The 143,848-nt window shown below is 37.7% G+C and overlaps 9 protein-coding genes and 1 pseudogene across 20 annotated transcripts in view; 4 read left to right on the top strand and 6 right to left on the bottom strand.

The window, feature by feature from the left end:
* The window catches only part of LOC109075773 (dystrobrevin beta-like), a 38,978-nt gene extending 25,564 nt beyond the window's left edge, over window positions 1-13,414 (bottom strand). For 2 of the 5 annotated variants that reach the window (XM_042774281.1, XM_042774283.1), the window contains exons 1-9: window positions 13,003-13,407; window positions 10,253-10,305; window positions 9,936-10,003; window positions 4,805-4,885; window positions 4,404-4,617; window positions 2,783-2,868; window positions 990-1,144; window positions 764-869; window positions 475-641 (exon numbers count right to left, since the gene is read on the bottom strand). In XM_042774281.1, coding sequence (XP_042630215.1) covers window positions 475-641; window positions 764-869; window positions 990-1,144; window positions 2,783-2,868; window positions 4,404-4,617; window positions 4,805-4,885; window positions 9,936-10,002 — 876 coding nt within the window. In that variant the 5' untranslated portion in view covers window position 10,003; window positions 10,253-10,305; window positions 13,003-13,407. Of the gene's footprint in view, window positions 1-474; window positions 642-763; window positions 870-989; window positions 1,145-2,782; window positions 2,869-4,403; window positions 4,618-4,804; window positions 4,886-9,935; window positions 10,004-10,252; window positions 10,306-13,002 lie in introns of all 5 variants that reach the window. The other 3 variants (XM_042774284.1, XM_042774282.1, XM_042774280.1) reach the window with 3 other exon arrangements.
* A 2,836-nt stretch (window positions 13,415-16,250) lies between these two features.
* On the bottom strand, window positions 16,251-34,238 carry LOC109061330 (putative Polycomb group protein ASXL2). 5 transcript variants are annotated; one of them, XM_042774285.1, is made up of 13 exons: window positions 34,030-34,238; window positions 31,859-31,941; window positions 30,988-30,990; window positions 29,604-29,712; window positions 27,598-27,742; window positions 25,184-25,302; window positions 24,529-24,646; window positions 24,266-24,406; window positions 24,026-24,186; window positions 23,820-23,916; window positions 23,548-23,653; window positions 20,350-20,986; window positions 16,251-19,394 (listed from the first exon to the last, which is right to left on the bottom strand). In XM_042774285.1, the coding sequence occupies exons 1-13, from the start codon at window positions 34,084-34,086 to the stop codon at window positions 17,502-17,504; spliced, it is 3,669 nt and encodes a 1,222-aa protein (XP_042630219.1). In that variant the 5' UTR covers window positions 34,087-34,238; the 3' UTR covers window positions 16,251-17,501. The 5 variants fall into 5 exon arrangements, with proteins under 5 accessions (XP_042630219.1, XP_042630220.1, XP_042630221.1 ...); XM_042774286.1 differs by lacking the exon at window positions 30,988-30,990 and having other exon boundaries at window positions 34,030-34,237; XM_042774290.1 differs by lacking the exon at window positions 16,251-19,394 and having other exon boundaries at window positions 20,818-20,986; window positions 23,555-23,653.
* A 2,072-nt stretch (window positions 34,239-36,310) lies between these two features.
* On the bottom strand, window positions 36,311-42,053 carry LOC109061369 (kinesin-like protein KIF3B). Its single transcript, XM_042774292.1, has 8 exons — window positions 39,989-42,053; window positions 39,794-39,895; window positions 38,964-39,086; window positions 38,184-38,302; window positions 37,952-38,068; window positions 37,752-37,860; window positions 37,419-37,576; window positions 36,311-37,325 (listed from the first exon to the last, which is right to left on the bottom strand). Exons 1-8 carry the CDS (start codon window positions 41,426-41,428, stop codon window positions 37,217-37,219), a joined length of 2,277 nt encoding a protein of 758 aa, XP_042630226.1. The 5' UTR covers window positions 41,429-42,053; the 3' UTR covers window positions 36,311-37,216.
* A 734-nt stretch (window positions 42,054-42,787) lies between these two features.
* Window positions 42,788-46,157, top strand: LOC109061368 (zinc transporter 1). Its single transcript, XM_042774293.1, has 2 exons — window positions 42,788-43,785; window positions 45,091-46,157. Exons 1-2 carry the CDS (start codon window positions 43,218-43,220, stop codon window positions 45,942-45,944), a joined length of 1,422 nt encoding a protein of 473 aa, XP_042630227.1. The 5' UTR covers window positions 42,788-43,217; the 3' UTR covers window positions 45,945-46,157.
* A 6,269-nt stretch (window positions 46,158-52,426) lies between these two features.
* Window positions 52,427-62,053, top strand: LOC109061329 (trifunctional enzyme subunit alpha, mitochondrial-like). The gene is made up of 20 exons (XM_042774291.1): window positions 52,427-52,565; window positions 53,403-53,444; window positions 54,373-54,443; window positions 54,524-54,657; window positions 54,776-54,914; window positions 55,115-55,234; window positions 55,340-55,442; window positions 55,768-55,890; window positions 56,061-56,179; window positions 56,270-56,326; window positions 56,598-56,707; window positions 57,237-57,371; window positions 57,881-58,052; window positions 58,134-58,220; window positions 58,299-58,439; window positions 58,543-58,611; window positions 58,747-58,942; window positions 60,192-60,306; window positions 60,444-60,589; window positions 61,398-62,053. The coding sequence occupies exons 1-20, from the start codon at window positions 52,499-52,501 to the stop codon at window positions 61,541-61,543; spliced, it is 2,292 nt and encodes a 763-aa protein (XP_042630225.1). The 5' UTR covers window positions 52,427-52,498; the 3' UTR covers window positions 61,544-62,053.
* Window positions 62,054-63,015: 962 nt separating this feature from the next.
* LOC109061367 (transmembrane protein 62-like) lies at window positions 63,016-74,270 on the top strand. Its single transcript, XM_019078481.2, has 14 exons — window positions 63,016-63,663; window positions 65,661-65,772; window positions 65,866-66,003; window positions 67,838-67,883; window positions 68,050-68,191; window positions 68,278-68,402; window positions 68,694-68,816; window positions 68,964-69,119; window positions 69,306-69,465; window positions 69,772-69,885; window positions 70,129-70,213; window positions 70,334-70,429; window positions 71,516-71,634; window positions 71,708-74,270. Exons 1-14 carry the CDS (start codon window positions 63,487-63,489, stop codon window positions 72,026-72,028), a joined length of 1,914 nt encoding a protein of 637 aa, XP_018934026.2. The 5' UTR covers window positions 63,016-63,486; the 3' UTR covers window positions 72,029-74,270.
* Window positions 74,271-74,696: 426 nt separating this feature from the next.
* Window positions 74,697-78,891, bottom strand: LOC109047765 (prostaglandin reductase 2-like). Its single transcript, XM_042774298.1, has 8 exons — window positions 78,612-78,891; window positions 78,174-78,364; window positions 77,912-78,082; window positions 77,699-77,725; window positions 75,798-75,962; window positions 75,598-75,719; window positions 75,307-75,494; window positions 74,697-75,217 (listed from the first exon to the last, which is right to left on the bottom strand). Exons 3-8 carry the CDS (start codon window positions 78,068-78,070, stop codon window positions 75,129-75,131), a joined length of 750 nt encoding a protein of 249 aa, XP_042630232.1. The 5' UTR covers window positions 78,071-78,082; window positions 78,174-78,364; window positions 78,612-78,891; the 3' UTR covers window positions 74,697-75,128.
* Window positions 78,892-80,553: 1,662 nt separating this feature from the next.
* Window positions 80,554-105,321, top strand: LOC109108457 (mitotic deacetylase-associated SANT domain protein-like). 3 transcript variants are annotated; one of them, XM_042774295.1, is made up of 13 exons: window positions 80,554-80,977; window positions 87,253-89,085; window positions 91,795-92,103; window positions 92,425-92,779; window positions 93,185-93,251; window positions 95,145-95,287; window positions 95,453-95,559; window positions 97,560-97,635; window positions 98,076-98,164; window positions 99,110-99,256; window positions 99,347-99,469; window positions 99,869-100,071; window positions 102,178-105,321. In XM_042774295.1, the coding sequence occupies exons 2-13, from the start codon at window positions 87,616-87,618 to the stop codon at window positions 102,398-102,400; spliced, it is 3,312 nt and encodes a 1,103-aa protein (XP_042630229.1). In that variant the 5' UTR covers window positions 80,554-80,977; window positions 87,253-87,615; the 3' UTR covers window positions 102,401-105,321. The 3 variants fall into 3 exon arrangements, with proteins under 3 accessions (XP_042630229.1, XP_042630231.1, XP_042630228.1); XM_042774297.1 differs by lacking the exon at window positions 80,554-80,977 and adding an exon at window positions 82,924-84,107 and having other exon boundaries at window positions 95,456-95,559; XM_042774294.1 differs by lacking the exon at window positions 80,554-80,977 and adding an exon at window positions 82,927-84,107.
* Window positions 105,322-116,368: 11,047 nt separating this feature from the next.
* On the bottom strand, window positions 116,369-120,931 carry LOC109108197 (cysteine-rich protein 1-like). Of its 2 annotated transcripts, none has more exons than XM_019121368.2 (5): window positions 120,757-120,931; window positions 117,517-117,611; window positions 117,235-117,292; window positions 116,717-116,766; window positions 116,369-116,625 (listed from the first exon to the last, which is right to left on the bottom strand). In XM_019121368.2, exons 1-4 carry the CDS (start codon window positions 120,794-120,796, stop codon window positions 116,726-116,728), a joined length of 234 nt encoding a protein of 77 aa, XP_018976913.1. In that variant the 5' UTR covers window positions 120,797-120,931; the 3' UTR covers window positions 116,369-116,625; window positions 116,717-116,725. The 2 variants fall into 2 exon arrangements, with proteins under 2 accessions (XP_018976913.1, XP_018976912.1); XM_019121367.2 differs by having other exon boundaries at window positions 116,726-116,766; window positions 120,757-120,928.
* Window positions 120,932-142,573: 21,642 nt separating this feature from the next.
* Window positions 142,574-143,848, bottom strand: part of LOC109059048 — a 15,731-nt pseudogene continuing 14,456 nt past the window's right edge.

Genomic DNA, 143,848 nt, shown 5'->3' on the forward strand with positions numbered 1-143,848 from the left:
TACATTACATTGTTTCATATTTCATTAAATACAGTATTCTTCAGTAGACTTCATTACTGTATAAAAAAATGACAAATTCTTACCCCTAATATTTCTACCAGGTACAATTATAGCACAGTGTGTCCAGAAATTTTGGTTTTGGAAAAGAATTTCATTTTAATGCAGAACTATGTCGAACCTTAGCCTGCATAATTGAGATCTGTTGTGATTAATGATTTAAACTTGGACTGTTCCTCTAACAAAGCCATTGAACACACTGAATATAACATATTGATACACGTTATTTTTTTCCTTTGTCATTTTAGAGCATTTTAAATCACCATCCACTTTCATTATAAGCTAAAGTACAGCTTGGATATTCTGCATAACATCTCCTTTTGTGTTTCTTGGAAGAAAGAAAATAATACAGGTTTGAAATGAGAGTGAGTAAATGAAGGCTGAATTTCCATTTTTGGGTGAACTAACGTTACATACCCATGAGGAGTGCTCCTTCATCTGGTGCTGGTTGCTATGGGGGCCGCTGGCATGACCACGCCAGAAGCAGCTCTGACAAAGCTGGTAGCCATGGCACTGCTGGCAGCGGTAGCGGAAACCCATCATGCTCTCACTCCGGCAATACGAACATTCCACTGGATGGAAGACTGTGGGATACCAGCACAAAGGGTTTCAGGCAGCCGCAAACCTTGTTTTAACTGAGCCATATTTTGTGAGTGAGGTGTCCAGACGCAGCGGGCGTTGGGAACAATCCAGTTGCACCACGTACCATTCTCTACATTAGCGAGTCGGTGCATGAGAGGTAGCCATACGAGATACTGCGGGGGTGGATCTGCCATCAACACATCCAAAAACGTATTCAGCAAGATCTTCCTGGCAAAGCACAGATAAGACGCTCTTAGTGAAAGCCTCTAAGACTCTGAGACAGGTTGAATGAGATCCTGATCATTTTTAAGGGAGTCTCGCTGTTATCTGAAACAGATTAGTGTACTCACCTGCTGAGGGAAGCATGTTCTCACAGAGTGCTCGGTGTAGCCAAATGATGGCCCCTCGAACACTGCCGTGGGGAGCTTCAACACTTCCCTCAGGAACTGGTCAAACTTGGCAAAGACCATCACTCCATTCGAGTCTGATATCTGGGAAAATATATCTGAAAGAGATATAAGTGATTTTGAGTTACTGTATGTCGTGTCATGGATAAATATTTAAGAATAAAGACTTCAGAGTGAATCCTTAATTTACATTTTATTTATAATGCATGAGGATATCTAATAATTATCATTAATCATAATTAATCATCAGATAAAGAATGATAAAAGGATGCTTATTGTTGTGGATCAATGAAAGAAATTAAAAACTTGCACCAAAAAAATAAAAAAAATAAATGGAAAACCTTTTCTGGGTAAAATACATTATTTCCCAAAAAATCCAAGCTAATGTGATGAATTAACTTGATTTGTGTAATTTCGTCAAACAACACACAACATTCTAACCAGAACTGTCTATACGGCTAAATTACACTTGTGGGATGAAAATAAATCTTTATTATTATTATTATTATCAGTGCTGAGATGTCTTTTAATAACTTCAAGGAGTATTCAGACAAGATTTTAAATTGGAATGTAATTTTGAGTTCAGTACACATTATGTACAGAAGGGGGAGCCAAACTCTCAGTGAAATTTTTTGGCTTAAAAGCCTTTTTGTATATTAGTTTAAAATAAATAATATGTATAATATATAACATTGTATGAGCTTACAGTCTTTTAAAAATTTAATAATGGTGACAATTTAACAAAAAGAAGAGCAGGGCTGCAAACTTTTGGGCTCAACTTGGAGTAAAAAAAACCACAGTGGGTTTGGGGGGGGGGGGGGGGTTGGTGGATTATTTGGGTCTTTATTAAAAAAATAAAAATAAAATAATATATATATATAGTGTGTGTGTGTGTGTGTGTGTGTGTGTGTGTGTAAAACACCTGTCAGCAACGTTTTGTCTGACATCTGGACATGTCTAGAAGTTAATGTCATGATGGTACTGCCTTTCTATCATAAAATTATGTAAAATAACTGTTGTAGTGCTGCAAAACTCTTAACTTTACCACAACAAGAATAGCAATGTACAGTGAGAGAACTGCAGGATTTAGTAGTCATTACTTTTGTAAATTATTTTTATATGAAAATTCAATTTTTTTTTATTAATCTGTTAGTGTGCGTTTATATTGCTTAATGACCATCTATTTTTCTCCCATTCGATAATGAATCTTGCATTTATGTGAGGGATGAGGGATTTATGTTACTCCCAAAAGTTTGCTGCTTGTGCAGGGTATATATATGGCCCTTATTTTATTCAAATTCTGAACAGATTATAATTAGTCTAGAAAGTGTGCAATCACAGGTGTTCAAGAATCAACAGATCTGTCTGTGATTGGCTACATTGCTCAATGCTACAAAAACACGTAGTAAATAGAAACTTTTGACGTTCTCAAACACAAATACACACTGGAGCATTTACAAATCTGTTTTGCCAATATCCTATTATTACATTTTCAACTTAGGGTGCTTTTCACTGCTCGAGAAAATGGACGTGTGGCGTGAAAGTGTGTGAAAAGTGTCAATTGAGTGAGTCTTACGCTGAATGCGTGAGAGTTGGGAGCCCTGGAAGAGTTCAAAATGACTAATCATAACAGTTAAGCATTATAAAGCATATGAACCCCTCTTTATGACAGAAAATATCCATTGCATCTTTGTGAAATCACTGCTGAATAGCTGTATAACAGGCATGATACTCACAACGTAATTTGTCCAGTATTTTACCACCACACATCGTAGCTAGCATTGCCTTCATAGCAAACACTGTGAGTTTCCCATGGCCTTCACTGAAACACAAACAACACATTATCAGAAGACGTTTTATTACAGCAATCCTAAGCCTTAAGATTCTTTAAATTACATTTACTGTTTGGTCTACAGCAAATTTCGTACTATTATAGCCAATCTTTTGGAAATATGTGGGTAAACAGAACATGTTTGACTATTGATCGTGTTAGAAGGCCCAAAGCCAAACTCATTATTAGTATTTTTCTCTGTTTTTTGGGAGAGTTTTGGTAAGCTCAGTGTTGGAAAGTAGCCTAACAAAATTTGTTCAAAAACAACTCACCAATTAATTTTATTCATTCAGGTCAGGTCCTCTTTTTGCGTTTTTTTTTTTTTTTTTTTTATTTTTAAAGGTTTTTTTTTTTTTTTTTTTTTTTTTTTTTTTTAAATAGGATTGAGTGAGTGAGTGAGTGAGTGAGTGAGTGAGTGAGTGAAGTGACATACAGCCAAGTATGGTGACCCATACTCAGAATTCGTGCTCTGCATTTAACCCATTCAAAGTGAACACACACAGCAGTGAACACACATACACTGTGAACACACACCCGGAGCAGTGGGCAGTCATTTATGCTGCGGCGCCCGGGGAGCAGTTGGGCGTTCGGTGCCCGGGGTGCCAAAATACAATTGGGTAAACTGACAGCGGGCAGGTTTCACAAAAACCAAAACAGAGAATGACATTCCGGCCGGGAACGCACATTTTCAAAGGAGAATAACTGACTGTAGCATTGTTTTTCAGATAAACATGTTAACTTTTGGTGTGTTTACATCTGTTACAATGATTGCTTATCAGGATCACCTAAATGTTGGATTTTCAAAAGTATGTGAAGTTTGTTGCAGTAAACTTGCATGATGTTCTTTAATAAATGATTATTACCAAATATTTGTGGCCATGAATCAAGAATTTCTTCCTAAGACTGTGTAATGTGCTGCTCTGTAATTTGGAAAATCATGTAGAATTTTAATAATGTCCATTTATCAGTCATCTTATACTGCAAGTGACCAATCTGGAATGCTCCACGTAGGCAGCAACACTGATGCAAGAGGAAATTTGTGGAGAAAATAGTTAATTTTGATAATTTTATAGGCTATTTTTTGACAATTGACATTTATTTTTTTGTTCTTTTTATTTTTTCCGTTTCAGTGAGTTCGTCACAATGCACATTAGCAAAATTTTGGTGAAATCTTGCATGAAAACAGGTCCATTGTCTGTTTTAAATAGTGTAGCGATGTATGAGGCACAGCTCACACATTACTTCCAAACCAAGCAGCTTTCTGCTGGTCAGAGACAAAGTATCATGACAGTATCTAAGTAAGCAGCATAGTTAAGATGCCTATCTTTTGAAATTGGGAGTGTAATTACGATGACTTAAAGGCTGCCTCCTTTGGCAGCTCACAATGTTTTGGATCAAAGCCTATGTCTTCCAAACACTCACTCTTGGCACGATGCATATGACTCACAGTCCATCAGGTTTGCAGGGACATACTGCCACAAGGGACCCCCTGAGAGAAAAACAAATCTCCCTCACTAACAACACACCTGTCATAAGTGGCCACGATGAAGTTTAGCAGCAGGCCGATGGACTGCTCCACGTTTATCTGGTGGGTGGTGGGCAGCCGCTTGTTGAGCTGGTAGAAGATGGAGGACAAAATGGTCTCCAGGCGTGACACATTAATCTCTGCGTTGTGGTCTAACGTGCTTAGCCCATTGTCACGGAAAGCTTCGATCATGTTCCACACGTCCACTAGGTGAACTACGACAGGAAAAGTACACCAGTGAGATGATTAAAAATACAGAATGGATATGTTTTGTCATTTTTCCCATACTAGAACAAATTTACATGATATACAACCAAACTGACTTACTACAAATACCAAAATACTGTACACAAAATGCACCGAATGGTATTTTAAAATAAATAACATTGAAACAGGACTTACGGTTGCATCGTTTCTGAACAAATCGTAGCTTACATGCTGTCCTATACGTTGAGAGACGAATAACATCAAAGTTTTGTGCCCCTGGTGAAAATCACATGCATCAGTTTTGTTACTTTCACATTGGCAAGTTCCTTAAACCAATAGTTTACACCAAAATTCAAATTTTGTCATTATTTACTAGGGGTGGGAATCATTTGGCATCTAATTTCAATTCTGGGTATCACAATCTGATTCCAAAACAATTCTTGAATTTATTTGTGCAATTTTATTAAATTACTTATATTAACACTTTTCAAAATAACTAATTACAGATTAATAATAAATAAATGTGTCACATTTTTATTCCATTTCAAACAGCAAAAACTATGCCTCTGTAGAGCATTTGGAACAGAAAAACTGAAAAACTTGTGAGTGAAACCACACAATGTCAAGCAAAGCACATTTCTCACAGCGCATATCCTGAATCCAGAATCATTGAAGAGAAGATTATTTACCCATCTTCATGTTGTTCCAAACCTGTATTACTTTCTTTTTTAAATGGAACACAGAAATGTTGAAGAATATACTGGCTGCTCTTTTCCACATAATACACTCTTAAAAATAAAGGTTTTAAAAGGGGGGTTTCACAGCAATGCCATAAAAGAACTGTTCTTAAAAGAACCATTTTTTTCATAGTGTAAAGAACATTTTAAAAAGTTAGAGAACCTTTTCGTACTATAAAGAAGTTTCCATGTATGTTAAAGGTTCTTTGACAGAAGCATGTATGCCGATAAAGAACATTTATATTTAAGAATGTAGAGATCCAGGCTGTTGAGATCCAAAATGACAGCAATCCCCCACTAAAAAGGTACGGTCAAATTTAGTCACATTAGCAATTTTTTGGCAAAATTTTGTGGCCAAAAAATATCCATCATCAATTTCTTAGTTTAGCAACAGATAAAGCACAGCTAACACAGAAGTTTGTTTCTGTTTGTCAATTCATGTTACCAACTTGAACACAATCAAAATCAGCTTGGGGAACTTTTTCTCCGTCATGCAAAACTCCTGGTTCCCTTTCGAACGGTCTCTCGTTGCATTAACACGCAATGGGGAAAGTCCTGTTTACTCTGATACTTAAGCCTGATTTGAGCATGTTTTTGTAATGCATGAAAAAATGGTGCTTCAAATCGCCAAAAGGGATGAAGCCGACTGCTATGTCCGCCATTTCGTCAGAATTTTTCTCCTTCAGCAATGAAGGTCATCTCCCCGCTGGACTGTGAAGCAAGAAGCCGAACCAAGAAGCTCAACCTCCTGTTTGCTCCTGGCAGTGGAAGATCACTAGAAGCCACAGCCTTGTAGCCCAAGACTGGTTGCCCACTGAAGCTAAGCAGGCTTGAGCCTGGTCAGTACCAGGATGGGAGACCTGGGAAAACTAGGTTGCTGCTGGAAGAGGTGTTAGTGAGACCAGCAGGGGGTGCTCACCCTGTGGTCTGTGTCGGTCCTAATGCCCCAGTATAGTGACGGGGACACTATACTGTAAAAAGCACTGTCCTTCAGATGAGATGTTAAACCGAGGTCTTGACACTTCTCATAAAGAGTAGGGGTGTATCCCCCGTGTCCTGGGCAAATTCCCTCCACTGGCCCTTGTCAGTCATGGTCTCCTAATAATCCCCATCCACTAAATTGTCTCTCTCTCTTTCCTCTCCACCTATAGCTGGAGAGTGAACTGATTCGCATTCTCACCAGGCTGTGGAGAATCTTGGCTTAGAATGGTCGTCTCCTGAAGAACCTGCCCACGGCAGTTTAGACGAATGATGCCCACTGGGCTGTCGTCAACGAATCTCCCGCTAGAGTCCGGTGCCGTTTTTCTCGGAAGTTCACGATGAACTCACAGAGCCATGGCGTGCCCCTACTTGGTTCATGTCCACTTTTCTAATTCTGCCGCCCTCACCTCTGTTGAAGGTGCTGAAGTAAGAGGGAATGGCAAGCATCCCCCTAGAGAAGAGGCGGTCAGAAGTCGTTGCAGGTCATTCGCCACTTCCTGCCTAAGCACTCCAGTCCTGTAGAATGAGGTTACTCACTCCAGTTTGCTCGCAGGCCACCTCACTTCAGAGGCATTATTCAAATTTCAGTACAGGGCGGCAATGGTCACGTTCTCCAGTCTGAAGTGCAAACTCTGCTTGCAAAAGGAGCAGTGGAAATGGTTCCTCTAGCGAACAGCAAGTCAGGCTTTTACAGCTGCTACTTCCTCATGCGCTTATGTATCTCCCATTCATGATGCTGACTTGCAAGCAGATCCTCGTTCAAATATGCCCCGGGGACTGTTTTTTTTTTTTATCAGTGGATCTAAAAGACGCTCACTTTCACATCCAGATTGCCCCTCATAATGGACCGACTGTCTCTGGCTACACACTACGCACTTTACGAAGTGAACGGACGCGGCTCTTTCCCCTTTGAGACAGATGGGAATCCCCATTATGAATTACCTAGACCAGGGGTGTCAAACTCAATTCCTGGAGGGCCGGAGCCCTGCAGAGTTTTGTTCCAACCCATGCTCCAACACACATATCATGTAGCTTTCAAATAATCCTGAAGGACTTGATTATTTGGATCAGGTGTGTTAAATTATGGTTGAATCTAAACTATGCAGGGCTCCTGCCTGCCAGGAACTGAGTTTGACACCCCGACCTAGACGATTGGCAGACTTAGCCAGAACAGAACAAGAACTCATACCGTAGCTCACTGGTTGCTGCTGCTCAGCCACCTGGAGCCGCTTGGGCTAAAAATTAAATTAGCCAGGAGCTCTCTGTCTCCCAGCCAGTGAGTGGTCTTCCTGGGGACAGTTATCAATACGTGTATGAATTACGCTGGAATGCTTCCATAAAGTTAAGAAGTTCGCAGCGTCATTCAGACTCTGGACTTTATGTCCGAGAGATGTGAACCCTTGGAAAACCACTTGCCTATTTCAATCATCCTGTTGGGACTGACCTCCAGAAGGAAGTTGGTCATGACAGATGCCTCCAACTCGAGTTGGGGAGCTCTCTGCAAGGGAAGATGGCGTTCTGCTTCTGGTCAAACCTGGGGCAATGCTTACACATCAACTGCCTCGACATGATGACAGTTTTTCTAGCCCTAAAAAGGGGCACCATGTCCTGGTCCGTAGAGACAACATGACTTTGGTAGTCTTTATAAATCACCAAGGTAGTCTCAGGTCACACTCACTTCACAGGTGGGCTCAATTTCTATTTTTATGGGTACAGGCAAACTCCTCTCATTGAGAGCAGTTCAGTCCAGGGGCAATGTAGCTCCAGGAGAAAGGAGACTGCATCCCCTAATAGTACAAATGATCTGGTCTGTCTTCTGGAGGGCAAAGGTGGACCTCTTTGCCTCAGAAGACAACTTTCACTACCCAATTTACCTTTCGAAGCAGCAAGATGCTCTGGCCCACGAATGGCCCAGCGTTCACTTGTATACCTTCCACCTGGTTTCCCTGCTTCCTCAGGTCATCAGACGGGTCAGGGAAGTCAGATATTCAGTCCTCCTGGTGGCCCCACTCTGGAGGAATCAGACATGGCTCCCCGCGAGTGTGACTAATACCATTTTGGAGGCTAGAGTCCAGTCTACAAAACGCCTCTTCACCCTTAAATGGTCAGGCCTTTCTGAATGGTGTACAGCACGGAACGGGGACCCATCCTCTTGTGATGCATACCATGTGGTGATCTTTTTACAAGAGCTACTGGACAAAGGGTGCACCCTTTCCACATTTATAGTATATGTAACTGCCATCAAGGCAAATCATTCTCTCATGCCAAGCCTGTCATTCGGCAGAAACAACCTTGTTGTTAATTTTCTGAGGAGTGTTTGGAGATTGAATCTGCCTCATCCTCATACTGTGCCCTGACTTGGGACTTATCTATAGTCCACAGAGCCCTACGGGGCCCTCCCTTCAAGCCACTCCAGTCGGCACACTTGAAGCCCCTGTCACTTAAGACCACCCGCCTTTTGTTGGTTGTGGTCAAGCGAGTGAGTGACCTGCAGGCACTGTCAGTCTATGCTTCATGTCTGAGTTTGGGATTAATGATTGTAGAGTCGTCCTTCACTCTTCACTCCGTTCAGAGCACAAGTCATCATCCTTCTAGCTCTTCCAAATTCAGAGGATGAGCAGGATTGTTAGCTCAGACTTACAGGAGCCCTTAGTATGGGCTGGGTTTTAGAGCAGCTTTGTGCTGCACTTGCAGCACGGTGCGATTGGATGAATTCCCCAGAGCCTTTTAATGCAACGGTAGCGACCGCGACTGTTGGTGACGAAATGGCGTTCAGAGCCATCTTGTATAGCAATTGGCTACACCCCATTTGGCGCATTAAAGTGCCATTGGTCCATGCAGCTACACAAACGTGATCAAATCAGGCTTTAGTATCAGAGTAAACAGGAGTTTCCCCATAGCGTGTTAATGAAACATTCGTTTCATTATCTCAGAGAACCAAGGTTATGTAAGTAACTGGAGTGTTTCATAGATTCCTACTGAAATGACTGGATTTCAAAAAAAAAAGTAAAAAAAAAGGTGTACATCTGATGGGCAAAAAAAACCTCAGTGAGGGTACTCAACTATTTGTCTATATCTCAAAGTTTGTCTGATGAAGATCCATACGGCTCAAAATGTGGTGGTAACATGAAATAAAAAATTAAAATAATAAAATAAAATAAAATTAATTTTTTGCAATTTGCCAACCTTTCTTTTTTCTTAATGGTTGGATTTCGCCCACAAAAATTTCACAGAGAACCTGAAAAAATCACCTTCAAACTTTCATAAAAGCGGCCCATATAATTTTTCCACCATTTGTGTCCTACAAAATACAAATGTCATACAGGTTTGGAACGGCATGAGGATTATAAATTTTGGGTGAATTATCCCTTCAAAAATGTGTAATCTATGACAAACACAAAAATACTCTGAATATACAAAGCAACTGTGACATTTTATACTTCAGTTTTACTTGGACCATCAACCTGGTTCTACTGTTTTCTCAAAATCATTTTTGCCTTCCAACCATAGACAGTAGTTTGTGCCAGTCTGTTGCCCTGTGGCAGTGGAGGGTGAATAGAATTCGACAAGACCTCTGTGTATGTGTGTGGTCTCTGAAAGCAACTCACTCATCTCCATGAAGAGCTGTCTCTTCTCCACCATGGATTTGCTGCTTTTACTTCCTTCTTCAATCATTCTACACAACACAAAAAAGGTCCATTTAATACCACAGCTTAACCACAGCCTCATTACGAAGACACAACTTACAATAACAGCAAAAATAACTGAACTGAATTTGAATGTTTGCAAATATTTCAAAATAATTTGTAAAGAAATTTATATAGAAATTGCAACAGCAATACTAAACTTTTAGAACTCTCTTATACGATCGTTTGCAAGCTCATGGTGCATATCGTCAGTCCACAGGAAACTCCTTAAGACTCACCTGTCAGGTTGGCTGGGACTCAGATAAGGTGATGCAAAGAAACCAGGAAGCTCCTACATAAGAAAAACATTTTGATGTTGACATCTGGGGAAATACCCCTCCCCCCCAATCTGACCCACACACACATACAAAAATAAACCCTGGAATAAATCCCCCATTCACCAAAGGGCATTTGAGTTCTCTTGCTCTGTGCTAGTGCTGATTATGTATGACAATAGTGTCTGCACAGAGTGCATCCTGTAAACTAATGAAACAAGAGCCAGTAAGGAGCCACTTAATAGTGACAAGAGGAGAACAAGAGAGAGATGAGAAACGAGCCGCTAAGGAGTCACATGAAAGCAATGAAAGAAGAACAATGAATGTAATGAGTGTAAAAATATATACATAATACTGGATGCTATTGCAATGTGGATATTATAGTTATTACTGTTGTGTAATTGTAATTCTTAGATCATCACCATAAAACATAACAACAGCCGTCAGCTCATATTTACTTGCTGCTTCCATCAGTAGAAGGGATTTTAATAAATCCCAATAACTTGAATCTTTTTCATACCATCAGAATGCTAATAGCTGATAAAACCATCACAATAATCCAAAAGTAATCCATATGACTCCACTACATCAATTAATATATTGTGAAGTGAATATCTATGTGTAAGTAAGAAACAAATCTATCAAGGCATACTAATGTTAAACCATCACATAATCCATAATAATGCTTCTTCTAGTGACAAAGTCCATCCCCTGTTGTCCTCTCACATCAAAATCCACTGACCTATTTGTTTAGAACTGTTTGCACTTGAAAACAGTACTTGATCTGTGCATATTTCTCTCCTGATTCAGGTGAGACAACTTTGCGTCGATTACTTGTGGATTATTGTGATGTTTTCATCAGCTGTGTAAACTCTCACACATTTATTGCAGAGGATCCATTGGTGAGCATGTGATGTAATGCTAAATTTCTCCAATTCTGTTCCAATTAAGAAACAACTCATCTAGATTTTTGCATTGCCTGAGGGTGAGTATATTTTCAGCACATTTTCATTTTTGCGTGAGCTAGCTACTCCTTTAAATCATTCACTCAACAATTTGTTAATAAACAAGCTGTTTACAACCTAAACTTTTAAGACTTTTTATATACTTTTTTAGTGTATCTAATTTAGAAAAAGATTTGTAGAAAGAGTGAGACCTAAATGATAAAACGCAGATCTACTTTCCCAAAACTGCAGAGCATTACTGAAATCGAGGGACTGATTCAGTGACAGACTTTTTTCATACATTTTTTACCATAGGGATTTTAAAAAATAAAAAATAAAAAATTTAAGTGTTATAAGGATGAACCAAGCTAACTAGGTGAATCATAACATTACAAACTTTTACTGTACTTAGCGGCTTCAGTGAAGGAAAGAACTACAATTCCATAAAGCACTGCAAATGACAATCAAATTAAAAACAATGGTGAAATATAAAATGATTTGTTTAGAGTTGTTGATTATATCTATAGAAACAATATATTTTGAGCTTATTGCAAAGAATGCATATATTTTCAAATATTTAAGTATTTTAAAAGCACGGTGAAACTGTCTTGATTAAATAATTCCTAGTGTTTCATGGGAGAGGGCGTTCCCTGCAGGGACCCTTTGGTGCGATTTGATTCTCCAATTGGTGGAATTGGTGGGGTAATGTAGTTTTTCACCATGAACTCTGCTGTCAGACATTTATTTTAAAAATGAGCTGAAATAAACTGCACAGATGGCTTAATAAAATGCATATGCTATTGATTAACAATGCCGGAGTTCACTAAGATTTGCAAATTGTTGTTAAAAATCAATTTCCCAATGGAGAAAATGAGTAGTGAGTTTTACTAATAAAACCCACCTGTTGCACATCTAAATTAACTAGTTTTATTCAAGTCAAAAATGTTATTTCACATCACTGAATCAATACATTCATTTAGGCTATGTAAACAAAACTATATGTAATGGGTTGAATCAGGTAGATAGGTAAACAATTGCAGGTTTTTCAGTGTAATTCCTAATCTAGCGAACAGCTTGTTCAGATAAACTGGCGTATTTGTTTAGTAATGAACTGTTCTTCACAGGAAGCACTCAAATACTTTTGGACTGTAATGACAGGAAGGCAGCGGGACATTCAGTGAACCAAAAAATACGAGTCAGTGCCTGGAGATGAACAAGATTCGTTCACTTAAAAGATTCACTCAAAAGAACCGATTCGCTCACGAACGAAACGCCACTAGAAAGCATTATGTCATTCCTGACCGTTAAAGACACCGTTGACGTTATGACTTCTGGCTTCAAGTCGTTCCGTTCGTTTTGCTAATCTAATCGCATGTTGCAAGGACTACTATTAAGTGAATACATGGCCCACTAAGGCAGAAGTAACACACCGCACCTCTATAATGACTCGCGCTTTTGACGTGACTCAACGTGAGGATTTTTCACCAACCCACGGAAATACACACTGTACAAACACTCCCGTATATAAAATACTAATACTACACCCCCAATGCGTTAAAATGACATCGTCTAAGCTTAATGTATACGGCCATATTATCTTTATTTAACTCATATGTACCTGATGTGTTAAATAAATAAGATGCTATATGATCCACAAATACAGTTGCATCCGTAAGATGATATTCTGAGGACACGTTTAGCTGTGCGCCCTGTGCGTTTGTGTTTGTATGTGCATCTGAATGCGAAAGCATCATTAGCGGATGGTCTTACCAGCGGGATGAAATCACGCAGGTCGCGCGACCATCATCAGCATCTGATGAGAGCGATCAACGGTCTCGCGCTCGATTCCTGGCGTATCATCAGCATCTTCATCATAGCTCTCTTGCGTTTAATTTTCTTTTAATATAGACTGACAAATATTGACTCAATAATCCGCAGTTTGGTAGCGCTGCGCTCCCCCATCTTCGTATTTGTGCCGTGGTTAGCGTTCCGTTTGATTGGGTCTTGTAGGAACTGCAGTACAGGCTGCGAGAGCGCTTCTCTGAGCATCAGCCAACAGCAGAGGACAGCAGAGCACTCCTGCCTTTCCCATCACTGAGCAGCACTATTGCTCTCAGATGCACGATTATTACGAAGCCTTTAGCCGACTGTTAGTTTTATGTAATGCAGTGCAATATGCTTGCACAAATATGCTGAGTAGATCTTCATATACTGCGTATGCTTATTATGTCTATGTCAAAGACACAAATGTTTTTTTCTAAATTAATAGATCATCATAGGCTACCATAAAAACATAAGTCCATACAGCATGAGATATAGGCTACTTATTAATAAAAATCATTGCAAAAGCAAGAGACAGAATTAAAAAAAATAATAAAAAATACAGATACCAAATCTGACTAAACAAATCAAACAATTTCCTAATAAAATTAAATATCTCGGTCCAAACTGAACCAGATTACATTTAAAAAAAAAAAATACTCAACAGTTTCAATATTTCATTTTTACAAATTTGGCTAGTGTTTGAATCCACATTAAATGTTAATATTAGAAATTCCTTAGTTGGGTAAATACATTATTTTAAATTGCACTTCTCTACATTTTGGTGGAAAGGTAGCAGAACAGAATAAAATTCTTCTAATCCAGGTATAAAATAGCCTATCCACCAAACTATATTTTTTTGTACTTTTAAGATAGGCATACATTATAATTAAATATATATATATATATATATATATATATATATATATATATATATAATATATATATATATATATTTCTGTATATTCATATACTGAAAAACATATTTCAGCACATGCAGTCTTAAATGCACCAAGTTATATTCTTTGTGCTTGATGGCTAAAAAAAAGAGATTCTGATTAATACTCTAAAATCATATTTATATTATTAACACCACCTTCCAACTGTGTATGCTTTTGTTTTTTTAAGGGATTTTTTTCTTGATAACATGCAACTATCTTATACTATCTTATGTTGGATGTAAATGGATGCTTTAATTGGGTTGATAAAACATAGTCCCAGTCCTAGCTTCTGAATGGTCAATACAGTGTTCCATTGCTTGAAAATTCAACTATGACTCGAACACCTGTTCAACTTTTCACTAGTGTTGTTGCATAGCAACATTTCCATCAAATCACACTTTATGCAATATGTCATTGGTCTTGTACATTATCGTTTAAATAATTAGAATAAATCAACTGAATTACATAAAAAATAACCCATTAGTGCATTTGTTTTCCTGCATTTTATTCATACTGTTTCTTGATAAAATACACTTTGCTTACAATTGCTGATTACAATTACTATATTACATTCACCTTTATTTTACATAAAGTATTTGACTTTTAAAACATAATATAACACATTGTGGAAGCCACTCCAAGTTCACCTCCCGCACTAAGAGTCCTATAATTTCAGGGGTCCGCAGAGGAAAACATTGCCTCAATAATGAAAAATCCAAGTGTTTTGTTAAATGTCACAGGCATATAAGGTTGGCGATAGAGGAAGTGGTAAGTCATGCGTTGCAACTCAAGGAAATGAAAGCAGTAAATAACCAACAACAGTTAAACGCTGCTGTTTACACCTCTGACAAATTAAAACATTTTCAAGAAATGAGACTTAACTTTAATATCTTTTTTTTTTTTTAATTCAAATCAATTCTAAGGCCTGATATAAAGTATAACGGAGGTATCACAGTTATATTCAATGAGTCTCTTGTATGTTTAAATGCTGCATATGTATATACATAAGTAAATAAAAGCGACAGTTTACCCACTGACAAAAGTCAATGAAAGCCAGTTACCTTGAAACAACCTCACACCCAAAGACATTCAGCACAACCCAACCACCACGCTAGTTAATTTTATTCATACAACATAAACCGATGGACTTTTTTTTTTAATGTAAAAAGCTAGACTTTCAATAATCAATAAAGTGAGCTGCAAGTTTCACACACATATTATTAGTCAATTAAAAATCCACTGTTAGGACACAATTCATCGCAGGCAAAACTAGCCACACAAAAATATCAACAGATCAGACTTATCACAAGGACCCTGGTACAAAAAAAAAAAAAAAATTCCAACAAAAAAACATTTTGGTTAAAAGTTTATGTACACCTTAAACAAAGGTATAACAAAATGGGACAGCCAATATAAAGATATAGTACATACCCTGTTTCTTAAATGTTTTGTAAATAGACTTCTTTTTATTAAAATATATTACTTAAAATATATTACTTTGCTTAACTAGACAGACATTAAAACAAAATCTGATTATCTAGTCTCCATAAATCGACTTTGGTATATTACCAAGCAAATTTGATCTAAAATTCTTTAACATTTCTATTACCTTGAAAGGCAGATGATTAAAAAAGAGACTAATTCAAAGATGCATCAAGTTTTTTTTCTAACATTCATAAACTACGGGTATCAAAATGTATCTGTTTAGCAGAATTGTTTCAGGACAGAAATTAAACCACACCATTGAATGTTGAAACATGATTAAAATTATGATGTGTTGGACAATAATTCATAAATAAAAACCTTTAGCTATCAGACAATCGGATATGTTTAGGCAAGATACAAGAATGCTTTGTAGAATTTTTTGTACATCTAAAAGAAAGTCAGTATTTACAATACTAAACAAAACAAAAAAAATCTTCATAAAATCTCCCTTCTGAGTGTTTAACTTCATTGCTCATATAGTTTTTCTGCTGATACTCCATTATTTTCCTATCCCTAAAAACTAAGGTTACAGAGAGTATCTACTATTCCAATTAGAAGCAATGTCACTTGTGTGACGTAAACTGATTAGACACAGGCTATTGAAATGATTAAGACCTGGTTTTGCTCCTGAGAGGGTACAACAGATTGTTTAAGAAGTGCTTTAATTCATTCAACCTTACAAAATTTTTTTTTTAAAGATATAGATTGTTAGCAAAGTCATTTTCTGAACATAAAAAAGTGCAACGCTAATAAATCCTCTTTTTTTTTAAAAAAAAAATGAGATGTAATGGACTAATGTTCTCAATTTTATAAATATTGTAAATATACAAATTATTGCCATTATCAGTATAAATCTGTTCTTACAATCTTCTCTCAAGTAAACCCACTGATCTAAGAGAAGTGCTAGCCTGTTAACATATTTGACAAAACTCCCTTCTATCCCATAAATAACTCTGAAAAGTACCATTTAAACCTAGTAACAAGGCAGGTTAATATTTTAGGTTTACATATTCACAGTAATTCTGCAAAGTAATTGGTATTTCAGTTTTGTGGTTCTTTTGCTTGTATCACAAAGGCTTAAACCAACCACCAAATAGCTTTACAGGATATGCAAAGACTAAATATTGATGTTATCTGTTTCTAATCCAGCAAACTAGTGTGAATAATGTGTAAAAGATCTGAAATTTGAGCATTGGAGGGAATCATGATTTTTAACGTCTACAAAAATAGTAGTATATTCATTTCCATTTCTAAAATTCTAGTACAAAAATATAACAGAAATAGAACAACCCTTAAATATTGCCACTATTCAATATTGAGTCTTGAGTCTAAAACAAGGTGCTCGATGAATGAGAGGAAGTACTACTCAGCATTGCACGTTTTTCACACCTCATCTTCTAGCATGCTATTTATGTTTGTACTGTAAAGAAAAACAAAGGGACGAAATCACTAAAAAGTAGTGACACTTTTGCACTCTGCATTTCAGTGCAAAAACCTGTGGCGTCTTTACAAAGCACCCGCAATCCAGTTTAATCAGGTGCTTAAAGCGCTCAAACTGCAAATGAAAAGCATGGATACATATCCAGACATACAGTGTAGTCGAGCGCACTTTCAGGTTTCTGGATTGCATTACTGCAGCCATACTAAAGAGTCCCAGTAAATCATGCCAGATCACGTTAGTCTGCTGCATTCGCCGCAACTAAGTACTCAAAACTGACTTGCAAGAATAACACAGGCTTGCTGGTCATGTTACCTGATTTGCATAACTCCCGAATCAGCCGCTAAAACAAAGCAGAAGGTACGTGCAAATAAACAGCACTATTAGCAGGCACAATTCATTCTTAGTGAGTTCCCCCCATTCAGCACAACAGCTTGCCTCTCAAATGACAACGGATACATGAACAGGTTACCACAGCGAGAGAGTCACTGCTGTACTGTCGTAACATTTCTGTTACCCTCACTGCAGTGATTGCTTCTTTTTGATTGAACGAATGAACAAGTTGCAGTTCATCCTCATGACCATTATCGTACCACCAAACATGAGACACATAGTTTGGATGGACCAATGCAATCATCATGACAAAATGCGCCACATCCCTTGCACATAATCATGGCCTTCAACCGACAGTAGCACTTTGATTGGACGTCCTCCATCGCAGAGGTTTCTATGAAGGCTTGCTCAGGTGAGGTTTCACCCTGACTGTTCTGATCCAGTAGGTGACCGGCAGGAATGGCAGTGACGGTGACGGAAAAAGACATCATACCTCCAGCAGCTGTTTCACCATCACCACTGCAGGACACAGTGGGAGAAGTTGGAGTGTCAGCCATGCTGTGGTTCAGTGCATGAGGGACAGACATGCTGATAGTGCCACCATACTGAGGTCCATTATGTGCTTTCTGAGACAAGAACGTGCGTTGGTGACAGTCACCTAACTGATATGACTCTGTTTTACCCTGTATACTGCTGCAGATATCAAGCTGCGCTCTTGAGCATGTTTCTTTGGTTCTAAGAGAAGTGTTGCCTTCGTCTTTGCCGGACAAACAACTCAGCGATGGAGATTCAGACTTTATATCAGAGCAGAGTTGGGGTGTCAAACCATCATCTGGTTTATTTATGACACATCCTTGCTGCTCCACTTTTACCAGTGGAAGATTCAGGTGTCCTTGAGATGTGGTAGGAGACCCTGCAAATGATTCCGCCTTCCCTTTCATACTCTCCTCAGCTTCGATTTTCTCCTTCTTCAGGTTGGCGAGGGCAGTGCTTGTATTACTAGTTAGGTGGGGCCGTTTGCTGCTCTCGGATACTCTACCATATGTGGACACATTGAGGAGGTAGTGTCCTGTCATAGCTGGCTTGGATACCCTTTTCCGTCCAAAGATGCCTAGATGGACACTCTGGTCATGGCTACCCTCAAGGTGACCTAACTGACAGGACTGAAATTGGGAGGGTTGACAGCCGGAGATGGTGTTCTTCTGCTCGCATTTGTCCCTTAGCGGTTGGAGCATCTGGTCCTGAGTGCCAACTTTGACCAACTTGTCTACATTTCTGGCTTGCATTATTGATGGGCCAAAAGGAACTTGGTTCCCAAGTTTGTTTGCATCTTCTTGGTTTGTTTTCAACCCAGCAGTGGTGGTACCAAGATTCCCTTTATCTCTGGCAGACATGGCCACAGATTGAACCTCCACCTTGGCTAGTGGCTTTGGGAGGATCTTTTCCAAGGGAACCTCTTTACCTTGAAGAAGCTGAGTGACCAGAGGATTATTTGCTGGGATTAAAGAGCTAGGTTTGGTCACTGAAGCTCCTGAAAAGGATGTTTGCTGTGGTCTCTGGTTTTGTTCAATTGTATTTAAGACAGTCACGTTTCCTGCCTGACTTGAAGGTGCTAGCACTCCCCCGGGACTGAAGAGGTTATGCTGATCCTTGCCTGTTGGGTTCAACGTACACAGAGTGGTTTGCAACCCCATCAAAGAGCAATTATCTTTTAAAAATCCCTGGCTTGCACTGAAGGCTTGCGCAAGACCAGGGTCTGAGTGTCCAGTGGAACCTGAGGAAGGAGAGGTTTGTGAGAGAGTCACTGTGCCTTCCGGAGCTGGAGATCCAGTGCTTAACTTTATAGGCGACACAGATTGACTTCTGCTGCTTGCTGGTGAAAAATCTTCTGACAGGGACCGAGCTGGAGAGGGTGTCGAGGTACCTCCAACTGAGCCGGTTCCCATTGAGGAAGATGACCCGGCTGCTGCTGCTGCAGCACGCTGTGCACGTGCTAACTGGGCTTTTGCCTTGATATCAGCTAGAGTGCGAGCACCGGTGCGACCAGGTCGAACGCTAGGGGGTGTCAGTGGAATGGGAATGGGAGTCCTTGGAGATACCTGCTCAGTAGACGCAGGGGCAGATAAAATTCTTGACACTGAGATCTGCAAAGAGAGAGTTTGAGTGTTACTATGAGAGTGAAAATTCCACTGAAGTCAGCATTTAATGTAAAAAAAAATGACTATAGCGCAGCAAAAAAATTTTTTTTAGATCTTTTACATTTTTTTGTATGGAAAAATTCCCTACCACAGTATTAGGGTGCTTTGGGTGGTTGCCTGGGCAATTGCTATGTGGTTGCTAAATGGTCCTGAGTGTTTTTTGGCATTGTGTTATGATTGCTAGTGTGTTCGTGAGAATTGCTAGGGCATTCCTAGGTGGTTGCTAGAGTGTTCTAGGTGATTTATACAAGTATGATTGCTTAGAAAAGCGATAGCAAATCCTCTCCTCAACATGTCCCACAATACATCAGACACACCTATATAATTCATATAGTTTGTACTGTAGTACAAACAACATGTCTACACTGGGTGTGACCACTGTCAACAGATTAAAGCTGTCTACATTGGAAACATCAAAGCAAACATTCCAAATCCAATTATAGTTTGTGTCAGAAGTAGCACAAATGATTCTAATAAGTTCTATTGGTTCTGATGCATCACATTAAGGCCCCGATATACTTCAAGTTTTTGTTCTTCGTTTGGGGGCAAAAAGAAATTCGAAAAGGCTGAGCAACAGCCCGTTAAAGAAGGTGGCGTTCCAGAACACACCCACCGATTGCGTAACCGCCACGGACCAATGGAAGCTCAAAGGTTTTTAGGAGCCAAAACGAACTCCCCCAGAAAGTTCGCTTTGTTCAGCTGTTTCGAACTGCTGAAATGAACTCAAAACAAACTTCGTTTCAGCCTGATTTTGTTCAAAATTACGTCATATCAGTTCATTCTTCGATTTCGTTTGAAGTATATCAGGGCATTTACTCTCATCTGGTGCAGACAGGAAGTGCAACACTGCTTAATACTTAAGGCTAGGGGTTTGTTCAAAAGAAAGAAACCTAAAACTTACTTTGAGAGGAGGTACTCTCTGTTCTACTTTTTCTTTAGCCGTCACTGTGGATGATGCTTCTAATGAAGTGACACGGGGCTTCTTCTCTGCTCTGAGCTCTGTATCCTGTTCACTAGAGACTTTTCTTTTTAGAGGCTCAGATGTGACAATAGCTACTGGAGATCCAGCCTTATTCCTTTCCATTACAGTTTGTCCAGCCTCACCAACGGGACTTTCATCTTTAGGGGTCTGTGTCTCCTTTCCTTTCAAACAGGTGACCACTGTTTCTAAAGGAGATGCTGGGGTCTTACGTGTGATCTCATTCTCAAGTGCTTTTTCACTGCCAGGTTTGGGCTCCACTGCTCTTTGAACAGAGGACTCTGGAATCAGTTCTTCCTGTGCATCGTTCCTCGTGTCCGAGGATAAACGTGATTGCTCTGGAGCAGGAGGTTTGACCGGCTCTTCAGGTGACGCATGTGTTACTGTTGATTTCACATCTCTGGATCTCAACTCCATGTGGATGACCTCTGTCACCGGGTTTACCTTCTGAGACTCTTTGACAGTCTCTGGCTTTTCTGATAGGACTGTGCTTTTAGCTGGTTCAGGAACACTCCTATCCTCTGTCAGCTCTCTGGATTCCTCTATACTGAGTCCAGATCTGAAATTAAAACCAAGAAGAGATAGAACATTAGGAAAAAGGACCTCAAAAACAAAACATCACCTATGATACATTAAACTAGTCGCCCACTAATCAATCTTCCATCAATTTTCAGGCTTCAAAATGCCAAAATAAGGCATGGACACTCTTAGAGGGCCACATTATTCTAGAATTTAGCACCAGCCCTAATTAAAATGGTCCTATTATGCTTTTTCACTTTTTGAAATTTAGGCAGTGTGCAGTATGTATTTTTGGGCATAAAAAAGATCTTCAAACTTACAAATCTGAAAGTCCACTCCAAAGTGTGAAAGGGAGTTATTTATTTGTTTTAAAGTACTTTTTCGAGTGGTTCGTTGGGAATTCAGTGTTTGTTTTCCGGGTTTTGTGATATCACAAAGCGGCCATTTAGAATATGATTAAAATAATAAATTGCTGACTGTACAATAATGGACAATGATCTAATCTGCAGAATTCACACTTCAATTATGAGACTACAGTGTTTCCCATACATTGAGTGCGGGTGTTTTTACATTACTGTATTTCTGTCTTCAGAAAAATGGATGTCATTTTCATTTAAAGGCCGTGTTGCATGGTTAATTTTTCAACGAATTTGTGCAATTTGTGCTTGTTGGTAATGAACATTTAAACTGTTATCCATTGTATTTTATGTTGTTGGGTATCACAAAATGGAATAAAATACGAAAAAGTAGGTACTATCTTACAGCGGTTTGCAACGATTCTCCTTTCCCCCACAATGCATTGCATTACGTCACATTGGGGAGAGAATTTACCAAAGCCCGCCTTGAGAGCGACTAGAGAGACGAGTAGTAGACGAGAGTATTCAGATAGCGCAGATTATAGATAAATACATAGATATAGATAGATAGACAGACAGATAGATCGATGGATAGATATCGACCAACAGCGACCAAACGCACTCACTTCCCTACAGCACCAGCTTTCCAACGCAGTTTCCACACAAGCACCAGCCAAACATAGCGACAGACACGCGGCTACGTTTGTTCACTGAGAAGCTACGCTATATCGAGTTCATTATTGAAGATGAATCGCCTTTGATAATGAACTCAATATAGCGTAGCTTGTCAATAAACTACGGCTCTGTGTATTAAATGCAGCTCCATTTGAAAGCAGGTGATGGGGATTTACCGCTAATCATGGAACCGGCTTTACTGACGAGATGCACATGGTCATATCGTTCGATATATTGTCCAGCCCTAGGTTACTGGTACTTATCTGAACTAACGTCATGATCACTGCCACTAGATATAAAGAAAACGTTTATTTTTCACTCGGTGCTATCCAATGACAGTAAAAAAAAAAAAAATATATATATATATATATATATTATATATATATATATATATATATATATATATATGTGTGTGTCGTTATTGTGCACTGCTGCTCGTAGACTAGCTCCAGTGCTCATTGCTGCATTGCTAAGTGATAGCAACTCACCAGGACACTTCACCAACTCTCCACTCATTCTCCTCGGGACCATGCATTTAATTGGCTTTGACGGCCATCAGTTTATTGGCAATTCCTCATTTGCTCTCTCACATCTGGCTGGTTCAAAGTTATAGGGCTGCGGGCCATCATACATGTTGGCTCTTGCCACCTCTTTCTTCATCCCAGTTTTTATCGCAACGTTACAATGTCCAAAAATCGTTTTTTCAACGTGTACCACTTGCATAAACACTGCGTCCGTAGGCAGTATTATCCGTAGGGGCTGTCATTGTTGTTTCGCGTCCTGTGTGACTGACGAGTTCACGGGTGGGAAGTCACGGGTTTGACTGCCGTTCCAGTGCACTTTCACGGGTTTAAGGTTGGAAAAACACGGGTTACGGGTTGCCTGGAACGCGCATCATACTAGGCTGAGGCTACCTTTCGTCCACTTCTCCCCAATGTGACGTCATCACCGAATTGCGTAAAAAAAAAAAACGTTAATACCAAAAACGTAAAAAACTGGTCTTTAAGGCCATTTTTGAGACATTTTAAAAATGATATACATATCTTGAGTGATTTATGTACCCATTAATCGACAGTGGTGGTTAACCTGCAACTTGGGCTTTAATCTTGCATGTAATGTCTGATAAAGCAGTTTTTTTTGAGCAGAGCGCTGCTTTGTGTACAGCGGTTACCGGGGAAACCTTGATCCCTACCACTTCAACTTATCTGTACATAGTAAATGCAGTTATTTTTAAGCAGTTGTTGACATCCTATCTAAAACGTGATTTAGCCGATTCAATTAGGCCCGCTCAATTCATCTTGAAGGCGGGCCTTCCTCAAACCCAGAACTAATCCAGCCGTTTGTGCCAGGATGGGGAGAAAGGTATTGTAACAATGTAAATTATGTAAAAAATAATGCGTTTTTCGAACCACTAAGCATGCGAGCATGTTCGTATACACCCCCCCCCAAAAAAAATTCAAGACATTGTAAAAGAGCATAACCTAAACCAGCTAATCAATGTCTTCAGGATCACTAGAAACTTAAATGTGTTGGAGCTAACTCTGCAAAAATGTGGCCAGAATTGGCTTACTGTTCACCATAGTAGCTCTCAAAGAATTGCTCTTTCCAAAGCTCCACCTTCTTTTCCTTCTCAATTTCTTGCCGCATTCTCAGTCTCAGCTCTGGTGTGAACTCACCTGAGAACACAGGATTGCATAAGTTACACAAATATTGCAGATTAATTTGCTTATTAACAGCACACTGTTACACAACTTTTTCCACAGTAAAAAGGTTTGTTCCTAAAAAAAAAAAAAACACTAAGAAAAAGTTTACTATTAGGTAGATTAAAAACAACTGACTGACCCTCTGACAACCTCTCCTTCCAAGACTGTGCTGCTGATGTGAAGAATTCATTGTTCAAGGCAGAGCTGGTCACCTTCAGTGCACCATCCATACTAGCCTGCAAAGTGTTTGCATCACAATTCAATCATTTATAACAATCAGAGATTCACGATCCACAAAATCATACTGCATGTTCAACACCGCAGGGTTCTTCAGTGTTTCACTACCTGCTGGTCAACTTCTGGAAGCATCTTAAGAAGCTTCTGTTGACACTCTGTAGGCAACACTGAGAATGTGTGCTTGTTGATAAGCGCTCGAAGGTTGGTGTTGACAAGGATGGAATCTGGTGTCTCAACATCTATCTCACACTTGGTGCGCCTAAGCTGTCCTGAAAATCCAAGGTGGTGGGATCAGTTACAGCATCTTATGAGCTGACACGAATTACAGTGATCTGTGACGATACTCACTGGTACTGAGCCGACTGGAGTGCTGAGACACCTTTCGGGCACCGGTTGTGTGGCACACATCTGCTTTGACAGAGGAGGACGAGCTGGAGGTAGAGTTCTGTGGACTTGCAGGGCAGCGCTCTGTCTGTTTCAGCTCCCAGGCTAGAGCAAATAGAGACATACAGTTTTATATTTCTTTTGTATTTACAGACACACCTGAAGTGCATGCTTTAATTTTAATAAAATTCACATTGAAAAACTGTAACATCAAATACTGTATGTACAGGATTTGGAGGAGTCATGAGCCATGTCTTTGACAGTCTTGAGGAGCAGTCGTGGGCTGGAGGCACTGGGGATTCCACACTGCCGCCGCTGATTCCTCTGCTGCTGCTGTTTTAGTGCCTATAAATGAAGCACATCAAAAAAAAAAAAAAAACATACATAAACCCACAGGTTACATAACATATGTTAATGCTCTGTGTTGCAGAGAGCACAGAGGGTCTCAACAGCTCAAGGTTTTATACCAACCAACAGTGGCTAATATCACAGCAGGTCTGGGTGGTATGTACATTGTGCAACAACAGAAATTCAATGCAATTCAAAAAAATATTTTAATATACCATGGTATTATCCATGTGGTATCAGTAATGCTTTATTTATACATGAGAGCAACAAAAAAACATGAACCTCTGTTTTTAATTTGGTGTTTATGTAAGTTTGACCTTTAACTAATTATTTTAGAAAATTTATTAATTAGAAAATAATTTAATTAGATTAAATTCCTTTAATGTTTTTAATTAACTGATTATCCAAATAGACATTACCATATATATATATATATATATATATATATATATATATATATATATATATATATATATATATATATATATATATATATATACACATAGCAGGATTAATAAGTGTAACTGGCAGTACCTGTTTTAGGGCCTTCTTGCTGTGTTTCTGTGATGGGGACATGAGTTTGCTGCTGGAGACTGACGGAGATGAACAGCGAGACTGTGGTGAAGATGGCTGAGATTGCAGTTTTGCTGGCACTGAGAATGATAGGAAAGCAATACATTGGGTGCATGTTTGCACATCTGTACCACAAAGACATTTATATTCTCACACACACACAATGCACAAACTTAATTTCACTCCATGATGATTCAAGGTCATTTCAATACAAACACACAACCAGTTTGCACACACATTGAAGTACAATACAGGTACAGGATTAGTGCAGTCCAAACTTTAAATATAAAAATATATATATATATTTAAAAAAATATATTTAATAAATTTTTCTTAATGCGTTTTTATTACAAAATGTTTTTAATTTGCACTATCACTTGAAAATTACATTGCTATTATGTTGTTCCATGACAATTATAAATTCATAAATACACTCTGTGACATATTGAAATCTGCAGAAATCACAACAATATTATACAGTCCATAACAGAAAACCAAATGTTTGAGTCTGCAAGGCATAAAAACACATTTATATATTTGGGAAATGTAACATGTAGTGGCAACACAGCACTGGTCCAATAGTTAACTAAAAACAACCAGGTACTGAGATCAGAACAGAAGCCCTAAAAATGAAAACACAACGTGTTTCACTGTAATATAACTACATAGTCATCCAAGCACATTTATTAAAGGATGGGTGTTTTTAAAAAGACAAAAACTTGATGAAACTACCCCCCATAAATAATATGCTGTCACGGCAATAATTATTTCCTGGTCTTTGCGGAGTTAGTTTTTTTTTTCTCTCTCTATCACAACAATCTTAATTTTCTCAATCCACAGCTTTAAATTTTCACCAATATATTAAGATGAAAGTCTTACTTACAGTACTTGGTTCTGCATGAGGTCACTCTGTTAGATTGCATTATTCTCAAATATTTAGCTTCTGCAAGATGAATTGAGGTAAAACTTGTGTTTGTTTAGTTAGCTTCGTGCTACTCTCATTTATATGAGGAAGTGGTATAAATTTTGCAAAAAAAAAAAAAAAAAAAAAAGAATTTCCTGTTTAGAGGGTGTTTTGCATTCAAAGAATATTTTGACTTGAACGAGGCACATCTACCCTTAGATGTGAGGTCATTTATACACATATCAGAGTCAGCATATGACTTACACATTCATGGTTCAGCATGCAATCTACATACTTCATGCCACAACACATGGCATAATTTATACAATGATTTGATTAACTACAATTTTAGATTTAGTTTTTATTAGTAGTTATATATTTGCCACCTGCTGTGACCTGCTTAAACTTAACAAAATATGCTTCATCCTCTAAAAAAACTTTTGGACGAAACCTTAAAAAAAACAATTCTCCCAAACAACTATGAGATATTTCAAGAGACGTAGTCATAACAACAGCCATAAATTATACTTTGATTAAAATGTCATTTATGGCTGTTTAATTATAAAAGGCAATGGCCTTTTCCCTCAGTCTTTGTTTCTAACCTGCTTATCCAGTACAGTATGTTGACACTTGTCATAATCAGAGCTTATAATTTGTAAATAAATAATTGCTGGATTCAAAACAGCAATTCAAAGGTGCTGTGACCGATACATTTTTCCGGTGCATTCAATTATGTCACTAATGGCGATGCCACAACTAAGAGCACTTTATGGAATATATCTTACTCCAAAATTTTTTGTTTATGTTTCAGCTCTTCGATCGCACTGGCGCCTCGCGCACACACACCCCACATATTCTAGCATATATACAATCAAAACTTACCCAATCTGTTCATTATCAAAATAAAATAGTCAACCAAACATATAAAAGGTTACACTGGTCAGTTTAAATATACGTAGTATACCGGAATGCGTGTAAAGTAGCCTACAAGCCTAGTTGACATCCCTATCATGTATATTGCATTTTAAGTAAGAAATTATATGTTAAATGTTAAAATAGTTTGTTCTATCCCAGTTTAGTACATTTACATTTTATTTACATTTATGCATTTAGCAGAGGCTTTTATCCAAAGCGACTTACAGTGCATTCAGGCTAACATGTTTTTACCTAACATGTGTTCCCTTGGAACTGAACCCACAACCTTTTGCGCTGCTAACGCAATGCTTTACCACTGAGCCACAGGAAAATATACACAGAAACAATCCGTTTGTATGCTAATACCCCAAAAGTGGAAGTAGCACTTTGGTGATATCATTGCTCTGTTTCAGTGATCCAAGACAGGTGGAATGTTCAGGAAACCTGTTTGAAAATTACTATTAATTCTGCAGTTCTATTTGGTGACAGTAGGGGCGCAAATATTTATATACTCCAGCTCCAAGTATGGCTATTCAGAATTCATGAAATGTGGTACCTCTCCTATTCCACCTTCCTCTGCGTCCATCTTTGCTGTAGGTAGTGGTGCTGGTATTTTCTGTGCTTCGGGTATCAGACATGTTATCACTACTGTCCTCTGAAGCATCTTCTGACAGCTCCTTCATCACATCTCCAATGTCCTTCTGCTCACATACAAGCCATACACATCACATGCCCAACACTAATTTCCAATAAAACAGCTCATTTGAATCTGATCAAACAGTTAAAGTTAATTAATACATTTTAATAAAAAGTGTGGACTGTTATGCTATCGTTAACTGAGCATTAATTATAGCAGTGGTACAGTAAATATTCATGTTAGTCAGCACCATATGAACAAACCATAGCAATAGAAAACCCTCATTTATATTTACTTTTTTTCAGACACTTTTTTCCAATGCAACTTACAGTGCATTCACGGTAGACATGTTAGCAGTATAGTGCAATAGTGTCCGTTCAGCGGTGTTGGTTCCTTAAGTATTTTTTCCATTCATTTTTCCCATAAGGATTTTGAAAAATGCTTTGTTAAAGCATTATAAGCCATGAAGGTGAATCACAACATTACAAACTTATATTTGAAGCAAAAAGTATTTGAAAATCAGGCAAAATGAAAGTGGTACAAGACTGTGTACCTAACAGTTTTAGTGACGGAAAGAGCTACAATCCTACAAAGCATTGCAAATGACAATCAAATGAAAAATAATGGTGAAATATGAAAAAATTATTTGATATATATATATATATATATATATATATACACACTGAACAAAATTATAAACGCAACACTTTTGTTTTGCCATTTTTCATGAGCTGAACTCAAAGATCTAAGACTTTTTTTATGTACACAAAAGGGCTATTTCTCTCAAGTATTCACAAAATGTTCACAAATCTGTCTAAATCTGTGTTAGTGAGCACTTCTCCTTTGCCGAGATAATTCATCCACCTCACAGGTGTGGCATATCGAGATGCCGATTAGACAGCATGATTATTGCACAGGTGTGCCTTAGGCTGGCCAAAATAAAAGGCCACTCTAAAATGTGCAGATTTATTACATAGCAAAAACAAAAGTGTTACTTTTATAATTTTGTTCGTATGTGTTTGTATGTGTGACCCTGGACCACAAAACCAGTCATAAGGGTAAATTTTTCAAAATTGAGATTTATACATCATCTGAAAGCTGAAAAAATAAGCTTTCCATTGATGTATGGTTTGTTAGGACTATATTTGTTTGAGATACAACTATTTGAAGATCTGGAATCTAAGGGTACAAAAAAATCAAAATACTGAGAAAAACACTTCTAAAGTTGCCCAAATGAAGTACTTAGCAATGCATATTACTAATTAAAAATTAAGTTTTAATATATTTAAAGTAGAAAATTTACAAAATATCTTCATGAACATAATATCCTAATGATTTTTTGGCATAAAAGAAAAATCAATAATTTTGTATTGTATTGTTGGCTATTGCTACAAATATCCCCCAGCGACTAAAGACTGGTTTTGTGGTCTAGGGTCACATAAGCATTCCAAGTTTTGAGAGAGTAAGGAGACCATCTCTATTACATCCTTCGCGGTGCTTCATGGGAGAAGGGCGTTCACTACAGAGATCTACAGAGCACAATTTGCTCACCACGATCTATAGCATCATGGGTACTGTAGTTTTTCATGACAAATTCTGCTGTTAAACATGATTATTTAAAAAATAAGTTGAAATAATGAGAACAGATGGCTTCCACAAAAGCATATACCATCGAGTAATAACCTTGGAGCTCACAACAGGTCTGTCTTTAAAGGTTTACCAGTTATCGTTAAAAAGCACTTTCCTCATGGGGAAAATTAATGGACTTTTTATTTCCAGAACCCAATTGTTGCACTCTGTACATCTTCTGAAAACTAAATCTATGATTGTAGTGATGCTGGCATCATGTTAAGTTACAGAAACTGAGGACAGGTCAGAAACAATTATTCTGCGAGAGTTGCAGTGAGATTCTGGTTCTGGTTTACCTTCAGTGTATAGACTCCCATTCTGCCGGGGACCTTGTAGAAGATCCCTTCCTCTCCACGTGAGTTTGTATGGAGCATGGCATTGAGACAGGCAAGAGGCGATGTCCCACTAAAAAAAAATTAAAAATAAAAATCAGCTGATTAAATCAATCACCCTCTTCACACAACTGAAAATCTGCAACAAAGATCACAGTTCAGTGATTAATTTACAGGTAATTGTGCATGTATGTCAATATAAATTTAAATGAAGTAAAATTATTATATATAAAAATACTGAAAACATGCTACAAGTAGTCTGAACAACTGAATATGGCAAATATATATATATATATATATATATATGGCAAATATATATATATATATATATATAATGAATACAAATGTCTGGCTTTTAATCTGGGCATAACAAAAACATTATCAGTGTTATTTGTTATGTCTGTCTTCCATTTCTAACTGCAGCAAAATGCAAAATGTACAAATTCAGGTAAGTTAAACTATAATGCAGACTTCTACAAAAAAATGTAATTTAATATTTTGATATGCATCCTTTGCTACCTACTGAGGAGAAATTGTCATGGCACATATGCACAAACATTAAAATTCAGTACTTTAAGACAATTTTTCAAATTTAAATTGTATGCAAAGAAAATATAATAAATAAAATAAATAACTTACGTATAGTTTGTATGTGAAAGGAATACTTTAGTATTATTTATATACTATTATAGTTGTTTTAATAATCTTTTTTTATATATATTTTAAATTATTTGTTTTTTGTATTACTATTTAGGTTAAATATATTGTTATTTTCATTCAGTTTTGGTTTTAGATGGTTCAGTTTTAGTTTCTATTTACTTGCAGTTAGTGATTTATTGCTTGAACTTATAAACATATTTTAGTTCGCAATATTTTTAATTTTCAGTTTTTCATCCAATTTGCATTTTATATTATTTCAGCTTTATTTCAATTAATAAAAATGTTTTTTAAAAGTTCTATTTTTAGTTAAAGATCCCAAAACTCAGGGAGTTATACTTTCTATTATTTTAGTTTTTTACTATTTGTCTTTTGAAGAAATCGGATTAACGTTTTAGCCTATAACAAAATAAATCACAATAATAAAAATACAGGTTTAAGGAGGTTAAACACATTTAGTACATAGTTATTATGTAGCATCTTCAAACAGAGCAAATCTGGCAGAAGCACAAGAAGCCACTAGGCATTTCTGAGGACAAGCACACTGGTCAAAGCCATGGCCATTAGGTCCTCGCTTTTGGGAGTCCCTTTGCATGCCGTGTCAACTGGGGAAATGTTAATAACATGCAACGGGATTGGCTAATGGATTTAAGTTAGTTGGAGGGGAGGGTTTACTACTGTATAATCTTACCTTCTGGAAGACAACAGAGAAATGAAACAAAAAAGAGATGTGACAATTAGATATGTGGCCACATTAAATTAAAAAAAAAAGAAAAAAAAAACTATAAATAAAAGAAAAAATGTATATGATGTGGTACAGTTCAGGGGCAGCCTGCACAATCTGAACTAGAATGGCTATTTCAAAGGGATACTCCTACCAAAATTAAAATTGTCGTCATTATTCACTTACCCCCATATCGTTCCAAACCCATAAAATCTTCGTTCGTCTTTGTAACACAATTTAAGATATTTTGGATGAAAACCAGGAGGCTTGTGACTGTCCCATAGACTGCCAAGTAAATAACAGTGTCAAGGTCCATCGTCAGAATACTCAGCCTTGCAATCTGGGTTATATTAAGCAACAGGAACACTTTTTGTAAGTGAAGAAAACAAAAATATTATAAAAAATATAATATATTTATTCAACAATTCCTTTGTCGGCAGTCTCCTCTGTGTCTCTCCATATCAATGTATGCTGCGTATGCTCTTCTGTATCAGCCACGCCACAAGAAATTTTTCAAATTAAAGCTAAATACACGTAGAAACAGCGCATCCTTGTGGCGTGGATGATCCAGAAGAGCATATAACACTGACTGCACGTCTGATGGCAGATGGAGTATTTTGAGACGACTTTCATACCTTTTATGGACCTTGACACTGTTATTTACTTGACAGTCTACGGGACAGTCACAGGCCTCCCAGTTTTCATCCATAATATCTTAAATTGTGTTCGGAAGACGAACAAAGCTTTTACGGGTTTGGAACGACATGGGGGTAAGTGATTAATGACAAAAAAAATTTAATAAAGAAATACTCAGCAAACATCTGTAGAATGACCTCACCTTATCTCCTTAAGCCTTTCTCTCTGAATCACTTGCAGGATCTCTTTATGACTCATCGGAGTGTTGGGGTACTTCTCAAGCACCTGTGAACAGTATTACTGGAATAAGCGAACAATTCAGTAGTGACTCACACTATTGCAGCAACCGCAGAGGAATGATGAAGTAGATCTGATGGTCAGTGCAAAAAAAAAGGTTTGGTTAAACAGTAATGCCTTTGAATTCTATCATTAGTTGACCTCATTGAAGCAGACAGCCCTCTCCGTGAAACTGACCTACTTCTGATTGGGTCGGAGAAAACGTGTTAGTTTGGATGAGATACTTTGAATTCGGAGTTACATTCAAAAGTGGTCAAGTTTCGAGAGTTTGGGAAATGCAAACAGACTCCAGACATTCCAAGTGATCTGTGGCTTTTAGCCACACATGAAGTCAGCTGCTGGATGGAGGCCCAAGAGCTGCTTCACCCTGATGATGTGATCTCACATCCTGCATTCTCTTCAGTCATTCTTTACTTTGGTCACAAAAGTACATTTCTTCATCAATGCATTTTCTTAGACACAAGGCACATACAGTGGTCCCAAAATGTATCTGGACACCAGTGTTATTTTATTATCACTGATAGTTTTTGTTAATATTTTGAATTCGATTATATTTTCATGTTTTCTGACTTAATTTATTTTAATTAAATAAATAATTACATACCCCGCTGTAGACTTCAGTCACTCTTTACTTATAAATCTATGAATTTCTGCTGCAATTAAGTGATGTCAGATCTTTTCTCAGGAACTTTTCTTTTCGGAGACATTTTTGTATGAAGTCAGTTTCAAGTACACAGGTGTCATGTTCATTCTAACAGTCCAAATATCTTTTGTGGCCACTGTATTGTTTTATTCTTTTAGAATATGTAAGAAGTAGGTAGATAAAAAGGCAAAACGCTACCGAGGTACACCTGAACATCTGCATTTTCTCCATTAGCCTCTTTTGTATATAGATAAGTTTGAATGAAAAAAAGACCACCAATGGCAGCTATTAGTCTGTGTGCTTTGTATTTCACTAATAATGGAAAAGGTGAGTCACTTCCTTAACTCAGATCTTTCAATTAGTTCCCTTCAAAAAAAAAAAAAAAAAAACACCATTCAGGGGCTCTTTATGAATGCAAGCTTACAGGGGTGGGCTGATCTAAATGACTGGAGAAGTCCTGCATATGTCACCAGAGAGAAGAACATTTTTATGTATCTACTGTTGGTTGGTACTGTTATACTGTATATTTGTTTGTTGATTTATTAATAATAATAAATAACAGAACACAGCAAACTATGTATTTTTTTTTTTACATTACAAGGTGAAAATTTAACGTGCACGTATTAACTATTCGCAATAAGATCTAATAACATGCATTTATAAAACAGATACAGTAAATTTTCATTTAATGCCGACTTAAGTTTTATTAATAAGGGTTTTTACTGTAAGTGCATGTTGTATCTCTGAAGACAAACACTGTTCAGTTACAATGTATCAGTTTTGTGTGTAGCATGATGCAAACTGGGTCTAAAGTCAAACAGTTCCTCAAAATTAAAAATATGATATAAAAATACAGACAAAACAACAATTTCCACAGCGTCAAAAAGTAAACAAGCTCCGTTTGAGAAGCTCGCGGTCTCTACCGACACGACACGCTTAAGCGGGCGGTAACTCTGGCCTTTTACGGCAGAAAACACGGACGAATTCAAAAGTGGAGTAGTATTAAAGTGTCCTCGGTAGGTTAACGACAATATTGGGTTGTTTATGCGGGTTTAGTTGTGCTAAGCTAACTGGCTAACCAGAGAAGTGTCACTAGTCTGTATAAGCGCGCTAAGCTGCCTCGCGCGAGCTAGCAACTGACACGAACGTCATGCTACAGATGCTTCATCAAATCACCAGCATTACCCGGATCAAAAAAAGTTCCCAAATGGTACGTAATTATGAAGAAAACCATTTCATGCGTGCGTAACGTCACGCTTGATAGCGTATGGATCTAAATGCACTTTGGTAACACCAACCGAAACAAGGCCTTGAAACGCACACGCAATACTTCGCCTACACCAGCGGGTCATGAACTCATAAACACAGTTGTACAAGTGGGAGCATAAGGCGAAAACAAACTAAACAAACGCCCAAGAAGTCTTGGGTTTTACCGTTTTGGCGGCCTCTGCCCACGTCCTCCCCTTTTTCTTCTTCTGTCTTTCCCTCATGTCTGCGGTCGGTCGCGAAAAATCGACCTGGTTGCTGTAGAAAGTGGTGCTTTAGTTACCGTGCAAGACCTGCCATCTCTGCCATATTGGGTTTTTTACTGTAAGAGGCTAATCACGTGACCCTCTGGGAAACGTCATCTTACTGTACGATGACAGTTCGGGGGAAACCACCTACCAGGCTCCCTGGCCACTGTTTTCATTTGTATAAACGTTTCAAACTCCAACGCTTACACATAGTATCCATTTTAAGCGTGTATACCGGTCAAATTACATGCATTTAGCAGAGGCTATATCATTATGGACTTACAACAAGAGCTTTGCTTTCACGTTACAATGCAGTGTTCAATAGATGGCATATATATATATATATATATATATATATATATATATATATATATATATATATATATATATATATATATATATATATATATATATATATATATATATTCAGAAGTTATGTGTATTTATAAAATGTATCTTAGGCTACACTTGATAATGCATGTGTTTCGTTGCACTAAATAATACAAACCAACTGGCATATTTCAAAAGAAAGATATCATATATATATATATATATATATATATATATATATATATATATATATATATATATATATATATATATATATATATATATCATTATATGATAGGCTATATAGAAAGATATCATATATATCAAACAAAAGATAAATTGAGGACAAAACTTTTTGGACACTTTCTGGTAGTGACACATGTATAAAGTTAAAGGTGCACTCTATCATAAACACTTTTGAGAAGCATTTATGTTAGCAAGCAATCATACTGAGAGATATGAAAGAGTACTCAATAAAAAAAAAAAAAACTTGTCTTATTCTACATGGTGCAGGTCGCCCCCTCATGGGTGGTGCCATGTTGACACATGACCATGTGATGCATTTTCACTTCACAAAATATAAAACATGAGATGGTGTGTCGGGAGGTCTGGTTTTAATGTCAGCCCAAGTGCATTCGATTTCTAATAAATAATATGTTAACAATTTTGTTTATAAGATGAATTATGTTTAGCACATTTACAATTATTTAATACAGTTACATTTGATTGTCTACAGCTTTCCACTGTATTTATGACTTATTTATTATGAATTATGACTCAAAAAATGAATTAATTAATTTAATTGAAAATAAGTTTTTATAAAATTTTAGTTTTTTTCAAAATAAATATCTTTAGTTGGATTAACACAATTTAGTAGGTTTAGGTCAAATAAATTTACTAGACTATGTTTCCTTCTATTACATTTGACGAACTACATTTTCTTATGTGGGACCAACTTTTATACATTTATACATTTATTTTACTTAGGTTTAATTTATTTTATCATGTTTAAACAAGCAATTTTGTTAGTCATTATACAAAACATATAGTAAGCAAAGTATATACAGTATAATGGGGGGAAAAAGGAAAGACTGGTGTCAATATTGGCATTATAATTCTTTTTACTCACTGAGCACTCAAAGCCTATAAGCACATGCACCACTCTTCAGTATAATTGACACACCACAAATCTCAAAAACATCACAGAAGCTCCTCCAAAGCTGTCCAACATTAAACACTACACACACACACACACACACACACACACACACACACACACACAAAGATTCATGTAGTTTTAACACAAATGAAGTAAACTTATATTTCAAATATATTAGGTGGGCATAAACACAGTAGAATTAAGTTGTTCCAAAAAAAAAAAAATGTTGTTTAATTTTTGTGTTACTTTAGATCATTTTAATTCAAATGAACAGACAAAAAAATATATATAAATAAATATATAAAAATTGAGTGTAGGGGGCTCCAAGTCTGAAGTTTGCTTTAAAGGGATACTCCACCCCAAAATGAAAATTTTATCATTAATTACTTACCCCCATGTCGTTCCAAACCCGTAAAAGCTCCGTTTATCTTTGGAACACAATTTAAGATATTTTGGATGAAAACCGGGAGGCCTGTGACTGTCCCATAGACTGCCAAGTAAATAACAGTGTCAAGGTCAAGTGTTCCCATCTCTTCATATAACCCAGATTGCACGTCTGATGGCAGATGGAGTATTCTGACGATGGACCTTGACACTGTTATTTACTTGGCAGTCTATGGGACATTCACAGGCCTCCCGGTTTTCATCCAAAATATCTTAAATTGTGTTCCAAAGATGAACGGAGCATTTACGGGTTTGGAACGACATGGAGGTAAGTGATTAATGACAAAATTTTCATTTTTGGGTGGAGTATCCCTTTAACGTTGTCATGAGTTGCATATGGAATGTGACATTGGTAATGTGACATTTTTCTGCATTAAGGGTATCCACAGGATATTCAGTGATCAAAATAAAGGGCAGGAGTTGGTTTTATCTACCAGGAATCGATTTGAATGTAAAAATGTACATAACAGTAGGAATATGCATGCTTGCTAAAAACAGTTTATTAGTAGCTACCTAGTTAATATTACCCAATAGCCCAAGCAGCCTAAGTGGCATCAATTATTTATTATAAAGTTATTCATCTGGATAAAAGATAGCAAAGCTAAGCTATTTTGTGTGGCATAACATGCATCCACTATAAGAACATGCATCATGAAAGTAAATAAGGACAGTTTTGATTTCATGTTGACTTTATAATATATTAGTATATGTATGTGCACGAAAGATTAATGCTTGCCCCTTGGCCTAATCCAAATTTATGATCAACCTCCCAGACCTCTGAAGCTAAACTGGCTGTTTCCGATGCTGTTTGTATGAAGTCAATTCAAATTGTACAGTTCAGGATTGTATTTCTACTTATTTCTACAAGCCTTCATGTGAATAAACCTCAGCTACATCTAATCTAAACTTGTTATGTGGTAAATATTGAGAGATTGTTTCTTCATGATCCATTTATTGTTTGCGTTGCTGTTCAAGAATGACATCACAAGCTTAAACAGAATACACTAGCTTTTTCAAGTATACAGGAGACAATTGTGCTTAAAATGACTAAGCTTGGATGCTTAAAAATCAAGAAGATGAAAAAGACAAATGGCATTGTTTAAAGCTTATGAAAAGAGTGCAAAGAATAATTAAGTGCTTTCTATGCTTGCAGGCATAACACGCTGTACAGGCTCATGGCTGGTAGGCTGCCGCACAAGCCCCCATTGCTGAGGCTGGGCATTGTGGCCCAGAGGCCATAGAGCTGGCTGATGAAGAAGCAGATTGACTTGGCCCTTGGTACCTTGAGGAGGAAGAAAAGAGCAAGGTTTAAATGTGGACAATTAATTACAGCTTTCTGGGTAGCAGATGAATAATGGATGTGCAGGATACTAACCACGATCTGGCTTTCATGACCCGGGATGCAGTCGTCCTCTTTCTATAAAGGACAAAGTCATGTATCAAGTCTTGGGTCCTTATATCTGACCTCTGAAGATCCAAGGGCACCATGGTGGGTGGAGAAATGTCCAGTTCCAGAAGCATAATGTTCTCAGCCTGGGATAACAAAATATTTTTTTAAGGTTTCAAAAGAATATACACTACAGTTGATTTTTGATAATGGTAATGTATTTTTTGTTGTTGCTAAATTCACTGAAAATGTTATTATCATCTTTAAACAGTAATATTTTATGTTTAATGTTTTAATCAATAATGATTTAACAATACCAACCCTGTATCTAGAAGGAGACCCGGTTGCCACGGCAGCTTGAGCATACTGACTAACTGGTCTCTTGCATCCCACTACAGAAGTTGGCCTTCGTCGGACGAGAGGGGAGTTACTGAAAAATGAGAGAAAATACAATATCATCAGATAAGAACATCATCCCCCTGGTCCTGTAATGTTTTGAACAAAGTTGTTCTTTTACATACTTTTCTGAAGGGAGAAGAGGTAAGACTTTCCACTGGTCTTCTTCGCTATCAAAGTGGAGACGATTTATGATCTTATTCTTTTCCTCTGGAGGAATGAAGTTCTCAATGATCAGGTTTCTGGTAAAAATACAAAGGGACAAGTGACAAAACCAAAACCATCATGGCATGTACAGGAGTTTAGTCTTTTTATAGCTTATTTCAGAATATAACTGCGAGGACAGGTGGAACATACTTGAATTTCATCTCTCTTGTCAGCTCATTCATTGTCTGCTCCAGTTCCTGCCTCATTGTGACATGTTCATTGATGATATCTCCAATCTCAGACCTCACCAGCTGCAGCTTACTGTAAAACTGAGATCAACAACCAATGCAGTGTTAACAGAGGTGAAAATAAGACTAAACACAACTGTAAGTCTGCTGTATTAAACAGGGTTAGTTGTGCTTTCCTTATGAGCATCAAATACCCATGTTACAAACATCATTTGAAGAAGTGAATAAAAACAGTACACTCCAATGAACGATGGTCTTGAAAAAACATTGATTGAATGATTGATTTTGATGATTAAAATTAACTGAACTGATTAAAAAAACACAAGCTAAAAGGAAATATGTCATGCCTGATAAAGATCCATGATACTAGGGCTGCACAATTAATCGAATTTCTAATCGCAGTTACAATTATGGAGGTAAGTATAATAATACCAGTAAATTTTGACCTTGTGGGGACATTTTTTTCTGGTCCCCATGAGGAAACTAGCTTATAAATTATACAGAATTAAGTGTTTGGAAAATCTAAAATAGCAGAACGTTTTCTGTGAGGGGTAGGTTTAGAGGTAGGGTTAAGGTAAGGGGATAGAAAATACAGTTTTGTACAGTATAAAAACTATTACGCATATGGAATGTCCACACAAAAAATGGAAAGCAGTATATGTGTGCGTGCGTGTGTGTGTGTGTGTGTGTGTGTGTGTGTGTGTGTGTGTGTGTGTGTGTGAGAGAGAGAGATCTTACATACCTTTTTAAGTTTCTTGGTCTTAAATTCCACCTCTTGCTGTAGAGTGGTGAACGTCTCTTTCAGTTCAATTGTCTCTTCATCTTGTTCAAACATCAGCTGCTGCATCTCTCTTTCCATTCTATCCTAGAAGGATTTATCACACACACACACACACACACACACACACACACACACACACACACACACACACACACACACACATTCTGAACATCAGCTGCTGCATCTCTCTTTCCATTCTATCCTAGAAGGATTTATCACACACACACACATGAGATCCATATCACCATATGCTGTGTATGCTCTTCTGTGTCATCCGCGCCACAAGGATGTGCTGTTTTATTTCAGATCAAAGCTAAATACACGTAGAAACAGCACATCCTTGTGGCGCAGATGACACAGAAGAGCATACGCAGCATACGGTGATATGGAGAGACACAGAGGAGACCGTTGACAAAGGAATTATTGAATGAAGTCGTTATTTTTGTTTTCATCGCTTACAAAAAGTGTTCCCGTCGCTTCATATAACCCAGATTGCACGTCTGATGGCAGATGGAGTGTTCTGATGACGACTTTCATACCTTTTATGGCCCTTGACACTGTTACTTACTTGGCAGTCTATGGGACAGTCTCAAGCCTCCAGGTTTTCATTCAGAATATCTTAAATTGTGTTCCAAAGATGAACGGAGCTTTTACGGGTTTGGAACGATATGGGGGTAAGTGATTAATGACAAAATTTTCATTTTGGGGTGGAGTATCCCTTTAAAGTGTTGTTGTTATGTTGCTATATATTATAATTACTGTGTATATGGCTACTTTTGTACTACAGTCACCTGCTCGGCAATCTCCTGTCTCTTCAGTTCCAGCATTCTCTGCTGTTCATTGGTGTGGTCAATGATGTTTTTCCCCCCAACCAGAAGCTTACTTTCCATGGCCTACAAAAAGCATGGCACAAAGTATAAGATGTGATTTATGAATGATATAGTGAATAATCTGCATGAAGAAAAAAAACTGTGGGAAGAACCAACCTTGTATTTTTCAATCATAACTTCCATAGCTTGTTGCTCCTTCAGCAACTCTTCCACAGTCTTTGCTTTCTCGTCTACGGTGCCATATTTCCTGCTAATATCAGGCTTGTAATTGGCAGAGGTCTTGGCCATCTGCTGCTTCCACCAATAGTCCTCCACACTCTCCTCCTGGACGGTCTCAACGACCCCCACCTCTCCATCTCTCTGAGTTTCCACCTCACCACTACTCATACTCCTCTTCATCCTCATACTGTTTCTCCTCCGTCTCCTCCTTTCTTTGGCCAGCATACCTCGTTCCTCGAGCTGTGCCTTCAGCCGGGCTATTTCCTCTTGGAACTCACGAAGCAGGGCGTCTTTGGGGTCCTCATTGATCTTTGGCTTGTTCCTGATGTTCTTCGCTCTGTTGCTGTACCTCAGTGTGGTGAGCGTCTCATCATAGTGGCACGCAGCTGGTCCAATGGTGGCCACCATAACAGTTTTAGAGTTGCCTCCAAGGGAGTCCTGTAACAGCCGGGTGAGTTTGGAATCCCGATAGGGAACATGGGTACTCTTGCCATCTACTAAAGCTGAGATAACATTTCCAAGAGCGGAAAGAGACAAGTTTATCTTTGCAGCCTCTTTAAACCTTTGTCCCTGGACGCCTGTTTTGCTTTGCCGCTCACTGCCAGCCAGATCCACCATGTTTAACTTTCCAACACGAATGTGGTCCTCGCCATCGATGCCCATTTCACTGCATTCAATAGTTATGACAAAAATCGCATGAGATCTCGAGCTATGCTCGTTCATATTGGTAAATCCGACAGATCTTGATTGGTTCCCCAAGTTCATGACATGCTCAATCTCCTTTATGTTCTTAGTCACCACAGATGAGAGACCTTTGACATAGACCCCTAACTCGTGATTTTCCTTGAGCTCCAGTTTTTTATTGTTGTCCTTGCAAAGGAGGTCTCGTATCTCTTCTTGATATATTTCAATGTAAGACACTCTCACGAGATACTGCTGGTTCTGAGACCTGGATATGTGAGTGAAAATGTGCTGAAATGAATTTGGGATGACTCCCCGCCTCTCGGGGTCTGTGGGCACACCTTCCATTGTATATGTTTTGCCAGTGCCAGTTTGCCCATAAGCAAATATAGTTCCGTTGAACCCGAGCAAAACAGAGTCAATAAGAGGTCTGCATGCATAGTCATACAGCTCGTTTTGTTGCGACCCCGCGTCATAGACCGCATCAAACGTGAATGATTTTAAGAGGCTTCCGGATGATTTGGGATTACGCACGCTCACCTGTCCCAGTTTGACATCTACTTCAACAATTCTTTCTTGATTCACTGCCTCTTCCTTCTTGTTTAAAGGGCGGCAACGCACCACCACCTTCACCGCCTCTGATTTCTTGCCAATCGACATGGATCGCGGGCGCGATAGGCTATTTCTCTTCATCATTTTTATGAAAAAGCCTTTACGTCTTTAATATTCTGCTATGTTGTATATAAATGCGAGAAAGGATGAAATGAAATACGCACATTCACATGCATCCTACACATGAATGCGGCAAATGTATGTCCATCCTATGAAAACAGGAGAGCAGAACTTCTTGGTCCAACGCCATCATTACATTCCGCTCCATGCACTGAGCCTCTCGCATCTTCTGCTCCGGCGGCACACGCCCTGCTCCTCACAGACAATAGCCAGAGCGCGCTCACAGGCGGCGTGCTGCTGATAGGTGCACTAGCATGTTTTCTCTCTGCGTGAGGTGCTGACGCATTCGGTGTGTAGGTTATAAAGATTCAATGATGTGATTACTGGTGATTAACTTATTATGAGTAATAGAGCACAAACTTGGTATATGGCTAAATCAGAAATTATGGTCAAAAATTAGGTCATGTGACTAACATTCGTGTTTGTTTAAAAAACATTTTATAAAGATTAATACACTTATATTTGCTGGGGGAAACGATACCATAAAAATATAACGATGATGATGCTGTAATACAATAATAATTATAATAATAATAATAAGTAAAAAATAAAAGAATTGTAATCTAGTAATTTTTCTTTTTGATTATTTTACCATGTTCCTCACAGACACACACATACAAGTATGTTTGTGTGTGTGTGTGTGTGTGTGTGTGTGTGTGTGTATATATATATATATATATATATATATATATATATATAGCATATTTGTAGCTAAATTAAATTTTGTAATGCTATTCTATATATATATATATAGAGAGAGAGAGAGAGAGAGAGTATAGGCTATGTATAGATAGATAAACAGACAGTCCCCATCTGTATATGTAGCCTACTAATTAATCTTTATAGCCTAATAATGTTATAATGTTTATACCCTAATGTTAATAACCGTAGCCTATATTTCGACCTGTTAAATCCTCACATGACTCAAATATAAAACAGGGTGGAATATTAACATATATACTTATAATTTAATTACACATACAGATGGGGCTGTAAAATATAGGGGGCTGTAAAATATAATGCTTGTATCATCATCATTGCATATCTATCTATCTATCTATCTATCTATCTATTGGGGTCTCCCAGCATTTTAGGTCCAAAAATAAAGTATAGCCTAGTTATTTCGAACAGAACATGATCAGGCTAATATAACTGGACTGTACTGCACTTTGAGGCTTGGTTATAATACTAATGTGACTCAGAATTACAGTCATTAAGTATTTGTGTAGGCTAATGATAATCTTTCTTTATTACCAGTGTGTAACTAATCTGTGCACACCTTGGAGTAATTTCCATCCATTTGCACTGATTGTTATGATCGAGCCCTACTGCATTGTTTGAACGGCTTCAGAAAGTGTTCTCACTGCCCACATGACTCCAGCATTCAGTGATATTCGGCCAATGGAGAGTTTGCCGGTCCGGGTGCAAAGTCTCAAGTTTCGTTTACTGTAACTCGTCCTGGAGATCTGTGAGCGTCTTTTATTCCATCATCAGTCTATGGCGACCGGTGTTTCTGTCTAGAAGTATGAATGAATGTTTCGCTGTGCTGGATTTTCTAACGCGTCGCGCAACTGTCAAGTCGTGAATTGCCAATAGCAACAGCGTTTACGCGTTTATTTTCAACACGCATAACTTGTTTATGTCAAATGTTAATGCCATAGACATTTAAAGCCGTTTTTGTCACGACATGTAAATTCTTTAAAAATACTAAAATAAACTAATTATATTTTTTGTTTTGCCGTTGAAGACAAAAATGTGTTTGGGACAGAATCGGGTGCGTCTGCTGTGTATGTTGTCTTTAACGCTTGTGTTTTTCTTTGTTGAAGTTGTAGTAAGCAGGATAACTGCGTCTCTCGCAATGTTGTCAGACTCTTTTCACATGCTGTCGGATGTAATAGCTTTGATAGTGGCTTTAATCGCGGTGAGTTTTGCGGAGACAGCTCGTGCCACAAGTAAAAACACGTATGGATGGATCCGCGCAGAGGTGATGGGAGCGTTAGTGAACGCCGTGTTTTTGACGGCCCTCTGCTTCACTATTGTGTTAGAAGCCGTCGAGCGCTACACGCTGCCTCACGAGATCGAGAATCCACGCGTGGTCATTTGGGTTGGCGTTGCCGGACTCCTGGTGAATGTGCTCGGTCTTTTCCTGTTCCACGGACACGCGGGGTTTGGTGGGCACGGACACTCTCATGGGGGTCACTCTCATCTTCACAAGACAAATCGCAGAGAGTTTGAAAAACCAAAGGCACATGAAGAAGAATACAATCTCATGATAAACAGCAACAGTTCTCAAGGATACCAAACTTCTGAGCTGAATTCAGGTATTGAAATTTAATTCCAATTTTTATTTGTGACTAATATTAATATGATAAATATTTGCGTTTTCATTATATATATTGGTTTTATTTATAATCTAATGCATACATGTAAATTCAGGATTCTCACAGTCTTGGAACACATGGAAATATTGGTGAATTTTAAAATTGATATTTTTACACCTAGAAAAAAAAAAACATGGAAATTCTTAAAATCAACTGAAAAAAAGTCATGTTCCCACAGTCCTGGAAAAACCTGAAATATCAGGGAATGTCAAAAATCTTTAAAATAATAATAATGATAATAATAATAAAATAAATAAAATCATTGAAAGGCAAAGGAAATGTCTATAGTCAACATATTTTTTCTAGTTATTTTGTAGATAGTATTTCTTCAGCTAGAAAAGTCTTGAAAAATCAGTGAATTTCAAAAGTGTGATTTCCCGGCCTGGAACATTCATCAAAATTAATAAAATCTTAAAAAAGGTAATGGAAATGTTTATAGTCAACACCAAGTTATTTTGTAGTTAGTATTTCATCAGATAGAAATTGGTATCCAGTCCTCACACAACCAGAAAAGGAATGTGAAAACCATGGAATTCAAATTCAAGTGTGGAATGGTGTCTTAAAAGTCAATGCAATTTTCTATGGTAAATATTTTCTAGTCATTTTTCTACTTATTGCCTCTTTTTGTGCAAAAATATTAGTATTAGTATTAGTAACAATAGTATTTTTTTTAAAAAATGATATTTAAAAAAAAAAAATTCAAAAAGTGTGAAAACCCTATAGTTTGGAAATAGTTAGAAATTAAAGGGATACTCCACCCCAAAATGAAAATCACTTACCCCATGTTGTTCCAAACCTGTAAAAGTTTCTTTAGTCTTCGGAACACAATTTAAGATATTTTGGATGAAAACCGGGAGGCTTGTGAATGTCCCATAGACTGCCAAATAAATAACAGTGTCAAGGTCCATAAAAGGTATGAAAGTCGTCGTCAGAATACTCCATCTGCCATTAGATGTGCAATCTGGGTTATATGAAGCTACTGGAACACTTTTTGTAAGCGAAGAAAACAAAAATAACGACTTAATTCAATAATTCCTTTGTCAACGGTCTCCTCTGTGTCTCTCCATATCACTGTATGCTGCGTATGCTCTTCAGTATCATCCGCGCCACAAGGTGCACTGTTTCTACGTGTATTTAGCTTTGATTTAAAAGAAAACAGCGCATCCTTGTGACGCAGATGATACTGAAGAGCATGTTGTGTTTTCTTTATTTTAATTTTTTTGCTCATTTTGTGGACTTATTCAGACAGCCTAAACATCAAAATCACCGCTAAGGGCTCATTGGAGGACTTGGATCACAGTTCTGAGTCGAGCTCCCAGATGAACATGCGTGGGGTGTTCCTGCACGTGTTCGGTGACGCGTTAGGCTCCGTCATTGTGGTAGTCAACGCCTTGATCTTCACTTTTGTGTGGACACCATGCCACAGTGACGAAATCTGTTTCAACCCCTGCCGTAGCAGCCACTTGACCGAACACCAACATGTTAATACCACAGTCCTGAGCCAATCCAAAACACCCGACAGGATGCCCAGAACTGTCTCTGTGGCCGGACCATGCTGGGTGCTTTACCTGGACCCAACCTTATGTCTAATAATGGTGTGTATTTTGCTCTACACAGCTTTCCCTCTCCTAAAGGAGTCAGCTCTGATTCTCCTACAAACAGTCCCCAAACAGATCGATATGCACAAGCTGAATGGGAGGCTAAGGCGCTTGGATGGAGTTATGGCCGTTCATGACCTGCACATCTGGCAGCTGGCTGGGTCTCGCATTATTGCAACTGTTCACATCAAATGCACGGATCCAGCTTCTTACATGGACATAGCCAAACGCATTAAAGACATCTTCCATGATGAAGGCATCCATGCTACTACTGTTCAACCAGAATTTTCTCTGATTTCTGAAGGTTCTGGTGACTCCCAGTGTGAGCTTTCCTGTCGAAATCAATGCAAACCCAAGCTATGTTGTAATCCGACTAAAAGGGCTAAGCCAGTGTCGGAGTTGACCAAGAGTAAAGAAAAGCCCTGCAGGCACACTGTAGGATGGGCTGATCAGAAAGAAGTGGATGATACTGTACATATGGAGATGGAATCAATGGTTTAGATCAAGAAGGATATTATATTTCATGAGTTGCACATGTCCACTTGCGCATAGCTGATTGTCGGAAATGTGTCACATTTGGGGAATTGTCTGGACTATTTCAAATCTGCTTATTGCAGATGTATGTCTCAGAGAGATAGGTTTGTTAAACCCAACAACATTAGATTTCATGCTGTGTTCTTTAAACCTGATATATAAAAACGCAGTGCAACTTCATCCACATTGTGTATGTTGGCTCTTTTTGATTGCTAGATAGATGGATATTAAAGGTCACTTTACATATTTACAAATGAAGACATATCAATGCATATTAATAGGAGATGTTTATTTTTCATAAATATTTTAAATTATAATCCAAGAATATGCAAATTCATGTTGTATTAGTGTGTGTGTGTGTGTGTGTGTGTTTTTAAAAAACAAAACTATGTTGAACAGTGAGAAAAATGCTGGCATTGTAAAATGTGGATTATTTAAAATATATTAAATAATCCACAGAAATATATAATGTTTATTTATTGAAAATATGTATTATATTTTCAAACAAGCGTTTCTCTTTTTTTCTGCTTTACATACTGTGTTGTCGTTTGATTCTCATTTTAAAGGACTAGTTCACCCTCAGGCCATCCAAGATGTAGATGAGTTTGTTTCTTCATTGGAACTGATTTGGAGAATTTTAGCATTACATCACTTGCTCACTAATAGATTCTCTGCAGTGAATGGGTGCCGTCAGAATGAGAGTTAAAACACCCGCTAAATTACCCATAACAGTGCTTTTTCCAGTGAAAAAGTCTAAATCTGAGCGAACCGTTCAAAAAAGTATAAACCGTACTAAACAATATGTCAGGAGATGGACGTTTTCACTGGAGGAAGTGTTATGAACTGGTGTTTTGGTCAAAGGTTTTTAAGTTAAAATGTCTTTGATGGATTTCCTTCTTACAAACATATAGCTTTTCATGTCACAGGATGTTAATTGTAGGACTTAAGTCGTGTAGATACCTGTGGATTACTGTGATGTTTTCATTAACTGTTTGGACTCTCATTCTGACGGCACCCATTCACTGCAAATTATCCACCGTTGAGCAAGTGATGTAATGCTACATTCTCCAAATCTGTTCTGATAATAAAACAAACTCAAATACATCTTGGATGGCTTAAGGGTGGGTAATTTTTCAGCAAATTTTCATTTTTGGGCAAAGAATTCCTTTAAGATATCCTAGAGATTATTGTTAAAATATACATGATTATGATAGGATGCATCTTTTTGTCATGCTACAAAAGGAACCTAATATTCTATTATTTGGTTTATGAGTCAGTTACTGTCCCTGATTTAAACATGAGATGCAGCAGTCAGTGGTGTGCTCCACACAGAATGACAGCTTGCTCCTTGCACAGCTGTACAAACAGATCATGTCTTAAATGGACCTTGGAACCAGCTACACTTGCATAAAAGCACACAAACACTGAGATAAGTCTTAGTGAGCTTGAATTCTTTAAATAGATTTCTACTCTTGCATGGCCATGTGGAGGATCAGGGGATGTTTGTTATGAAACAACAGTTTTGGGATAAGGGTGGGGAGCACTTAATGAGGGCAGTGTGATGCAATCAGTAAAGCAATGTATGGGGCCCTGCTTCAGAACAATGGAGAATGGTTCTTATTCACTCATTGCATAGTCTTCAAATCAATTCTCTAGGATAAGAGACCTGATGTGTGTCTACTATTGTAACAATACATATTTGATTGACCATTATTGACAATTATGCAGCAATCACTGTCTTGTTTCACTGTGCTGTTTGTATTGCTGTAAATCTGTAAGGAGGTTTTTTTTTTTTTTTTTTTTTTTTTTTTGCTTTTTAAGCAGATTAAATGTGGAAAAGTTAACTTGAAACTACATCTTTATAGTTATTGTCCTTGGTGTGAGTGGGGCTTAACTGTCAATGAAACTGCAAAAGTACAAATAACAATTAAGTTAACAACTCACAACAATATCCTAATGTTCCCAAGTACGTTCTATTCATATGTTAAATTAGTAATATTTTGGTAATTTTGAGTTATTGGCAACGTAACTGCAACGTTCTAATCCCAAGCTTGCAATCTTGATCACCAAAGAGATCTTATGCTTAAATAAATAAATAAATAAAATGGGTTTGATCTCACTTAAAGATCAAACCCAAGATCAAATCCATTAAACATATCCTTATATCAGTTTTAGAAGGCATTTATTTAAAAAAGAAGTGTTCTAAAGGCCTGAACATCTTAAAGGTTTTGTCCAAAACTAAATGGGGAGCAGATATGACATCACTTATGAACTTATATAGAACTTTGATCCGATCGAAGCTGGACTATGGGAGTATTGTTTATGGATCTGCCAGGAAATCATATATACAAGCATTGGATACTATACATCATCAAGGCATACGATTAGCTTTGGGAGCATATAGAACATCACCAATTCAAAGTTTATATGGAGAAGCCAATGAACCTTCCTTGGAAAACAGACGATTAAAGTTGGCCTTACAATATGCAATCAAATTAAAAACAAATAAAGGAAATCCAGCATATCCGGCAGGTTTTTACAGTCCAGTATTCAATAATGTATGAAAGAAAACCAAATCATATTCGTCCATTTGGTCTACGTATAAAACCTCATCTGGAAAATCTCAAAGTAGATTTAAACATCTTGGAACAAACCCACTTTTGCAAAATTCCCCCTTGGGATATCAAAAAACCTTTTATTTTGTTGGATTTATCAAAGAATCAAAAATCGGAAACACATCCAAATGATTATCAGCTACAATTTTTAGAAATAAGAGATATGTATCCTCAGTATACTCTAATATACACAGATGGATCCAAATCTGGAAACCAGGTAGCGGCAGCTAGTCACTAGTCACTTTTTTATTGTCACATCACCACAGCACATGTGCCTTGGTGAGTGAAATTCTTGGGAGCGTGCACCAGAAATTGCAGAAACAGTTAACATATAACCATACAAACTTCAACAGGTGAAAATATGCAATATGCACATATATATAGTCAGTACACACAGTGTACTATTGGACATACTTACAGTTAGCACTACACGTTTTACGCAATATGTACATACATACAGTTAGCACTACACATTATACACTATACACAGAATGTACATATTCTACATTATGTAGACATATATACGCATGAAAATATGCTAAGGTGCAACAGAGTGTACGTGGGCTGGATACAGAAATGTTATGGATGTGCATTGGATGGAATCCAGTGGTAGCAGGTAGATTATTGTAATTAAATAGTTCGGTGTTGAACTGTTAAAGTTAAAGTGCAGTGTGTGGCATACCATATTGTGGAGTATGCTGTAGGGTGTATTAGTTCAGACTGTTCATAAGTCTGATAGCCTGAGGGAAAAAGCTATCCCTCAGTCGGCTAGTGCGGGATCGGATGCTGCGGAGACGTCTTCCTGAGGGCAGCAGAGAGAGCAGTCTGTGGGACGGATGGCTGGAGTCACTGATGATCCTCCGGGATTTCCTTAATACACCGCCTGGTGTAGATGTCCTGGAGGGAGGGAAGCTCACCTCCAACAATGTGGCTGGCAGTTCGCACGACCCTTTTCAGAGCTTTGTGGTTGCCATCGGTGCTGTTTCCAAACCAGGCAGTGATGCAGCCCGTCAGGATGCTCTCTATAGTGCAGGTGTAGAATGATCTGAGGATGCTGGGGGTCATTCCAAACTTCCTCAGCCGTCTCAGGAAGAAGAGGCGTTGATGTGCCTTCTTCAGCACTGCATCAGTGTGTGTAGACCAGGTGAGATCCTCACTGATGTTAACACCGAGGAACTTGAAGCTGCTTACCCGCTCCACAGGTGTCTGTTCGATGGTGATGGGTGTGTGTTCTCTGCTCTGTCTCCTGAAATCCACCACCAGCTCCTTGGTCTTGTCGATGTTGAGTGAGAGGTGGTTCTCCTGACACCATTTAATCAGGGTGCTCGTCTCCTTTTTGTAGGCCGTCTCATCGTTGTCGGTGATCAGGCCTATCACCGTTGTGTCATCAGCGAATTTGATGATGACGTTGGAGCTGTGTGTGGCTGTACAGTCATGTGTGTACAGGGAGTACAGGAGTGGGCTGAGGACAAAGCCCTGAGGAGCAACAGTGTTGAGGGTCAGCGGGGATGAAGTGTTGTTGCCCATTCTGACCACCTGGCTTCTGCCTGTTAGGAAGTCCAGGATCCAGCTGCACAGAGATCTGTTTAGTCCCAGAGTCTGGAGCTTCGCAACAAGTGTGGCAGGCACTATGGTGTTAAATGCTGAGCTGTAGTCCACAACGAATTTTGCAACGAATGAAGTACATCAAGGTATACGTATTCCAGATCAAAGTTCAATCTTCACAGCAGAAGCAAATGCTTTATTGCTTGCATTAAAATGTATTGAAACGTCTTCACAGAAGAAATTCTTAATAATGACTGACTCAAAATCATGCCTGGATTCACTGGAAAGTATGAAAACTGATCATCCAACAGTAGCCAAGATCTTCGTTTAAATTATCAATGCTCAAATCAAAGGCTTTTAGCATCTACTTTTGCTGGGTACCTGGACACTCAGGAATTGCTGGAAATGAGAAAGCAGACAGTGCAGCAAAAGAAGCACTATCCACAGAATTAGTAAATAGTTTTATACCTTTTACAGACTTAAAACAAACGATAAATGAATACATCAGAAATAAATGGCAATCAGAATGGGATCAGTGTCTAAATAATAAGTTGCATGAAATAAATCCTGATGTGAAGAAAAAACTTAACCTCTGTTTTGAGAATCGTTGGAATCAAGTCATCTATACACGATGCAGAATAGGACATTCAAAAATTACACATAAATTTTTACTCTTAGGAGAAAATCCTCCAAAATGTTCATTTTGTCAGAAATTCATTGTCCATTAAACATATCCTTCTAGATTGTATTACATCTGCCCCTGTGAGAAACCTTTTTTATTCCGTTGATACTTTTGGAAAAATTTTTAATCAAGGGAATCCGAGCATGGTCCTAAGCTTTCTAGAGGAAATAAATGTTAAACATCTTTTCTAGTCTTCCTTTGATTGACTGCACTTTATTCTTGCCATGAATATAGCCTTAGAAGCTGGTATGGCGTTTAAAAGAAAAGAAAGAAAGAAAGAATGCATTTATTAAATCACAGGAATCATATGGATTACTTTTATGGCGCTTTTATATGAAACTACAAATTTTGGAAACTATTGACTTGCACAGTATGGACCTACAGAGCCAAAAATTTTACTAAAAATCTTTGTTTGTGTCAAAGAAATTCATGGGCCGCACATATAGAATGGCTTCAAGGGGAAGAAAACTATGAGTTTTCATTTGGGGTGAACTATCCCTTTAAGAAACATTTACAGCCATAGAAATATAGCAAAGTGACAATAAAGACAAGTGGGGGAAATAAATCCAGACTGTACAAACAATAGGTGGAGTAAATAACAGTGCAATTATTAATGGCCTGCCATACCATAGACTTTGTTTTACAGAGATATTTTTATTGCGTGTTTGCCATCTTGTGGATAAACATTACATTGCATGCTTTCAAGCGATTGCAGTTGAATGCATGTATCAGGATTATTATAGTTGACTAAAGCTAACTAAATCCATAAAAAACATTTGCTTGAAAAAAATAAAATAAACGTTAACTCAAATAAAATACACAACAAATACAACAAAAATTAAGGTTTTTTTCAGCAAGTGGCCAAGTCAAGATTTTTTTATTTTCATTTTGTTTAAATTTATATAATTAAATAACTAAAACTGAAATAAAAAAGACATAACAATTACTTATAAAAATGACAAAAACACACAACAAAATTAAAAAATATAACAGAAAATGAAAATATAACAGATAAAAATCAAAATCAAAATGCTAATAAAAACTAATATCTTAATGATACTAAAATTACATATGCATTAAACGATCATAAACCACACGCACAATATGGCATATGTATGTAGATATATAAACTCTGTCACTTTTGTTCAGTTCGATGCAGTTATATTTTCAGCATAACTAACTGAGTAAAAAGTTCACAGTGTATTAGTATGTCCCTGTTTTGCTTTAATGATATATATATATATATATATTATATATATATCTATATAAATTATATTTATATATATATATATATATATAAATTATATTCCTCCATTTGCCTTACCTCTTGTTCTTATAGAAATATTTAATTTAAGTAATTATTATAAGTACTAATCATTTTTAAAACTATTTTAATTTTTATTTATTTTTTAGGTTTAAATGAAAAACAACACAACATACAGAGGTCCAAAAGTCTGACAGCATTGAAAATACAGGATTTTATTTTTCATTTAGACCTATTTATTTTTTTATTTGTTTATTTTTAAAAGACTAAAGGGAGTTGAAAACATAAAAAAAAATTATCAATTATATGACACATCAGTGATATATATATTCACATTAGGTGGCTTGGTCTCTGGCAGTATAGTGAATGTTTCCTCCTCCTCCAGTCTTCCGCCTGCACACATTGACCTCCAAACATGGCCGGCGTACGAGCCCTCGGTTCCCTCTCCAGACTCACAACCAGACGATATACTCTGTTTCCAGGTACTTCACACATCCACAATTCTTTTTTCAATTTTTCTTGAAATCCTCTACATCCTTATTGTACTTCGCTTTGACACTTGCGTAAATAAACCACTTTGGAGAGTCACTTCAGTCATGCTGCACTGTAAGTAGCTTAGCTCAGCTGCTAATTAACTCAAGGTCTAGCGATGAATGTTTGTGACTGTTTATGGTTCATGTTAACGTACATTGCAATAACGTTACGGTGTGTGCAACGAAACGACAGCGTTTATAAACGCCGTTTTATTGACAGTAAGTTATAGTTAGCGCACTGGCATGCTGTTCCCATTCAGATTGCTAATACTGCCCACTATCTGTTAATGCATGACACAATGAATAAATATACATTTATAAATATGTATAAACGTTTTTAATATTCGCTAACTGCAGAATTGTTCCCTCTGCCATTGAAAACTAGTTTAATCGGGGTTGGTTGGATGATTGCTACTAATAAATATAATAATTATTGTTAAATTTTGACTAATAAGGCAGATTTGTTTACAGAGAGACTCTTTGTATTCAGTTCACAATGTTTCCAGCATCATTGGGAGGTGTAGGCATGATCAGTGTGGTTGTAGTGTAGGTTCAGCGGAAACTGGTTTAAAGTTCATCTGTGACTGCTGGAGTAATGTCCTCTATAGGCCTGTCTATGTACTTCTGTGTGTAGTTTCTCATCACTGGCTTATCCACAACTTATCCTGGCATGACCCTCACTAGTTAAGGGTCTTTTATATCAGCTATTATGTCTTCTGAGACCCTTCCATGATTTTACCTTCACATATTCGTCACTATTAACTTTTTTTTTTTTGTCCAATAAAGGTATCACCAGAAGGACATTTAGAGTTGCTGCTTGTATAATGGGTAAAATCATTATATATTATATATAAAATAAAAGGAGTGTGTGTGTGTGTGTTTGTATATATATATATATATATATATATATATTTATTTATTATATATTTATATATATTATATATATATATATATATATATATATATATATTTATGGATCAAAGAGGAGATGTCCTGTTTTGGGGACCGTATCAAATGTCATTTATAAAAGTGCTTTTATATACATGCAATGAATGTTAAATATTAAATGCAAATAATGTGTCTACTTTAATGTTTCAAATAAATTTTGTAAAAAAAAAAATTCAAAATATGGTTAAAATAATAATCGTCAACATACAACATACTTATTATTATTATTAAAATGAGGGATTGCACTGAATTATATTATATATATAAACTTCTTGCTGACAAATACATACCTAGTGGTTTGAAGGATAGTGGCAAAGATTGATAAAGAGTTATATTGTCAGTTAATATTTTAGGGCTGAACTGTGAGTATTTTAATGCCATCTAATGAGTCTTGTTCTAAATATGCGTGACAAGATTCCTTTTGGTGTACAAATTATTGTTACACTAAATGACATTTTTTCTTTTAGTCATGATAAAAATGTATAAGTCATTATTTTTTGCTCAGAAATGGTAAAATAAACAAGACACTCTAATGTATGAAAAAACTCTTATAGTTTTGATGCCTTTTCGTCTTTGATCCATATATATACTGTATGCACACATGAATATGCACAACAAAAAATATTTATATATGGTATAACATTTATAAATAGAAATTATAAATGTGTGTGTATACATATATATACACACACACACACCCTCAATAACACAAATTTTTAAATAAGGTATAACATTTATTTTGTGTTTTTTATAATCACAATTATTTTATTATTTTGTTCATTTTCACGTCTTTTCAATATTTCCTCAGCTCGTACACACGTGAACTATGAGATCAAGGGAGATGTAGCTGTGGTCCGTATGAATGACCCCAATTCACGGGTAATTGTCTCCTCAAAACCATGCATTTATGCATTCAAATGATATCATAATGTGTCATAATGTGTTTTTGTGGTGTCTAGGTCAACACACTGTCTACTCAAATGCAAAGGGAGATGACAGAAGTTATGGATGAGATTTGGGGAAACAATGCTGTCCAGAGCGTTGTTCTCATCTCATCCAAACCTGGCAGCTTCATTGCAGGGGCAGACCTTAAGTTAGTATCAGGATTCATAATATGTTGGTGATCATTATCGTTTTTTGCTTGCTGATATCTTGCCTGTTTATTTATAATTTATTTGTTTTTTTTGTTTTTCACTGTACCATGTGTTTAGCATGATTCAGGCCTGTACGACCGCAGAGGAGGTCACTGGCCTTTCTCAAGAGGGCCAGAGGATGTTTGAGAAGGTTGAGAAGTCTCCTAAGCCTATTGTCGCTGCCATTAATGGATCATGCCTTGGTGGAGGCTTAGAGGTACTGGATTCGTACTTATTTGTAGTAATTTTCTTCTCCCACAGCGTGAGCACAGTATTACAGTCAAATTTCAGACCTAATTTTTAGAAATATTCTGGATATGAGTTATACCAACAATACATTAGAGAACTGAGAAGCAAATAATGAGATTTAGTTCTACAGAAAATCCAGTGTTGATGTTGTGTTTTATGTTTTTGTAGTTTGCCATTTCCTGTCAGTACAGAATAGCCACCAAGAGTAAGAAGACGGTTCTGGGCTGTCCTGAGGTCATGCTCGGCCTTCTGCCTGGAGCTGGAGGAACACAGAGACTGCCCAAAATGGTCTGTAATATGGCCCACATTGCCGCCAGTACCTTTAGGAATGATTCTCTTGACTGATTCCTCACAACTCAAATCTGGTTGTTTTTACACCTTTATTTTATGTAGCTTGGACTTCCCAGTGCCTTCGATATGATACTAACAGGAAGGAGCATCCGTCCAGATAAAGCCAAGAAAATGGGATTGGTTCACCAGCTGGTGGATACTCTTGGTAAAGCAGTTTCTACGTATTGCAGTTGTGTATATACGTAAAACAGTAACATAGTTAAAATAAAGTTTTCAGTGTCACAAGATCCTTCAGAAATCATTCTAATATGCTGATTTCATGCCCAAGAAATATTATTATGTTTAATGTTTAAGACTATATTTTTTTCAGGTTTGTTTGATGAATAGAAAACTCAAAAGAACAGCATTTATTTGAAGTAGATTTTTATGTATATAATTGAAAGTCTTTCCTGTCACTTTTGATCAATATATTACATCCTTACTTAATGAAACTATTAATTTCTTTCAAATAAATAAATGAAATAAATCAGGGCCTGGATTGAAGAGTCCAGAGGAGAGGACCATTGAATACTTGGAGGAAGTAGCTGTGGAGGCTGCAAGAGGACTTGCTAAAAAGCAAATCCCACTCACCAAAGAAAAGGGCTTGATGCAGAGTAAGTGTCGAATTACTACTCAATTATGTGTCTAAAATCATTTTGAAACTACTAGTTATTTAGGCTTCTGCGTAGTTGAGATTAAGATATGCAAGATTAAAATTGTTGCCTTTATACACCATAATTCAGTTTTATCACTGAAATTCATATATCCAGTTATTTTCTTGCAGAAATTCAAGACTATGTCATGAGTTACCCGTTTGTGAGACAGCAGATCTACAATACAGTTCAGAACAAAGTCATGAAGCAGACCAAGGGACTGTACCCTGCGCCACTGAAAATAATTGAAGTATGATATTTGTTATTCTGTGCTCAGTGTGATGTGTTATCATAAACCATGGTAGGAATATTTTTATGTTCTGCTTGTTTTCTCTTTCAGTGTGTGAAGGCTGGTGTAGAGCAGGGTCCGACTGCAGGTTACCTGGCTGAGTCACAGGTGCTGCGAAAGTGTTTAATCTTTATTATCAGTAAAGATTTAATGAACAATATCCCATGAATTATTCCACTTGATTACACATCTCTCATTTGACTCCTCAAATCCTCATCCGCGTTTTTAATCTGGTGTGTTTTTTGCAGGAGGATTTTGAACTTTGCAACTGAAAGCATGTTGAATTAACATTTAGTTAATGCAGGCTTTGGTTTAAATGAAAGACAATGTTATGTGTGTAGTATTAAAATTTAATACGCCCTCTTAATCTCCATTTCAGCATTTTGGCAAGTTAGCCATGACCCCTGAGTCTAAAGCACTTATTGGCCTTTATCATGGTCAGGTCACATGCAAAAAGAATCGATTCAGAACCCCTGAAAAGGATGCAAAGTATGTATTTCTTACTCTGTTATCATATGTAAATTTATGAGGTAAATTGACAGTTACTGCATGAATTAAAGGTGCTGTATGTAACATTTTGACTCTACTAAAGCATAAAAATACCATAGTATGTTTGCAGATATTTAAGAAACATGCTAAGCTAACATACTTGTTTATCTGAAAAACAATGCTACAGTCTGTTTGTGAAACCTGCCCACTGCCAGTTTACCCAATTGTATTTCGGCACCCGGGTTGCCAGTTGGTGGAAAAAACAGCGCATTTCATTTCATTCATCATCAAGTGCACTCGTTCCTGTTTGTGTCGTCAATCTGGCAACCTGCGTGTGCGTCAAGTCTGAGGAGGGGGTGCCGGGTGAAAAAACCCTCTCCAATATTTTGAATTTGGACTGCAATTCCTAGTTCGACCACTCGGTGTCAATCCTACATACAGCACCTTTAATTTATAATGCAGCTACTTAATGATTTGCGATTATTGCTTGTAAAATAGTAATGAATTTTTCATGTTTTTCTGTTTGTAGAACACTTGCTATCTTGGGAGCAGGGCTGATGGGGGCTGGCATTGCACAAGTGTCTGTAGATAAAGGCTTTCACACCATTCTGAAGGACACTACACTGGAGGGACTCAGTCGTGGAGAGCAGCAAGTCTATAAAGGGTGAGTATTAAGTATACTGAACTAATGAATTTAACATTGAACTAGATCAAACCTTTTAAAGGAGAAGGTCATCCAGAAATATAAATTGTCATCATTTACTCACCCTCATTCCAAGCATGTAGGATTTTGGTTAATCTTCGAAACAAATTATAATATCTGTGTGTTAAAAAAACAGCAATGAAAGCATTTTTATGTGAATAAAAGCCTAAATTAAATCTGTTCATGATATAAAGTGATTGTGTCTTTTGTGCTCAATTCATATGGATGGTTTTGGATCGTCTAAGTTTTGGTTACCTGGACCTTCAATAGAGGGACAGAAATCTCTCAATATATTAATTTGTGTTTCGAAGATTAATCAAAGTCTTATGGGTTGAATTTTTATTTTTGTGTGAACTATTCCTTTAAGCTAAGTTAAAGCTGCTTTGATGGTGGGAGAGGAACTTTTTTTTTTTTTTCCATTTTCTTTTTTTCTGTTTGATTTTTCTTTTTAATTCTTTTTTTATTTTCAGGCTAAATGACAAGACTAAGAAGAAGAGCATAACATCATTCGAAAGGGACAGTTTTCTGTCCAACCTGACAGGACAGCTTGACTACAATGGCTTTAATAAAGCTGACATGATCATTGAAGCTGTTTTTGAGGACCTGAGTATCAAACACAAAGTCCTAAAAGAAGTTGAAGCAGTAAGTTAATATCAAAAAAAATAAAATGTCAAGTTCTCTTAAATACAGCATTTTTAATGATACCATATTTTGTCATTGTAGGTGATCCCTCCACATTGTATATTTGCTACCAACACATCTGCTTTACCAATCAAAGATATTGCAGCTGTCAGCAAGCGACCTGAAAAGGTTAGAAACTTGAGCTCTTGACCACCATGTGGGAGAGTTTGAGATGATCTTGAACGACTTGAAACCGTTTTGTTTCAGGTCATTGGAATGCACTACTTTTCTCCAGTCGACAAGATGCAGCTGCTGGAGATCATCACCACTGATAAAACCTCCAAGGACACAACAGCCTCAGCGGTGGCGGTCGGCTTGAAGCAAGGCAAAGTCATCATCGTCGTTGGGGTGATGTGTCCCATATTCTTCCCTCAATCCAGAATACACATTTTTACAGATCTGTAATCCATTCAAATGTTTTAGAATAACAAATTGTAATGTTTGTCTTCAGGATGGACCAGGTTTCTACACCACCAGATGTTTAGCTCCCATGTTGGCTGAGGCAGTGCGTGTATTGCAGGTTTGTGAATTTCTTTCTGAATTATTCATTTATTCTCATATGTTTTAAAAGTGTTACATACATAAAAACAGGTTATGAAGACATTCTTGAATGTAACATGCCTGATATGCAGATCATTGTATTTTCTACATATAGGAAGGTGTTGACCCCAAGAAGCTGGATGGCCTGACCACAGGCTTTGGCTTCCCTGTGGGTGCTGCAACCCTGGCTGATGAAGTGGGCATTGATGTCGCAGCTCATGTAGCTGAAGACCTCGGCAAGGCCTTCGGCTCCAGATTTGGAGGGGGAAATGTTGAGGTTTTGAAGACCATGGTGGAGAAAGGATTTAAAGGTACATTCTTTAGCCTAAGCCCAAAGTATACTTCAGTTTTGACGTGAATGCTTTAGCGTGTGTGTACAGATTAATGCATAGCCTTTCAAAGTATATAGAGTTTGATAGAGAGTGCGAATACAAGCTCAATCTCCAAAAATCAATTTCCAAAAGCACAACCATAAAATAACAAAAAAGATGGAAACAGTATATTTACAGTTTGTAAAAACAATATTAAATTAGAAAATGTGAAAATATTAGAAAAATATTTGTTAAATACAGTCTAATATCTTCTCATATTCATTTGTTTTATTTTTGTAATGCATTTTTGTCATAATTTGTCAAAGTCATAATTCTTATTATAATATAATAACTACTTTGATCTGTTGCTATGTGCAATGGTTACTATTTACTATTTTTCATACTGTGGTTTTTGGTGAATTGTATTAAAAATATTTAGGGTTATATAATAATTATTCATTCTAATAATGATAACTAAGATTTCAATGGTCACCTTAGAATAAACACATTTAGAAAAATCTGGCTGTGCATGCGCTGTTTGCCCATACTATGCTGATGATGAAATTTATGTTGTGGACGTGTAACCTAAGGGACGTCTGAAAACCAAAGTATAAACCTTTGTCAGTGTAGTGTCATATTTAATTTTGACAGGAATGAAAACAAGGCTGTGAGGGATAGAAGTACAGCATGTTCAATGGTTTGTACTGAACAACACACCGATTGTTCAGCTGACAAGATATCTTTCTAAAAGTCTTTCAGTAGACAAAAACTCCGTAAAACAGTGTTGAAACTCACATGTGATCTTGAACCTTTATACAGAGCATTCTGTTGTAAAGACTGTAAGTCTGTACCTTATGGTCGTTTTCATCTGCACAATGATTTTCAACCAGCTTTGAATTGTTACAATGTAAATGAACAATGTGTAATCTTACTCTGTTACCTGCACCAGGATATACTTGTTGATTCGTCCGCGAAACTCTCTTTTTGACAGCTCCAGGGCTTGTGCGAAAAGTACAGATTGCATTTTTGTATCCCTGCTCATGGATAGTCGGCTCAAACCCAGTGCATTATGGGCGTTGAAGTTTTCCTACCGTGTTTTTGCCACAGCCCTTTTCTCTGTTTTCTCTAGTCATGTAGCACCGCATCCAATCTTGTCAGGAGTTAAATACCCCTTTAGGTTCTATTCTTTAGTGGGCTTAACATGTTCATTATAATTGTTGTGAATTATTTCATCTCAATTCACTTTTAGGCCGGAAATCAGGCAAGGGCTGCTACATCTACCAGCCAGGACTTAAACGCAGAGATGTGAACACAGAAGCTCTGGAGATTTTGGAATCATACAAGCTGACGCCAAACGCTGCAGTGTAAGTTGTTCAGACTCTACAGGGTTCAATTCATAAAAAAATTTAAAAAAAAATCAGGACAAATGCAGTGTTATTTTTTTGTAATCGGATAATGCATAATTTTTCATAAAAAAAAAATTGCTTCTCTCTCCACCCAGATCTTCAGACTCCGATATCCAGTACAGGTTGGTGTCCCGATTTGTGAATGAGGCTGTTCTGTGTTTGCAAGAAGGAATCCTTGCCAGTCCAGTGGAGGGTGACATTGGGGCGGTGTTTGGACTCGGCTTTCCACCCTGCCTTGGAGGTGAGAATCCAAGTCTGGATTTACATTTAGACTTTTCTCTTTAAATTTTAAATTCTAATTTCCTTTTATAGTTTAAAGGGATACTCCACCCCAAAATGAAAATTTTGTCATTAATCACTTACCCCCATGTCGTTCCAAACCCGTAAAAGCTTCATTCGTCTTCGGAACACAATTTATGATATTTTGGATGAAAACCTGGAGGCCTGTGACTGTCCCATAGACTGCCAAATAAATTACACTGTCAAGGTCCAGGAAAGTATGAAAAGCATCGTCAGAATAGTCCATATTCTGTTATTGGTTATTCAGTAGTGTTGTTATGAGGATAGAATACTTTTTGTATGCTAAGAAAACAAAAATAATGACTTTATTCAACAATTCCTTTGTCAACTGTCACAGAAGAGCATACGCAGCATACAGTGATATGGAGAGACACAGAGGAGACCGTTGACAAAGGAATTATTGAATAAAGTTGTTATTTTTGTTTTCTTCGCTTACAAAAAGTGTTCCCGTTGCTTCATATAACCCAGATTGCACGTCTGATGTCAGATGGAGTATTCTGACGACGACTTCCATACCTTTTATGGACCTTGACACTGTTATTTATTTGGCAGTCTATGGGACAGTCACAGGCCTCCCAGTTTTCATCCAAAATATCTTAAATTGTGTTCCAAAGACGAATTAAGCTTTTATGGGTTTGGAACGACATGGGGGTAAGTGATTAATGACAAAATTTTCATTTTGGGGTGGAGTATCCCTTTAAGGATAATATGCATTCATTCCCATCATTGTGTTAATTATCTAATTGCAGGACCCTTCAGGTTCGTGGACAGCTTTGGTGCAGACAAACTTGTGGAGAAGATGAGAAAGTTTGAGGAGGTCTTTGGGAACCAGTTTACACCTTGTCAGCTGCTGCTCGATCACGCCAAGGATCCAAGCAAGAAATTTCACAAGTGACTTTAGCTGTTACTACTTCTAAGTGGATTTATGTGAAAAACAAGCAATCACGATTGTGCACTTAAAGCAAGAGTACAGAATGTGAAGGGCCTTTTTGTTCCTTACAACGGACATAATACATTACAATATGAAATATCACTTTTCCCCGCAAGGTGCCATGTGCATGACTTGGTAGACTTTGCCCAGGCGATAGCCTTTTACTGAATTAAACAATTTAGTTTTTGAGTTGTTTTTGTATATTAATGAACTCTTTAGGTGAAACCGGTTTCTAATGTTTGTGTATAAACTGTACAGGCACAGACATCAGGCACATTCAAAGGTGTCAAAATCAAAACCTAATACTCCATGTTTTCTAGGGTATAGTCCAAAAGCACTTGTCTGTAAAATAACTGTTTTCATTTCAGTGAGATTCAGTACTTATGCTCAATCTGTCTCGCTGGACATAATAACATTGCCTTACATAAATAGTTCATGTCGATGAATTAAATGAAATGCTCAAGTCTTCTGTGATTATGGTGTTTTTATTGATTGTGTTTGGCCTTTACAGATGGCACAGTTGAAGTAATGTGTGCTTCTCTCTGATGTTATAAGCATGTAGACATGCAGAACTGTTATGAAACTTACCAAACAGGGTCATAATCTGAGAACTACCTACTGTACCCAAAAATGTGTTTAAAACAAACATTTTATAAAGACAAAGGTGGAAGCTCAGTTCAATTATATTAAAGTAAACTACAGCATCTTTATAGTAACTTGAATACTACTGCAGAAAACAGTATGAGAACATTTAATTTTGAGCCTGATTGTAGCAATCGATAAACTAAATGAGTGGAAAGGTCAATGATGTTGATACTGGCATTTCTTCTAAAGAGAAAACCTGATCTCCTACAGGGGACGCTCGGTGGCTGAGTCAAATAAATACATTTGCTAATTAAATTAAGAACTCAACTTTGGAGCAAGTGTTTCTTTTTTTAAAAATTACCAGTTGACTACATTATCCCTCTTATTACATTGATGCATACCAAATAAATACATTTATGGACCAGTGTTATTTAAGTATTATATACTATTATAGTATTTATTATTATTTTAAATTAGCTTTTATTTTTATATTTTAATTTTAGTATAAGTTTTAGTCATTTTGATTTGTGCTTTATCTTTTATATTATTATCATTTAAAAAAAATAATTTAATTTATTTCTGTTTAGCTAAGTGGTTTTTTTTTTGTCGTTTTTTTGTAGTTTGTATTTCACCTTGTTTTCAGTTAGCTTTCAATGCAAGTTTTTCATCAAATATTCATCAATATTAAGGAAAACGATTTATTCATTTATTTATTTTACAGTTGTTTGTTAACAATAACATTTTATTTGCAATTGTATGTTATTTCTACATTATTTTAAAGCATCCACTGGTTGATTTTAGCAACAACATTATTTAATGTATGCAAAATTATTATAATATTCATGTGAAAAGAGAAAAAGTGGATTGATTTAGGAAAGAGTTGCACCACCTGCAGTATAGTTCTTGCAAACAGAGATTAATGTAATTTACTAACGAAGCAGTGTCTCCTACAATAATCAAAATACTGTAGTAATGAAATAGTTCATATAATTTCAATGGATTAATATTATAATATGTATTATTTTTCATAGCGGTAACTTCCGGACCGAGAAGAACAGCATAGCTCCGCCCCCTTCGGTCCCTATTCCCCTCCATCAGTTTTTTTTTCTGCGGACAGGATGTGCCACCCGGAAGTATCTGATGGATGATGTTGGCGATTACAACGCAATGGTTTGTTCGTCCATTGCGGCCGTGCCTGGCGTTCGCTGCAGCGAGAGCCCGAGGATGTGAGGCTGTCTGAATCCTGCAGCATGAAGAGGACAAGCGCCTGAGCGGCGGCGGCTCGTCCGGGATCTCGGTGGAGGCAGTGTGATTTCGGCAGGATGCTCCGGCTGTTCGCGGCTCTGGTGATTGTGGGGCTGCTGCTCGCGTGCTTCACTTCCTGGCTCTTTGACAGCTATGACAGCGCCTGGCACCCGAAGCAAAGATTACATCAGTCCAGAAAGACTGGCCCACCGAGTCCCAGCGGCCAGCTGGACAATATATTTTGGTTTGTGCAGGTATGCAGCGGTCATCAGTCAGACTCATTAGTCTATCAATGAACTGATCATGTGATTGATTGCGTGATGGCTTTTATTTTGTTTTCTGCCATAATAATTTATGCTTCGTGCAGTAAAGATGGTTATTGTGTGAAACTTTTAAGCAGGAAAAGGCCGGAAAATTCTAACCTCTAACTTGACATCCAATGTATTTGGTTTAGCTGTGTTGAATGTAACCATTAATACTCAGTAAATTATATGGTTATGTTCACGACGAGACATTAACATCCAATGTATTTGGTTTAGCTGTGTTGAATGTAACCATTAATACTCAGTAAATTATATGGTTTTACTTGAGGACACATATCACATACTTACTGATTAGTCTAGTGTTATCAAGAATATCACAATAATTAAAAATAACACAACTTGAGTAAATATATATATATATATATATATATATATTTTTTTTTTTTTTTTTTTTTTTTAAAGAATGCTGGGACACTCAACTTTGGCAAAAGGCATTTCACAATTTATATATATATATATATATATATATATATATATATATATATATATATATATATATATATATATATATATATTATGTGTGACCCTGGACCACAAAACCAGTCTTAAGTGTAAATTTTTCAAAATTGAGATGAAAGTGAAAGTGACGTGACATACAGCCAAGGATGGTGACCCATACTCAGAATTCGTGCTCTGCTTTTTTATATATCCAAAGTGCACACACACAGCAGTGAACACACACACACCCGGAGCAGTGGGCAGCCATTTATGCAGTTGGGGGTTCGGTGCCTTGCTCAAGGGCACCTCAGTCGTGGTATTGAGGGTGGAGAGAGCGCTGCACATTCACTTCCCCCACCTACAATTTCTTCCGGCCCGAGACTCAAACTCACAACCCTTGGATTGCAAGTCCGACTCTCTAACCATTAGGCCACGACTTCCCCTCAGATTTATACATCTTCTGAATAAATAAGCTTTCCATTGATGTCTGGTTTATTCAGATAGGACAATATTTGGCTGAGATACAACTATTTGAAAATCTGGAATCTAAGGGTCCAAAAAAAAAAATCTAAATATTGAGAAATTCACCTTTAAAGTTGTCCAGATGAAGTTCTTAGCAATGCATATTACTAAATCAAGAATTAAGTTTTAATACATTTACGGTAGGAAATTTACTAAATATCTTCATGGAACATGATCTTTATTTAATATCCTAATGATTTTTGGCATAAAATTTTGACCCATACAGTGTATTTTTGGCTATTGCTACAAATATCCCCCAGCAGCTTAAGACTGGTTTTGTGGTCCAGGGTCACATTTTAGAATATGTATTATTCTGTTGTTAAAAAAAAAAAAAAAACTGTAAAGCTGTCTAACATGTGGAAAGGCCAAAGAGGAAAGTTCATAATTGGTTCTTCAAATATGAATCTGATTTTACCCATAAAGACACATGAAATAGCTATTTTTATAACAGTTTTCAAATGGAAGGCTTAATTAATGTGTGTGTGCTTAACCCTCCCCAACACCATACTGTACCATGTATATTATGATGAAACTATGATTTAAAACATTTCTTTGATGGATAATGATGTAGATTTTCACAATTTGTAAAACATCTGAATTATTTTTTTATTTATTATTTTAACTACACACCAATTATTTGTAATAAAAATTATACATGTATATATTTATAATTTCACATTAATTATATGTATTTAATAATATATTTTTTTTCTTTAATTCATCGAATGTCTGTGCAAACATTCAGATAAATTTACAGTGTGCGTAAAGCCCTAGTGTCATAGTTTGGTTGGTAAAACAGGAAACCTTCAGCTGTGTACTGACTCCTCTAATATGCCAGTGACACTTGTTCTATAAATAGGCAAGTTTTATGTGTGAGGTTTCCAACACTCACTGTTAACTACACACAGGCCTGCATGAAACCCCACTATTAGCTGATTTCTGAACATGCTGTGCATTGTTCTGTGCAGGTTTCCGACATCCATATCAGTCGTTTCCACGATCCGAAGCGCATTCCAGACTTCGAAAGGTTCTGTAGAGACACCATTGATGTGATAAAACCCGAACTAGTGCTGGCCACAGGTGAGCTGCCATACATTTCTTACTGTATAAACAGTCAAATTAGATTTTATACATGCACACAACATAAACCCACATTTTTACTTTATTTAACAGGAGACTTAACAGATGCCAAGACTGAGAGTAAAAGGCACTCTCTTCAACATGAAGTGGAGTGGCAGGCCTACCACAACGTCCTTAAAAGATCACGAGTGCAGGAACGAACAAAATGGATTGACATTCGGGGAAACCATGGTGATTTATTATTATTTTATTTTTTGGATGATTTTTGGGAGAGATGGAGTTGTCAAAAAGGTTTACCCAAATACCCCGAGTCCCCGATCCGATCTGACAGGAAAAATGATTTTGTATGAATTTGCATGATGTGAATCATACAAAAATATACGACGTTTAGAAAAAAGTAAGCATGAAAACCCCCCTCTAAGCATAAACGGATGCATAAGCAGATCATACAAAAACATAAGAATGAGATCATATGAATTATCCACCAATTCATCAAAATATGAAAATGAAATTGTGTTGAAGACTCTTGCTTGTCTGCCACTGGTCAGTGAAACAGATAGTCCCGCCCCAAAATCAGATCATTGGTTGAGCCAGTGTTACTGTGTCAGGCTTGAATGATAAAGTGTTTACACACTTAATAAATGGATCTTAAATAAAGTTGCATATTGCAATTTTAAATTCACAAAAATGACACACAACAGCTTTTGTTTTCTAATGTCAGTTGCATCCAGAAATCATTTTTAAAAGCGCCTGAAGGTTTGGATGGGAGATCTAAATGAAGGCCAGAATTAAGTTGCCTCTTTGCACGTCACTGTTGTTCAGGGACAAATAATTGTTTGTCTTTGTCCCAGTGTCTGTTGGCAATAAAACAATTAAAGGAGACTGAGTGAAGACAGCTGGACACTCTTATGTCACACTAATGATTCGAAATGAAGCCCTGCTCTATTAAACAGGATATTGCAGGCTTGTTGTGACACAAAAACAAACTTCAGTAGATTAATAACATCTCTGCAATCATGAGGCTGTTTATCATTACTCCTCCAGTTTCCTATCTTGATTTAAAGGGATGATTCACCCAAAAATGAAATTTCTGTCATGTATTATTTATATACTATTATATTTTGAATTAGCTTTTATTTTTATATTTTCATATTATTTCCAAACTTTAAATAATTTTGTTCTGTGCATTCAACTTTATTAGTTTTTTAATATTTCTATTTAGGGTTAAATTATTCTTATTTCATTTTTAGTAATTTAGTTGCATTTATAATAATATAGTAGTAATTTAGTATTTTTTTTTTTTTACATTTTTAATATAAGTTATTCATCTGATGCTCAGATACACCTCACTGCAAATCTATAAGATTTTTTTTGTGTCAAATACATAAGGAGACATTTAGATGAATGTTCATGCTGCTCTTTTCCATTGGTTGCTGATTCAGACTGTAAACCTTTATAAATTTCCCATCAAAAGGACACATGCACTACATTCCAAGTCTTCAGAAGCCATATGATAGCTTTGCTTGAGAAACAGACTGAAATTTAAGTCATTATACTGTAAGAATTATATTTTGCCATAGCTCTACTGGCATATATCTCTTTAAGCCTCTTTTTACCATCAACCGGGTTAAGTTTCCAGTGACACTAAAACTAAATGCTTTGCAGCACAACAGAATCACAGCCAACCAAAACACATTTGATGTTTAAAATACAATTAAATGGAGAAGGATTTGGACTAATGAGATTTAATATAAACAGATTAAATATACATAACTCTCTGTGTAAAGTGTGCAGCAGCTGTGTTTCATATAAGTATATTAATATTTAGCTATGAAGACTGCATTGACTTTGGTGGAGGCTAATGAACATCTCTAATGAACTCGCATAGCTCACATATCATTTTTCCTCTATTCCCATTATTCCATTTCCCCACAGGTCGTGTAACTGGTGTTACATTGCGTAAGCTGCCAGATATGTAATAAGAGCTCTGTTATCAGTTATTTTGTCCCCGCGCTTCTTCCGTTTCCAGGAAATCTTGACTGAAATTGTCTTCTTGTCTCCTCAGATGCCTTTAATATTATTTCACTGGAGAGCGTGAACAATTATTACAGGTCTGTACAAATATTACAGATGCAGAACATAATGGCTATAAAGAAGGTTCAGATATTGAGCTTTTTTAATGCATGTTTAATGGTCTTATTGGAAAGAATATTTTGGTGCTTATTTTTCCAAGGGGAAAAAAAAAGATTGTCTCTATCTCCATTACTGAATACTTAGGAAATACTCTGCCAATCAGAAAGTTGGATCCTTCCACTACATACACAGAACTCCTTTTGGGAACTACTCGTTCATTTGTGCCGATGCCACTCTGACCCCTGGACCCAAACGGCTCTATAACTTCTTTGGGATTATCAATCAGGTAAAGAGATCTGTTAATTTTAGCTTTGCTTATGTAAATGTGATGACAACTTTTCTCTTGGGCTGAAATGTGAATGTTCCCCATAGACTCAGATGGACATGTTGGCCACCTTTAGAGAGGAGAGTCTGAGCAGTAACAAGTCCATCTGGTTTGGACATTATACCACATCTACAGTCATCTCCCCCTTCCCGGGAATCCGAGAGCTCATGAGGTTTGGAAAAATCTTGCAGCAACACTGACAACCAATTAGATTTTTTTCCCCCACTGACCGCCAATAACTATAATAACTAAGACATTTGGCACTCAAGTGCTGACGGTCAATGTCTGGGAATATGCTGTATTAATAATGTCATGTTCAGCGCCGTTCATATTAAACACTTGTGATGAATAATGTTAAGAAGCTAACAAGAGGCACTAGATTGCAGATTCTCATCTCATAATGTCATATTGGTCATATTCTGCTGAATCTTGAATTTTCTCGATTGTTTGTCATTTTTTACAGTACAGCCGTGGCGTATTTGTGTGGGCACCTACATACACTAGGAGGCTTCATGCCGGTACTGCACAGTCGACATCAAGGAGGCACACTGGAGTTAGAGCTGGGAGACTGGATGGTAAACCGCAGGTAAGTTTAGAAAGAACAAGGCCCATGTTTAAGGGAATGCTGCATGATGTAAATATAGCTGACTGTGTTAGCATATACAAGGAACTCATATCATTGTGCCCTAACTCTTATAAAAAAGTGGTGACATGCATTTTTTCCTGGGCTCAGGTATAGGATATTGGCTTTCGACCATGACCTGCTTAGTTTCACTGACGTGACTTTTGAAGACTGGCCAGCTGTGTTGATCACCAATCCCAAAGATGCCCAGTACCTGCACCCAGGAGTGGAGCCTCTGGGTCGTATCGGCAGTTCAACGCACATCAGGTGTCTCTGTGTGTGTCCTCTTGAACCTTCAAGCACTCAGACGTTGACTTATGAAAAATGATCGTCTCTCATCCAAACCTCACTTTCATTTTAATTTCTTGCATGCTTGACTTGTTCTGTCCTACCGAGAATGTCATATTTTGGAGTTGCACTTATTGCTGAATGTGCCGTGTGTCGGTTCTGTAGGCTCCTGGCTTTCTCTGAATCTCCAATCGCAGCTGTGCATGTGAGTGTGGATGGAGTTTCACTGGGGAAAGCATTTAGCGCAGGGGGTCCTTTATACGTGCTGCAATGGGATCCAATGCTGTATGCTACTGGACTGCACACTATCAGAGTTAAAGTGGAGGTAGGTGATTTGAACATCACTCGTCACTCGTTCCTTAAATTTGCTTTTCTTAACAATTGGACAAACAAATTCTGCCTTTTGGATGATAAATTGGGCAAAGGTCTTGTAGACTTTGTAAGAGTAATGTTATAGAATACTAGAATATTATAGAGGTGGACTTGAGCAACCAACCAGAAAACACAGAAAAACAACATGCTTAAAACCTCTCAGAAAACTATATATAGATATAGAAATGGTTGTAGTGTTATTTTAAGAAAATGGCACAGTGTGAGCTTTTCTCACCTCTTCTCTGTCTCCCTGTCCCAGGACTCGGCAGGTCGCTCAAAAGTGCGAGAGCAGCAGTTCACACTGGAGGAAGACCTCGCTCCCAGCTTCGGCTTCATGCAGTCCTTCATCCTCCTCACAGACCACTACATACTGGTACGAAAATGAAACCAAGTCATCGTGTGATGGCGAAAAATTCATTATCATAGCTTTAAACGTATTCATATTAATATAGTGGATTTTCATAGATTAAGATTGAAAGTCTGGGTCTAGGACAAGAGTACAACAATAAAATCTCTACATAAAACACGTTTACCACAAAAGTAAATGATAAAAAGTTTATTGTTAATAGTTTAATGTTAATTAATATTATGTGTGTGTGTGTGTGTGTTCCCACAGGCACGGATTGCCTTTGTGGTGATAGTATTACTAAACCTTGCAGGGCTTGTGCTCTTCAGATTTATGCCTGTATCTTCAACAAGAGGTATTTCTGTTGTATTAATTTATAACAAATCTTGTCCGTCATTATAACTGAATATAAATGGTCTTTATAGTTCGAAAGCATAAATGATACTTGACACTTTAAACTCTTATAATTCATCAGGACTGTCTTCTCAAGCGTGGATGTCCCTGCATCTTGTCAGTAAGAGCAACGTGTTCTTCTACTCTCTGCTGCTGTTCAACCTGTGTACAGCATTAGGTAAGTCACCGCCTGACACCACTTAAACAGTTTCACAAACTGATGGAACATAATGATTTAAACTACCATTGCAGAAGACCTGTGATCTTTTTTTATACAGAAAAGAGTGTAATTTTTTCCATCTGACCATTCAGAAGAGAGAATGAGTGATAATCACATAATTATTTTATTATAGATAATTGCCTCTTAGATTTTATAAATGCCCCATAACCAACCCTTGTACTTAGGGCTGTCAGTAATCTAATAAAATGATAAACCAAAAATAAAAATCTTATAAAATTGTGAAAGTGACTATTACAGCATTCAATATAGGTCAACTGTTGTCGCAGCTAAATATTTCAATTTTCAACTTTTATTTTTATTTTTTTAGCTAGTTTGTTTTTAAAGTTAAAATTAATCAAAATGTGTTTGATAAGCCTAAGACAATATCTAGATAAACATATACCAATTTCCATGCAAAAAAAACAATAGTAGAGTCTGAAGTTACATGTAACTCTATATGGGTCATTTTGGACCCGAACAAAACAGGTGTCAAGGGATCATTCACCCAAAAATGAAAATATAGCTGAAAATGTACTCATCCTCATGTTGTTCTAAACTTGAACATATTACAGTTATTTCTTCTGTGGAACACATAGATATTTAAAAATATTTTTGTTTGTTCATTGAATGTAAGTGAGTTTATTTAATTGTTGATTTTTGATTTTTGGTGTATAAAAAACACAAAGGCATTTTTCTTCAGAATATTTTGTTCTGTGTTCCACAGAATAATGAAAGTCATACAGGTTTGGAAAGACATGAGGGTAAGTAAATGGTGGTGGGTGGGTGGTGGGTGGTCTAAAATATCCCTTTACACAGTCAGATCCACATGTTTTTTAGGTGTCATTTTTGTTGTGACACTTAAAAAGAAGCAACCTGAAATTAATAATCATAATTACAGTATCAAGGGAAATGATGAGCATAATTGTGTAGCCTTACTTGGTTTGCTCAAGGGCGCAATGAAAAATGTGTCAGGATGAACACGTAACATGTCCTTGCAATTACTGTGAAGAAGGGAACAGTGCTTTAAGTCTACTGGTTTTTCAGGTCCATGGTTCATTGGGGAAGTCATTGATGGACACAATGGAGCCTGCTTTGCTTTTGGCGTGTTTGTGGATGGGCATTTCGTCGAAGGAAGTCTGACCTATGTCGTGGGAGTCATACAGGTAATTCCAGATCTAGGTGCAGATCATACTGATCGTAATGGTTGAGTCATAACATTCCGTCTGTCATCCACAGGTGCTCTTCTTCAATATGCCTCTCACTTATTACCTCTGCTGGAGTCTTCACCACAGGTGTCGCGGCACCAGCTTCCGCTCGCATTTCTGCCGGCCGGGCAGCAACTGGAGGACCCTGGCGATGCACATAGGCATGCTGGTCCTCATGATCTGGCAGGCCTATTCTTGCTACTTCCTGCTGGAGACCTTTGGGGCGCTGGCTTTCTTCCTGTCTCCCGTACGTACTTGGGCTCTGCTCATGGGCCTGCTGTTGGTGTACAGGGCATGGTGGGGAACGCCTCCTAGTTTCTCCACTGGCAGCAAAACCAACTTGCAGTTGTGACAGGCCTTCACCTGTATCATTGTGACGGACATTATTTTGTGCCAAGTTCCTCCCTCCTTTCACCACTGTCTTCACAGTCACCGAATTGCCAATCGTTCCCATGATGCGTTAGAAATAGAAAAAATAGTCTTTAGTAAATATGAAGCAATGATAGCATCACATGTGGATGACGGAGCCATTGCAAACCTGATTCTGATTCTCCTTTGACACAAAGACACGTTGGTAGTTTTTATAGTCAGTTCTCACTGTTGTGAACCCAAGCAGTGTTGAAGTCCAGATGTGTGTAGTTACAGTTAGCATACCTGTTACTTTGATAAACTGCGCATTGTTTTAATGCATATGAACTATGCATGTGAAGAGAGGATGATATCACCAAATTTGCTTACACCTGTAAACGAGGTATAAAATGTAAAGGATAATTTAAGGGATGAAGCTGGTCATTATCGACAACTATATGTTATTTCGTTATTTTCTCCACCTATGAAAATAGTTCCAAAAGATGCCAAAGCATCAAGCTTTGCATGTCACCAAGCAACACATAGATTTGAAATGTGTATGTGAGCGTAATGGTACACTGCTCAGTCATTCAGATTAGACCAGGGGTGTCCAATCTTGCTTTTGAAGGGCCAATATCTTGCAGAGTTGCCCGGACATTTCTAGTGAGTCTCTGAAGACCCTGATTACTTTGGCTCAGGTGTGTTAAATTAGAGTTGGACCTAAACGCTGCAGGACAGTGCTGAATTTGACACCCCTGGATTAGATGATCAGAGCTATAATGACCAGATCACTTATTCCACTTATTAAACCACTAATTAACATATTGACATGAAATTGCCTTGGACAATGTTAAATTGTATAGTTTAGCAGTCAAGTTGAGAATTAAAGGGATAGTTCACCCAAAATTGAAAATTCTGTCATCAGTTACTCACCCTTGTGTACTTCCAAACCTGTAGGAGTTTAGGTCATCTGGTTTTTTTTTCGTTCATTTTTTTGGAATGAACTTTCAACGAAGGGACCGAAATCTTTATTTGTGTTTCAAAGATGAATGAATGTCTAACGGGTTTGGAACGACATGAGGCCGAGCAACTGATGACTTATATAGTATTTAAACTAGAGTAAACTAACCCTTTAAGTATTTCAAAGAGCTGTGTAATACGTTTTGGTATGGAACACAAAGTTGGCCTCTTCCCTGCCCTGCTGTAAGATTTATCCTTTGTCCTACAGTGTAAGAACTTGATTTTGAACAACAATTTACTCTGTAAACTGATTATACTTATTGAAATACATATTCCAAAAGACTCTAATCTCAATGGATGAAACCACTATATTTATACAGAAGAGCATGAATGTAGAACATTTTTGTTGCTCTATGGTTAATAGTTAATACACTTAATAATAGCCACTTAACTAAAGCCAGACATTTTGGACTGCTAAAGGGAAAATCCCAATGTAGTGTATAGAATAGAACACCAAACACATGGAAACAATCAGATGTGCAGAATTCAGTTAACAAGTTTATTAGAGAAACGCTGTGAAGCAGCTCTTTTATAGTTTTGCACAGTTGCAGACCGCACAAACAAGCTAAGGACAATGGCCATGTTGTGGGAAAATCAGCTAGTTTGGATAAAGAAACCGAGTTGTCATCGAAGTCTGTCTTTTTTGCCCTCATAATCCACTTGAGAGGTGACGGAAAGAGCTGTGACAACATTCTGTTGCTTCAGCTCACTGTTGTCTCTCAGGAAAGTAAAGACTTGAACAATAGGCTGCTCTAGTTTATCTTTCATTTTTACACTTTTAGAAGATTCTACATTAAGTCAGTTTGTTAATCTAGATTTGTGGTGAACCAATAGGACTTTGAATGTTTGATGATGGAATATCTGCTTAATGTGATTAGGTTTCTATAAATATTTTATTGTATTCATCCACATTGATATTGTAATGTATATTCCTTCCAGTTGTTCTGCACTGTTTTCTGGGCATTCTCAGTTTCTGTGGTCACGTGGCTTTTGTAGTTCCACTCATGACAGAAAGTGCTGTTCACATTTGTTTTATGGAAGGCACAAAATCAGTGAAATATTAATACGTATTTACTTGGGATTTGACAATGTTGTTTGTGTTTTTCCACATGAAACAATCTCAATTTATATTTGTCATGTTTCTGCAACTCTGAATCATCTTGCATTGGAATTGAATTATCTGGCTGTATTCATGTACAGCAAAGTAAAGGGGTTTCATATTGTGACGTATTTTGTTTTTATTGTTTCTTTTTCATGGAAAGGGAAGACTTGCATATCTTAAAATATTTTTCAATTAATTTACTTCTAATCAAATAGAGTCATTTTCAAACTAGCCACCATCTTGATACCTGCCACATCCACTACTGTTTAAAAGTTTGGGGTTAGTAAGATTTATTAATTTTTAAATAATACTTTTAATCAGCAAGGATGCATTAAATTGATGAAAAGCGACAGAGAAGACATTTTACAAAGTAGTGTTCCAAAATATTTACATTTCAAAAAATGCTGTTATTTGAAATTTCATTCATCAAAGAATCCTGAAAAAAATTAAGCGGCACAAATGTTTTCAGCATTGATAGTAAGAAGAAATGTTTCTTGAGCAGCAAATCAGCATATTAGAATGATTTCTGAAGGATCATATGACACTGAAGACTGGAGTAATGATGCTGAAAAATCAGCTTTTCACACTGTTTTTACTGTATTTTTGATCAAATAAATGCAGCCTTGGTGAACATAAGGGAATTCTTTCAAAAACATTTATAAACAAACTATTTATGTGCATTTTCAGTGTCAAACCTCAAGCAGTGCTTTGTACTATCTGTACATTACTGAATTTATTTTAAAATTGACACTTCAGAGCAACACAAACATTATTAAATTCATTTTAATTTCATTTTATTTAAACATGTTAGGTCAATTTAGCTGATGCCTTTATCTAAAATGACTTACGGCACACTTAAAGGGACCATCCCACTGGAGAAACTTCAAATGTCTATTTGAGAGACCTTTTTGGTAACCTTTCGGTTACCAGCTCAGATGTATAATGACTGCACCACCTCCACCTCCTGATGCAGACGTTTGACTCAGTCTGAAATTTTGACAACTTGTTTACCTATGTTGCCTCCAGTCATCATGGAGCAGAACGCCTCTGAAATATGCATACTGCATACATCTATTAATATAAACACAGACGGTTCATACAATATGTATGCAAAGTACACGTAGGCACATGAGAAAATAATAACAGTAATAAACTCTCACCTCCCATGTTTTCTAAACCATTCACAACTGTTTCCAACACCTGTAAAATGAAAAGGAGAGATACAATGTCCAAAAAGTTTGTGGCGTCCTTCATGTGAAGAAACATGACTGTGGTCTTCACCCAGTGACTGAGATGCATAAGACCTTCTTCATGCTTCTCCATGTAGTTCAATACAACAAATCTCTCCCTGTGAACATATAGTAGTGCGTACAAGTTGGTAATATGATCATTCATACACATACACATACATACAATAAACAAAGTAGGTTTTACTAGCTATTTTCTTGTACCTTGTGATGTTTTTGTGACGCAAAGTTTCTTGGGTATCCACACTAAGAGGAGGAGGGTAAGGAAGATCCTTATTGTACTGTGATATTTGGCCGCACAAGATCACATGACCACCTGGATTCATCTGCACAGTGCGAGTATTATTTTAACACAAACGACCCAAAGAAATTGACATGAAAACTGAATGCAGGACATACTGTACCTGTGATATAACAGCATCGCTGATTGGACCACCTACATTGTCAAAGTATACATCAATACCTGTGGGGCAGTGCTCCCTCAGCGCTGAGCTGATATCTCCTTTTTTGTAGTTTATCCCTGCTGGAAAACCCAGCTCTGTTACCAAGGTCTGGCATTTACCCACGACCAGGGCTGGACTGGGACAAAAAATCAGCCCTGGACTTCATCCAGACCGGCCCACTATGCATGTAAACATACATACATTAATCTGCATGTAAAATTACTGATTAGAATTTATTTACTATCAAAACCAAGTTCAAACATTACTGAAGACAAGTGAACAGTCAGTAATAAAATAAGAAAAAAATATCATAAATAGCACCGTTTTCAGGTACAGATATTGCATAATCAAATGTAAAATACTTCACTTAACACACACACACACACACATATATATATATATAAATAGATATAGGGTAGTGTGTGATATTTTTATAGGTTCTTGTAGAATATTTATATAAATCCTTGTAGCTTTGTCTTTTGTTCACATTAATGACACAGACCGAAGGTAGGTTTAAGGCTTCTGCCTGGCACTTAAAGGGATTTTTTTGTTTTTCAATTGATTACAAATTGAGTATATCTCACATAAATGCTGTAAACATACAGAGACAGAGCATCAGCTGGTATTATTAAAGGTTTCAAATAACTCGTTTAAATTAAATATAATGCAGTTTTCATTATAATAATTATTTAATGACACAAGTGAAAATATAATAAATATGTAATGTAGTGCACGTTTAGCAAAATACTCCTTTCTATGGCTATTTTTCTCAACTAACCTGCTATGGTCTTTAAATTGCTTTCTTGAGGTAAATGTACTTTCTGTGACATAATTGTTCTCCTGCTGTTTTATTGACTGATTGATCAATATTATTTAAGAGGCATATATACCTTTCGGTAAGTTGTACTGTATCTTTAAACAAAAAGTAACAGATGACGGTTTATTGAACTGAGGCGCTAAAGCGATGTCCACGTCACATTTTCTAGCGCCAAAACGGTATCTGAATTTCGTAATAAAATGGACAGAAACTGAGAGCTGAGAATTTTAAATGTCATTTATAAATCAGTGAGGTGGCCTATTACAGCTGGAATATCATAACTGTTTGAAACAAAACAATGCAGTAGCCTACGTGTATCATTCAATGTCTGTCTCACCTCAGCAGTCAGGCCCGCCCAAAGGGGTGGGGTATGTTGTTTTGTGTTGTGTGTGATGTGGGCGCGGGATGGTTGGTCAAACTTTTAAATACATTTTATCATTTCTGTAGTAAACGTACAAAGTCACAATCCATGTACCACCTAAAAGCGGTTTTACTATGACTAGCGCAGCAGCAGCGCGTGAGGTTGTCATGGCAACCAGATACATTGCACTTCCCGCGCCTATCGCCCTGCTGACATCTTCACTGAAGTCTTTTGCCGGCCTTCCAGCAAATAATTCATTTATCTTGACACATTTGTGGCATCTGCCTCAAGTGCTTGTCGTTTTCTCCTCTCTCTAAACTTCTCGGCCCCTCCACGCTTCGAGATTTTATTCTTTAACATTTGAACCATCATTACATCGCTGCTGTTGTAAAGCGGGCGCTTTTCAAGGCTAGAACTTGAGTCTGATTGGCCAATACTCAGTGAACACGTCACGTGTGCTCATCCCAGGTTTAGACCTGTCAGTCTCGCAGCTCGCATCAGCTTCATGCGGCTTTATGAGAGAGGCGCATAAGCCCGGAATTGGACTATACAACAATATACTTACGAATATATTTACGATTAATAATGATTTAAAAACAATACATAACGCACCGGCCCAACCAGACCGCGGCCCACCGGGAATCTCCCGGTAGTCCCGATGGCCAGTACATGCCTGCCCACGACTCTCTCACAGCCACCCAATCTGCCGATCTTAAACAACAGAGAGCAAAGTTAAAACAACATGGCATATATCACAAGGAAAGAGCCAAACATTTGAAACTTTTAAAGAATGTTTCATGCAAGAAGCACCTAGTGAGACTTTTAGTATGCACTATATATAAAACTTAATCTTCCCATAGAGAACAGAACAATTTTGTATATTTACTTACATATTACCTGTCCAGCAATCCGTCCACAAGCTCCAGCTGCTCCACTGATGACCATCGTCTGGTGGGTTCCTGGAGTCACATGACCCTTCTCTCTCACACCTAAAAGAGCAGTGAGACCTGGCATGCCCACCGCTCCTAGAACATATGACAGGTGACCGTCTGCCATCTCTGGGTCAACCTGCAAGAACGAGTACACCACGTATCCATACACACCTCCCATCCATATACATGAAGTCTATTAATCAAACTATCCAAAATGAGCATTATACCTCTTGCAAAAGGCTGCCGTCCGTCACACTTTAGGTTTGCCAAGGCCAGTTGAAGGAGGTGACAATAGCACCCACAGATAAAGCCTGATTCTTGCTGGCCTCCACTACACCAACTCCACCTCCATCCACACACTCCTCTAATCTCCATGGCAACAGGAAGTCAGCTCCAGTATCATCGTTCATGCACAGCGCTGCATTGAGTTTGGTGTTAATACTGTATCATGCATGAGTGAATAAGTTGATTCCTGGTAGTTGATTACAGGTGGAGTTTTCATGAAGGAAATATTCACTTCATGAATATAATGAATATCTCCCACACGAAATAAATTAATTTCCTTCAAGAAAACTGGAGTTCTGGAGACAGTAATATACATGATAAGTGGACTACATTTTATTATTAATGATTTGCAAATATGCAAAATCATCAACATGGTTTACCTGGTCGGGAGCACAACACAACTCTTTTGACATTTAACTATGTCCCTTCTTTTATTACTCAATATATTTTTAATAAAATAATACTTTTCTTGTCAGAATTTGCAGCTATCTATAATGCAACTCTCAAATATCTTGCTTGCAGCGCCAGCGTTTCTTCCTGAAATAATCACATGACACGCAGGAGCTCGTCTGATTGGCTGCATGAGCGTTAAAGGACTGGTCACACGTGTTGTGATGATAGAGAGTCAGACTCGCGAATCGGTTCTTTTGAATAGTTCATTTCGAAGAACCGGTCCCCTACCCCATACAATAAGCAGATTAACTGTAATTTCATGTTAGTTCAAAGTTAGTCAATATTTAACTTTAAGTTTCATTATACAATACAGTTCATTTTAATCTTTTGAGTAAAACGTTTTTGCACATTTTAAAGGGGTCCTATTATGCTCTTGATTTTGTTTTGGGGGTGTACTAGAACAGGCTCTTATACTATGTTGTTTGAAAAACACATTATTTTTCACATATTTTACATTATAACAACACCTCTCTCCCCAGTCAGGCATGAACAGCTCAAATAGTTCCTGTATCAAATGAAGGCCCGCCTTCTGAAATACGAAATGTGCTGTGATTGGTTAGCTGGGCCAGTGTGTGCTGTGATTGGTTAGCTGGGCCAGTGTGTAGTGTGATGGATTGGTTAGCTGGCCAGTGTCAGTGTGTACTGTGATTGGTTAGCTGGGCCAGTGTGTACTGCGATTGGTTAGCTGGGCCAGTGTGTAGTGTGATTGGTTAGCTGGGCCAGTGTGTACTGCGATTGGTTAGCTGGGCCAGTGTGTACTGCGATTGGTTAGCTGGGCCAGTGTGTGCTGTGATTGGCACTACTCTGCAGCTGGCCAGGAAATGTCCTGCCCCTTACCATAGCCGAGCTTCAGTGTAAATATTGCATCAAAATCAAATCAATTTCAGCGGGACTTAAACCCAGATGACTGTAACCACTCTAAATTCATCTGCCTTGAGCCCCTTTCACACCGCGATTCCGGAAAATACACAGGTAATGTGTCCCGGCAATTGTTCCTGGGTCGCTAGATTTTGCCCCTTTCACACTGCCAGTGATTACCCGGAATATGTGCGTGCGTTCACACACAACCCGTAAAGGTCCTGTAAAGACACGTGACATCAGGGTGTGACGTGTAATGTACAAGTCGAAAACGCTAGGCATGTTAACTTTCACTTAAGCTGGCGAACGGTCTCAGCGTCAGCGCGGAAAGTGAGGAACTAACTGATCTCTGCTTCGTTACAGTTTGCACATATTTGTTTCGTCCCGAACGTTGATCTGCCTTCAAAACACTCCCTAAAAGAGTCATGCGATAATGTGCGTCATCACTAGGATACACCCTTTACGGCATTAGTTCTGGCTTTTGCTCACACAGAGCTCGTTCCGGGACTGAACCCGGCAATGTTACTAGAGCCCCAACCCTGGATCAATCCCGGGACGTGTTTGCGTTCACACAGAAGGCGACCCGGCAATGTTCCGGCAATTTTCCAGGTCCAACGTGCAGTGTGAAAGGGGCTTTGGTAAAGCTAGCGTGTCTCTGACATAGTGATAACACTCGTTGCCTTCTCTAGTGCAGCTCAACCAGGTCTCATCCCATTTGTCGATATTTGTGATGCCACAAATCACGGAAAATTTGAGTTGTAGTCCAAACGAGTCGTTCGTTGTAGTTTTTGAAAAGTGATTTTTGTTAAATAAAATATATTGTTTTGAAGTGGACTTTGAGCTTTGTAACTCTGCAGATCTTTTTTATGCTCAAACAACAACATTACAGACTAACTAAAGTTGAAAAAGTGAAAAAGCATAATAGGGCCCCTTTAATAAAATGATCATAGCAGCTCTCGGTTCAGTGAGTCGAAGTTGTTGATTCAGTTGTATGCGTAAATGATTCGTCCCGTGAGAATGTTCAACTGATTCAGAAACGACTGAAAAGAATGATTATTTCACTAATGGCACATCTCGTGTGGGTTTACTTTGAACACTAGTGCAAATCTTTACCAAGCGGTTATGGGGTCGATTAAGGTAGAATTCTTTTAAAGCACGCATGACATTAGGATCGGAGGTTACTGTGATTGAACTCGACGATGTTTTTATATGTGGTCGTAAATGTGGCTCAACGTTCACTAAAAGGTGTCTCCTGCATTGAAGGTGCAAGAGAAAAATTACATCACTGTGCAATTTGCAGCGGGTGGCGCTCTTCTTACCAACGAGGAAGTGACGCTACAAGCAAAGGCTTAAAGTTTTTTTCCCCCTTTTTTTTCTTGAAAGCAACGCGAAAAAGATCTGGATCGCTGGAGCTACGCCTCAGATGGTTTTAGAGGTAACGTAATGCGCAATAAGTATTTTCCAACTAGATCCAGTTCGAATGTATTTCCAATCGTAAAACACAGACTTATGGTGAGTTTCTGCAGGACGTCGATAGAAGACCTTGTCCTGGAGAATTAATTCGATTGGGTGGTTCCGTACTTTTGACAGAAACAATCAGATGCGCTTTTATCAGTGTTACAAGTGGCGAACTGTTTCGTGTAAATACATTTATTATTTATTTATTTTTTTGCATGAGCGCAGCGCTGCAAGTACATATGTGAGCAACAGAAATTGCGTATCAGAAGAACGGCTGTGTTGCAATGTCTAACGATTACTTCTCTTGTTATCGAATGCAAGCGTTTCCTTGCATTTCCTTCAGTGACCGTGTCAGCAGTGCTATGTCAAATCTGTACCTGCATCACGATGGATCGTGTTACTATTGTGCAACAATTGGTGCTGTTGCAACAACGGTGTCATATCAACTTGTCAACATCCCCCCCTTAAGCCATCCCAACGAGTGCAGTCGTTCTACATCTCGGACAAACTCGGTTATGCAGGCTACTTCCAATCAGTGTTGCCAACTTAGCAATTTTGTTGCTAAATTTAGCAGCTTTTTCTTACAAAATCACCTAGCAACAAATTTAGCTATTTTAAACATTTATTTGGCTACTTTTGATAAGTGTGACAAACGATAAAAAGGCACACATTTTCCATCTAAATTACACAAAAAAAGGGAAAACAACGTTGCCTATCAGTACACACATCAGGTGTACAAATAAATTAGTTGCTATTTGCATTTGTTCACTGTAATAATATTAATAATTTAATAATTGTTCATTTATGATGCACCTTGTTAGCATATTACATTTACGAACAAATTGAAATGAACATTATATATATTATATATATATATATATATATATATATATATATATATATATATATATATATATATATATATATATATATATATATATTATATAATTTTTTATTTTTTTTTGCTGAGATTTGATGTAGTGACAATTTTGCATTGTGATTACGTAACGATGTCATTGTGCAATGCCAATGACATCACAACCTCATTTAGCAACTTTTATCAACAAATCAACCTTCTTTTAGCAACTTGCCCTGAAAATTAGTTGGCAACACTGCTTCCAGTTTGAGTTCTGGCTGGGAATCATGCATGCACTGTAACTATTAAAAAGGCATGCAGTCACACGCCCATCTGCGTTTTGTGATTAAGAATGCAAGAAGGCTGCCTGCACAAGTAATATGCATCTACATGCAGTAATGTTTGAGAATTCGATTTTACACACCCGAATAGCATTCGAGGCATCGGATTGTTTATTGAGGCTGGTACACTCAGCTCATGCCATATCCTGGCCGCATGTCTGGTGGCTTTGCACTTTATTTTAAGGCACAGCAGAGAGCGAGAACAGGAACACTGACACGATGAGGCCTATGGGTGTCTCCTTACTCACATGCTCGATCATGTCCGTGCTGCTGAGCCTCTGCACGCATGCACAAATGCTCAGAGTTCTAGGCGTGAATAGTGTTCCACAGAGTTCAGAAGTACTTTAAATACTGTTAAAAAGGGAGTCCGTCTTACAACAGATGCCTTGACACTGCGCACTCCATTATAATGGTGTTCACAATGTTCCCTTTTAATACTGATAACAATCGTATGGATTGGGACCGTTGATTGTGAGACTTTCTAGTGTAATGTTACATTCAGTAGAGGGGAGTGGTTTTGTTTTTTTCAAGGATTTCAAAGATTGTGAAATGATATTCTCTTAGTAGTCTGCTACATGGCAAAGTAGTTTAGAAATACACAATTTATCTCTATACTGTGCAAAGTAGTGTCAAGTTCAAAGTGATGTTACAGCCCACGCCACTAGTGAGCGTGTAACAGTCATAAAACCTGGACATTTTATGCGTTTTTTTTTTTTTTTTTTAGATAATCAAGTCTATACCATAATTACTCCAATTTCTGTGCATCTGAAATGTTTTAATTTTAAATTTTAATTTCAAAATGGCTCATTTTAATTAGCTAATGGCTAATAACTTTGTGTCATCGTCGTAACAGTCCATCTACAAAAAACCTAAAACAATTGTGCTTGCCAGTTTGAGTCAGTCACTCTCTCAATTGTGGGAAATGTAGGTCATACATACATTGTGCAAAATGGGACAATCTTTGTATCCAGTAGAAGTGCACTGGATAGAGTTACAACCCTTCCCATCTGTTCAGACATGATATTTCTAGTTTTTAAACATGTAGATGAAAAGCTTATGCAGATGTGTCATTCAACCTGCTGATTCAGATGATAATGTTCACAAATTGAAATGCACTCATACTTTCCTCAGTTTTCCTATGTGTTTTTACAGTATCTATACTGTCATATTAAGAGGGTGGTGGTCATAGTGATTTCACCTCTGTAGCTCATTTCTTATTGGTTAAACTGTTGGTGTAAAAACAACACACCTCCTCTTACAACACTGGCCTCCCCAATCCAAACAACCATGCAGTTTGGCCTTTTTGTCATGATTAACTTTAAAAATACCTCTGATTCGCTGATTTTCCGCTGGTTACAAGCCCTTTGTTCACCGACCAAACAAATTGTAATTCATTCACTCGATTCAGGTATGGATGGGGATGTTTGGTACAAGCCATGCTTTTAAGAACGTTTCCCAGTGACGGAATTTCCCGCATGGCCTGTGCATTTGCTGTAAGCCCCGCATGGAAGAGGAAAGGCCTTATATGGTAGCGGAAGTGGGTGTGGCCAACGGGACAGTAGGCGATCACAAGACTTCAGCTGAAAGCGAATGTGTTGTTCCATACTTCATGTACGAGTGAACTACACTGTTTTAGGCGTTTTATTCGCAGGCGCGTGCAATAATAACGAAATTGCGTGCAGTTGTTTAGAAAAACGCCTCGCCATTTTGTTAAAGAAGCCCTCCATTTCCATTTCTCCGTGGTTGATCGTTTGCACAAGGATCTATTTCTTGACTTGAATATTACTGGAGTGAGGTCAGCATTGCACAACTCAGTCGTGGATAAGCATGCAGTCATTTCTCTACTGTTGCACCGGACCTTGCAGTTGTTCTTAGGGCGACCTGAAAACACGCAGAAAATAACAATCACGGTAAGGATGATTTCTAAATGCCTAATAATGTGTAGGACTGTTTAGGCAAATCAAAAGCATGCAATAGATATCAAGTTATAGCAGAATTTCAGTCGCATTCGAGTGTGGCTGTTACTCTCTTGTAACACTGAAAGCATGAACTAACTTGCGCACACATTATATTCACCTGAGTTGACAACTAGGAAGAGACAGCAGGGGGGTTTGTCATTTACCACTTTCATTATTTTGCTGCTCAAGCATGCTTCGTGGGGTGTATTGTTGTCTCACTTTGTTGCAGTGTGACACGGAATTAGTGACTGGATAATCCCTTTTCTGTAACAAAGGACTTCTGGTAAATAGCGCTGAGCTGGCTTCACTAGGAAGGGGGGTCCAGGAAGGGCACCCAGTTAGCAAACACTCCGTGTCTCAAAATATATTGAGCTGTTTACCCAGACAGCTTTGTGAGGGGCTTGTATGCGCTTTTCGAAGGCTCCGTGTTGCGTATATAAAACAGCGCGTCTAAATTAAAGGTAGCCTATAGCACAGAATGAGAGCTCTGCCATCATTTATTCACATGCATGTTGTTCCAAACCCGTATGACTTGCTTTTTTTGTGGCACACAAAACCAGATGTTAGTCTCAGTCACTATTCACTTTTTGCGCGTCTTTTTCCACGAAATGAAAGTGAATGGTCATTGTGCATTACATCTCCTTTTCCACGGAACAATTACAGTCATACTTGCAGGCTTGAAAAAAACATGAGGGTGAGTAGATGAAGACAGCATTTTAATTTCTGGGTTAACTATTCCTTTAAAAGTAGATAAACTCTTTAAAAGTGGATAAACGCGTCTCGGGACCCCGTTCTGAGTCTACGCCCCCTAAAATGCTGTCTAGTGAGGCAGCTGACTAGGTTTCGAGCCACGAGGGGAATTCTCGCTCATGCCTCAGCATTTGAGTCTCTTCTGCATTCGTACGCGGTTTAAATTAAGAACTAGGTACGATTAGGTAACCGTGCTTGACGTTACAAGCTTATTAAACGAGTTCTCTTGTCAACTGGTAAAACCGTGGCGTGCGTAACCGTGCGTCGCTGTGTCTTATATTGTTTTGCTAATGTAATGACATTTATGTGCGTTCACTGCGCGCAGTTTTCAGCAGAATCGCTGGATTACGCGAATAAAAATGCAATGCACTGAAATGTGTTAGGTAAACTTGACCTACAATAACACTTTGACTGGACGCTGGGTTGGTTAATGCAATTGTTTTTTACATCCCAGCGTTTCTCATTGCGTTGCGACAACCCTGAGAATACTGCAGCTGCTGCTTTGAGTACGCAGTATATACTTTACTGTATGTTAAATTGCACTATATTGAATATATGATCTGGCCAAATGTAATGTAATTAAATGAATGTTAATTTTGAAACATTACTCTGGAAGATGCTCAGATGTTTAGTTTAGTTTAGTTTTTTTCCAACATTAAAAGTGTGAACTTGAAGTTGGCTAATGTACATTTCCATTTAATCATGCTAAAATCATGCTTATTTTTTTTTTAGTTATTTTAGAATATCATTTGGATCCTTCTTTTACTTGTTTTTATAAAAACACCTGGTGTAAAAGTATGTATTTATAATGTTTCGCTGGCAATACAAGTAAGAAACATACACTGGAAGGATTCAGGTGCAGAAAGTTAAAGGGGTGGGTGATCAGCTTTTTTTTAAAGCTTGATGGTGTTTCTGGGGTGCGGTGTAACGTGTTTATGCTTCATTTAAAAAATAAAAAAACACATTATTTTCACATATTTTACCTTTATTTTACACCAAAGTTTCCATTCTCGTCAAAACAGTCTGTTAAGTTCCTGGTTCTATGAAGCCCCTCCCTCAGAAATACGCAATGGGCTCTGATTGGTTAGCGGGCTCAGTGTTTTTGTGATTCGTTAACCGCCTAGTGCACATTGTCTGGAAATGTCACACCCCTTTACCATTATGGGTAGTTGTGTGTTCCCGGGGGCGGGGTTTATGTAAACATCAGGGTTAGTGATGTCACAAACCCAGGACAAACCCTTTTTGTATTCCTTAAACAGCGATTTCTTTAAAAGAAAATATCTCTCTTTGCATTGAACTCTGAGCATCATAATTTTGCAGACTTTGTTTATGCTCTAACAGCAACATTACACACTATCTAAAGTTCAAAAGGTGAAATCATAATCAACCACCCCTTTAAATTTCAGTGCTGTATTATACTAAGCATAGAGAACATTTCTGTTGGTCCTTGTAATAAAGCAAAAAGCCATGTGAGATGTGCACTACAGTGATTTTAGCACAGGCAATCAGTACTAGCAAAAGCAGAGACACTAGTGTAAATTAAATAATTAAAGGATGATAAACAATTCTTATTGAATATATAGATCGATCAGTATGTTAAATCATCAGGTAGAGTGATTTAGTCTTATTTGTGTAGCTTATAATTTGCTTGCATGAAGATTTATATCTCATTTAAGAACTGTGCTTTCATGAGTTGACCGTTTTGAAATATGCAGACATCTGAGATTATTCATTTGATTACATATGCATATGCTCATAACAGCAGCACGAAAGCCCTTATGTGATTTATGAGAGGAGGGTATAACAGATTAATGATAGACTTTTTATTGATTTTGATGTAAATATTTGAATGATAATGTGTGAACTTTGGGGGGATTACCTTAAAACTTTCTCATTGTGAAACTAGGCTAGTATATTCTTACACACACTGTGGGATTATGTGTGCAACTGTACATCTCTTCTCATTTTACTCACTTTCACTGCTGCCCTCTCTGCACCCAATCAAGAAACAATTATTTGCGGTAGAGTGCACATTTTCCCCTTACCTACACTTAGCATTCTCAGATATGTGTCATCTTGGTTTGTTGGTTGCCAAGATTAGTCTGTTACTTTCTGTGCATACTGAACAAATTACCCGCAGTTTGTTACACATTGTTTTATTATGTGCACTAAACTGCTAATGTCACAGTTCGCCCAATGCTTAACAAGCCACCTTTCCCTTTCAAATTCTGTTCTCTAGGGCTCTATTCATGTCATTGCTGAAACAGCTATTTCAGTAAACCCCCACTAAGCCCAAAGTACCGTCTCTGAAGGCTAACCATAATGTTTGTGACCGCTTTCTTCTCAGATTGTCTCCAATGAATGAGCATCAAATTAACCTAAAGACTTCTCAACCCAGCTTAACATCCTGGAAGCAGAAGAGTTGGCAGTGAAGACGAAATCAAATGGACATGTTTGAGCTACACCATGCTGAAACTTCTATTTCTGCACAGGAGATGCTGCAATTTTTACTTTTAAAGCTTACATGCATTCCTACCATGTTGAGTAGATTTGGATGACCATTAACTGTCATAAAACTAGTTAAGGGTTCTTTGTCAAGGGCGATACTCTTAAGACTCTTCATCAAACCAGAGAAAGCTTTGTGTGGTTTGGGGATTTGAACATTTGTCTCCTAAACCTCCCACTCCACTACTCCCCAGAATCTGTATTCATGAAAGTCATGAGTTTGCCACCTCAACAGAAACCAAACGCAAAGAGGACAGGTAAGCGCATCACTTTCTTTAACGATCAGGGTGTGACGATGAAAGAGGCCTCTCAGCATACAGAGGCCTACTATGGCATTGGGGTCCCTCCCTCAGGACCAGGTCATAATGACAGTGGAGGTGTGGAAAGTTTGAATGCAGAAGCACCGCATACATACCTCAATTCTGTCATTTTCAGCCCGGACAAGTGTGATCAAAGCCGTGGGCACTACCAACAGATGATGCCCATGAAGTGGTCACATCAAGACCCTTCTTTGCAGCTCCAACAGCGACCAAACAATTGGTCACAGGGTATGACAACTTGGCCCCAGAACTATGGCCCTTATTTAGAGGCTCAGACTTTTGTAAAGCAGATGCATGAGGGCATGTCAGTACAACAGCAGCAGCAACAGCAGCAGCAACCTAAGTCATCAACTATTAGGGCAACTGAAAAACAAGGGGCAAACATAAGTGTAGAGACCTTTAGGGATACAATCAAACCAGGCCGGGGCATGGACTGGGAACAGCAGCAAGCCTTTCAGCAAACACAAAAGCCTGGAATGTTAAATCCGCAGCAGCACGGACAGTCCACCACTGGGAATTCCGTGCTGCAACCCTTTCAAGTAGCTTTTGGACAACCCAAGCAGAACTTGGTAGCGGGGTACTATCAGGTAGTTCAGGGCAATCGGACCTTGCCGAATTTGAATTACAGTGCACAGACGAATTCCCAACTACAGCAGCAACTACAGCAACAGGAGCAACGGCGACAAATAATGCTTCAACAACGGCAGCAACAGCTGGAACAGCAGATACGACAACAGGCGCAGCAGCAACAGGTACTTCAGCATCAAAAACAGATACCACAATTACAGCAACAAACACAGCAATTAAAACATCCTCAGCAACAGCAACCACCACAACAACATATGCAACAGATTCAACCGCAACAAGACTTGGTGCAGCAGCAACAAAAGTCTGAGCAACCTCATCAGAACCAGCATGTATTGGAAAATTATTCTGATGGCCAGCAGCCACACGCTTCTTCACTTGATCAGCATCACCCCTCATTATCAGGACAGTCCCAAGAGACAACTGATCCCCCGTCAACACAGACTCAAGACTCCGTTCCTCAGCCTCCCACTAATGTTCCCCAGCAATCCATCGAGACCCAACAGCCTGGGCCCCGGAGATCACGTCGGCTTTCAAAAGAGGGTGGAGGCCCTGCTTCAGATAACCCATTTGTAATGCCCACTGATCTGCATAACCAAGGCTCTCAGAACGGTGCTTCTGAGACCAATGCTGTGCAAGACATCCAGGCCGCTCCAACAGGTGTAATCCAGAGTACACGACGTAAGAGGAGGGTGTCGCAAGAGGTCAACCTGGAAACCTTGGCTCAGAAGGCTTCGGAGAGGGAATCACTTCCCTCACGTAGTGTCAAGGTAAGGCAACTGCCAGATTTTCACTCAAATATGTTGAAGAAATTAAAATACAAGCAAGTAATTGTGGTTTTGCCAGTTCATTGTTATATAGCTGGTCTGTAACTTAAGGATGACAAATTACCCTTAGCCAGGGGAAGTTGACATCATCTACTTAACAGGTAGTGAGGATGCACTACCTGTTTCAAATGCGTACAGGTTCTGCAGGTTTCTCAGTTGATAGGGGAGTGTGAAGTTAGTACAGGCACTGACTGTCGCCATTAGGTCACATGATCTCTCGAGCCAAACAAAGGCTTTTCCACACCAATAACTCCTGATGGACTCCTCATACTAATATCCGCAAGTGCACCCCACCCTCAGCCCACTGGTCCTCTTGAGGGTGCCTGAACAGTGATGTACATATAGAGCTACATTTCCGTTTGTTGAAGTTCAAAAGCACAGCTCTACGCATAGATAATTTTTATTTTTGCAGTCCCATTGAGTCTCTTTTTTTTTGAATAGGAGATTAAGAGATTTCATCCTATTGCAGTAGATGTTGCTTATATGGACTAGTGTTAAATGCTTGGTTTGTTCATTCTTTTACTGCACACAGAGCACAATTTTCAGTCAAGTTTAACAAGGGTTTAACTAAGTGTTTCTGGGATGCACTATTTAGTTCACTCTGCTTTTCCTTGTTACATAAACTTCCTTTGAAAAGGACAGCAGCACTCCCTTAAGACATCCAACCGATGATGACAAAGAAAGGGTGTGTGTACATATAATGTTGATCTGTGGGCCAGATAACACACAAAACATACAAAGAACAGTCCAGTAAAGAGACTGTAGTTAAAGCAAATCTTAGGTCAGCTGATTCCAGCTTCTCGAAAGGAATAGGTACACAAGTTAGTAAGTTTTTTTTTTTTTTGGTCTCATTGTGATGATGGGTTTCACTTTATGCCTCTAAACATTCCCTACTCTAAATGCAGGGGGAAAACAGCTTTTCTTAAGGGTGAGTGAGCTGTAAAGGCTTCATGTACTAAGCTGAATACTGTAGTGGTGCCAGCAAGGCCGGAGTTCAGATAAGACAGGCCACATCCTCAGGGATTTCTAGATTTACACTCAACTTCCAGTTAGACACATGGTAGTAGTGACGCATAATGCATTGCATTTTTCTACAACATTGCCAGTGAAGTTTCAGTAGTTTTATTTTCCATGCTGTCTTGTCTTGCTTAGAGTTAGCAATGAGGAGAAACAGGAATTGCTCTCACAATAAGGGAAACAAGGGTTTGGTGCTCCTTCCAAAATGCTTTCTTTCTGACTCAAACATCAATGTGTGTTTTTTTTTTGGGTTTTTTTTGTTGTTTTTAAGAGGTTTTGAAATTTGCAGGCATTGTGAAATTGCTAAGAGTGCCACTTTTGTATGGTTATTTTTAAGTTCCTGTTTTGTGGAGAAGTATGAATGCAGTTCAGTAAACCTAACATCTAATCATTAACGTACCCACAGGAGAGTCACATTATATTGAGATATTGTCCTGTGCTGGCATGCCATTATATTATTCACTTGTGACAAAGATCTATACATCCTCATGCAGTCTGCTGCTGATGTGCAGGGCAGGATTTTTCTTCCTGGAACAGAAATGAGGTCACAGTTTATTCATTAAGATGTTTTATGAAAATAGTCTTCAGCTAACCTCATTTCCTGTATGATTTATCAGCTCTTAAAGGGGAATTAGCCAAAAATGAAAATTTGCTCATGATTTACTCACCCTCAGGGCATCTTAGGTAGGGATGCACAATAAATATCAGCACGATATTAATGTGCATCTCGTCAGTAAAGCCGGTTCTGTAATCAGCGGTAAATCTCTACACGTGCATGCTTTCATGTGGAGCAGCATTTACTACACAGAGCCGTTGTTCACTGACAAGCTGCACAAACCCACGATCATATTTTGTGCATGTTTTGTGCAGCTTGTCAGTGACTAATGGCTCTGTGTAGCAAATGCTGCTCCTCATGAAAGTGTGTAGAGATTTACCACTGTTTACAGAACCGGCTTTACTGATGAGATGTGCATTAATATTGTGCTGATATTTATCATGCATCCCTAATCTTAGGTGAATCTGACATTCCTCTTTCATACGAATTCAATCAGAGTTATATTAAAGGGTTAGTTCACCCAAAAATGAAAATTAGCCCATAAATTACTCACCCTCAAGGCAACCTAGGTGTATATGACTTTCTTCTTTCAGACGGATCCAGTTGGAGTTATATTAAAAATTGTCTTTGATCTTTCAAGCTGTTTAATGGCACTCAGCGGGTGTTGCAGTGCATCAGTTCAAAAGAAGTGAAATAAAAAGCGCCCATCCATAATAAAAAGTGTTTCACACGGTTCCGGGGGGTGAACAAAGGCCTCCTGTAGCGAATTGACGCGTTTTGTAAAAAAAAAAATCCAAATTCCTTCCAAATCAGGGGCACCATTCACTTCCATTATACAGCTTGGAAGAGCCAGGACCATTTTAAATATAACTGCGATTGTGTTCGTCTGAAAGAGGAATGTAAGATATGCCTAGGATGCCCCAAGGGTGAGTAAATCATGGGCTAATTTTCATTTTTTGGTGAACTATCCCTTTAAGCACTCTTGCATTTCTTTCATGCATATCAATTAAGTCTGCAGAGTGGAGGAAGGGTACTTTTGTTTGACCACAATCTTGACTGTGTTAATTGTGTGTTTTCAGCAAGAGCCACACAGACCCTGGAGCCCCCCTGTTGCCCCGACAGGTCCAGGTCGAGGGGCAGCTGAGGTGGATCAGGTGAGTGCAAAGCGGCCCAGAGATGACAGCTTCATGCCATTGGTCATTCCAGTCTCCGTGCCAGTAAGGCAGACTGATTCCTCGTCCCCGGATCATGAGCAAGCCTCCCTCTCAGCTAGTTGGCCCTCCAGGCCTTTGGGCATCCATGGCATAAGCTGCTCTGATTACAAGACTTCTGTGATTGTCAAACGACGACGTTCACTGAGGAACTCTCTGTCTGAGAGCACAGGCCAGGTGAGTTCACAAACTGGCCAATCTTATCAAAACATTAAAGTTAATTGCCCAGTATCTCTCTCTTTTTGGCTTCTATTCTATTTCATCCCCCTCTGTTAAACCCTGGATTAAAATTTCCCAATAATCAGCAAATTTCTGTAGACTCCCTCCACCTCCCCGTCTGTTCTCTGCACCCTAATCCAACCTTCCCCTACCCCATTTCACTACCACATTTATGAGCTATGACAACACTCAGTAAGATCATCCAGATTGCATATGGTGTATGTATTTTAGAGGGGTTTCTGCACTACCCATCTTGCCAACATCTAATCTCTTCTACAGAATGGTGGAGCAGAGAGCGGAAGTGAAGCTGACGGCAAATCGGCCAAAGCCAAACGACGGCCTCGTCCAGAACCACTCTTTATACCCCCACCCAAACTTGGAATTTTTATTGCCCCTCCAGTCTACTCCACTATCACACCTTACCAGAGTCACTTACGTTCACCTGTCCGATTGATGGACAACCCCCTCAACATGCCGCCTTACACTCCCCCACCCATCCTCAGTCCAGTTCGAGAGGGTTCGGGCCTTTACTTTTCCACCTTCCTGTCAGCTGCCGCAGCAGCAGCAGCAAATAATCAGGGACTGCCCCCACCTGCCACTCCCAAATCTGCCACCCGCAGCCTCCTGCGCTCCAGTGAGTTCCTTTTACTATCTCTACAAAGTGCATAGATAAAATTCATTAAATACAACCTTAAATAGAGTTCAGTTAACCAGTGTTTAGAATTTAATACCTTGAAGTTGACAACCAAATGCAACCTAAAATCTAAACTTAAGTACTATTACAAAATCTAGTAGGCTACATTCTAAGGAAAAATAAGTAGAATGAGCTGCCTACTGTTTGTAACATCTTAAAGTGCTGTAAGTAGGCACCTCATTAGGGTTTGGAACAGACTTAATATACCTAAGATATATGTCCTAACAAGCCAGGATATATGTAATTAGACTTAACTGATGTGCATACTATGAATAGGAGGACACATAATAAGAAACACTGTTTACTTTGCGCCTAAGTACAGTCTTTTTGTTTGTATATGTCCAGACAGCAGTGATATAACCCCTCCAGTTCTCTCTGCTATGAGTGAGGCTACACCTGTCAGCATTGAGCCGTAAGTACATACTCTTATCAAATAACACCCACACACATTACGCTTCACAAATTTCTTTAATTAGCTTATCCTTCTGTCCAAATGATAACTTTCTTTACTTGGATAACATTGCCTTTTTTATTTTGCTGTCTGCTTACTAGATTTTATTCAGCCGTATGAACAGCTGATGGTTTCCTCACATTTTATGGTGGTTATTAGACAGTACTCTAGTAGGCCAGAAAATCACTTTACTTTCAGTACAGAGCTGCAGCCGTACACACCTTAAAGGGATACTCCATCCCAAAATGAAAATTTTGTCATTATTCACGAACCCTCATGTCGTTCCAAACCCGTAAAAGCTTTGTTCGTCTTCGAAACACAACTTAAGATATTTTGGATGAAAACCGGGAGGCCTGTGACTGTCCCATAGACTGCCAAATAAATAACAGTGTCAAGGTCCAGGAAAGTATGAAAGACAACGTCAGAATACTCCATCTGCCATCAGTGATTCAACCGTAACGACGAGAATACTTTTTGTACATGAAGAAAACAAAAATAACGAACAAATTATATTTTATGTTTAACCACTAAAGAGACATCAGAGCTAGCGGCAAATGTCAGAAGGACTAGCCGAGTCGAGACTGCTCTCGTTGATAAACATGAGCACTGAACGCCCGCTGATCATTTCCGAAATCAGCGAAACACATTTTTAAATGGGCGCTGTCTTTTTAAATAAACCGCAGATTTGAGTTTTAAACAACTACATTCTCACCTGAAATACTTTTAAAACTACATTTCATGACACAATAACAGTAATATTTTGAAAATGATCCGAATAAATGGTGGTTGAAATCACAATGCTGCGTGAACTCAACCAATCAGCATGTTTAGCGCCCAAGTCCAGCCCCTGAAAGTTCCGGACCTTTGAAAAACTACTACCTCACGAGCAGGGACATTTTGAGGGGCAATTTTTTACCCGGAACTTTATTTAGAACCTGGTTCCTGCTGTGGAAACACACGGAGTACCAGCCCAAAGTCCCTAGTTACTGGGTAAAGTTCCAGTGGTGAAACGCGGCTTAAGTTGTAAACTCTAGACTGCAGATGCAAAATTCATGGTTATATGTTAACAGTAAAGCTGGTTGGGGAGCTGTTATGTCATGCACAAGTTGGTCTGGTAGTGTGTTTAAGAGAAATTACATCTCAGTGGGTTTCTTGGATCATACATGGGGTATTTTAGAGCTATGTTTCTAAGAACAGAGTAGGTGCGGTGACTGAACAGAGGGAGTTATGGGATATCTTCTCTGACTGGTACCAGCTGGTATATCTAATGGTCAGAACAGTGTTCGGTTGAAATTCTTCTCTCTTACATACTCAGACACGCTCTCTGTGAATGGCTGCAGATCTCTTCATTTTGGAGTTGGCCACAATGCACTACGAAAGCACATCCTGGAACAAAATAATAAAACACAATCTGTCTTGCCTTATCCCCAGACCTTGGCAGTCAGATACTGGAACATTTGGTTTTGAAAAACATGGGGTGTTAATTTTATGCAAATATCCATGGTCAAAATCGACTCTCATGAATCCTCAAGCTCTCTCAAAAAAAAGAGCTGACAATGAGATGAGCAATAAATGAATTAAAATGGCAGTCTGAAACAACTTTGATAGTATTTGGTTCGGATTAGTGAACTAGACACCTTTAGTAATTCTCAAAAAAATGTTCTTCAGGCTTTGCATGAACTTCATGTTAATGTTTCACTCAAATTGTTAAGCTAATAATATAATAATAATAAAAAAGTGAGTAAAAGTATTAAAATAAAAGTATTTGAAATGCAGAATAGAAACATTTTTGCTAGTGGTCTGATTTAGTTTGGATTTCTGCAGCAGCCGGTTTATATTCACTCTCTCTTGCAGTCGGATAAACATTGGATTGCGGTATCAGGCGGAGGTCCCGGAGCTGAGAGAGCGCTCGACAGCACAGCACGACCTACACAAGGCTGAACTGTTGTGGGCGTTACTGCCTGACCTGGAGGCCGATACTGAACAACAGCAAAGAGGTATACAACTTGCACAATACCATGATAATTTCTTTTTTTTTGTTGTTGTTGAATTAAATGAAAGGAAGTTGCAGGAATATGTTTTGCAGGTTGCCTCATTTAAATTAAATCTGCATGACCGTATGTTTAACTCCATGTCTTTCCTGGACCTTCTGTGTGTCCCAGCAGTGGATGACCTCATGCACCTGGCGTGCTCGAGTGCGTTGTGTGGAGGAGGGACCAATCAGGAACTGGCCATGCACTGCCTGTATGAATGCAAGGGTGACGTCATGGTGAGTGTTGTGCAGTAGCACACTGGCATTTTTTAAGTGCCCTTCCTGCTGCCGTGTGTACCAGTCAAAGCTGTTTACGCTGACTGCACCTTTTCTTAAACCGCTGATTAATAAGAGCGATAGATGAAGGGTTTGTCATATGAGTGGAATATATATGAATTAGTTGAAGGATTTCTTGTTGACATCTGTGACAGGAAATATCAGTTTAGGGACTGTACTCATATTTGACTGAGTTAAAAGGAAATTATGTGGAATTATGAATTGCAAAGCCTGAAAAGACAAAGTGTTCATGTGAGTAATGTGTGCATTAGCATTACATGCAGTTGGAAAATGTATGTAAATGACATGGTCTGCAGTTTTTTTTTTGAACAGCATTTTACTAGAGGCCATTCACATGCCAACATGCATATGACAAAGATATTAATTTAAAGTTTCAAGGGGTCCAGGCTTTAAATTTGCTTACCAGCCAAAAAAAAAAAAAAGTGTAAAAGTACTAATAAATTCTATCTGTGTTTGTTGTATTGTTGTGTTATTTGGTATATTTTTATTTATTTTATTTTGTTATTTGTGCAATATGTTTTATTGTGATTTTTTTCAAAACAAATCAATTCACTTTGATTCACTTGATAATTGTGATTTATCTGAGCAGCATATCATGTAATTGAATCTGTTTTTAATCAGTTGGCAGCAATGGTTTATTTATTTATGATAACTGATTTGCAATCCAGGTGAAACCAATGCAACTGTGGCCTGCTAATAGATGACCCCTGTTTTATGAAAACACAAACGGTGCATGTGTTTTGATATGATTCTTTTAAACGTTCGCTCAGCTGAGCCAGCAGCTGCAACAACACAACAGCCAGCCGCTTACTGCCGAGCTCACACCGCCGCCATAGCAACCATCTGTCAATCACAGGCTCACATCCAGAACGACACACTGAAGATGACTAAATCATGTGCGTTGTACTTCTGAGCCAAATCTCAATAATACTTGAGTTACACTGCAAAATAATATGTGAACCAGTTCTTTAGAACCTGAAAGTTAGCTCCACTCTCTTAGAAGTCTGTGTGAGGTTTGTGGTGTTTACTGAGTGTCAGTGATAAGAGAGATGCACTGACAATTAGTTTCATTTTGTTGCTTTTAATGGTTTGATCTTGTTGCATCTATGGTTTTGTTATTGCAAGTTGCAAGACATTTAGTTGTTTGTTGCTTTGTGTTTCATGCAAATTAGTCATTTGTGTTAGCCACTAGATCACATGTTCTTGAAGTAGCTATTTTAACAGATTAATAGGTATGTCAGACCAAGAGACTGGCCCTGCGATTTCATAAATAACTTTGAGTTTGAGTTATAATATTTTGTAAGAGCATGAGTATAAACTAGATGCATTTTCTTGCTCAGTGTCATGACATTTAATGTCTCTGACAAACTCTGTAGTCCAGATGTTATTAATGGTCTTTTTCATGACATGTACAAGCTTAAAAAAAAAAAAATTTTACTTATTGTATTTTACATTTTTAAATATAGCTTAAGTGTCCAAATTCTTTTTTGGGGCTTCTGTATTAAGTGTACATGCTTCAACATGTTCAACAACTTTTCTTGTCCAGATCGTTAAAAGTTGAAAAACACAAGCAATAACTCAAGTTAGAGCTCCATGACCCAGAAAAGACAGTGGTGTCCTCGATTTATCGCACCCTGAGAGACTGTATGGTGGAGAAAGGCAGAGAGAACAAGAGGGATTATCCAGCGACTTGCACAGCTGGGTTAAACGCCGTCATCAAAAGCCTTTTACATGTTGTTAAGGATATAGCATTGGTCTTGCAGAATTGCATCTCTCCTGCCCTCATTAATCTCTTCATATCACCTCTAGGGCATAACACGACCTGACCTGACCTGTGTTTCTCTAATTTGTGACTGTCTCTGCCGCCAAAACACATCACACACTGCAGCCGGTTTTGATTTCTCAACCATGCTAATTTCACGTTATTTTTCATTTTTCAGGGAGCCCTCACCCTTCTGTTGTTAAAAACCCCCATCTTTCCCAAAGCGCACCCGCTGGCTGACTACCACTACTCTGGTAAGTCCCCTCACCGTCAAGCACACTTTCCCTTCTTTCACTTTTTTTTTTTGGTCAAGGTGACGTGAGGTAATCTGTACGGCATGCGATACCCCATCACCCCCTGCGCAGGCATTCCAAACCATGTCTCGGTTATAAACAAAAGCAGCTGAGTGGAGTACAGCAGAGGGGAGGGGCTTGACTGAGAGATTGCTAGGTGACTGAGTGGGTTGCTGGGTAGAGTACGGGAGGAAAGGAGGAGGGGGAGTGTGTCTGTGGCATGTTGTTAAATCCTAGGAGAAGACAGCGGCATCATTGTTTGTCTGGACATGTGTGTGCTGGCTGTTTGCCCCCTCTCTGTCCTTTGTGTGTGAATGTGTTTGTGTTAGCTGGTGGGGGTGCTCTATAAGAGGACAGCAGCCTCTATCTGATTCCGTGCACCGCTTGTCTGTCCCACACAGGCTCTGACAGCTGGACACCAGAGGAACGACGTCTCTTTAACAAAGGCATTTCTGCCTACAAGAAGGACTTTTTCATGGTCCAGAAACTGGTATGTACAGGTTCGAACAAAAGCCTAACAATGAGTGTCAATCCCCCACACAAATCAAATTATGTGGCATGAAGAGAAAATGTCATATTTAGTGACATATATTATAGAGAGTTGGGCCCATTTGACTTTCTACTTTTCTACTAAGTAACCCCCTAGATCATCGTAGCAGCACTTTAACAACAAACTACAACACCCTAGCAAACGCACAGCAATGCACTAAAACATTTAAAACATCCTAGCATTATCCTTACATCAACTTTTAACATCCTATCAACACCTTCCAACTGGAAATCCCCGGCAGTTGCATGGCTATGCACTAAAATATGCTAGGAATTCCTTGGCAACCAAGCAGAAAATCCTAGCAAGCAGAACACTCTAGCAACCGCATAGCAATGCACTAAAACATTCTAGCAATAGTGCTGGGTAGATTACTTACAAATTGTAATCCATCACTGATTCCAAATGACATGACAAAAATTTTTCCATTACATTACACATAATATAATTAGACTACTTTCTGATTACTTTTGGATTACTTGTGTACAGTAACTTGTTTTTTCTCATTGCTTCAAATATGGTAATCTTGTACAATATTGCTATAAAAATACAACATGTTATTAACAACATGTAATGCATTAAACATTACATTATGTGAAGGTTTCCCAAACTGAAGGAACTGAAAATTTATATAAAGAATTTTAAAATAACAACAATCAAAATAAAATATCTTACAGAATTAAACATCCTAGTAAACAAATAGAACACTCTAACAACCTGTGAGAATTTTTTTTTTTAAACAGAGGTTCTAAATCACCCGGAACACCTTAGCAACGGCATAGCATCACCCTAGCAACCACCACTGACAGCCTAGCATTCTGATGGCAAGTTTTGCATGGGTTCCAGTTTTAGTGAATTCTGGTAATTGTGTTGACGTTTGATTTGAAGGTGAGCTCCAAGACGGTGGCTCAGTGTGTGGAGTTCTACTACACGTATAAGAAGCAGGTGAAGATCGGCAGGAACGGTACGCTCCTTTACGGAGAAGCAGAGCCACCAGAGACTAAACCCACAACAGAGGAGGAAGTGGACAATAAAGTGAGTTCCTGTGGCTTTGTGTCTACATGTACCTGTGTGATTTAATGGCCTACAAACCAGTGAAGCATCAAAATGTTTGTTCTCCTTCAGAGTTCACAGAAGTTTGAATCACGGAAAGACGACGAGGAGAGCAGGAAGTGGGAAGGGTCATGTGACAGGAAACAAGAAAACAGCCCGGGCAGGGTGACACAATCGCTACAGGCCACTAAAAATGTGAGTGGGGTGGGGGATTGACTTGCATGGGGTTGCAAAAACACATGGTGTCTACAGGAAATGAGTTCTCCAATGTTCATGCCCAGTTCTGGCCTACTTGAAATAATAAGAAAACTGGCCTGCAATAGTCATTTGTACTTCAGCACTGTAGGCTATTTATAGCGCCATCTAATGGTGTACCTCTTTACAAGCTTAAATGGTTAAGTGCACTTAGTATAGCATACTCATTACAGACCGTCCTGCTGGAGTAACCTGCAGTTTACGTGCTGAAGTGCACAGTGGTGAACTACTATGGGTTTGAATCAGATCTCTTTCACTACCACAGAGGAAGTTCCCTTTGTCTAATATCTGTATGCATTCAGCTGTGGTTGCTTTAAGTAATCATTCGTTTCCTGTTAGGCTGCTGCCGTCTTGGTTTTAAGAAATCAGGAGGACAGCACTAGAGATCCGTCCACGTTGGGGGTCAGTCATCATCCTCCTCCACCAGCACCACCACCACCATCTAAACACCGCTCCGACACCGCGGGCCGCAAAAGCACTGGCAACACAGGAAAGGGACAAACAAACCAAGAGGGTGAATTCCCCTGCAAGAAGTGTGGCAGGTCAGTTTACTGGGATACACACTCAATTTATGCAATTTACTTATTTTGTACCTTTATTTACCTTATTTTATTTACTTAACCTTGCTTTTATTTATTTTAGTTTTCCCTTGATTTAAAATGTTTGCTTAATAATGTATTTATTTACTTATTCATTTACACATCAAATTAACTATTTGTTTATTTAAAGTTACTTTATTTTATTTAAATTGTACCTTTATTTAAATTTACGTTTTATTTATTTATTTATATATTCATTCATTTATTTTACATTTACACTGTATTTGTTTCTTTTTATTTATTTTAGAAGTTTACCTTTTTTTTACCATAATAAGTTCATTATTTTATTTATTTACGTATTATATCCCTGTTGTTCACATTGTAAAGTTTGGAGAACGTCATTAAAAAATTGAATGGCACAGTTTATGACGTTCTCCAAGCTTTACAATGTGAACTACAGTGTTGGGGAGTAATTAACTAAAAGTAACAGTAACAAGTTAGTTTCTCCAACGAGTAGCATGTAGCTTGACAAAACATTTTAGTTTTCTTTGTTACATTGTATTGTGTGTTCAGCTTCACAGTCAAGGAAACTGAGGTAACAAATCAAAACACACTTACAAAGGCCTTTTCACCTATGTAGCTTTGGAAAGATTCATTTCAGTGAATCTGTTCATTTAGATGGTTCCCGTAAATGACTCTGTTTAAAAATGATTCGCAGATTCAGTTGCTGGACAGAAGCCCTTTAAGTTAAATGCTGCTGTGCATCAGTTTTTAGTGATATACATTTTTATTTTTTACTTTATGCATATTGTTTTGTTCCAGAAAAATACCTTATGAAAATGAAATAAATTAAGTTATATTTGCTGAAGTTTCAAAAACTAGCTTCCTCAACACTGGTGAGTTGTGCATATCACTGGCAGTGTGGTTTTTTCATGCAGCTGATACATAGCTGCTCATAAAAAGACCAGGGGTCTTCAGAAGAGTCAGTAAAGCTTGGCGGCTCTTAGGTAGGTGTTACATGCGTCAGGGATCGGTCTAGTAGTAAGCAGTAAAAAGGCAACATCCGATTTTGATTGGAGATTATATCCATGGCAACAGTCGGCTTGTTAAAATCAACAGTCTCTTAGCAACCAAGTCCATGGAGATGTTGAACGCCACGTTCCCTGATCCGTACACATCAGCGTGTGTGTGATTTGAATACACACGTGGGCTCTTTTATCTTCTATTAAGAAGTACTGTGGCAGTACCTGGATTATCACCATATTCATATACCATGGTGCTCCGAGGTCTTTGAGAATACTATTGTAAGTTCACAAAAAAATGACTTGCATTGTTCCAAATTCATATGAGTTTCTTTTCTTATTATAATATACCACAAAAACAACACTAAAGAAGTGGCTTGTGTGATGTATTCCAAGTTATCTGAAGTCATGTTATAGCTTTCTGTAAGAAACAAACCACATTTGTCATTTCACTAAAGGATTTTTGACCAGCCCATGACTATCCTTGGCAATTTCAAGAGAAAAGTAGCACGCTTGATTCATAAACAAATCATTCTTTTGAATCGAATCTGTTTTAAGATTTGGTTGATCCACTTCATAAAACCCTTCTGAATAATGCCTTCACAAATTCAATCACCAGCTGAGTATTCTTCTTACCTGATTTATGAACGAATCAATTATTTTTAGTCAGATCTTTTGAGTGAATCAGTTGATCCAGAACCGGTTTGAGTGATTCAATCTGGTTCTCGGGTGCAATTGGTGATCTGCATGTCTGATTTGTAAACAAATCATTAATTTTTCTCAGATTCTTACAATGAATGTGTTTATCCAGAACCTGTCTATATGTTAGATTCACAACTCTGACTAAAAGTTTCTTTAGTTCAGCTTGCTGACTTAAATTTGTGAATGAATCATTCTTTTTGAGTTAAATGCAATGAATCGGTTGAATCAGTTTAAATGATTTTCTATGAATCTGAGTCAGTGAGTTGAACCAGATATGTCAATGATCTACATGTTCATTTGATCAGTTAATACAGTCCACAAAATCTGATTTGGTTTTTGAGTTCAAATCACTGACCTAAAGATCTGAACACTGTGTTTTCACCAGGATCTTCTTTAAAGTGAAGAGCCGCAGTGCCCACATGAAGAGTCACGCTGAGGCAGAGAAAAAAGCGGCTGCGCTCCTGCAGAGGGAGGCTGAGCAGCGGGCGGCAGCCGCCATGTTGGCCGCCCAGCAGAACGGCATGATGGGGGATCAGAGCAGAACGAGGAGAGCCAGCAGCGATGACTCCTCAGAGGAAGAGGACGCAGATGATGAAGACTGGCACTAGCTAACAATCTCTTTCGTACGGCCAAGAAAAAAACCTATTTATTTTTAGTTTACCAGCCAACAAGACCCATCCCAAAAGAACAGTTTCAGGGACTGGCTCACTCCCGTAGAGTGTTTGTGTGAGTGCGTATGTGTGTTACGTGTATATGAGACGGACAGAGATGGAGACCAATGCTGTAGAAGCATTCAGGGGCTTAATGTTCAGACATAGGGCTATTGGGAGTGTAAGCCATCTCCGTGTGAATGTGTGCGTGTGTCTATAATATGCACTTTCGGACTCATCCAACACACACTGATCTGACCGCAGCACATCTATCCAGTGTCTGTGCACAGAACTCACTCAGTGTTCTCCTGTGAAACAAACCATTATGGATTCAGTGCTGTGGACGCAGAGGGACACAGAAGCAAGTGTGTGTGTGTGTTTAGTCTTTTCCTTCTTTTTTGAAATGAATACGACGGTATCTTTCTCTTCCACGTGACTGCCAAATGCTTGCACAACTGTGCTTGTACGCCTGGTCTTGATCTCCAGTGCTGTAATTTTGGGCTTTCTGTTTTGAGTATCGTGAAGGTAAAGTTCATCCGAAATGGAAAATTCTGTCATTTTCTCACCCTCGTGACTTTTTTTTTTTTTTTTTTACTTTTTCTTCAGAACACAAAATGAGACATTTAGCAGAATGTTCATGCTGTTCTTTCTCTCTCAAATGTTGCCTAAGGGCTTTCATTCTTTAAAAACGACAAATATAAAACATCATAAAAGTACACCAAAGAACTTTTACGCTATATTCTTACGAATAGATTTTTCTAAGAAACAGAATGAAATCTAGACTCCTCTTGACAGTGTTATTAAAACAAATAATTTTCTTTAATTGATAACGCTAGAATAAAGTTATATTTTAGATGAAAAATTCAAAATTGTGTAAACAAAAATTACTAAAACTAAACCTGAAATTAAAGAAAAATATATAACTAAATATAAACCTAAAAGCTAAATATAAATATATAAAAAATTAATAATGACAAAAATTGTATAAAAATACTAACACAAACTAAAATTGAAATGTATATAAAAACAAAAAGGTAATTCAAAATATTAATGAATACAATACTTACATAGTACTATAATATATTATACAATGGGATATTAATTATACTGAAATAACACCGCAGAGTACCAACTTTATGTATATGCACACATGAGAGTTATTGTGGTATTTTTAATGAATGATGACTTAATTTAATATTGTTTCATCAGAAATTTATCGTATGACAATGTATACAGTTCACGAGTTGAATGGACTTTTTTCTTTGAGCTTGACAGCTGTCCTATTGGTACTATATACTTTCATTTCATGATCAGCCTGAACATTCTGCTTAACATCTCCTTTTGGTGTTCGCCGTATAGAAAGTCATACAGGTTTGGAAAGACATGAGAGTAAATGATGCTAGCATTTTTAATTTCAAATGAACTATTCCTTTAATTAAAACGGTGACCTCGCTGATGCCTTCGATGTTTTTGACACTTTCTGTCCTTATGTGACAATCACTTTTACAAAGGTTCTTTTTATACTCTGCAGATTATAATGGTTGTGCTTGATATAATCAATTATTGTTATTATCATTACTGTTACTATTAGCTTTGTACTGTTTTATGATGATTATGTTGTTTTTCGGGGGGAGGGAAGGGGTGGTATTCTTTTTCTCATTTGACTTTTCGTTTTAGATATTTGCTACCTGTGTGTGTGTGAGTGAAGATTGCATATATTTGCTGAAAGCATGATTATAAAATCACACTGTAAGTGCAATAGCAATAGTGGGACTTTTGAGTTCCCTCCCACTCCACTTTTTTTATTCTTAGCATCTTTGAACAAAAGTATTAGATAATCAACTTATATTTTAGTGTAAGAACAAATGTGAGATGTGATGGTTGCTGAGTTTAAGGGCAGTTGCGAGCAGCTCGGGTTTCTATCTCTCTACAGGCCAAACACTTAAGCACTTGGCTTTGTCTCCATGGCAACAAAGAGTCTTATTTTAAAGGATAGGCACATGGGAGATTCGCAGCCAACAGTAAAGGCTCCAATTATTGCTAATAACACAGAAATCTTCTATGCAGCGCGTGAGTGTGTGAGCTCGTGTGCACGTGCGAATGCATGTGTGTGTGTGTGTGTGTGTTTATTTGCATGGGTGTGCATGTGTGGTTGCGTGTAGTTGATGCACCAATATTCAAAACTCTCTCAAACTCAAAGCCAAGTGAGAAAAAGAAGCTTCCTCGACTATTTAATGTCTTTTTTATATTAAAAAAAAGAAACAAAAAAGCATTCTATAGTATATATACTTGTTCATACATGTGAAAAGACTGATTTGCTCTACTATGAAGATATGGGCATTTGTCAATGACTTAACCAAGCTTTATTGTTGTTGTTGAGAAATGAATATTGAAATTAATTTGGGGAATGTTGTAAGGGTGCACCTCCCGTTTCCGTCTTTCACTCAGCCAAGGGAAATTCTTCTGTTGAGGAATCCAAAATATGAAAAAGGCTTCTAAAACTGTATGCACACTTTCTATGCTATTTTCATAGGGGTTTGTACACTAATAACGGCTGTGGTAAGAGCTCTGAAGTGCTTTTTACCACAGTATAACTTATTGGGTTTCAGTTGTGTTTTATCATGTGTTTTAGAACAGGGGTGTCAAACTCTGTTCCTAGAGGGTCGCAGTCCTGCAGAGTTTAGTTCCATCTCTGCTCCAACATACATACCATGTAGTTTTCAAATAAGCCTGAAGGACTTGATTAGTTGAATCAGGTGTGATTAATTAGGGTTGAATCTAAACTCTGCAGGGCTCCGGCCCTCCAGGAATTAAGTTTGACACCCCTGTTTTAGAGTAATAAGGAAAAAACAATAAACATGACAATATTTGTAACAGTATTTGGAAAGGACAAGTGTGTTTTAATTGGTCAAATGATGGTTAGAGGAACAATAATAATAATTAAAAAAGTTTAAAACAATAATTTAGTATTTATTCAGAATTTTTCATTAGTTGTCTATGGACCACACTGAATGTCCACACGGTGGCATTGTTGTCTACAGTATTTTTTATACAAGAAACAGCTACAGTGATCATATGAAAATCTGCATGTGAGAAATCTTATGAACTTAATAACTATATATAAATATATATAAAATCTCATTGGTTCATTAAAAGAGGGATTAAAAGAATGTCTTTACAGAAATAAGCAAAGGAGATTCGAAGCACAGATGTCTATTTACAAGAAACTGACATTGAAAACATTAAAATCAGATCAATTCCATGACAAAATTAATAAAGTACATAAACATTAAAATAAACGGAGAAACAAATAAATAAAATAAAAAAATATATAATAAAACAAACACGAGGGGCATTTCTACAACAAATTGCATAATACAAGAAAATGAAAATTTGATTGTTTTTTGACTTCATTTTTGTAAAGGCTTTTGAGAAATGTTTTAATTAATTTCCAAATATAACAAGCATAGGAGGGGATTTAAGTAATCGACATTTATGTATATAATACTTTACCAATATTACGATATTAGTAATCAAATACAACGAAACGACGGTCAACTTTTTTTACTTCCTTTCTTTCTTTTTTTTCTTTCTTTTATTTTTTATTTATTTTTTTGCCTGCCATTGGGTGGCGCCAACATCTGCCAAATAATCTGCATCCATGCAGATGGAAACTAATTATGTAATTTTGTCCGGGATTTTCAGATTAACAAATAAAGCGAAGATTCATCTAGTGCAAACAATTCAGAGTAACACTAACAAATATGTGATTTCACGCATTCAAATCCAAGGCTAGGCCTGCATTTCAGAGTTGTATTTAGCTGTGCACGCATATGCAAACTACAAATGGCAGAACAAACTTTGCCTCCAAAAGGAAACGATTTTTCCTGACAAAGAAATGTTGAGACTCACTCACCTGCACATGACTCATTTACTGACCAGAGCCACCACTCACACATCTACCACATACTGTTTTTTTGATGCAGTGATGATAAACTTCAGATATTTCAGGGCTGTAGGTGAAGATCTGACTGATGTGTTTCAAAGTAAGCAGCAGGGGATTTTGGGACAGACGGAGAACAGGAGGTGGTTTCCTTCACATCCTCACTCCCTTTTCCTCTCACTTGGAAGAGATGCAGAGATAAAATGGGCAACATAATCTCCACAGAGAGACAATTGTAGTTTTTTACAATCTTAGTCAACATATGGAAGTGATCAGAGATCAGAGGGCATCAGTTTTGTCTTTTAGAAGGACACACACAAAGGACTGAGTTTGCATAATCTGCAATGCAAACTTCAGTAAAGTGTGTTTGGAGGAAATTCCACGGGGCTGTTTGTAACACATGTGATAGGTTTGTTCATTCATCAATGGAAAGCCAGCGAATCATGACCCTCAGGGTGACAGGAGTATCAATACAGGAGAGATACTTAATGGCCCTGTGATTTACTGTAAAGCTGTGGAATCACGTTTGAAGTGTATATGCAGGAAGAGCTGCGTTAAAAAACCTGATACAGATTCGCTTGAATTTTCTCAGGAAAATGTGTCACATTTCACCCAAAAAAACAAACAAACAAAAAAAAACATTAAGATTTACTCAGTTATAACCATTAAGACTGATTGATTTATTTACATTTTTTTATTTTATTTTATTTTTGAAATAAAATAATATTTTTATTTATTTGTAGTAGTAATTCACATTACTTACATATATTTTTCTCTCTTGCTATTGGGGCAAATGAAAATGCAAAAATTATATCTGTTGTAGTTTCCGTTGACCACTATAGACATTTACCAACTATCTCCAGTGAAATGTGAAAAGAGTACATGACAACCGCAATTTTTAACAGCTCTTTTCACTTGTTATTTACCAAACTGCCAAAATTAAGACATTTTCAAACAAAATTTAAATAAATGCAAAATATATTAAACAACAATGCTCTTATTTGTAACAGCCAAATGTATTAGCATTATATTTATAATTTTATTTAAACCTGAAATTTAGATTTAATATTAATCAAACATATTTCTTTTCCTAAAGAGTTATTATTTCCTAAATGTTATTTATTATACAGACCATCTTTGCTTTAATATGTTTTTTCTTAAGACATAAACCAAAATATTACTTTCCTGTAGGTCATGGGTTTGAACCCCAGGGAAAGCAATAACTGAACTATAAAATGTATAAACTGTGTAAAAAATTTATAAATGTAGGGTCACTATAAAAATTAGTTGGGTTTAAGATCAAATTAAAAACATTTAGTTAGTCAATGATTAATTTAGTTTACATATATAAACACAACTTTGAAAATTATTAATATTTATTGTGTTATGTAGTATATCATGTTTTGTACTAAAAATTATTAAAAGCCACAATAATTTGCAGTAAAGCTAGACAGTATGTGTTCTGTTAAATACTATGGAAACGAACTGGTTTCTTTGACATTTTTCTATGGCAAGTGTTATTTGCGTTTTGACTTTTTTCACACTGTTTTACTTAGGCTACTATTTTGCCAAGCACTGCATGTCTATAATCAGATCCGGCCTCAGGAACCCTCCCTGTTCACTAATCAACACAGTAACAGAGACAGATGTGCAGCCGCTCACACCTGGCAGGTGCTCGGAGCTCCGCTCACAGCCTTGCTCTGCTGTTTGTGAGGACAGAATAGAGAGCGAGTGAGGGTGGATAGAATGAGATGGGACCGACGGGACAGAAGATTTAATTCAACAAATATTATGTACTACTAAAAGAGATGAGGACCAGATTCAACGTCAAACCACAGCTTCTCCCTCGTGTCACATTCTGGCAGGGAATAGAACACCGTTGCACTTTCTCGGACAAACTGATGTGCTTGAAAGATGCTTCTCCCTATTTACATTTAATCATTTAGCAGACGCTTTTATCCAAAGCGACTTACAAATGAGAAACAGTAGAAACAATCAGATCAACGATGGAGGAGAACAACAACGGTATACAAGTGCTATGACAAGTCTCAGTTAGTCTAGTACAGAACACGTAGCCAGGGTTTTTTTTTTTTTTTTTTTTTTTTTTTTTTAATATGATAGACAAGAAAAAGAAAAGGTAAGTACTAGTATTAGTTGGTTAAGTGCAGGCAAAAAAGATGAGTCTTTAGATGTTTCTTAAAAATGAGTAAAGACTCAGCTGTTCGAATTGAGATCGGGAGGTCATTCCACCAGCTGGGCGCAGTCCAGGAAAAAGTCCGTGAGAGTGATTTTGAACCTCTTTGGGATGGCACCACAAGACGTCGTTCACTTTCAGAGCGCAAAACTTCTGGAGGGCGCATAAGACTGAAGCTAGCGAGTTTAGGTATGTTGGCGCCGTGCCAGTGGTCGTCTTGTAGGCAAGCATCAGTACCTTGAATTTGATGCGAGCGGCTACTGGTAGCCAGTGTGTAACCTGATGAGGAGAGGAGTCACATGAGCTGTTTTTGGCTCATTGAAGACAACTCTCGCTGCTGCATTCTGGATCAGTTGTAGAGGCTTGATAGTACATGCAGGAAGGCCCGCCAGAAGAGCATTACAATAGTCCAGTCTGGAGAGAACAAGAGCTTGTACAAGAAGTTGGGTGGCTTGCTCTGACAGGAAGGGTCTAATCTTCCTAATGTTGTATAAGGCAAATCTGCAGGACCGGGTCGTTGTAGCAATATGGTCTGTGAAGCTTAACTGATGATCCATCACAACTCCTAGGTTTCTGGCTGTCCTGGAAGTAGTTATGGTTGACGAACCCAGCTGTATAGAGAAGTTTGTGATGAAACGATGGGTTAGCTGGAACCACCAGCAGTTCAGTCTTAGTAAGGTTGAGCTGAAGGTGATGGTCATCTCATCCAGCTAGAAATGTCACTCAGACAGGCTGAAATGCGAGCAACTACCGTAGGGTCATCTGGTTGGAATGAGAAGTAGAGTTGAGTGTCATCAGCGTAGCAGTGATAGGAAAAGCCATGCTTCTGAAGACAGATCCTAATGACGTCATGTAGATGGAGAAGAGAAGTGGGTCCAAGTACTGAGCCTTGAGGAACCCCAGTAGCAAGTTGTTGTGACTTAGAAACTTCACCCCTCCAAGACACCATGAAGGATCTATCAGAAAGGTAGGAGTTAAGCCACTGGAGAGCGGTTCCAGAGATGCCCATCTTTCTGAGGGTGGACAGGAGAATCTGGTGATTAACAGTGTCAAAAGCAGCAGACAAGTCCAGCAAAATGAGAACTGAGGATTTTGAAGCTGCTCTTTTCCAGTCGCAGGGCTTCAGTAACCGAGAGCAGGGCAGTCTCAGTTGAGTGGCCACTTTTGAAGCCAGATTGGTTGCTGTCCAGGAGGTTGTTCTGTACAAGAAACATAGAGAGCTGGTTGAACACGTTCTGTACAGAGTGGTCTTTGCAATGAATGGAAGAAGGGATTTAGTTTTCTAGAAGTGCTGGATTTAGAGATGGTTTCTTCAGCAGTGGGCTTACCCGAGCCTGCTTAAATGCTGAGGGAAATGTTCCAGAGTGAAGAGAGGAGTTGATAATGTGAGTAAGTGAAGGTATGACTGAAGAAGAAATCGCTTGAAGGAGGTGAGTGGGGATCGGATCCAGTGGGCAAGTAGTAGGATGACTGGACAGGATAAGTTTGGAAACGTCCGTCTCTGAGAGTGGAGAGAGAAGGAGGAGAACGAGTGAGCATTAGTCGTTGTGAAGTTATCCTCAGTGTGCGCGGTGTGGAGAATTGGTCACTGATGGTTCTTGTCTTATTCGTGAAGAAACTGAAAACTGCAAAGTCATCAGCTGTAAGAGTCGATTGAGGAGGAGGTGGAGGCGGATTAAGAAGAGAAGAGAAGGTTTTTAAAAGTGTGCGAGAGTCACAACAGTTGTTAATCTTGTCGTGGTAATATGATGCTTTAGCAGTGAAGACGTTTGCAGAGAAGGGAAGAGAGGAGAGACTGATACACACTGAGGTCGGTAGAGTTTCTTGATTTAAGAGCCATTTCCTCTCTGCAGCCCTGAGTTTAGAGCGATGTTCACGGAGTACATCGGACAGCCAAGGGGCAGAGGGGGTGGTGCGTGCTGGTCTAGACGACAGTGGGCAAAAGTTGTCCAAGCAAGAGGTCAGAGTGGAACAAAAAGTGTCCGTAGCACTGTTCGTGTCCAGAGCTGAAAAGTGCGAGAGTGAAGGAAGTGAGGATGCAACCACAGAGGATAGGCGAGATGGAGAAGAGTGAGCGTAGGTTCCGTCGAAAGGTGACGCCGCGTTGGAGCGTGTGCCGCTTCAGGTGTAAGTGCTAGATTAGCAGTAATGAGGAAGTGGTCTGAGGTGTGCAGTGGAGTAACTAAAGGTGTTGTCCACTGAGCAACAGCGCGTGTAGATGAGGTCCAGTTGGTTGCCCGATTTGTGAGTCGCTGTAGTAGAGACTCGCTTGAGATCAAATGAGGCGAGCAGAGTGTTGAAGTCAGCAGCCTGGGGTTTATCTAGGTGGATGTTGAAGTCGCCAAGAAGTACCAGAGGAGTACCACCTTCAGGATAGTTTGATAGCAGCACGTCCAACTCCTCCAAGAAGTTTTCCAATTGAACTGGGGGACGATAAAATGACCACAAAGTGGATTTTAAAAGGGTGGGTTACAGTAACAGCATGTGATTCAAATGAAACGTTACCTGTAGGTGGTGGTTGAAGATCAAAATTTCCAATCTTTCGATATAAGGAGACCAGTACCTCCACCCCTCCCAGTTGTACGAGGGGTGTGAGAACAAGTGAAATGAGAGGAGAGGGGCTGCGGGAGTGGCAGTGCCTCAGGTTTGATCCAGGTCTCAGTCAGTGCCATGAGGCTGAGAGCGGAATGAGTAGCAATAGAAGAAATGAAGTCTGCTTTTGTTAACAGCGGACTGGCAGTTCCAGAGACCAAGTGGAATAGAGAGCGTTGGAGTAGAGGTCAGAGGGGACAGACCTTAGATTTGTCAGGCAGGCCTTCCTTCGACGTACATAGCGTGCTCTCCGAGTGTTAGTAGTGATAGTAGAGATCTGAAAGCACATAGTGACTACAAGTGACCAGAATAAGTATGTGAGGACAAGCTGTGCAAAAATTGAAGGGGAGAAAAGCAATACTCAAGCGCCCTGTCGGTGTCCTTGCTCGGTGGAGTCGCGCAGGTAGAGTCGATGGTCTTTACACTCGTCGGTCTTCACACGAGGAGGCTTCACACGAGGGCTGCCGCGACCGCTGCCCGCGGTGTCCACTTAGCTTCTCCCTCGTGTCACATTCTGGCAGGGAATAGAACACCGTTGCACTTTCTCGGACAAACTGGTGTTCTTGACAATGATAATAATCACACAATAATAAATCAGGCCTTGAAATATTAATAATGATGATTAAGATCTAGCTGCATATTCTCGTGATTCACTTTTGTTTTTAAACTTTCTTCATATCTCTTATACTTTTTAATTAGTTATAGTAACATCATTGCTATTACTCACACAAATATTAAACTTAGACATGATACTTCACTCATGCGCTTTGTTGAGAAGAGATGTGTTATTATTTTTACCGTTTATCAGATTTGTGATCTTTTTGGCTCATGGATGATAAAACAGTCAAATGTTCCTTATATTTACATGAGCTAATAAGGACATTACAAAGAGACCAAAAATATCAAAGACGCTTTTAAGTGGATTCTTTTGACTTGGGCCACCTAACAACCACTCAGAACTCCTTAGCAACAGACCAAAAACAGGGTAACAACAGCAAAAATATCAAAGACGCTTTTAAGTGGATTCTTTTGACTTGGGCCACCTAAAAACTGCTTACAGTCCCATCATTCATCCGTACGTGTGTATGCCTTAAAATAAAGAAAACCACTACGTTACTACAGCACATGGTTGTTCTGGGAAAGTTTTAGTAGCTTAAAGGCATATTTTTCATATTTCTTCATGTGATAGAAGTCAAATCAAGTCACCTGTATTTGTATTCAATACAGATTATGTCACAGCAGCTTTACAGTGGCAAACAGGAAAATAGATTATCAATAATGCAAGAGGACAATAACAAAATAATTTTTTTTTTAAGTTAAAATCAGTTCAATGATGATTCAGAGATGTCATCATCTTCAGTTCTCTTCCAATAGGCTTAGTATCTGTACAGTCAAGTCAACAATGTTGCCAGAAATTGTGTCCCAAACTAAGCAAGCCAAAAGCAACAGTAGCAAGGAACCAAAACTCCATCAGTGACAATCTGACAGAAATGGAGTAAAAAACCTTGGGAGAAACCATGCTCAGTTGGGGTGCCAGTTCTCCTTTGGCCAGACGAAACCAGCATGGCGTGGTTTAATTCATGCTGCAACATAGGGTTTAACATGCATGTTGAAATTTTTGATGAACAGTCATCGAATATCCACTTTTTTTAAATTTGTTATTTATTCATTTTATTAGTATTTTTATACTACAACCAAATGGGTACGCTGCTACACCTCAAACCATCAGATGAATCTGTGTAGGGCAGATCTGCAGACCAACTCACCTTATTACCAATACAATGTTCTGCTGCAAGTAACTTAAAGTTATATGCTTCAAGTTGTGCTACAAATCTTTTTAGACTGTTTAAGGGAGACAGTACAGCAGGTTTCTTATGTTCTTACACGGAAAACACTGTAACTGAAAAGACATTTGTAGGAAAAAGCTTTGTGAAAACATCCATTTCAGAAGCTTAAATGAAAACAAGCTGTGCAGTGGTAAAAATGTCATTTTTTAAAATAGAGAAGATAAGCTGGAATGTGCTGGAAATGGTAATGTACTTCTACTATGTAGTTGGCGACAAACGTTATGAATTCTGCAACTCATTGACTCTGAGCATCTTAGAAACACATAAAACTACTGTGTTATTCTTGGGCAAATGTAACAATATCCATTGGTCTGTAGCATTGTATTGCTTGCCCATTTAACGTCAGCGGGAGCTTGACAAATATCCTGTCACAAAACAGTTGAAGGAAAGTATACTGCCATTGCAACCCTGGTGAGTGAAGAAAGCGAGAGATTGATACCATTTACCACTTCAAACAAAGAGGACAAGGCCATGCAAATGTAGATCGCTTGGCAGTTTCTGTGTTTGAGTATGTTTACTCATCACTGGCGAAAGATCCACAGACGTTTCAGTTCTGTTCTTATTACACCAAACAGCCTTGATTCAGTCAGAAATATCCTTTCTGTGTGAGAAGCTTGCAAGCGTGAGGGGGTGGAAGCCACACAGCTGCGTGATCTCGATTATATTGCTATAAAAATAGCTGCATTTCATCATGTATGTGCTCAATGCTTCTTTCTTTGAAAAATATTTTAAATAGCAAACTGGAGTACAACCCTGAACTTTCTGTTTGTCCCATTCTCTCATTCCAGATCGCTCCATGATAAAGGATCTTTGTTCAGGGTCAAATGCTAGAGACAGAGTCGGGCTGAGCCTTGGCCAAGTCACTGTTGGGTCTTATTTGTGTCTGTTACCATAGCAACCACTGTCCACTGACCCACCAGCAGACGTTCAATGTTGGTTGGTGGGAAGGAGTAGAAGGGGTGTAAGCACACGTGTCAAACAGTCACAGAGTGGAAGTGGGACTCCCTTTTGAGTCAGTCACCTCGATATGAATGTGGGTTTCAGCATTGTTCATTCTGGTATGTTACCATATAAGGGTATTCTAAATAAACTCGCTTGAATCAATAGTGACCAGTTAATCCCTCTGGCAGGTTGTTTCCTGGACTGCAGTGATTTGTGGTTGTGCTCTATGGCATTACTCTAAATTAACACTGCCTACTTATATCTGTTTCATGCTTCTGGAATCTGGAACTGTAGCTTTTCAGTATAAAGCTCAACATCTGTTGGCATCACCTTTTCTAAACATGGAAATTGCTCTGTTAAAAAGCCATTTCATTTCTTAGTGAGGCACAGGGTGCTAAATTAACACTTGCCAAGTGCCAAAAAATAATAATAAAAAAAAATCTCCAGTTGGCCAGGTACTAAAGCTTTTTTCTTCTCCACGTGGAATAGTTTTCACATTAAAGGCCCGTTCACACCGCCAGTGAAGTGATGCAATGGAGTTGTCGATTTCCAGCAACACAAGTGACATTGATTACTGGAGACAGGGTGTGGTCTGAAATCGCATACTTTCTTGAGTAGGTACTCATTTTGAATAATTACTTACTTTGTAACTGCTAAAAACGTATGCTCTTTGTAGTATGATTGTAATCTGGACATACTACATGTTGTCATTGTCATGTGACCTACCAGTATCAGTTGCGTCACTTCACTGCCATTCACAAATCCTCTCTCGTGGCTTCATGGGATAGTAAAGTGTCCATCGTAGTAAGTCATGGTCCATAAAAGGTATAAATCGTCAGAAAACTTCATCTGTCATCAGATAGCTTTGATGGTTTTGTTGGATAGTAGGTTTTAATTGTCAGTAAGTTTTGTCTGCTTCTATGTGTATTTAGCTTTGTTTTAAAAGAAAAATGCGCATCCTTGTGGCACGGATGATACAGAAGAGCATACAGTGATATGGAGAGACACAGAGGAGACTGTTGACAAAGGAATTGTTGAATAAAGTCATTATTTTGGTTTTCGTTGCTTACAAAAAGTGTTCCCGTAGCTTCATATAACTCAGATTGCACGTCTGATGGCAGATGGAGTATTCTGATGACGACTTTCATACCACTTGACTTGACTTTTGGTAGTCTATGGGACAGTCACAAGCCTCCCGGTTTTCATCCAAAATATCTTAAATTGTGTTCCGAAGACGAACGGCGCTTTTACAGGTTTGGAACGACATGGGGGTAAGTGATTAATGACAAAATTTTCATTTTGGGGTGGAGTATCCCTATAACTTTAATCAATTTGCAGAGTGAACTTTGGGAGAGACAACCAGTAGGGGTATCAGTGGAGCTCACGTGACCCATCTCGGTCTTAGTCCACTTTAGACAGTCTACTAACTTAAGTTACTTTGCAACTACGTTCAACAGACTCATTAGTTTTCAACTTCATGTCAGCTAGCTCTAATTAGATATTAAGCAGACAGCCAATTAATAGTCTAATGACTGGTTGTTGACATGTAGTTGCTAAATTGCTTAAAGTTAGTAGAATGTCTAAATTGGACTATCAAAAGAAAGTGTAACCACCGTCCTGACAGCAGGCAAAACAGGACAGAAAATTTATGGATCGATTTCACTGTTCTATATGATTTTTCTGTAAGCACATATACATTGATATAAAAAAAAAATGATGCATGGAAATGAAACTGTTGACAGTCTGAGTGAGTTTGATTCATACATTGATAGCTCTTGTTGATTATAAGATGCATTAAGCAGTTAAGCACTGATATAGTTCATATTAAAACAGTGTTCATTATCACACACAATAAAACTAATTAACTCTCAAACCCGAATGACATTTTGCGATGTTTAGCAGTGTTTGAGTTTAAATTGTATTTTAATAGATTGTTCATCTGGTTAATGATTTATTGCAATAACACTGCTGTAGTTTAGAATATAATATACAACACTCTCCAACAGCAGAATTGTACTTCTTTAGCAGCAAGAAAACAAATCCCTAATCAAATTAGAAGAGTTCTTAGATTTAGCATCAGTATACTGTGTGTAATCTGTGAATGCATTTTTTAAAGATTTGTCCAGATTGCAGTCTACCAATAACCTTAGAGCAACAGCACTATGAATGTAGTCAAGCATTGGCAGTGTGAATGGGCCTTAAACCTTTAAAATGAAACAATGAGTAACAAAATCATGATGCAATCATATGATGCTATAAGTAACGCAATGATAGGGATAAACAGGATAACATTTTGTACCAGGGATAGTAAAATAATAAAATAACAAAATGCAAAATTAAGTTTATATATTTATAGCTAGTACTTTTTTATCAATTAATTTGAGAAAGAACTGTGAAGGACAAGCAGATGTTTGAAATACATTTAATGTATAAAATGTTCAGTTTCATTATAAAGACTAGACTAGTCTCCCTAATGAAACATTGTGTGCTGCTATAGCAGACACCATTTTAAAAACAGATTATACAAATGAGTACTTTCTAAAACAGGGCATGGTTTGGTCATTTTGTCTTTGGATTAACAATATGTGGCTAAACATAATGGCAAAAAACCCCAAAACAAAACAAAAATCAAGCTTCTCTAATCAAGTATACAGAGTGTATAAACCTGTAAATAGAAAGAAGAGTACAGTTAATTCATGTTTATATGTTATCTACTGTAAGCATAGGTAAAACTGATATTTATATGGTGAACTCACTACAATTACCTATTTGAATGTGTGGCTCTCAGTGCCGCCACGTCCAAAACCTGAGGAAAAAAGAAAGAGAATTACTTAGTCATTGTGTTGGTCTTAATTAGAAAATATAGTATTACCATGTCCATTTGACCCTATGGCATGAAATTGAATGTTTTTCTATAATTATGTGAAGTAACTTGCACAGGATGTGTTAGCTTAGCAGGCTAATTGATTAGCTTGCCAACTGAAAACACAAAAAATCTGGACACTGTTAAAAATATGCGTAGCACTGACGCAAAATTCAATTATATAACAGAAAACTCTGTGGATAGCTGACAAGAAGTTATCTGGATTAAATCAAGAAACTTGAATAAATTCCCTGGATGAACCATTTTATTGTGGTCAAGTACTGTCCCACAGCAGTCCTCAGTCCATTTGTTTACGAGGTGAAGCACTAATCTAAGCCATGTGATGCTCTAGTTGAAATATAGCCCTACAGCACGGTAAAACAGAGCCATTGACACATTGGAGAAACTTACCTTTGGGTCCAAAGAGTGCAGAGTAACATGGGTTGTTACAATAAGGCTTCCCCTCATGCTGTGAGGTGAAACACATTAGTCAGTGCAAAGTACATAACGGACTTGAGCAGGGGCTATTATGCAGGATGTATTACCCTGACAGTCTAACCCCCTGAAGTGTTTATGTAAGGTAAAAATATGCCAAAAGTTAACTAGACTTCATTAAGCCTGCCTGGTAAATTAATCTGTGCTCTGTCCCAGTAAAAGGTTGGCAGGCCGTGTGTACTTCTGTGAGGGACTTACCTCTGCATGTGAGCCAGGCGACAGGGTCTTGTTGCATTTCTCACACTTCAGACAGGGTCTATGCCAGTCTTTGCCAAGTGACGACACTCTCTCAGCTGAAACATCAACGATAAACATTAATTCAAATAAATATGAAACCCACATATACTGTTAATAGGCCAACATTATTCACAAAATTCCCTATTTATTGATTCATTTTTTTATGTACTCCCCCTCCGGTGACACCCATTCTTAGCCACTTCGATTCTTAGCCACATTTCAATATTTATAAAAAAAAGTTTAACGCAATTGTTTTCTTTATATGTATTTAAAAAAACGGAGTGTCTATTTACACTAAGTGCAAATAGCCCGCCTTGTTGGCAGAGGCTATTTACTCTAGCTCCGCCCACAAACGTGTTATAGGGCTAGTCAACACTATAAAAAACGGCTATTAGACATTAGCTTCAGTGGTTTAGATTTTAAAGTGTGTGGTGTAGGGTAGTGTTTTTGATGCGATCGACCTGGGATCGAATCCGCCTTTTACCAAACTTTTTTTCCTCCTTTTCAAATCTCATATAACATCAGAAAGGCATTTATTTTCGATAAAAATTAAGGAAACAATCAAAAAGTTGAAAATAAAGTATCGGGTAGGGTTAGGGTAGGTGTAGGGAGGGTTTTATTGTTCCAATAAGGTGGCATCCATTTAATAATTTAAATTAAAATTATAATTTACACTCAATACGTTATTACTTCATACTGTTTTATAATGTACTATAATACTGAGGAGCAGATAATTGCTACTATTTGCAATAAGTAGTATACATAGCAGAAAATCCTGCTATTTTAACAGTGTAAATAGAATCTATCGCTATCTGCACTTAGTGTAAATAGCATATTGATAAAAACACTGCTTTTTGCATTTAGTGTAAATAGCCTCTTTCACTTTTTACACTTAGTGCAAATAGCCTCTGCCTTAAAAAAATGTCTGTGTTTCCCCCCATATTTAATGTTAGTTCAATGAAGTCAATGAAGTTCAATGCTGTTTTGGACCCCATTGACTTTCATTGTATGGATAAAAATAGTTAAAAATATCTTCTTTTGCATTCTGAAGGAAGAGAGAAATTCATGCAGGTTTGGATTGACATGAAGGTGAGTAAATAATGACCAAATAAAAATTATCACTTTAAATTTGTAATAAATATTCATAAATAATACATATTTTGGCTAAGAAATGGTGTAGTGGGAAAAAAGAGCCTAATTTAGCACATTTTACCATGTTTAAATCCATTTAACTGAATTCCAAAGATTTCCTCCAAAAAAGTAAATGCAGAAAATGGCTAGAAAGAACCATTTATTTCCATCTGGGCTTGTTTATAACCTCACAGACTACTTGGAATCTAAGAGATCACTCATTAGCCTTTAAGTTGTTTTTATAAAGGAGTCAGAGGAATACAAAGTTAATCACACATGGGAAATTTAGCTGATTTGCAGCCATTATGTAGTTCGATTAAAGCCATGATGAACTTTTAATGTCAACAAAACTTAAACTGAAGTCTCAAGTCTGGCAGATTGCCTCTGCAGTCCAGCATGTTGCAAGTCTTGTCAGATAACTGAGTTCTCCACTCAACGCAGATAAAGTCATGACAGCGAGAACATGGGTGGGTGTGGATGCTGCATGCAGGACAATCCCAAAGCAATTCATTCCTCCCTTCCCTTATAAAAGGGCCATAATGAAGTCTTTATCTACAGTCCGCAGCAGAAAGATTTCTCTAAACAACCCTCATGATGAACATCGTAAAAGCAGTGGGAAGGGAAGACAAAGTCATGAGTGCTCAGGCGTCTCCGGTAGGGGAGGTGCTTTTTACAAGGGAGGATTTTGGCAAGCGTCTACATCTCATGGATGCCAAAGACTGCCTGAACGCATGACCACTTTAAAAGATGTCAGATTTATGGCTCCGAGAGAAGATTCGTTTGAGCTTTTTGGCATGCAGAAACTAAAAGATGGACAAAGGGCAGATTAAAAGTTCCCATCTGTGACGTAAATCTGAAAAGTGTGATGAGGTGTTACCAAAGACCCAGACACCAAGTAATGCCTCATCTTTTATCTAGTAAGCAGAGTGTTGAAGGATAGCACATACACTACATTATTCCCATTGTTATGGACTACTGCGAGCTGCTATAATTGCTTACAACAGCTGTAATAAGAGTCATACTCATCCCAGCTCAGGCAGTCAGTCATGTCACACTACGGTGGATGATACAGGAAGCTCTTTTGTTTAGTTCTGGACTGTGAACACATGATCCAGACATGCTGGGAGAGTTGGATGCAGAATCAATGGTCCATGTGAGATGGAACATTTTGAAAGCCCAAACAAGGCAGAAAGGAATTCATTTGAATGCAATTCTGACAAGAAATAGTTTGGTCATCTGAGCCACACCTAAGAAAGTAATTACTTAACTTCCCTCAGCCAACAACACAAAGGACACACTGATTTCTCTCTCTCTCTCTCTCTCTCTCTCTCTCTCTCTCTCTTAATGGCCTTTATCAAAACAAAGTGTCCTTGACTGGGTTTAAGATCTACAACTGAGATTTGTAATCTGCAGTTTATTTATTCTGAATATTCATTCTGCTTAATGAGTATGAGCCAAATAGTAAAGTTCTTTAAAGACACGTCTTATCTGGTTGCCTTCATGGTACTAAAAATATTTAAATAGTTGAGCTGAATACACAATGCAAACAGGTTACTTTACAATGTAAAGCATTGAGGTTTTCATTTGCATTATTAGTCACTGCTGTAGCCCCCGTATGCTATTTATGTTCTTTTTGTTTTGTTTTTATATAATATTAATGTGAATTACACATTTATAGCTTAAGTCTAACCACCCTACGCCCAACCCTGCAATTCTCCATTATGTCTAAAATTCTTTATGCAAACTTTTTTCTATAATATACTGTATTTGTTTTTTATTGCTGCAAGTGTTTTATTGCTGCAAATGCTTGTCTGCACAAGTTGTGTTAGAGCTGTTTTGCAACTGTTTCAAGCAGGAAATACAGTGACATGCATCAGTTGACAGCTCTCTTCCTGGTTATTCCCTCGTGCTGTTTCTTATTCAAACAAGTTTACATTGTTTTAAACATTGAAAAGTATTTATAATAAGTTATATAACAGCATAAGAGTGTACTTTGACTTTCTTTTAGTTCTTTTCCTATTTATTAAAAGTAGCATGCATGTAAATATGAATATTTCACACGAGTCTTACCGAAGTAAACCTCCTTCTCGCACTTGGGGCATTTAGGCATGTTTGCGGTGATTTAGTTCCTCGGGGGAGAAAGTCCTGTTTGAATAAAGTTGAGATGGAGAGCAGCAACGGTCCACCTGCACACAGCCACGCCTTTGGTTTGAGCCCTTGCACTCTGCAGCCTTATTTATAGTACTGACGAAATAGTTTGCACACGGTGACGGAGAGAGAGAGAGAGAGAGAAGAGAGAGAAAGAGAGAGAAGAGAGAGAGAGAGAGAGAGAGAGAGAGAGAGAGAGAGAGTGCACGAGAACTCACAGAGAATATGGCCAGAGCAGTGTACCTGAAGCCAAGCTGGTTTACTATTCACTCTGTCATGAACATGAATATGAATCTGGTGCATTGCATCGCATACAGAGAATTGTCTGTGAGTGACTGTTTGAGTGCGGATGTTGTAATTTAAATGTCTGTGTGTTGACGATAAGCAAACAGCATCGGTATTTGACAGATCAAACATTTCCTGTGAGTATAGGTGTGTCTTAGCACTTATTGATAAATGCACCATGGCAACTGCTCAGCATGTTTTCAAGTGCAGTGAAATACATCATTGATGTATGGATTCACACACACACACACACACACACACACACACACACACACACACACACACACACACACACACACACACACACACACACACACACACACACACACACACACACACAGAGAGAGAGAGAGAGAGAGAGAGAGAGAGAGAGAGGAACACAGATATTGATGTAATTTTATGGCTGTTTAACCAGGTAATTTTTAATCACTGACATGACACTTTTGTCTGGATCTAATAATTGACACACACACACACACGATGACTTCACTACATCTGTTTTTTGATCAACATGTTTTCAGTTTCTAATTTTTTTTTATGATGCAATGCCACAATGATTCAAATGTCCTGATTTCATGATGAAGAAAAGTCTCATTAAAAGGATACTTGAAAAAAAACAAAGAAAACCTTTATAATTAGACATAACATTTTATTGGTATTTCTTAGATTTAAAAAGTAATGAAGCAGTTTTTTCCCCTATAATTATTATTTGAAAAAGTGTGTTTAGTCCGTGTGACTAACCTGAAGAAAACCATAAATCAAGAAAATGATATCACTCTCATAAATGTGTGATCTGTATAAATTTATGGCAGCCTATTTGTAATATATATTTGTAGTACACACACACACACACACACACACACACACACACACACACACACACACACACACATATATATATATATATATATATATATATATATAAAATGATCAAATGAATGAATGATTAAATGATTTTTTAATGAATAATGATTGTGATGAAAAAATGATGCATAGGTTCAACATACACATGAAAAACAGTGTGGTTACAGACAGTTGCTGTCTATATATATTGTGCATGTATGATGAATATGATTTATGTGCCACATGTGTTCTATATATGTGGCTGCAAATCTCTCTCTGTCCTGTATTAGATTTATCTGGACAGCTCTACCCACAGCTGATCCATCAGCAATCTCCTAACTCTATCATGCCACCCATGTTTACCCAGTCACGACAGGCCACAGTTTTGTCTCATCAGACTCCGACTGCCAGCAAACAGCCCACCCGCCGTTTCATCTCTAGCAGAGATCTTCCCCATGTAGACGCTGTGAGGTTCACCAGCAAGGATTTTCCAGTGATCTTCATATCCTCCCTCTGTTGACAGCAGATCCAGCAATCTGGCTGAGAGATAATTTTCCCTGCCGTCTCTTCCAGCTTCATTATCATTGTCTGCCTACCATCACCAAAAGCATTCTCTGATCTGAGCACCCGTGGTCCTCACATCCTCAAACTGTTTGTTTTTAAAACAAAATGAAAGGATAAAGCTTTAAAGTTTGACTAGACCTACCTTAATAATGTTTTTTTTTTCCAGTATGAAGGAAACTACTTTAAACCTGTAGCATGCCTATACAAACTCGTATTTTAAAATAGTTCAGCTACAGTCAAACTACTCTTCTGAGAAAGTAGTTAACTACCCAGATATGTGACATACTGTATGTCTCCAAGATGTTTTTAAAGAGCTCTTCATCTGGAAAACATCTGTTGTGTACAAACATCTGACAAACATATTTAAAAAACAATTTTACATTTTAAAGACATTTTCTAAATGTCTTTTTAACCTCTCACAGGAAAAGTCTTGGAGACAGATGAGCAGATGCTCAAAATAAATACATCTTCCAGATGAAGACACGCACATTAAATAGAAGTCTCTGAGATTTATGTGTGCTATCAGGATACAAACTCAAAAACAAACACAAATAGCAAATCATCATATGAGATCATTTATTATTACATGGCTTTCTGGAATATCTGATTCTGAGTGGCGGCCATGGTGCCACTCATCCAGTTAGAAAGCATAGACTGTAAAAAAGTTGGACGACGCGTCTCCAATTCCTTTCTCTGTAGATAATTGAAGCCAAAATGTCCCAGGTATGGCCACTGTAATCTTGCACAGATGATGTCATTTAGAGTCTGCGGTTGCACAGTAAGTAGTGATCATGAGCTGGAGCCGCTGAATCAAAGGCCTGCCCAAAATCCTGCAGACCCAATCGAGAAGCATGCAATGATTACACCATGCCGCATTGTTTTAGCATCAAGTAACTAACTAAAAGCAAATGACTTTATTCAAAAATTTCTTCTCTTCCTTGTCATTCTTCGAAGTGCGTTCACAACAGCACCACGAAGCATGCGTGAGCATTTCTCTGCTTGCAAACAAGGTGTCAGCAGCATCACAAGCATGTGTGGTACTCTCGTGAACCTGCGTCGACGACTGAGAAGACATTGAATAAAGTCATACTTTTATTTTTTTGTTTTCACACAAAAAGTATTCTTGTAGCTTCATAAAATTAAGTTTGAACCACTGATGTTACATGGACTATTTTAACGATGTCCTTACTACTTTACTGGGCCTTGAACATTTCAGTTGCATTGCTGTCTATGCTGGGTCAGAAAGCTTTCGGATTTCATCAAAAATATCTTAATTTGTGTTCTGAAGCTGAACAAAGGTCTCACGGCTTTGGAATGACATGAGGGTGAGTAATTAATGACAGAATTTTCATTATTAGGTGAACTATCCCTTTAACTGTCCAAACAAACTGATTCACTTACATTAATCAGACTTTCCAAAGCTGCTTCAGTAAGAAATAACAGTTCAGGTAAGTGCGCTTAATTATTGCCTCAGTTCACTCGGCTGTACAGTTACAGTGAAGAAGCGTTAGAACAGCACCACTCACTGGAAAAAAAATTTTGAAAGACCACTGTACATTATTTTGTAAAGTGCTGAGTTACAGCCAGGCTACTGAAAAATGTAGATATGTTTGCTGAGTTATTCTTTCAGTAAGTTACTCTGCAACACTGCATCTGTCCATGGACAAAACTTTCATATGTCTCCGCGGGAGGACTATTTTAATTTGTCTGGTAACAGATATTTGTCATGAGCAAACTGGTGTAGCTCACAGATCATTAGTCTAAAATGCCGCTCTTATAAATAACTTGATTTCCTGTTGTTATTTTCTACAAAAGTACACCATATTATATTTTTAACATGATCGCAGATCGTTTTGTAGTGTAGCCTAATTGGCTATTTATGGGAGCCCATTGCCAGTGTGATAGATAAGGGTGTACAGAAGTAAAAGGGAGGAGGAGTGAGTAGTGAAAACAAACACAGACGTCTGTGATTAGGTAAACAGAGACGGTGGAATAACAATTTGCTGGACTGAACTCATCACTGCTGAAGACTGAGGGAGGGCTGGGAGGCAAAGTGTTCTTTCTGTGAGCTGAGAACAGGCAAAGTGTTACAGTATATCATTAAGTCAAAGCTGAGGAAGAAACACACACAGAGTCTACAGACCTTGAGGGCAATCCTTTTATTGGCCCTTACTGTTACATCACATAGCAGTGATGATGTCAACGATCTCTGGAGGACAGGGTGGAGCACTGGGTGGGAGGAGATGTTGCCATGGTAACTCTGTTGTGGGTGAGTTTGTTCCCTTCTGATTGACGGCTGAAAGATGATTACCGTGTCACTGAACACACCTTAAAATTTTACTGTAATGCAAAATCTTGATGTTGAACAATAAAATTCACAGACATGTTACTACATTTTACTGTTCTGAATTGGGATCTTTCACATCTTTTTCTGTTTGCATGTTTAAACTGCGACTTCAATTGGTCCGGTGTTGCTGTCCGTGAGACGTGGCTCTCTGCGTGCGCACTGAACACAACGCAGGAGAACTCAGTTGAGATGGGCGTCTTTTTAGGCTGGCCTCAACTAGTCTGTTGAGATCGCCAGGCCCCCCATACCCCCCCAACCGTGGGCCCCTATAATCGTCACCACCTTTCATCCCACTAGCTACGGCCCTGTTGTTTATTCCATATGTAAATAAAAGTATGAGCCCTAAAGTATGTTTATTTAAGAAATTGAGGGAATAAAACAAGATTAAATTTGAACAAAACAAATATTTCAAATTTGCAGACATAAATGTGATTATCTCAAACGATCTTCATTTTTGTTTTGTTTCATACCGGAAAGATTGCAACTATTTTATCAAAAAGGGAAGGGGGTGAGAGTCAAAAAAAGTTGTTTCCTTAGGAACCGGCTGTTATTTATCATAGTTTACTTCCTGTGTCATGGTAACAAGAAATAAAACAGGATATGATGAGCATGCATGTGTTTGGAAGATTTTAGCAGTGTTGCAAGCCGTTGCACTGGCAAGGCAGTTGTAACATCCCATGTCAGCTGAGCTACAATACAAGTTAAACTCCTCTGTTTTTATTGCAAGACAAATATTTATACACCAAATTGGACAGCATAATGTATTTGTTTAGCCGACAGCCATTCGTTAACTAAATGGCAAGCATATGTTCTATTTTTACCATATCCTGAAACAAGAGAATCTGACACCCTTAAAAAAGAGAAAAGAAGGAACTGCACATTTCCTTGCACTTCTTGTATTTACAGTAAGATCATCATTTATCACAATCAATGCATGTTTTTGCTGTGTAGTTGTGCAGTAGTTTCACACATCCCTCTATTTACTACCACTAAAAGTTTATGGCACATAGCTGTTCATGATTTGGCACCAGTTTGGCATTAAAAGCCCATGTTTCACGCTGTGGTGTAATTGGCATTTTCCAAGGTTGCTGTTGCTGTTGCCTAACGCTGATGAGAATTTTTCCAGTATAATGGGCAAATGTTGAGAGAGCATGTCACATGAAGCTAAGAAGTGTGATATAATCACTTGCAGACAGACACCAGCTGGGCGAGAGGCGAGTCCTGCTGGCCTTCGGTAAGCATTAGTGCCCCACACAATGCTTGGGCGAATGTAACTTGGTCAGAAAGGATACCATTTATGTCCCTTAGAAAAATGACATTAAATAGCTGCTGCAAGTGTTTTGCTTCCTCTGTGTTTACATTGTTTAAAATAATCAACAAAAATCCCATTTTATTTTATTGTTATATGTTTTTGTCTTTAAGGATGTTTTTGCCTGTCTTTTTAGTGTATTTAGATATATGCACTAATAAGATAGGTTATATGGAAATAAAGGTTTTTCTTTTGATTTTTTTTTTAGATTTTAGCCTATATATTAAAAAGACATAGTTGTGGTCACAGATTATGAGTCAACCCAACCCAAATCCAACCAATTCACTAAAATGTAAAACAGCTACGAATTGCCATGAGATTGTGTTGTCATTCCTGTTACATCTCGTCTAAAGTGGATAATTTCATAAAAAAAAAAAAAAACCTTCAAAGACAATTTAAATGCTTCTCTTTGTCATAATGTTATGTTTTGATTTGTTACTAGGAGCTATGATAGTAAACAACTGAACAACTGTAATTTAAAAGTGTATACTTATAATCTTCTCTATCTTTACCCAGGGCCGGCGCTACCTTGAGCTGGCAATTGGCCTTAGGCCCTGCTGCGGGGCCCCCAGAACCATGCCGTCCCCTATACTCTAGTCTAGTCCACCAGTCAAGACAGGCAGCAAAATAGCAGCCTCATTGTTCACTGGATATAGCTGAATTATCACTCCCCAGCAATTAAACCAATTTATGTTGCCTTCAAAGCAGGTCCCACCTTCTGAATGTTTGCTGTAACGAACACATCTATCAGGTGCATCAAAATGATAAACAGGCACACAATAATGATGCAGCTCCTAATGCAGGTGTGCCGTTGTCGTCATCTGTTTTGGAATGAAATGCAATATATTCGAAATACATTGATTTATTGTATTTGTAATTGATTTATTGTAATTGATTTATTGATCAGCGTCATTTCTGAACAGACCATTTACCACTTTATTACAAGTTTAAAAGAGCGCGTGCGCCGTTGACGCGCCCAGACGCGACGCTTCGAATTTGCACGTACAATGAATGACATCACGTCGGGACCTAACTAGTAAAATAGCTACAAAAGTGAAAGCAATGAAGTTTGTATTTTAAAGTCAAAGAACAAACACAGTAGATTTTTTTTTTTTTTTTAATGTTTAAAAAAAACAAACAGATGATTACATTACTACATTACTCTAACACTTCATTTCAGTTTCAACTATAGAAATTAACTTATTTTCTGCTTAGTAGTGATCGTCTATTTTCCACTTAATTTGTGTATATAGCCTAGTGCATATTTAAGGTAACAATGCGATTCATAATATCATAACTAATGTTGACAATATCTGCGGTGTATATTTATTAAAGGGGAGGGGGAAATCCTGTCCATACCCAGCTAGGGAAAAAATAATAAAAGCACTGATGTTACTGAAGTGGTATTCAGAAACTGTGAATAAGTTACTGAACAAATGACTGCATAATAATAATAATAATAATAACAATAATAATAATAATAATTATAATAATAATCACCGCTATGATAACATCCTCAACAAATAAAAAATAAATTAGATAAAGTTAATTTGTGCATACAGTAGGCTATTGATCAAAAGTTTGGACCCAGTATTATTTTTAATGTTTTTGAAGCCTGCATTTATTTGATCAAACATGCAGAAAACAAAAACAAAAACAGTAATATTCAGCAAGGATGCGTTAAGCTGATAAAAAAAGTGTTAAAGACTAATATTATTATAAAAGATTTCATTTTTTTTAACAACTTTTTAATCATCAAAAAATCCTGAAAAAAGTGTCACAGTTTATAAAATAAATATTAAGCAGTACAACTGTTTCTAACATTGATAAACCAGCATATTAGAATAAGGACTGATGAAAACTCAGCTTTGCATTATAGAAATAGATTATATTTTAAAGTATAGCATAATAGAAAACCATTATTTTAAATTGTAATAATATTTCACAATGTTAATGTTTTTTTTTTTTTCTGTATTTTTGATCAAATAAATGCAGGCTAGATAGCCAAGCTTTCAAAAACTTTAGTAATTTGTTTTGTCTGGTACTGTGTAAGTAAAAATATAAAAAGTTTAAAATGAAATGTTGTATAAATAAAAAAAAAGTTAGGAATCATATTAATTTCAAGTGCTATTGTTGGGTTTTTGCCTAGGGCCTCCAAATGTCTAGAACTGACCCTGTCTTTACCTTAACTGAGTCTTAAGCCATCTTCAAGAAACGGCTAAAGACACATCTCTTCATTCTACACTTGACCTCTAACACGTGCACTCTCTATTCTATTTCTATTTTATCTACTTGTTTTATTTCATTTATTTAAAAAATATGACCCTGTAACACTAGTGTTAAGCGTTCTCTATTCTTTTTCTATTCCATCTACTTGTTTTTTTTATTAAAAAAAGAAGAACTTGACCCTCTAACACTAGCACTATCTATTTCACTTCTTTTCAGTCTACTTTTTATTCTTTTTATTTATTGATGAGCAGAAGAGGTTATATATATATATATATATATATATATATATATATATATATATATATATATATATATATATATATATATATATATATATATATATATATATAATATATGACTTGCTACGTGTACTGCATAACAGGGATTTGTCACAGCACTTATATATTCTTGCTCTTTTTTTGGTTTGATTGCTTCTGTTGTCTTCATTTTTAAGTAACTTTGCTCCTTTGAAATCACTTCATTATGTTTTATGATTGTCCCCTGCTGATAATCTTAAAATGTCAACACTGTGCTTTTGTATAAACAGCTGATCATTTAAAAGTGGATTTTGTTTTTTAAGGTCTAAAACTGAAATGTACTTTAAATATCCCCACTCAAAGTGAAATTATGCAAGTTGTAGAAAGTAAAAACCTCATGATAACCTAAATAAATGATTAAAATGTTACATATCAAGCACAAGTGAGTGCTGGACTTGTTTTAAATATTAATTGCAATCTAAGTGAAACATGAAATCTGAACTCTGAATAAACTTGATAAGACTACAAAATTGTGTTAATCATTTGAAACATCTATTCGTGTATTTCAGCTATTGCAAACAAGCAGAAAGTGGAAAATAGTCAGATAACTGATGAAAGTCAAGAATTCAATTTAGTGTGCAATCATCAGACAAACCGTCAGCTCCCTAAAGTGCCAAGTTTCCATGCACACTTTTCTAGTTTTTTGTTTTTACTCATTTGATAGTCTAGCAATAGGTAAATCAAAAATAATCTGACCAACTTTACTTTGGCTCTAGTACTCTACAGCAGAGAAAATTACTCTCATATGCCAAAAAGCACCAAAGTATCAAGTAACTGGTTGAAAAGCCCTGTCTACTGAAAACAGAAATGTTACAGGATTTCGGTGGCAGTTCGATGAGCCTCAGAGTGCATTTATTGCTGGTTTCCCCCCACAAAAGGACCACAATCATCCACTCTTCTGTGACACCGGCCTTAACATTTATTCCTTGGCCATATATACTACCATAAATCCATTGATACAAAATCAGACATAATATTTGGATAGACCACATACCCACAAGTGTTCCATTATGAGGCCACCAAGCCACACATGGCATAGATCAGTAACACAAATTACCAGGAATACAGGTTCATTGGTGTCTTGGTGAAGCTTTGAACTTGGGGATTTTCTTCACCATGTACTTGCAATAGATCTCCAAAGCTCCTACATTTCAGGGAGGCAGCTTCCATTTGTGTACTCTGGAGTCTTCATTAAATCAGTTTATCTGCACGGAAATGACTGTGGTTGCAATGGAGAGAGTTTGGCGAGGGCTTCGTCATAATGGAGTAACAGGCTGAAGAACAGAGAGGAAACGACTGTATGGTAACCACGGTAACCTGCCACCGTTATACAGTATTCATTCCCTAATAACACCTACCTGTACAATAAACCCGTAAGTAATAGAGTGATAAAATTATCAGCGCACTAAAGAAGTATAGATTTCAGTTGAGTTAAGGACAGTAAAACTTTTGTTTCAAGCCAGTACTCTGGCGAGGTTTAGTATGAACTAGAATGAATTAAAGTGGTTTTATATGGAAAACGTGCAATTTAGGAATCACAGACTGGTGAACAGCAGGAAAATATCCTGTGGATCGGTATCCTGGAGAAGCGATCATGCTCTTCTACTGTATCTGGAGCTGCTCCATCATTGTGCTACATCCACTGCAACAGAAGGGATATGTTTAAGTCATTATGTTGGAAATGGTTTGATGCTGTTCTTCTCCAAAAGCTTCTCTGAGTTAAAATCATCTGTAAAATAAAATGGAGTGGTCCATATTGGGAGGGCGTAGTGGAAATCTTTATGCTGATAAGGCCCTAAAAGAGTTTGGCGTATATATCACGGATTGTAATATTATAGTGGTTAAATAATCATTAATCATTAGGTTGGAGATCCTGTGGTCGCTTGTTTGTGTTAACTGTTGTTCTTATAAAACTGCACCATTAAATGTGGCATTACTGTGGAAACGGTTTGTAAATCGTGAAATAAAGGACTCTGGGAACAGGAATGAGAAACACATTCGATTTTGTACCGTGAATCTGTCCTTTCTCTGTCATTTTACCTTGTAGAGTCCAGTGTGAAGTAGGCTACTCTGATTATTAAAACAAACCGGCATTTTTGCCATTTTTTAGTGACTCTTACACCAGTTACTCCAGTAGGTGGCGACAAGTGATCATTCATTCATTCAAAAACGTCAATTAATTCGGAGCAGAAAACATGCAACTTATGACCTATTGAATCATTCACTCAGCCGACTCAACCGTATATGAGTGAGTCAGAATCATTTACTCAACTGATTCGCTTAAATTCACTGATTCACTCAGGAATGAAACACCACTACTGTGTAGTGAAACAGAAACTCTGAAACTGAAAGTTTAATTCTACTGTGGCTTTGTAGTTATTTTTACAGGTTAGCATGACTTTGCACTGATTTTCATAACTGCACGACAGCGAGTGTGCCATTGATTAAATATAACATTATTATAATATAACATTAATATTGCAAAATTGTAATATTCAACTAAAACAACACAGTTGTTATAACAAATTTATTTTATGTTGTTGTAATTTTCCTTTTGATATTTAGCTAGTTTTGCTGTCTACTAGAATATTCTAGAAGTTGTTTCTGAATGTTTTGTCATGAAAATGGTTTGCACATTGCAAATGTAATGAAGGCACTTTTTGAAAAAAACTATCTTTTGACAAGTTGAAAAACACTGTTACCACAGGCTGGATTACTTTCTACGACCAGCATCTCTGACTGAACTGACTGAGCCCTGATTGGGCACCGTTCCCTCTGCATGGCTTGAATCAGTCGAGTGTGGTTCAATTTATGGTCCACAGATTTGGGCATCTTCTCATCTGGTTCTTTGTTGGCTGCTGTTTTTTGTTGCTAATCAAGTGCTAATCACATGCTAGCATACTAACGGATCAGGAGAGCTTTTCTGAAGTCAACATTTTGAGGCCCCATTTGTCTTTTAAAATCAGAGTCAATGTTAAAAATACACCTCACGTTTTTTAGTGGCCTCTAGTTATTATTAGCTGAATTTTTTTCCAGGAGGAAATAAGAGGGGATTTTCGTTAACATGCCTGTTTCATCAAAGAAAAAAAAAAATAGTAAAAAATGAGAAGAAATATTCTGGAATGTTGAATGTCTGAGAACCTTCAGTCTCTATGGAAACCGTTGCTCAACACAAACAAATGCTGATTCGCTCTCCAGACGTGAAAAGAAAAGAAACGTTTTCCCAAAGGAAAGAGTTGGACCAAAGGGTTCCTCTGGTGGGTTTATGTGGGAACACTTTCAGACCACTGAAGAATTCAGCCAAGTCAAAGAATAACAGAGCAGCTGCTTTATCTATCGTAGGACATTGGGCAGATTCCAGTTTGCCTGTCAACTTTTCTTTTCTTTTTTTTTTTTTTTTTTTTTTTTTGGTGTTGCCTAGTTAGTCTCAACCGACTGAACCGATTCACTGAGGAACAAAACACATATATGAGGAAGTCATAATCATTTACTCAACCGATACACTGATTCATTCAGAAAGGAAACTTGCGGTTGCATTGTTTAATTTAATTATTGTTGTTTTTGTTTTTTTTTTATTGTTTTTATTATTTTTATTGCTTTGGTTTTTCATAACAACTGCATGACTGCAAGTTGCATTGCTCATTGCTTAACGATATTAATATTGATTAAATGTAATATCTTTTTTATATTTAGCCAGATGAAATATATATATATATATATATATATATATATATACACGAAATCGAAATCTTATGACATAAATATGAATACAAAGAGTGTTTGGATGTTTTTGGGTGTTGGTATGCGGTTGCTATAAGGTTTACAGTTGAAGTCTATGGGACTGTAGGGTAAGCAATGCGTGTTGTTGTACTAACAGGGTGTTGCTTCTTTGGTTGCTGTACACTTCTTGGTTTTTGCCTTGATTGCTGGTTTGGCATAGATCACGTCTTCCCATGATTTTGAGGTTATCCGACAAAAGAAATAAATGTCTATGGACTCCCGTTTGTCACTTTATTAGTGTGTCTAAATCAGTGTGTCGACCATTTCATTGCGTAACTGAAAGGAACAGATGAAGAACATCAAACTAGAAGACTACAGGAATGGTAAAAGAATCTGCGTTGGATTATTAGTGGGAATGCAGCCCAGTTTAGATGCTGGGATGTGGAAGCAAACACATAACAGGAAGTTCAGTGACAAAAGAAAAAGATTGAGGCTGACCAGAGGAAGGGCCAGAACTGTCACACCATCAGTTTAACAGTTTTTCTTAATTTCTTCAGTGAAAGGAGGAAGTTAAAATACGCTGGTTTTCTTCACCTGGATTGTTTTAATTTAAATCCTGGTAGAGCTGTCTATTATTACAGTGATTAAGTTGCCTTCATAGTCTTTGACGTGCTGTTTGCAACACAGATTCTTCAGAATGTCACTCACTGTTGTGTACTTTGTCTTTAGCCTGTTCGAACGTCTAATGTCTTATAAAGTCATGCACATGGTGTCAGAAGGTTCAGTTGTTGCAGGTTTTGTTAAGTATGCTTCACTGGACCTTGAAGGCCAGTAAATATCAGCATCTTTGTCTGCCTTGAAAAATATTTTTGTTTTTCATAATGCAGGACATATAATTGATTTTGCTCTGCACATACAATGAATACAGTACACTTTGATGTCCCATGACTTCTTTTAAAGTATTAGAGATTTTAATATCATAGTTTTTTTTTGTTGGTTGTTGTGAGGAAAACACTTGTCAAGCTTCAGAGGTCCTGACCTTCTCTATATCCAACCAATCCAGAAAAAAATGTGTGCTTGTGGTGACATTTCTGCAACACTGATATTACCTGCCTTATTGTGCTACCCCTGTTGAAAAGGAATAAAATATGTCTTGAGTTTTTCTGCCTCTAGTGTTTATTTCAACTGGAAAATGCAGTAAGTATAGGCGTGTTTTTTGAGTTTTGCAGAAACGTAGGTAAAAGCATGTATTTCCAATGAGCCTGGGAAACTTAAAAACTACAGCATCATTATAGTGACAAATTATTGATATTTAATTAATTGTAGCAAAGTCATTTTTAATTAGTAACTCATTTGAATTCTCAGAAACATAATATTTAGCGGTGTCCCATATTTTGCTTGCAATCATTTTAATTTTCTCCATTTACAAAGAATGTAACCTTCCATAAAATTGTGAGGAAATAACATGTTTGATTATTTTTTATTAAACATTTTATTTCTATTTGTTTTACATTTAATTATGTATAATGTTTATTGCTAGAATATTCCATTCTCCTGAGGTTCATCATTTTCTGAAGCACCTCCTTTCACAAATCAGTTTTAGAAAAACTGTAAAAATTTCAGGCCCTCGAAAATGCAAAGCTCAGAAATCTTACCAAAGTCAGACCAAAAGAAGAGAAACTCCACTTTAAGACACACACACACACACACACACACACACACACACACACACACACACACACACACACACACACACACACACACACACACACACACACACACACACATATATATATATTATTGTCATTGTGTGTTCTCATGTTTCGATTTTTCCACCTGGTATCTTCTGTGAACTGTTTTTCCATTGTTTTTTAAAAGTCTGACTTCCTAAGTTTGACAATACTCAAACGGTTCCAGCTTAAGTAATGAAAAGACCAGCTCAGCATATGGGGAGTCTTATGTTTGTACCTCAGGGATCTCTACTGTGGATATCCATTAGATCATCAGTTCCCAGCTAGGGATATTTGTACCTCAGGGAGTACTTGGAAATATTTTACATATACATTTAATTTACATTTATACATTTAGCAGACACTTTATTTCAAAATTTAACAAAATACATAACATAGGTTTATTAGACAAAGCAAGGAAAGAGGAGAAATGCAGAGAAGAAATATATTTTGTGTGTGTGTGTGTGTAAGTGCATTGGTTTAAAAGTGTGGGGTTGTTAAGTGCTTATGGAATAGGTGTGTCTTTATAGCTGCTTCTGAACAGATATGATGTTCTCATCAGTTTGGGTGGATGTTGGCATTTCACCAGAGAGGGTGAAGGTTTTGGTCAGTGACTTTTTGCCTTGTTGTGAAAGAACAACAAGTTGTATCTGGTGGAAAGGAGATTGTATGAGTGAATTGAGGTAGGGAGATGCTGTTCCAGTGGCAGTCCTCAAAACCAGCGTTAAAACCTTAAAGGGAAAAAAATTTAATCGTGAAAATGTAGTAATTTTAAAAATATAAGATCCAAAAAGGTTCTAAATGTGTTGTTTTTGGATAGAGTGACAGAAACCTCTAAGGTTTCATTAGAAGTATTTTAATTTGTGTTATGGGCTTGGAACGACACGAGTGTGAGTAATTTATGATAATTTCCATTTTTGGGTGAACTGTCACTTTAATTTTGATTCTGGTTGCAACTGGGAGCAAGCTGAGTGAAATAAGAAAAGGGTTGATGTGTAATTTAGATTTTTCTGTTTCAGAGCTAAATAAAACTACTATTTTAAAATAAAAATAGGACTTATAAAATATTGAAATAATTAAAGCTTACAATAAAAAAATATAATTAGGTATTCATTTTGATAACTGTAAAAATAAGTTAGCTTGTCATTTTTGCTAAATAAACCCTGAAAAGATGATCAGAACACTGATGTGGCACGAAGTGATGATTTGGTTACTTTTACACAGCCCTGAACAAAGAGAACGATGAGTCAAACTCACAAACATGCAAACCATCTGGCCTTCAGTCCTTATTATGGCAGAGTGCCACCTTCTCAGATCTCGCCTTTATATTCAGTGGTTTGAAGCATCTGCCAGCTCACCTGTGCAGCTCGATCACAATCGTGAGATGGAGATGGTGGAAACGTGAGATAGGGGTTCAGTGTTTAGGGCTCTTAAGCTATCAGGGCTGTTTGACTTGCGTTCAGCTTTCTTTTATCATGCTGACAGTATGAAAACCAGGGCTTATGGTGCTTAACATCAGTAATGTGTTTTTCCTTACACTGAAATGACAAATACAAAAAGAAGGGAATTTCCCATGATGCACCAAGCTTTCAAATCCTAGTAACACATGTGGCATCAAGGCTGCGCTTTCAGATTAAGAATGAAATGGGACTTATAAAGATGAAGTGTTTTCAGGCCAATGTGGATGCACATCTGTGTATCATTAGGAGGAAAGAAAAGGAAAAACACTGAGTAGTGAAAGAGACTTTGAATAGGATACAATAAATGATTGTTTAGGCAGGTCAGGGCAGAAGGCTTTGCAGTGTTTGACAGTGATAGATAGAGATATTGACACTGCATTGATTTTGCAGTCAGAGTTGGTGAATGATTGATTTGTTAAATTACAATAGTTTGTTCAGATGCATGGAGAGTTTTTCTATCGTGTAAAGTGTTAACTGAAACTCAGCTACTTCAGAGGAAGCCGGCAGTGTTTTATTAAAAGCAGACATTGCATTCACCCTACTCTAGTCTTGACATTTAACAATTTTATTATCTGGGATAAACACATGCAGTTAGTTAATTTGCAGATTTACAGGAGCCAAACAATGATTTCATTCAGGATAATGAACATCCTTTTGGCTGTATGTGGATTAAAAACTCCATTACTGTCATGAAGGCTAAAATTCATTATTTTTGGGGGGGCATATTAAAAATGTCAGGGGGATACAACTGTTGTGATACCATAACCATAATGAAAAAAAGACATTAAAAGAATACAGTTCCTAATAATGTGGCGTGACCCCTGCAGATCCTCATGACTGTGTGTCAAGGTCAGTTCAAGTTGTAAATGTCATGTGGTGCAACCCTAAAAAAAAAAAAAAAAAAAAACTAAACTAATTATTATTATGAATTAAACTAAATAAAAACATAAAAGATTATATTTTACTCTGCAAAAGTATTTTTTTTAACTGATTCTGTAAAAAATATGTTGTTATTAAAATAAAGATTCTTTTTACAAATGTACATTTCTGATGTTCTTTATACTTACGTATAGTTTTTTATGTTTAATTCAATGTGTTATTTGTAGATTCTTTGTTTTACAAATGTACATTTCTGTTGTTGTTTCTTTGTATTTTCTTTGAAAGCCTTCTGGAGTGCTACAGTAAAAACACTGGTCTAGTAAGAATCATATCTCATCATTCTATTCATTCTGTGTCTCCAGTAAATGCTTCAACAGGAATCTGTGAAATAATTCAATTCACTGGGGACGACCTCACTCAACCCTGAGATGACATAATCGGTACTTTTGACACCGAATTTGGTTCGAGATATAATTATGTGACCTAATCGGACTCCACATTCTACTGTCCCTTTATTTCAGTGAAAGTCATCTAGTGGATGGATCTATGGGCTTTTCAATGCGTAGGAAAATCCCTGTAAGACTAAGCAAACACTCATTCAGAGTATGATGAAAGACAATATTATTTAGAATAGGTGATTTTTTTTGTGTGTGTTTCCTCCTATTTATACCCAGTGCTGCCCATTGGTCTGGCCTTTAAAGGGATACTCCACCCCAAAATTAACATTTTGTCATTAATCACTCACCCCCATGTTGTTCCAAACCCGTAAAAGCTTTGTTCATCTTCGGAACACAATTTAAGATATTTTGGATGAAAACTGGCTGTTCCATAGACTGCCAAGTAAATAACAGTGTCAGGGTCCATAAAAGTATGAAAGACATCGTCAGAATACTCCCATCTGCCATCAGTGATACAACTGTAACATTATGAAGCGACGGGAACACTTTTTGTAAGCCAAGAAAGCAAAAATAACGACTTTATTCAACAATTCCTTTGTCATCAGTCTCCTCTGTGTCTCTCCATATCACGTACGATGCGTATGCTCTTCTGTATCATCCGCGCCACAAGAATGCGCTGTTTTCTTTCAAATCAAAGCTAAATACACGTAGAAACAGCACATCATTGAAGCATATGGTGATATGGAGAGACACAGAAGAGACTGCTGACTAAGGAATTGTTGAATAAAGTCATTATTTTTGTTTTCTTCGCTTACAAAAAGTATTCTCATTGCTTCATAACATTACGGTTGAATCACTGATGGTAGATGGAGAATTCTGATGATGCTTTTTCATACTTTCCTGGACCTTAACAGTGTTAAGTACTTGGCAGTCTATGGGACAGTCACAGGCCTCCCAGTTTTCATCCAAAATATCTTAAATTGTGTTCCGAAGACGAACTGAGCTTTTACGGGTTTGGAACGACATGGGGGTAAGTGATTAATGACAAAATTTTTATTTTGGGGTGGAGTATCCCTTTAATGTTGGGCAATGTGATGATGATATGTATACCTTCCTGACAACAGCCAAACTGATCCAAATTGAAAAATATAAAGCACAGCAGACATTAGCCATCCAGTGGATGAATTTATACATTTCCACAGAACTAGGAGGAAATTGCAGCATTCTTGGATTAAAGTTAAGCAAAACATTATTTAAAAGTACATTATACAGTACATGTTAATTGAAGGCAAGGCAGCACTGGATTTTCTACAGTTAAAGTACTTTGTTTTAACTCTAGTTCAAGCTTGCTTTATCTAACTAGACTGTTTTGCCAGTTTGGCTGTTTTTATTTTGTACTTCATTCACTTTTTTGTTTAGTTTGTTTGCAGTCATGGAGTTGTGAGTTTAAAGTGTTTGGAAAATGGACTAGAAGTGTTTCCAAGTAACAAAATTGCTCCCTTGTGTAGGGCAGGACCCACTGTCCAGTCAACTAAGAGACAGAACTGCAGTAGGATCTTACCAAATTTGGAAGATGAAGAAAATAAAAAGAAATGCTTTAAACAGTATATAACATATTCTGACAACAGTTTGCATTGTACAAATGAAGTTTCAACAGAAAAAAAAAATGTCTGAAGGAATTTACTACAGTGTTTTGATTAGCACAGTGGGTGAGAGACCTCAGTCTAGGGTGATTTTTACCATCTTCACATGATGGATGCAATGCAGCATTAATTGTTCTCAGGGTGTAGGCAGAAACTGTATTGTCTGCTTCACTCCAGTTATGTTTCCCAGTGATGTCAGAGTGAAACTCCACAGCAACTGACACTCATTCAGAGACCATATGTTTCGCTCAACGTTTCAGAGAATGTTACCAGAACAACCTTCATTATTGTCTTTGATTCCTTTTTGTCCGTGTTTGTTACTGCCTGACATTTGAATATACATTTCATAACAAAATTTTAACACACCTACAATATTTCAACTATATGACAGCATTCAGTGATGTTGTATAAAAGGCGTTTACGTGAATGAATTGTGTTTCACTTTGATGGGTAAGTCATTAGCTTTAAAAAGTGATTCTTTTATGGCATTGAATGATGAAGGTGGTGTAATCTGAAGACAAAAAGGCCATAGGTTCAGTGAGAAGATTTAAAAGAGTGCGAGTTTGACAGTCACAGCTGTAAACACATTGAAAACAAATGTAGAGTTATCACGGCATCATAAATCTTCTATTCTACGTCTTTGATTTGTTTGCAGAGGTTATCCGCTCGTCTGTTTGCACTGGGCTCGTACAGTCACACTCTTTTTTTGTCTTAGAAAAGAAAATGCGCTCTAAATTGTATTTACAAAGAGAATGTCCTGTTAAAACATGATTTCTGTAAAGAAGTACACTGCTTAGTTTTACTGACTAGTGGGATTGTGAAAGACCATGACCCAGGGTGCCACACATTGGACAGGCTGAATTGTGGGTTTCTGAAGCAGATAGCCCACCCTGTCCCCTTGCTAACACATCACAGGACACATTTCCAGCTGTTTTGAGCTAGCTGTGTTGTAAACATCTGACGAAAAGTCCAGTAAAGCTCTCCTTCCTGTCAGATGGGAAATGTTTAGATCTATGGTATGAGGGTGAGGTCATAGTTTGGGGACACGTCAAGAAAACTGGCTTCTCTGAAGTTGCTTTAATACACAATATGCTACAATTCATACAGGTAATACCTGCCAATGCTGTCATACTGCAACATATTGCTGCAGTGATACACACAGTAGGTGTTTCACTTTAGAGCTGTTGATTTATATCAGCGGTGTCTAGACCTGCGCCTAAAGGGCCAAACAGCTCCCAGTTGTCTGGAAGTTTGTACCCAGAAAACACAGAATGTTCCCCTAACGTTAGTTTTTGGTTGCCGTTTTTTTTTTTGAGAATCAATATATAATATTCTAGGAACGTTGTTTTTAGTTTTTAATCTTTTGCAACCATAAAATTATATTCCCAGAATGTCACAGGGTGTTTTTTTTTAATACCCTAAAAATAATTAATACAGAATGTTCCCTAATGGTTATTTTTAGGTTATTATTTTTCAACCATAAAATAGCATTTCTTTTTAGTTGTCATTAAAAAACTTTCTTTTTAGAAATCATTAAAAAACGTTCCCAGAGCATTGCTGGTTATTTTTAGGTTATTTTTCAACGATAAAATAGCATTCCCAGAACGCTGCAAGGTGGTTATTTTTTAATAACCTAAAAATAACTTAGCAGAACATTAGCTACTGTAATGGTTATTTTTAGGTTATTATTTTGCAAGTATAAAATAACATTCTCAGAATGGTGGAGGGTGGTTATTTTTTAATAACGTTCTATTTCCGTTAAGAAACCTTTTCTGGTTAACCAAAAACAAACCATAAAAATAAAGTTCTGGGAACCAAAAATTGTTAGCTGGGTACTGAGACTGAAGATCTTGATTAGTTGGTTCAGGGGCCCGTTCTTCGTACGTCGCTTATTACATCCGAGATGAAACGTCACATCCAAGATGACATCATCGTGCAGGATCTGGTTAATTCGGTTCTTCGAACGCACCTGTTGTTGATGATTAGTGTGGCTGGATTGAGTTCTCTGAGATAATTGCGCGCTCATGGGTTGGTTTAAAAGGGATTATGTATCGATAGTGTATCCAAAACTGCAACCTAAATACATCATATAATTAAAAAAGACACCTGACGAAAAACTTGACAAATTTCTGGACTTTTATAAGAAAACAGCCAAGCGAACAAAACTAAATGTTATAATAGATAAATAAAATGTGCACTGTTTTTATTTTTTTTTTAATTTACATGATTCCCAATTATTTATATTCACGATTTCTAATATTTGTACTGACTTTACATTTTTATTTCAATGTAGCAATTTGCAATTCATTTAATTTTATATTTGAACAGATTTGTTGCGTCACAGCATTAATTAAAGTTTCTTAAGGGTCAAGATCATGTTATTTGCATCTCCTAAGCTCCGTCAACCCACTCCCATAATATCTGTCATCACTCAAATTACTGCACGACTCTACATTATCTGTATAGCAGGTGTGTAAGACTCTATACAGTTAAGTAATTATTTTATGACGAATAAATCTTTCAGTGAGTAAAACTGGCTGTGTTAAAGACTACATAAGGTTATTATATTATCTTTAAATTCATTTTTTATTATTTTAAATTATTGTCCCTGGATCAGTAGGATGCTCTTGTAATAAAGTAGCGGTGTTAGCGGACAGATTTTGAGTATCAATTAAAAAGATGCAATCTAATCCTGTTTACATGAAATAAGCCTGCTCCCAAACAGGTTTAAGCTTACGGACCTGACAGCAACTCCGGGATGAGCTTCGATGAACCAAACTATCCAAGATCATGCCAAATTATCAACAATCAAATCCAGCTAACTGAGTTAGCGACGTACGAAGAACGGGACCCAGGTGTGTTTAATTGGGGTTGGAGCTCAACTCTGCAGGACTCTGCCCTTCCAGGTCACTATTATCGCTGTTTGGTGAAATCCAGATATTTCAGTAGGAATCCTCTCGATCTGGAATTTTTGAGTGAGGTTGAAAGATTACTCCATGCAGATTTCACAACAGGTTCAGTCACAAATTCGCCACATTAGCTATGTTTCCACCCACCTATTTGTATGTGCATTTCGGTATATGCATTTAAAAACACTGAATGGAAATGCCAAGATGTGCATAAATTCTAATAATGCGCATAAAAAAAAAACTTATGTGCTCAACTGTGTCGGATATTTTTTTCTGGTAAGAAAACATACGTATAAACTACGATTTAAACACATTTACCGAATAAATTCCTAAGTGCATCATGTTAAGTCATGTGACTGCGCAATGAGACTGCATAACTAGATTAACCCAAGGACCAATCAGAATCTGAAATGTATTTATTTATTTTTTGGATACATAAAATGAGTGAAGCTCTATTAAATAAATTTCAACCATTTGCAAGCCGTTTGATTTCTGGCACCAATAGTCTACAGACACATTTTATTGAAAAACTGGTAAAGGCAACATTAAAAAAAAAAAAAAAAAAAAAAAAGAGGAAATCTTTACAATGAATAACTTGAATAGCTCAATGCACAGACAAAACTGAGCCGACCTAATTTGACAGAATGTAACCTTAACTGGAGATCAAGAGATGTTTTCTCCAACGCTTTGAGAACTCAGATCACAAGAGTAATCCCAAGACAAGCTTTAATAGTAAATTGGAGAAAAACCAATTACACAAAAGCGTTTTGTGATCAAAGCACACAAACAGGCTCTGTCAAGCGCATCATTCCAGTGAATGTTCAGTGCTCTTGCTGTGGATAAGTGCAACATGAAGATCATGACAATCAAATGATTACCGGAAAATAGTAACAATGCCAGTGCATTCAGTTCCATCTGTAATCAATTTACCTTGACTCCCTAATTGTTCGCATCTTGTTATAGCATGTTTTATTACAAGAGTTGCATTCAGTTGGACTTAAGTAAAAAAATCCAAGATCAGGGAAAGGCTTTACGTAAACTTTAATATGGGATTTATGTTATTGAATGTTTTGTTGCAGGAGTTGTTTTCGTTTGGACTTAAGAAAATTTTAAGTACAACAGTCATAGAGTGCAAATGCACATTCAGAAAAGAATGTAGTCGAATTTACTACAAACTAATGGTAAAGATAATACTTCAGTTTCAACACTTTGTGAAACTGGGGTTCGTTGAAAATATTCAGATCACAAAAAATATAAAAGCTTATTCATATGTTTTCCTTAATCTGTTTCCATGCATTATGTAACTATACTGGATTGGCATCAGAAATATTAGCTGCAGCTACTTGGTCACCAAGCACCAATCACATACACCCCTGTTACCTTCTGTCCCTGTGGACTTCAACTAGCTACCCCATTAATAAAGGGGTATCCAGACCTGCTCCTGGAGGGCCTGGAGATCTGAACTCCATCCTGTCCCAAAACACCAGCCTGGGAGTTTCTAGTAATCTGGAAGACCTTGATTAGCTGGTTCAGGTGTACCTAATTAGAGCTGGAGTTAAACTCTGCAGGACAGTGGCCCTCTGGGAGCAGGATCTGTCCTCCCCTTAAAAAATAATAGCTTGGCCATTTTACTTTACTGTCTGCATACATCCTGCAGACCTTCTCTTAAAAATTTTGAACTGAGGAATGTTACCATATGGCCAAAAAGTAAATCTGGGTTTGGGAATATTTTTCAGATTTATGATGATGTGCCCCCGAACGCACCTGCATGGAGCCTCTAAGGCGAGATTCATCTCTCTGTCAGCAGGCATTTCAAACAGCCTGGCTCCTCCTCATAAAACAAAGCTCCCTCAATGAACTTCTGTTGTTTTATCTGTTACTAGAATACACATTACACAAACATCCTACTCTACATGCAGTACTGTGGAAGTAGGGATCTTGTTTTTTTCCTTTTTAGGAGCCAGAATACAGCGTTTTAATGATTATACAAACAAATGCAATGTATACAATTAAATCAATTACCTTTAAATTAATAATGGGGCAAATCAGAAATGATTATATTAACCAGTTCAAATCATCCTGTTGGAGACAGTTGGAATTGGGGTAGAGGACCATTAAGTGGACCAATAAGAAGAGCCCAAGGGACTATCAGTGGTGCAGTTGGAGCTCAAGGCATGGTTGTAGTATGTGCCGTCACTTTCTGCAGAAAGATCCAAGCTGGCACAGGTTCTCCGTGATAAGGCAAAGAGTGGGGCATATGTGAAAGTGTGGGAGGTACTGGTAGTGGCTGTTATTATAGTGAAGTTGGGCTTCCCAAGGACTGAAAAATCAAGGCTGAGCCTCCGTGTTGAGCTCCTTGTCATAGATGTAGCTGCCAACAC

Source organism: Cyprinus carpio, chromosome A17 (assembly GCF_018340385.1).
Source record: "Cyprinus carpio isolate SPL01 chromosome A17, ASM1834038v1, whole genome shotgun sequence".
In the NCBI taxonomy this organism is placed as follows: Eukaryota; Metazoa; Chordata; class Actinopteri; order Cypriniformes; family Cyprinidae; genus Cyprinus; species Cyprinus carpio.

Coding starts and splice junctions, on each gene's coding strand:
- LOC109061330 (XM_042774285.1), bottom strand. CDS start 34,086: ATGAGGGAAAGACAGAAGAAGAAAAAGGGGAGGACGTGGGCAGAGGCC. Junction 23,654..23,819: donor GAAGGAGAGGTTGTCAGAGG/GTCAGTCAGTTG, acceptor CTGTGTTCTCAG/GTGAGTTCACACCAGAGCTG. Junction 20,987..23,547: donor GAGAGCTACTATGGTGAACA/GTAAGCCAATTC, acceptor TTTTAATTTCAG/ATCTGGACTCAGTATAGAGG.
- LOC109061369 (XM_042774292.1), bottom strand. CDS start 41,428: ATGATGAAGAGAAATAGCCTATCGCGCCCGCGATCCATGTCGATTGGC. Junction 38,303..38,963: donor AGACCAAGAAACTTAAAAAG/GTATGTAAGATC, acceptor TGTTGATCTCAG/TTTTACAGTAAGCTGCAGCT. Junction 37,577..37,751: donor GGTCTCCTTCTAGATACAGG/GTTGGTATTGTT, acceptor TTGTTATCCCAG/GCTGAGAACATTATGCTTCT.
- LOC109061368 (XM_042774293.1), top strand. CDS start 43,218: ATGTGTTTGGGACAGAATCGGGTGCGTCTGCTGTGTATGTTGTCTTTA. Junction 43,786..45,090: donor AACTTCTGAGCTGAATTCAG/GTATTGAAATTT, acceptor GGACTTATTCAG/ACAGCCTAAACATCAAAATC.
- LOC109061329 (XM_042774291.1), top strand. CDS start 52,499: ATGGCCGGCGTACGAGCCCTCGGTTCCCTCTCCAGACTCACAACCAGA. Junction 53,445..54,372: donor AGTTGCTGCTTGTATAATGG/GTAAAATCATTA, acceptor ATATTTCCTCAG/CTCGTACACACGTGAACTAT. Junction 54,658..54,775: donor ATTGCAGGGGCAGACCTTAA/GTTAGTATCAGG, acceptor CCATGTGTTTAG/CATGATTCAGGCCTGTACGA.
- LOC109061367 (XM_019078481.2), top strand. CDS start 63,487: ATGCTCCGGCTGTTCGCGGCTCTGGTGATTGTGGGGCTGCTGCTCGCG. Junction 69,120..69,305: donor GGCAGTTCAACGCACATCAG/GTGTCTCTGTGT, acceptor TCGGTTCTGTAG/GCTCCTGGCTTTCTCTGAAT. Junction 70,214..70,333: donor GCCTGTATCTTCAACAAGAG/GTATTTCTGTTG, acceptor ATAATTCATCAG/GACTGTCTTCTCAAGCGTGG.
- LOC109047765 (XM_042774298.1), bottom strand. CDS start 78,070: ATGGCAGACGGTCACCTGTCATATGTTCTAGGAGCGGTGGGCATGCCA. Junction 77,726..77,911: donor GTGGACGGATTGCTGGACAG/GTAATATGTAAG, acceptor CTGTTGTTTAAG/ATCGGCAGATTGGGTGGCTG. Junction 75,963..77,698: donor GATTGGGTGGCTGTGAGAGA/GTCGTGGGCAGG, acceptor AGTCCAGCCCTG/GTCGTGGGTAAATGCCAGAC.
- LOC109108457 (XM_042774295.1), top strand. CDS start 87,616: ATGAAAGTCATGAGTTTGCCACCTCAACAGAAACCAAACGCAAAGAGG. Junction 92,780..93,184: donor CCGCAGCCTCCTGCGCTCCA/GTGAGTTCCTTT, acceptor GTATATGTCCAG/ACAGCAGTGATATAACCCCT. Junction 97,636..98,075: donor GGCTGACTACCACTACTCTG/GTAAGTCCCCTC, acceptor TGTCCCACACAG/GCTCTGACAGCTGGACACCA.
- LOC109108197 (XM_019121368.2), bottom strand. CDS start 120,796: ATGCCTAAATGCCCCAAGTGCGAGAAGGAGGTTTACTTCG. Junction 117,612..120,756: donor CGAGAAGGAGGTTTACTTCG/GTAAGACTCGTG, acceptor TTGATGTTTCAG/CTGAGAGAGTGTCGTCACTT. Junction 117,293..117,516: donor CGCCTGGCTCACATGCAGAG/GTAAGTCCCTCA, acceptor TTCACCTCACAG/CATGAGGGGAAGCCTTATTG.